This window comes from Hypomesus nipponensis, chromosome 13, assembly GCF_054491055.1.
Source record: "Hypomesus nipponensis isolate SF chromosome 13, ASM5449105v1, whole genome shotgun sequence".
NCBI lineage: Eukaryota > Metazoa > Chordata > Actinopteri > Osmeriformes > Osmeridae > Hypomesus > Hypomesus nipponensis.
In genome coordinates, this window is record NC_140373.1 from 8270075 (window position 1) to 8413168 (window position 143094).

Consider the following 143094-nt stretch of genomic DNA (forward strand, 5'->3'; position numbering starts at 1 on the left):
ACTGCACTCCATTAGTTACTGAACCACACACACATGCACTCACACACACACACACATGCACTCACACACACACACACACCCACACACATGCACTCATGTGCACACACACACACACACTAATAGCAGCAGGCACACACGCACACACACTCAGTCGAACGAATGCACGTGTACTCAAACACATGTGCAATCACTCCTCACATTATCCATTTTTATCACAAACTCACACACTCTCTTCTCACTCAAAACACCTTAATCACACACACACATCCTCAATGTATACACTCATACACTCTTGCCATCCACATCTTGCCATCCATCCAAAAACACACTGTTTCTAGCAAACCCAGATACTTCCTTGGATGGGAGAAAACAACTTAATGTAATGGGTTTTTTCTTTTATCTCATTTAGAATCTCACTTTCTTTCTCGCTATCCAATTACACCGATGCACATGTGTGAGTGTGCTTATTATCTGAGTGGACAAACAGTGTGCACTCTGTTTGTGTGGAAGTCTGTGCGTTCATGGCTAGTGGGATGTGAAGGACCACATCTGCGGTTTAGGACTAGTGAGTTTGGTGTATGGTGTGCAGGTCTGGACTGGGACTGAAAATTGGCCCGGGACTTTGAAACGCAGACCGGCCCACGGCCGTGTATTATTATTATATATATATATTGTTCGCATTATGCCGCGGCCGCTTGACCGTCCGTTCGGGAAATCTCCCGACTCTGCCGACGGCCGGTCCGACCGTGGTGGTGTGTATATTTAGGGTCAGTGCTAGGTTTAGGTCTGGTATTTGGTTGAGGTGTTCTAACCTTCGGTCTTGTAAACCTGGGTGAGGTCAGGAAGCTGAAACTAAAAGGGTGCCTCCTGTTGACAGCAGATCTCCTTTACATCCTTGTTACGTAACTGATTTAACTGCTTGTACTCGCTGTGAATTCTATCGTTGTTGCTTGCTGTCCTCCAGGTACGCTCTAGCACTTTTGAGGATCATGTTGGTTCTTTGTAATTTGTTTAACTACATGCTCTTCTGGTTGCACCCATTGGTTCTTATTTGCTTTGCACAATGTATGGTTCATGTTTTGGCTACCCGCAATGTTTTTGGGGCTATCTCTTGGTTTATTATCACTGACCTAGGCACTTTTTGTAAAGCTCTCTCTTGTAAGTCGCTTTGGATAAAAGCTGACTAAATGTAAATGTATGTAATCTAAATCATCACTGCATAAACTCTAAGGTCAGTAAAGAGCTCCACCACTAGTGGAAGCCTGGGCCTGCTGCATCAGCTGACCTGCGTCTCTGACATTTGGGTAAGATGCCGTCACCAGGTGTGGTATCCCATCCATCATGTGTCGTTAACATGTCCGCTGTGTCAGTCTCTTGATTGAGTTGAGACCGCGAGGCGTGTCTGAGCGTGACTGGCTGCCACACAGCCACACCCAGCAACAAGCAGCGCTGTCTGAAAAGGAGAAAATACCTACTGGTTTCTGAAGCTTCCATTGCCGTCAAAAGGAAAACAGCGTTTAGCAAAGACTGTGGGGCAAAGGGGAAGTCTCTTGTTAGAGCATTCATTTATCAACTTGCTGTTTGCACTGCATGAAGTCAGCCAAACAGTCCTTCGGGCTGAATCAGGTTTTTAATAATCCCCAAGTCAATTCCCATTATGACATTGAGCGCTAGAAATACAATGTCATGAATGTATTTAGCAGAAGCTTTTGTCCAACGCAACATACAGGTGGGGATCTGAACCTGTGACGTCTTAACCTGCAGTCAAGTGCTGTAATCACTGAGCTACACCTAGACAAGACGTCCCAAGACATTTCTCCTCTTGAGCTTTGCAGCAAGCTATGAGCTTGTGCTCTCCACTATGTGCACAATGCAGACTGACTCAGTAAGCCAGGAGTGATCAGCTCAGACACTAGAGCATGCTAGAATGACTCAGCATGACCATGGGCTTTCACTCTTCCCTACTGCTGGGCCATGACCCTGATGAGCAGTGACAGAGCAGAAGGCTAAATCCAGACTTGAAGGGGCACACCAAAATATTGAGCTCATGGTTCAAGGTTACTCATTATTCGGTTACTAGTTTTGCTGCAGCCAAAGCTCTTCAAATAAAAAATGTTGTTCTTTGCGAAAAAAAATGCTGAGGACATAATGCCGCCTTCTCCACCACATCCACACTGTCAAGTGTTGCTTGTGCCCTTTAACCCTTGTTGCCTTCGGGTCACATGACCAAAAGGTTCATAACAAACCATTGTTGTGTTTACCCAATTTTACCCAATACAAAAGCAAATAAAAATAATTTTCTTTTAACATTCGCAATGTGGGGGGTCTAAGACAGCCCAACGGTTAAAAGAAAATGCTTCACTTTGTTTTTGTATGCGGTAAAGTTGTTGCAAACGACTGTGGGTCACAATGACTGATGGGTCAGAATGACCCGAAGATAACGCAAGGGTTAAGGCTAGGATTTTTATGGAAGGTAAAACTAGGGATTAGATTCATTCTCAGATACAATGGCGAGTGTTTCTTTCTTCAGGTGTTCATCTGTTTGAATCCAGTGACAAGGCTAACTCATTTGGTCTGAGTGACTTCTCTGTTCTCGCCTCCTTGTAGGATATGAAGGCTGGAGCAGAGGAGAGCCGTGCCCTGCGGAGCCGGCTCCACCTGGCGGAGGCAGCCCAGAAGCAGGCTCGGGGGATGGAGATGGACTATGAAGAGGTGGTCCATCTTTTGGAGGCTGAGATTGCCGAGCTGAAGGCCCAGAGAGGAGGACAGCCAGCCCAGTCCAAGGTCAAGGATACCTCCCCTCTCCTCTGGGCTCCAGGTGTTTCCTGGTCTGGGTAGAATCTTCTCCAGGTTTTCCCTCCCCCAGTATAAGTAGGTCAATGTGTGCTGTGTTTTATTCAGTACAGGGTTGCTGAGCAGTTACTTTAATGTGATGTCATTGACATCACACAAACAGTTGTTTTTATATATATAAATATAACTAGCAACACTACAAGTCTGTATGACTTACTATCTGGCCCTTAGCTCATGCTGGACAGTTGCCAAGCCCGCTGGATTTGGCAAAGTCTGAATTCTCCCCCTACCATCTCAAACTACCACCAATTTATACTATTATCGAGTCATCAGATGCTGAAGGAAACTATTTAGCTAAAGCTGAAGAATCAGGTAAACAAACTGTGACCTTTAACCTCTTTTAGGCACAGGAAGAGACGGAGGAGCTGAGAAAGCGAGTGGCTGTCCTGGAGTGTCAGCTACGGAAGAGCGAAGGGTCCAAAAAGGGCTTTGAGGTGTCCACCAATAAATTGCTCAAGTTTGTGGAGGTACGTAGCTTGCTGTAGTTTTAAACCTCATGCTGCTACACTAAATATGACTGACCAATAATACAACAGATAAGATGAGATGTTTCCATTAATACAACGTCAGTAATATGATAGATATTTCATTGCTGAGTTGCTGTTGCAATCTGTAACTTAGTTGAACTTCAGGAAGTAACAGTCTTCTCTCCTGACTCATGCTCTCCTCCACTCAGGCTGCTCATGAGTTCCTCCAGGAGAACCAAGGGCCTGTGAAAAGCTACAGGTGAACACACGCACACACTCCCTCTTATTCCTGTGCTGATAGTACCTTTATGGTAACTTTGATCTTTCTCTCACAGGGACAGTAATCGAAGGCACTGTGTTTGGGTGTTTGGGTCTTGAAGTGAAGGATTCCTTCACAAGCCTCAGTTAATGGCCTGAGGGACACCGATACTTTTAATGTGTCGCTTTTAGTGGCATGTATTTTCGAGGCTTGCACGAAGGCAGAGCTCACAGGCCAACCTGCCCGCCTTTCCTGGACAGCGCGCCTCTTTTTCCCTCTCTCTCTCTCTCTCTCTCTCTCTCTCTCTCTCTCTCTCTCTCTCTCTCTCGCACGCAGCTTCTTTCCCTCAATCTCTCTTCCTCCGTCTCACTCGCTCTCTCTCCATCTGTCTCTTTCTCTCCCTCCATTCATCCGTTTCTCTCTCCATCCGTCTCTCTCTGACAAACTCTGCATGTCTCTTCTCGGGCGGTAGTCATTCCATCTTACTATAGTGTACTAATCAGTGTGTGCCAATTCTAAAAACCTCCTGGTGTTACCCTTTGTGCATGTGTGTGTATGTGTGGGGGTCTTGGTGTCCTTGTGTGTGTCTTGACCCCCACGCTCAGTGGGAGTTCAGTCTGTGGGTCTATAATGAGGGACCCTGCAGACTGCACTGCCTATTAGCCAACTCCTGCTCTGTCCCTCAGAACCTCCTACCCCTAGCGCACACACACACACACACAGACATGAACACACAAATACACACATACACACACACTACCGTGAGACAGCTAAAGCTCTGCATGATCCTTAAAGAAGACAGCTATGATTAAGGCTCGTCACTGTGACCCTTTTGCACTGGACTGGTTATGAAACATCCTGATGACTGAGACACCAGATCTGGCTGTTGTTTCAGAAACAGGACCAGAGCACCTGTAGTTATAAAGCACCTCAGAGCCCAGAGTCTGTCTGCTTGGGTAATGCAGCTGTTTCTGGGTCAGAGATGTGGGGATAGGATGTGTGACCTGGTGTGCAATTAGCCTCCTTTATGAAACACATGGTCAGTGCAACGGTAACAGCTGTGCTACAGTCAGTTGTCAGAGTGGTTCTAAAGCGCGTTATTCCCTTTCCGTGGGTATCCCCCACTGCCCCTACCCCCCGGCTCGACCCCCCACCTAGAGCACCCCCCCCCCAACCCACAGGTCAGTGGGACACTGGAGTTGTTAAACCTGAATGTCTCCCATTCAAGATTTTCACTGTTCTGTCTGCCATTGTTTGTCTATGTGGGGCATCGTGGAACTAGGTTGACCACTTGATGAGTACAGCCCGGTTGTGTGTGGCGCGAAAGTGACGTCCACTCCATATTGTTCCTGGAAATACAGACCTACAGCACTCACACTCAGATAAAGGGAGTTCATGACACATCCCGCTCATCACAGTTCCAGCACCATCTCCATCATTCATACTTAATATGGACACAGGAAGAAGATGATTCTAACATACCGTCTCAATGCAATCATTGATTTTGGGTGTTAGACCCGGAGTTATCTTTAGGAGGTATGGAGAGGGTATGGGGCTTAGAGGTTAGGGTCTAGGTCAGGGTACCAGCTGGTTGAACATGTCTTGGCCTGTTCTCTCTCTACAGCTCTGGGGACATGAAGGCGGGGTCGTCTCAGGCCGCTCGCCACGTGAAGAGGTCTCCTTGGACGGCCGCCACGCTGGCGGTGGAGGCTAAAGAACTGACGCGCACAGTTAGAGCTATTCTGGAGGTGGACTGTAAGTGAGCTCTCCTCTTCTCCTCGCATGCCGGCATGTGTCGTCCCTTTATGTAAACGCTCTGGCCCTGGTACTGCATGCACAGCCAACCAACCAATCAACCAAAAGACCCACCAACCAACAGACCAACCAGCCAACCAACCAGTTGAACAACAAGCCAACTGCCCAATAAAATGACCAGCAAACCAACAGCTGTCCAGTAGTAGTTCTATTGGAGCTGTAGCAGGACTGTCCGTCTATCTGTGGGTTTGGATCTCTAAGTATGTGCAGCTGTCGCCTTTAGGGTTGCATCTGACCCCCCTCTCTCCACCTTGACCTGTAGACGGCTGGAGGTAGCTCTCTGTTCTGTAGGTGTATGCATCAATGTCCAAAAACACCTCTTTCCGTACTAGACGCCATCATCGTTCTGTTCATCAGAAAGTATCCAAACAGGAAGTCAGACTGAGCAGTGAGGACTCCATGGATGATCTGCAGTTGAAGTTCAGTGTTTAACCTTTAACCCCTATAGGGTTTACTCTTACCTCCTGACCTCTCAGAAGTCTCAGCTAACCCTAACCACTCTGGCCCAAATACAACAAAGTCATGTATTGTCATTAAGTCAAGTCAGTGGAGTGCCACTCTTGACCTCATTGATCAGTGGAGTGTCCCTAGCTGCCTATTAGTCAATGGAACGTCCTTGACTGCCCTAATTGGTCAGTGAATTGACCATATACATCCCTCTCTCTCTCTCTCTCTCTCTCTCTCTCTCTCTCTCTCTCTCTCTCCAGTCCCTTCCCTCTCTCTCTCTCTCTCTCTCTCCAGTCCCTTCCCTCTCTCTCTCTCTCTCTCTCTGGTGATTCACAACTGAAAATTTAAAAGGAAAATTATTTTGTAAAGTTAGTTGGATCCTTGATCTTTAAAACTACAAGCCTGTTATGTTTTGCCATTGCTTCAGTACAGTATATATAATATATTTAGTATATTATATTATGTTTACCGTATTTTTTTATGATTTAGTCTTTGTTATCAAAGTGTTTAAATTTTAATAGGAATTGACACCAGGTGGGATTATAATGTCCTGTAAGAAGCAATTTAGCTTATCAGAGTGTAATGCGTTAAAAAAGTAGGTCAATCTTATATCAGGCTTTCTAAAGTGTGTGTGTGTGTTTGCACTGAGTGTAATCTCACCATAGTCAGTGTTGCCTAGATACGGTGTTCTACTTACAGAAAACCATCTTACCTGAGCTGTTTCCCAGATGCTTGGTTTTCTTTGTTGATGTGCATAATTGCACATATGTGTACGCATACACACATGCAAACACATATTAATACAGACAGATACAAATAAACACACACACATTCATATACACACATAAGCACACACTGCACGGTATATGGAGATGGTGGTGTGTAACAACCCCCTGAGCGTGTGTCAAGAGTTGTAATAATATCATAAACATAACATGGTACAAACAAACACAACGCCATTCACTTTAACAACACAATCTACATTATTATGACCAGATGCATAGTCACAACCTTGTGCACCCAACACACAACCCAAACATGGTACAAAATGTATTGTCTCCTATGTGTTTAATAGTGAAGTTCTGCTAGAGATAGGGAGGCTTAGGGCTCAGATATGAGCCAGACATTTAGCTTTGCTTCAAAAGTGCATATTGCATTTTTATATCAAGCTTCACATGAAATCAGATTCCATAAGATACGAAATTTGCCTTAATCAGATCAACTCGAAGCAGTTTCATGTGTGGTCAACAATAATCAACACATCATATTATCAATAAATATTATATCAATGCGACCAACACATAACCAATCTATAGATTAGTTACAGTAATCCATAAGATCTACATTTTATTGATTGACGATCTTGTTGTTCGTCTAAACATTTGTTCTAAGTGCTAAAAAAGAGCATGATGAAACAAAGTGCATATCTGACCATGACTGTAAGTGTGCCCATTTGACTGTATGTGTAGACACATCTATTGTGTTCAGGTTCATGGTATGGAAACTTTTGCTCTGTGTTCTCAATGAACCAATCCAGAGATGTACAGAATGCTAATAAACTACTCCCCCTACAGTGGCCTAAACTCTATGTGCTCTTCCTCTGCCCAACAAGAACCCTCCTGTCTACGCTCTGCAGGGTTCTCTATCCTGATCCTCTCTTCATCCAGAGACAGACAGAGAGAAAGAGATACCGAGAGAGATTGAGAGAGGAAATGTAAATTGAGAGAGTGTGTGTGTGTGTGTGTGTGTGTGTGTGTGTGTGTGTGTGTGTAAATACAGTATATCAAGTAGGTTCCAAAATGACTGGCTCCCCTTCGCAAAGATGAGTAAAAAATGAGAACAATCTGACCTTCAATTGAAGTAGTAGAAAAAAAAGTCTGTGATTAAGATATTTTTTATTGAAACCATGTGTGCCACAATTGTTGGCACCCCTACATTCAATGCTTTGTACAACCTCCCTTTGCCAATAAAACAGCATTAAGGCTTCTCCTTATGAAGGTTGTTGAATACAGACCAAGAAATCTGAGACACTTTTTACTCATCTTTGCCAATGGGTGGCAATCATTTTGGAGGCTACTGTATACCCATGCTGAATGTAACATTCTAACATATCTTTCAGACCAACCAGTATGTGAGGACATGTGTGTTTTTAAGCTAGCAGTATAATGTCGCTGAGTCAGGGTATGTATTTCTTTGTGTTTCGTGGGACTGTAGGACAGTAATGAAGGGGCTCAGTCATACTGCTGGAGTGGGTTGGTGTGGGTGTCCTCCACGTGAGGGCTGGATTTCTGGAGGCTGGCAGGGGGCTGGCAGGGGGCTGGGAGGGGGCTGGGAGGGGGCTGGGAGGGGGCTGGGAGGGGGTTGAGAGGGGGTGAAGAGGGACAGAATTTAGATACACACACACAGACACGTGCATGACAGTCAGTGATCTGGTTTCCCTTGACCTGGTCAGAAATACAATCCAACAACATGCTGTAACAACAGAGGTCAATATATAGCTGTTCTTAAATCTGTCCATATCCTTTCCAGGTCTGATATGACCATATGTTTTTATATTATATGTTTAGTATAATAGACTTCTTTCATACTGTAAATAGAGTTCTACTTAGGTTGTCTTACTTGTTAGCAGATCCAAATCCCCCCTGTGCTGTTTTTTCTCTTTGGATAAGAGCCTCTGCTAAATGAATACATTATTATTACAATGCCACAGTATTCATCATCAAGGTTTATTTTAAGAAATGAGAATATTGAGCATAACCCTCTTCAGGGCATCATGCTGTTACATCACTATGGTAACATGGTACAGGATTACCATTGTCCAGTTTCGTGTCTGCAGTACTGTAGGTGCTCTAACCCACTAGTTTCCCAGGAAAAACACACTTTCACATGAACAACATAATGGTCTCTTCTTATTCTTCACCAAATATTGAGTTGGACTCTGTGAACTGTGACCTACGTACAGTCTTGTTGTTCTCATTAGATCTAACAAACCCTGCTGACCTCAATAGATTGGATTAAGGTTTTACTAAGTGTTAAAAGATTGCCACACACGGATGCACAACAAGGATCTTCCATCAATAATTTCCTTTGCCCTTCTTCCTCCCCCTCCTCCTCCATCTCTTCCTCTCCTCCTCCCCTTCTGTGTCTCTGTGATGTCATTGTGTCTTAAGCAGCTTTCATGCCTCATTTCTCAGTACCACCAGACTCAAGCCTGTTGGCCCAGAACAAAGCATTGATTGAGCCCTGTGGTTCATGTGGCTCAACCCCTCACAGGGCCCCCTAAGGCCAGGTACCGACCCCCTCTCAGGGGATGAGGGTGCTCTCTTGACTTCCTGCATCATATGCTGGGTGGCATCCAAGATTGTTCCGGCATGTTCCTTATCTAGCAAGCTGAGGAAAGACCCTCTCATTCCTTCCAAATGTGTCTCTTTCATCATGTGTGGTCAGGAAGGGAAAGTGCCTGAGCATCCAAGCTATATTTTATTCTCTTCACCCTTCAGAAAACCATCAGTCAGCCAGTTGCTGCTCTGCTGTTGGCTGTTCATCAAAGTTTTACAGACATGTTTAACAAGAGCTGACACCTCATCACTTGTCCTTCTGGCCTCCCTTGTCAACATTTCAACAGGATGTTCAGTTTAGGTATTTTATTGTCAGATGCACAGAACAACATAAGGTCAGACTAGGCACTGAAATTCTTTGGACAAAACAACGCAAAGCAACCTGGCATAACATGACATAAAAGTACTCAGAATATAGATTACACCTATGATAAGCTAACATAACATAATAAACCAATATACAAAATAATAAACAATACTGTATACTAAACCTATAATACACATAATATCCTATACTAACCTTATAACCTATACTGACCTAGAGACAAGTAGGGTACAATTAGTGCAATATTGCTGATTGTGGAACAAGTAGCTGATTATTATATTATTATAACCTTTATTTAACCAGGAGAGACCCATTGAGATTAAGAATCTATTTTTCAAGGGAGACCTGGCCAAGATAGCCAGCAGCATACATAAAAATATAGTTACAAAAATACAAAAGGAGACAAAATATAGGAGTTATTGTCGTAGCCAGGTACATTAAAACCATTTACATTTTATGGAATCTGTCTCTAGCTCTTTTATTTTTAATTTGAAAGCATTAAGCGAGATTAATTCCTTTAGTTTCAAGACATTATGCAACATATTCCATGCCGAGGGTGCGGAGTACAGAAAAGCCCTCATTCCAGTTTCCGGACTGGCATAAGGTACAGATAGCATGACGCAGTCCTGCGAACGCAGAGAGTATTTCCCGTCACTCTTCTGCTTTATAAGGACACACAAATAGTATGGGAGCAGACCAAGAATGGCCTTATATATAAAGGCATACCAATGACAGAGCCTACGGGTGGGAAGGAAGCATGGTATGCAGTGTCAACCTTATGAAGACACTGAGTGTATATACAACAGATCTCCATAGTCCAGTACAGATAAAAACGTGGCGGCAACAAGTTGCTTTTTTACATTCAAAGAAAAACACAACTTATTTAGAAAATAAAAACCCAGCTTTAGCCTCAGCTTTTTCACCAGATACAGAACATGTGGCTTAAAAGTGAGGGAGTCATCTATCCAAATACCCAGGTATTTATAGGTGTTAACAAACTCTATATCACTTCCCTCAAGAGTGACGGCTGAAGAGATATTTAATGGCCTGTTCCTAGCGTTGGTAAACAACACACATTTAATCTTATCTGCATTTAGAACGAGTTTCAGCTGAAGAAGGTTATTTTGGAAAACAATAAAAGCATTTAGCAAGTTTTCAGTGGCCTTTAAAAGAGTTGACTTACAACAGTATATAACAGTGTCATCAGCATACTGATAGTGCAACCAGTATCTGAAAGTACAACCAGTAGCTGAAGTGACAGTGTGTAAAGTGACTAGTGTGTGTCGACAGTGTATCAATGTCCAAAACAATGTTCATTGAGAAACCTGATGGCTCTAGAAACTGTAGTCTAGTCGACGTGTGCGAGACCGAATGCTTCGTTATCGCCTGCCAAAGGGCAACAGGGTTAAAAGACTGAAGGATGGGTAGTAACAGCCTCTTAAAATCCACCCACTTTTCCTGAGGCATCGTGTGTGGTAGGTGTCCTGTAGGGCAGGGAGCTTCCTGCCGATGATGAACTCAGCAGACTGGACCACATTAGATAGGGCCTTGCGGTCCCTGTCTGTGCAGCTCCCGTACCACACTGTGATGCAACCAGTCAGTATGCTCTCTGTAGAAGTTAGTGAGGATGACCATGCCAAACTTTTTCAGTCGCCTCAAGAAGAAGAGGCGTTTCTCGGCCACTTTGACCACCTTGTCCATGTGAGCAGACCAGGTGAGGTCATTGTTGATGTATTGGTGATCAGTGAGCATGAGGTGCGGTCACCGATTCTCACCACCTGTGGCCTCCCCGTCAGGAAGTTGAAGATGTGCTGTGATGTGAAAGAAGATGTGAAACCCAATCTGAAATCTCCACACTATGCACCCTGGTAATATGGAGCCAAACACATGGATCTCTCTCTGTGAGATCATGTTGCTTTGTCAAAAAGGTGAGAACTCTATGTAGAGTTTTCAGAGACAGAGACGTACAACTGCAATCACCAGGTCCGGCTTGGCAGACGCACTCTGAAAAGCTGCATTCTCAGATCTTACAGAACAGACAAGACGACAGCACAGCAGAATGAGTTACCTTCTGTACCTTCTGTACATTCACAGGAGCACGGGCTGGTATAATCACATGAGTTTACGTGGTATGTATTCCTGAGGATTACATACCATGTAATCCCCCCCCCCCCTCTTTTTGTCATACATGTGCATCCGAGAAACAGAAGCTTTCCTTCTAGTAGGTCTGTTTCTACATCTGTGGCCAAATCCTTTAGCCTCATCACCTGTCAGCAGAAGCGGGTAGAGTTACACACCACACAACGGTTCCTTTTCTTCTCAAGAGTTTAAACCTGGGCTCAGTTTTCACCTTGGTGGCCCTTCGGGGCATCTTATGAATTTCACACACTGTCTTTGTCAAAGTATAGGGTTCTTACAAGAGGATATAAAGTAGCCTCTAATGGAGATCAGTGCCTCTTTTTATTCACGCTGACAAAACAAGGTCAAGAGACATGATACGGGCGTGGAGCTTTGTCCGTCAACCAGGGAGCCTGTCCTGTTGTTATGGGTGTGAAGGCCTCCTCTGAATAATTGTCAGCCCTTCAAACTCATACCTTCATACACTGCCCTTCTGCAGCATCGGATATCCAGCCTTTCAGCTAAATAGCTCATGAAAACGGGTTGTTTCTTGAGATGGTTATTTGTGATTGTACTATGAGTCAAAACATCCTAGATTGAGCCTGGTGATGTGGCAAGTCAGGTTGGAAGCACACTGTGAAGCAAAACTGACGCAGGTCTCCTGTCATCATATCTTCAGTAGTAGTGTGTGGATCAGGCCAGCTGACTGTGTCCTCCTACATGTTCTCTCCTCAGGTCTGCCCTATGGATGGGAGGAAGCCTACACTGCAGATGGAGTCAAATACTTCATCAAGTAAGACACCACTCCCAGGGGAAGATCTGGGATTGAAATTATCTTGGGAGAAGGATTTAGACTAGAGTACTTTCACTGGATTAATCTGGATATTTTAAGTCAGTGAAATGATCAGATAATGACAATGGGAGATAATTAGCTGCCCTCGTGTAATCAATCATGATATATCATTGTGTGAAGTGCCATTTAAATGTAAATATGCATTCCACCCACACCCCCTCGACAGTTTAGCATCAACCCTTTGGTTAAAAAAAGTTTCCAAACCACTCACACCATTTGTAAGACCTGAGAGGAGGATTACACCACCTCAACTCAGCATCAACATCCACTCTAGGCAGAGTGCCCCGTGGTCGATAGAAGATGTTGGGAACTAAGTGCTTCTGGTATTGACTGCAGTGTTAAGTATTGTGATGACGTGTTCTTGGAGTGAATCACTGGGCTCAGACTAGTCTAAATAGATGGAGCTTTCCAATAACCTCAACAGTGTGGGACCAAAGCCCTGGATACAAAACAGACCAGCTAGACCAGTTATACCAGCTAGACCAGGCCATTCTCCAGACCAGCTAGACCAGGTCATTCTCCCTAGAATTATTCAGGCTGCAAAACATCGTGAAACTAATTGAGTCATCCTGCTTTGTCTTTGATCATAGTCATGTGACCCAGACAACGTCGTGGACCCACCCTGTGACCAGTGCAGTGGGCGGAGCCGACAGAGAAACAGGGGGGCATGTAGTGGACACACCAATAGAAACAGAGACATAAGGTGGTGTATAGCCTAACCAGCAGTGGGCCCATATACACAGTAAATCTGACGTCCAACATCACGCTGCGAGAAGACTGACAGGTCTGAACATTCTGACAGAAGTATGTGAGAAAGAGGAGGAGGCAGAGTAGGGTTGTGGAGGAGGAGGCTTTTCATGACGACTGTGTCAACACCACCCCTTCAAGTTTGGTTGAACAGTAGACCAGGAAACCCAGAACACACCTGTCCAGATAACCTGCATGCCATTCTCCTCTCCACTCAGTTCCTCGCCGCAATAACTCAAACAAAGCTCCAGTGCTGGCTTAGTCCTCTGAAGTCACGGGCCTCAGAACAATGTTTTTGTTTGTCTCCAGAGCAGGGCAGCTGGCTCTGAGAATGGCAAGAGAAAATCCTTCGCTGGTACCTTTGTTTGCTACTGTGAAACTGCATCTTTGAACACTGTTTCCCCAACTCTGACTGGGCCTCTCTCAGTCAGAGCAGAGCTGGGCTGGCTGCTGGAGAGCTGAGACAAACCTGCTTTGTGTTTCCCACCCTCTACCTCAGCTACAAGCCCTTGGAGGACAGTTAACAACAATAGATGACAGATTTCACAGGACAGTTTAACCCTATGGTTAGTAAGATCATGTGTAACAGTAATGTGTAATACAAAGGAGTAAAATAACTAAATATGCATATTATTGAAATGTGCAGGAACAGATTCGTATTGATATGGAATAAGGCTGAGGACAGCAAACCCCCTCTCTCAAAAAGCAACTGGAGACTTCCAGTATCGTTACCCCAGTAAACACCTTAAGCTCTCAGTGTTCTTGAAGTATATGATAACTTTTCTGTAACATGCCTGGTTCTGGTTTCTGGTCAACACTCCAGCGTTCTACTGTACTGTATACTGTATACCCTTGATAGCCTGTACCCTGCCTATAGCCTAACTACCTCTCCTACTGGCCGGTACCCTGCCTCATAGCCTAGCTGCCTCTCCTACTGGCCTGTATCCTGCCTCATAGCCTAGCTGCCTCTCCTATTGGCCTGGACCCTGCCTCATAGCCTAGCTGCCTCTCCTACTGGCCTGTACCCTGCCTCATAGCTGCCTCTCCTACTGGCCTGTACCCTGCCTCATAGCCTAGCTGCCTCTCCTACTGGCCTGTACCCTGCCTCATAGCCTAGCTGCCTCTCCTACTGGCCTGTACCCTGCCCCATAGCTGCCTCTCCTACTGGCCTGTACCCTGCCTCATAGCCTAGCTGCCTCTCCTACTGGCCTGTACCCTGCCTCATAGCCTAGCTGCCTCTCCTACTGGCCTGTACCCTGCCTCATAGCCTAGCTGCCTCTCCTACTTGAATCAGCAATCAACGTGGGTTATTTATGTTTTTGAAGATAACCAAATAAAACGTGTCCTGGGGCTGGTGTGTACATTGGAAACAGTGTAATATATGTGTGTGGTCCCAATAAGGCTGGATGTCATTTATAGCATTTGTGCGTGGCCTAAGCTTACAGTTCAAGCCAACAGCCACCCTGCCTACGGCTGAGAGTATTGATTTTCCCTCTGTAGCAAGTGTGGTTAAATATATCTCCTTCTGTTGGAAACACTAACTGCATAATGCAGCCACACCGCCATGTCAACACACCAATGGATAAACATACATAGCTTTAAGACTGTGTTTCAAAAGTTGCATTACATTTTCTCCTGCATTTCCTGTTCAAGGCTGTTCAAGCTCACCTGCCTGCTCAAGCTGCTCTCCAATCTCACACATCAGGTTTTGCTTAACTGAAGAATCCACTTGAACACCACTGCTGTATGTGCTTGTGTGGGTTTGTGAAAAAGAAAATCGCAAAATACTGTATATCTATAAACCAACTTGCTTGCTCAGCTGTTAATGTACTGTACCACAGGTAGATGAAATGTCGGTCCATCACTACAGGGGAATGTCCCTGTACTTACTGTAAGTCGCTCTGGATAAGAGTGTCTGCTAAAAATTACTAACTGTACCGGGCCAGGCAGTCACAGTCAGCCTACAGTACAGTCTATCAGACTGGTTGGATGAAGGTGAACTGAATTCAGACCAGGATGAAGATCACACACAACACACCTGCTAATTTAGGTCAGCCGCCCTCATGCTGATCACATACTAAGCCTCTTATTGACAACATAGAAGGAAAACACTCACTTCACATCAACGAGGGTATTTGGAGGTTGGAGGAGAAGAGTGAAGATGTTATTGTCTGACCAGTTTATTTACATTTTATGGAGGACTGCGGGCCTTCTAGTCTTGAGGCAATGTCCACCTAGGACTGTGTTGGGAAGTCATGAACAAGTCACCAGGAGCCTTGTGAAAAGTCAGCCAGTAGGAGATTTGTTTCTGCTAAAATGTGGAAATGCAAATGTATACTGTATTACATTGAGACCTCAGGAGAAAACAGCTAGTAATGTATGCGGTGCAGGCTGGCATCGCCCACTCACTGATCCCAGTATTTTATCCAGAAGAGCATGATTGGTGGAGCACTGCCCTACTTTTCACAGTAAAGGTCGTCACAACACCACTGTGCTTTAGCAACCACTGTTGCCAAGGAAGTTCTACTTAGAGACAGATAGGGCTTACAGATATAGCAGATGAGTTCTATCAGCAGTTTTTTTATTATTTTTTTATTTTACAAATGTCATTAGTAGCACTAGTACTCCCACGTTTAAATGGTACTCACATCAGAATGTTCTAAAATCTGACTGACTGTCTCTAACAACACTGGTGCAGGACACAGATATACTGCTGTAATATTGTCTATTGTGTGTTAAAAGGAATGGCTATTGACTATTCAAACACAGTTGTGGTACTTAAGTACACAACTATCAGCTGGTCAATTATATTTTAATGCTACATTGTGATCATACTTCAGTAGGTTAAAAACAGATACAAAAAATGATAATTGTCTGAATTTAAAAGCATTAAGTACACCACACAATAAAAGCATTAAAATGTTTATAACAACTATCAATGCTTTGGCCTTCAGCCACAAACTCAATTTTGCCAAGATCGAGCTCTTCAGCACTTAGAGGGCTTAACCATCTTATTTTGAGCAAGGGGGCACAAGAGGTACTTTATCTCCTTTTATGATTGAGATGTTTTTCTCCCTGGCCAGAGCACATGAGGTTCAATGTGACAACCCCAGAAGCTGGGGGAGAGGGAGCGTGCAAGATTTCACGGTCCGCAATTGGATAAAAGTAGGTCAACCCGACCCACTCACGTGACCAACCAGCGTTTTGTGCGCTGAAAGCGCCCTACTGCTCGCTTGGCCGCCGTGACACGGCAGTTAAGCAAAGCTTTAACGCGCGCAGCAGAACGTTAACCATATTATAAGAAGGCTGAGTTGTTTTATTGGTGTGCGAAAATCAAATACATTCAATGGTGATTTAAACACGAGCTATGAGATTGTATGATGATAAAGTGAATCATCTGACGCATATTACTTTTTGATCATAGGTAATGGATAAGCTTATAACAGACACACCTTTTTATACACTGCACGTCCTTGGGGCCTTAGCCATACATCTGCTGCTTTTCAACTTCATCCCATGCCTGGTTCTGGAGATAATCAAGCCACAGACGTACACACAGACACCCATGACTATACAAAGACAGACAGATTGCTAGACATTTAGTTAGATATTGGAAAAGCAGTACTCAACAATGCAGATTTAACATAAAACCATTTCTAACGAAATTATGTTGACTTCAATCCTATACATTCTCTGCTTGTCTCTCTCTCACACACACACACACACACACACACACACACACACACACACACACACACACACACGCGCGCGCGCGCGCACACATACACACACACACACGCACTTAGAGTAGGCTACACACAAGCGTGCACACAGTGTGTTGACCTGCCTCTCAAGGTTTGACGTCACAAACCTCCGTTCTCACACATGGACTCGATGAACCGGGCTCTCTGTCTTCTGCAGTACTAGTTTAGAATCACCAGTGGCACTGAAACCAGCTTTGCACGCGATCAGAAGACAGTGGTTCAGACGAAACTTTACAGCTGCGCTCGACATTATTGCTAATAATTTAGTTTCCCCTGTTTCTACCTGTGTGCAATAAATATTTGTTTATCATAACATTCGAACGGTTCAAAGCTGCAGGTTTGGTGACTTTTGACGGTCGAAGACGCGACAGAGAAAATGTCCAGACAGCTCCCGGGAAATCCAAGTTTTATGCCTTCGTCGACCCAAGGCGTTCTCAAGTCTCTGCTAGAAAACCCAATGAAGCTGCCTCTTCAGAATGAAGGTAAATAAAACAAATGCTGGTTGTCTTTGCGCATGTATTGAGCTCCCCAAACTGCTAGAATATATTTAAGTTACATTCACATTATTGATCACCTTGACTTGCATAAATCCACGGATCTGATCAACTGAGAAACAGTCTTTATATATTTTACTGAGACAAGGCTGATTTGAAAGAATTGTAAATAATGCAGGCGCGCTCAGTTTGCGAGGGTGCCTCTAAAATTGATCAGATCAGGACTTCTTCCCACTCTCCCCCCTACTCTCCGATCTCTTCCTTCCCTCCAGTCAAGCTTGCAGAAAAAAGTTATGAATTTTTCAGTTGAACTTCTCCATATTACTAGTAGTTGGGCTTATGTATTCTAGATAACCTACAGCCAGTTAAGATGCGAGTCTGTGAATATCTTTTGACAACATTGAATTTAAGACTGTGAAGTTGGAACAGTGTATGTATCCTTGGCCCTTGATAGTAAATGTGGGTTTAAAGAATAACACTATAAATTTGTTATAACCATATAACTATTACAAAGTCAAATTATGGAGACAGGTACAGATTTGTTTAAAGTCCAGAGCCAACTTTAAGCCAATAACACATAACATCATACTCCATACTGTAGACTGAAAGAACCAGTGCATGTCTAACCAGCCGCCATAAGTGCTGAATGTGAGAAGTGGTATGTAGTTTGTTACTGTTGTGTGACCCAGTCTTTCTCCTGCTTGGTGCTACAGGGTTTGGGAAAGAGAGGGAGAAGGAGAAGAGTCTGGAGGAGGAAAGGAGCGCACCGCAGTCTGCCTTCCTGGGTCCTACTCTGTGGGACAAGACGCTTCCCTATGATGGAGACAATTTCCAGTTGGAGTACATGGACCTGGAGGAGTTCCTGTCAGAGAACGGCATTCCTTCCAGTCCCGCCCACCACCACCACCAGCAGCAGCAGCAGCAGCATCAGTCACAGGCCCAACACCAGACGCCAATAATGGCCCAAGCCCCGGCCACCTCGGTGATGGACCTTAGCAACCGGGCAACTACGTCGTCCGTACATACAAGCATGGTCCCCCAAAACTGCCTAAGAGGCTCCGCAACTGCAGGTAACACAAACACACACACCATAGACACGCACACATAAACATTCAGATTGCGTCTGAACAGTGCTTTAGTCTGGTGTTGGCTGAGAGTTCACCCTTAGATTGCAATGCTAATGAGCTGGCTGTTGAACTGTGTAGATTGAGGAATAGGTCTAAAATATGACAGTTATGAAGGTGTGTGGTTGTGTGTGTGTGTGTGTGGGGGGGGGGTGCACGTGTGTGTGAGAGTGAAGTAAAGGCCTTTTCTTGACCGTGCTTCTGCATGAGGTCTGACCTCAGGTCAGCCTGCGCTCTATCTGCCCTCCGAGGAGTGACCAGCCCATCTGTCAACAGAGGCTCGGTGACCCCGCCGAGGCTCTGCATTCACTGGAAGAATCAATGTAATCCCGAGGAGGATATTATGGGATGTCTGTGTTTGTATTTCATTATCCGGGGAACGCTCGATAAACCCGTCCCTCCCTCCTCGTTCCTCTGGGCAACACCTCAAAGAGAGGGAACACGTAGGTGAACCAAGACAATACTGTTCAAGGTTCTAGAAAAACATCAAATTCCAATCAAATTTCAATATCGAAACAGAACATTCTAAACATTCTAGACATGAACACATGTGAAGCAGAACATAATAGATGTTCTAGTGGGAAGTGGCACATTCCAAAAGACAATATCCACCAACCACATTCACAATGGACATTTTTTGTTCTGAAAAAAACATTGTCAAAAACTACACGTAATAATGTATATAAAGAATTATATGAGCAATATGATGCACTCGGCCATACTAAGCACATTTATGTAGAGATTTTCTGCCTAGAAGATCAAGATCTTGAGGTTGTAGATATTATAAATTTGCTACCCAAGATGAAAGATATTAGATGATATGCAGGGAGTTATAGAACATGGTGTATCAATCAGTTGTGTTGTTAGACCTGTTATCACCGTTTCACTGTTCACAAGCTATGTTTTGTGTCATCATGACAGGGGGTGACCGAATAAGAGGATAGTAGTGGAGACCAAGTGTGTTTATATGTGGAGGAAAAGTGTGTGTGTGTGTTTTGCTTTGGAGTTTCATTCCACTGAGCAGCTTGTCGCTCTCCAGTTTCTCCCTTCACCACCTGCTACCTTAGGAAACATGCCCTGCAAGTCCAGCACATTGACTATACCCCTGAGGAACGTGTAATTCAGTCTGATCTAGTTACATACACACACTCTCGGCCGCATGCTCAGCATACACTGCAGCCAGTCTCGTGTGTGTCTCACAAGGACATCAGAATCGGTCATGTGACATCAGCATGGGTCATGTTTGGGGCCAGCCGACCTGCTGCCCCTGTCCTGCACATCTGCCCCAGCTAAACTGATCCTCTCTTCTGACTCTCTTCTCGCCATCCCTCGAGCACCCAGCGCTCTCTTACCTTACCCTTATATTTCTCCTTTTCTCTCATGTCCTCTCACTTTCTCCTTTCCTCTCCTGTTGTAGAAAAACAGGAGTGCACTCACACACACACACACACACACTTCCATCTCCCTATTTGTTAACCACCCACACCGTTTCTCTCTAATGTAGCCATGTGATGGTTGCTGTTGTACTGTTGCTGACTGATTGAGTGCGGATGCCAGACAGCCTGCCTCTCCAGTCACGCACTCTGTGTTTCTGTCTTCTGAACAGCAGGGGTCTCACATGTTTCCTGATAAAGAGACAAATCAGTCAAAATGATGAAAGTGTATTTTCATTTTGGGTGCGTGTCCTCTGAATAGATGTGCTGCTGTGCTGTTAAAGAAGCAGCGTGGGTGGATCACTAGCACAGTCAGACAGACGTGTTGGAAATGGCGTGGGATTGTTGTCACCATGGCACCGTTGCTATAGAAGCAGGATGTCCTAAAGCAGTGGTGCATCCTCAAGGGGTTTTGGACCAGGGCCATTCATAGCAGCTGCTCACTCCCTTTCAAATGTCAACAGTACCTGTTGATGGGGCCATGGGTACGGTTAGTGTCCGAGAGGGTAAGGGTTCGAGAGGGTTAGGGTTCGAGAGGGTTAGGGTTCGAGAGGGTTAGGGTTCGAGAGGGTTAGGGTTCGAGAGGGTTAGGGTTTGAGAGGGTTAGGGTTCGAGAGGGTTAGGGTTCGAGAGGGTTAGGGTTCGAGAGGGTTAGGGTTCGAGAGGGTTAGGGTTCGAGAGCAAGAGAGAAAGGGAAGGATGGGAGAGTGCCAGAGATGAAGAGAGGCGTGTTGAGAGAGTGAGATAGAGGGGGGAAGAGAGGGACGGGGAGAGAAACAAAGAGAAATGGAAGGATGGGAGAGATTGACAGACATGAAGTTAGGAATGGGAAAAGAGGGATGGGGAAAGGAGAATCGAGAAAGATAAATAGACGGATGAGCAGAGAGGTGAAAGGTGGCAATAAGATGTAACATTTTATGGGTAAAGAAAGATTAGTATTTGGGAGGTTGAAGAAATGGAAAGACCAAAAGAAATAGGAGTAATAAAGTGAAATGATTAGTGAATTGATTGAGGTGAATTTCAGGTTGGTTTGGGTAGGACCTCCAGTAGTGGAACATTTCAGGTTCTCATTAATATGAGATCTGGTGGTTCTACTCTGTGTGAGATCCCTGTGGTTCTCAATTAACTTACTTGAAGGTGGAGACTGTCAGTGTAGAATTGACAGTCAGTGTGTAATCACTAAAGGCTAAAGGCTGGCAATGTGCACCTGCGAAAGTAGGAACACCAGGAGGATATCCGTCTTAAATAATGGATCTAGTTGGAAAATTGACTGCAAAAAGTTATTAGCTATACCTTTGCCGCTCCCTGGTGGAGTAAATATGACACTGCACACACTGTCCTCATTACACATTGTCATTTAGCAGACACTTTTATCCAGAGCGACTTACAGTAAGTACAGGGACATTCCCCCGAGGCAAGTAGGGTGAAGTGCCTTGCCCAACGTCATTTAGCACACACGGGAATCGATCCGGCAATCGATCCCGATTCCCCAACCGCTCAGCCACCTGACTCCATCCTCACTACCATCATTGACAATTAGTTTAATACTCAACTTCCATACTTTAACACTGTCTCAATTCAGACACTTCAAAATGTGTTTGTTTTATTATAATTAATAATGACCCATTCTTCTCCGTCTTCCAGCCATGTCCTCAGCCAGGAACACCCCCAGCCCCATTGACCCTGAGTCCATCGAGGTTGCTACGGGATACGAGCCTGACCCTGCGGACCTTGCACTGTCCAGTGTTCCCGGCCAGGAGATGTTTGACCCGAGGAAACGCAAGTTCTCTGCCGAGGAGCTGAAGCCTCAGCCTATGATCAAGAAGGCCCGCAAGATCTTCATGCCAAACGACATGAAGGTAATTTGGAACTGGTTAAACATAGTTAGATCTGTGTGTTTGCGTGTGTATGTGCATGTACATGTGTGTAAGGAGCAGATTTGTAAACAAAATTACAGTGTTTTTTAAAGGTGTTCATTTCCATGGCTCAAACTCATAGCTAATTGGCTGGAAACTGATGACGCAGACAACCTAAAGACAGACAAACAAGGACATACACACACCTACACACAGCATTATAGGCTTTTAGAAAACGACCTGTCTTGTTATTCCCTATTCACACAAAAGACCTGTTAGCTATTTCAACTATGGAAACAAATGATGACACTGTGTAGGTATTGTGCTCCAGTCGTGTGCAAGGAACACTTGATTAAAGCTTTAAACATCATTCAGATAGACACCAGAGAGTTCAGTAGTGTCTGTTCTCTATGGGATATCAAATGGCATCCATAGTACTTCTTTAGAGAGTAGTGAGAAGCGCTTGGTTCTTGGATAACCACTAGGGACCTCTATAAAAATGTATTCTACCTCAAATAAACATTGTCACAGTTTGGCTCTCAGTCATGCTGGAGAAATTACACAAACTGTATAATTATAGGCCCATTTAGCGAACTGTGCTTGAACTACGTACGTGACAAACTCTGTTGAACTCATTTGTATTATGTTCGATGTGTACGTGGTCTGATGTTTGGTGATCGTTTGTTAACGGGTAACCCTAACAGTTAAAGCAATTTCCCTGTTTAACTTGGGGCCTCCTCTCTTCCTCTCTTGAGCAGGATGACAAGTATTGGGTTCGGCGCAGAAAGAACAACGTGGCGGCCAAGCGGTCACGTGATGCGCGGCGCCTGAAGGAGAACCAGATCGCCATCCGGGCCGGTTTCCTGGAGAAGGAGAACTCGGCCCTCCGACAGGAAGTGGCTGAACTGAGGAAAGAGCTGGGACGCACCAGGAACATCCTACACAAGTACCAGGCCCAGCTTGGACCCCTGTAGGACACACACACACACACACACACTGACACAGAATGGCTCACTCCCACATCTCATTGGTGGCCCTTTAGCCAACACTGTACTAGCCCTTTTCATTCTTGAGTGTGGAACGCACCTCGTTATCCACCACAGAACTGCCCCGTACCAAGAGACTATGTTCATAGACACAGCTGTACCTCACATCAGCCATTGTTTCCCTTAGAACTGTGTTTGTTTCTGTGACTCCTATTGGTTGGCATCTTCTGTTACTGTCCTATCAGAGAATACCAGGAAGTCTGTCACCCGAATGGCACGACGTGATGCCAGGGTTATTGACAGTGTTACAAAGGTATAACAAAGGCAATTTCAAGTTGAATTGGTTACCGTGCTAAACAGAAACGTCAAGAGTGCAAAGCAATAATTTCCAGACATCTGTGAAGAGGCTCTGGGGGCCCTGGACACTGGACAGGGCTGTCAGGAGGGTTCAACAGAGAGCTGTTGTCTCCATGAGGGATCCAGCCTCAGAGTTTGGTCTCCTAGCTGTCTCAGTGTTAATGTGATTCCACACCAGCCCTTACTGCTTCAGTACGTCATGACCATACACCCATGTTAACAATGGTAACTGCTAGGATTTTTACGTATTATTATTGCAACATTTGTGTAATTATTACTTCATTCATTTCTGTACGTATAATCTGGCATGTTTCTATATATTTTTTATCGTGTTTTCCGACACCCAAACGTTTAATATAATCCTCATGGGGTAGTTATGTGTACGGTTTCTCATGCATGACTTGCTTGTGTAGCACCGTGGTGAGTCTGCCCCCCTGAGATGAATGTAACAGGACTGTAGTATATCGGGGCCAGGCTGCACAGTAACTGCTGCCTGGGAAAAACACACACCAAGGAGCATGTAAGGACACCACCAGAGTGACAGTTCATGTTGATTCCCTGGGTGCTGGGTGAGGTTGAAGTGACATCTCATCTTTCCTTCGGGGCTCTCTGTGGGGACAGCAGGAGGTGGAGGAGGGTGAGCTGAATGTAAAGGGATACATGGAGACATTACATTAATGTGTTTCAAGGCCTGATCATTTTCAGACGTGCTCTTGTTCACCCCCCCCCCCCCCCCGCTCCAAGGACAACCAGCACCAGTACAATTCACCCCCCCTCCCCCCTCGCATCATAGAGGAAAATAACTGATCACTTTATATCTCTTGACTAAAGACCAAAATATTACAGTATACAGAGGATATTGATATATGGATATATATATAGTAAAGGTTTTAATGTTTATACAAAGCTATTTTTGTTTGTACAGTATTCTTTCCTATCTAGATATTTCCTGAGTATTCTCTGTATTCTGAACCTTTTCCCAGGTGGTGCGGCCCTCATGTCTGGGTTTTGCATGGGCATTACAAGAGACCTGGTCTCACATGGTCTCCAGACAACATGAAGCCAAAAACAACCAAAGGGGGTTCAGTCCCAGCCCCCCCCCCCCATGTCTGCTAAAATGTCTCCAAGATGAGATGTTGTGGCTGGTTTATGCTGACAGGGGGAGTTTTTACACAGTTCTGTATTTCCTGCTGGGCTGTTCTGGCTGTTGAGTTAGTTTCAGGGTTGTGCAGCATCAGATGCTGTGCTGTGGGAGGCCAGCACTGTCCACACGCTTCTCTGTAGATGTTTATGACTTGCTTTGGAATAGAGGAATGTATTATCCCCAACTTCAACACTCGTGTTTCCTTCAGTTGTAACTTATGAGCGATTTTTCTACTTTTCCTTAGATGTTTAGTCCATCTGAGCTCTTCTCTAGAGGACTGACATGTTGGTATTTGTGTTCTCTGATGTTTTCCTGGTCTTTGATTGTCTTTCATGATCAAAATAAAATATGTCAAATCTAATGGCCTGTTATGTTATCTCTTTTGGTACATTGTGTGTGTGTGTTTATTTATAGAAACTTTGAATACAATGCTATACATGTAATATAGATAACATGTGTTATAATATTATGAAAAAACATTCCTAACATAAACTGTGAAAGCAAAATGTTCAATATTATTCATTGTTGAATCATCAAATGTATCTTTGATTCCCCCATATTAGTGCAACAAATGCTGCATCACATTTCCAACTGGTCATTAAGAAAGTCCCTTCACCTCCGATTGGTCATTGGGAGACTCACTCCAATTGTAATTGTAGGTCTTCACTGTAGTCACTCCAACTCTGTAAAGTTATCAAGGAACATATAAAACATAAAGTATTAGAAACATTACACATGCTACTTGTGATAATACATGTGAGACACTTTCAATAAAGTCGGACAACACTTCAGCTCTCAGTGAGAGTTACAATCTGATTAGAGGAAAGTCATCTCCACTTTGATTGGTTATTGGAATAGTCATACCAACATTTGTCACAAGAGGGCATACAGTCCCCATAAGTGAAGTAAAACAGTCAGACAACAATGTTTACATGTATAATTGTGCACAGGAGTTTAGTACTAATACAGATCAATACTTTACTGACTGTTCCTGCTCTTTACTGCACATGAAGATAGGTAATAGTGTTCTGCAGCCAACCAGGTAAAAAGAAATGTTAAAATGCTGTTGGGAGTGTTGCCATATTGTTGTGATGAGATTACATGGAGTACAGTTTGTTGGGTTCAGAGGCCCACAGTTGTGGTCAGCTTGTGGTGTTTTGTGTTTGTCTAGTATGTGAAGTGTTATATAAATGCCATTTGTGAATGCAGAGAAGGAAGCAGATTGGGCTTGATTTTTAATCCAGGTCTATCAGACGGCAGCTTTGAAAAGGCTGTCTGTCACACGCACACACATAAGAGTCTTGTGTTTTCTTTTTGAGCAGTTCCAGGAAACAAGGCTTTTAAAAATGAAATGTTATGTACAGGGGTCCTATTAAAGAATCTGAAACCTATATACAATATATGTAAAATGTTATAGAATAGAATTATTTTTGTCCTAGAAGAACCTCCTATTACCTCACTCCCTGAACATCTCCAAACCATGGTTTAATTCCTGATAGAACCTAATTTGGTTCAATATTTTCATCACCATCCTGGGTAATTAAATAAATGTACCTAGACTGTATGAGGGTTGTCCTGTGGAACCTTCTGGCTTGTGGAAGGAAGCAGCTTGTGTTCTCAGCCTGCAGGCAGGAGGCAGGAGGCTGGAGGCAGGAGGCAAGAAGCAGGAGGCTGGAGGCTGGAGGCAGGAGGCACAGCCTCTCTGTCAGCATGTGGCTCTCAGGAGAACCTGGGTCTTACTCTGCCTGTGGGTACTCCACCTCCTCTGACTGTACTCTGAGTGTTCTCTCTACTCTCAAGAATCTAGATTTGGTGGGTTCCTTGATTGGACAGGTTGTTCTACACATTGGGTGACACACTTTCTGAGCATGTCTGCTCCAGGACCAACCTGCTCTCAGAGCATCACATGAATCTCTTTTCTCATGAAGCCAGATGCATGTTTATCTCAAGCTGCCTCAGGGACACTGAAGGGTTTCTGTGTATCCAGTCTCTCTGTCTCGGGGTGGTGTGCCATGCAGAACCCCCCAGGCTGATAGACGGATGGACTTACAGTATAACAGCGTCCATGTCAAACCAGAGCGGGACAACATGCTGTCTCTCTACCAGTTACCATTGACATAACTTTAGAGCCAGCGTCAGCAGCACGATGCATAATTCAAACCCATGATACACTGTGGCACTAGTTTATAATCCCCCAAACATGAAATATATGGAAATATCTGTGCTATTCATATCGCAAAGGGGTCTGCAGTGTTGGTCATTGGTTGGGCGCTGAGCTGGCCCATGTTTTTATGTAAGAGGATTAGGGCATGGACTCAGAGGCACGATTCTTCCCAGATGAGAGCCATCTCCAGAAAAGACAATGTTCTCCAGAGACGCTGGTGGCAGGGAGACTGTAGCACTCTGAAAAAAGGATTCTTTGATTCTTTGAAAAATCATGCAAGAACTATTTTTGGTTATATCCTTTTATTTAGTGGGACCAAGACGGGTTCTTAAATGTTTTAGGGATACCCTACACAGAGACCACAGGAGAGGTATTCTCCTTAGATGGACTGTATAGAGCACCTTTTCAAGATCTTAGAATCAGAAGGCTGCTTGGTGTAGCTATTGAGATTGTATCAAAGTTTCCACATCACGTCAATAACACATCATAAATTATAATATTTCACACCTGTGGAAGGAATTATATGTATGAATCATATTCATGTCAGGATAATTTTATTTTATGAAAACTTCTAATTCTAATGTTGCACAACAATGTTTGACATTCCATCCTTAGAGTTCTGATGTTCCGTGAACAGTGAAAGACCTTTAATCACAGTTGAGGTTTTGGACAGTCCCCTAACTGGAGTGTGAGAGACAAACATCAACTCTACCACCCTCACATCCATAACACATCTGGAGCTGGAAAGGGAAGAATCGTAGGCGGACCATCAATCTACAGTAGTGTCTTTCTCCAGTGACAGTGAGTGGGATTGTGGGTAATATACTTCTTTAATTATATATTTTCCTTGTCCACCTTACTTGAAGAACGCCCAAGTCCAAATGAGCTCCATGTCTCGAGGAGTGTCTCAGTGAGGCTAGACAAGACTTCATCTATCCTGCGCTGATCTGGATCCAACCTGAAGATCTGTCTTCCAACGGGTGTCATCGTCCATTCAGGACACCGCCTCACCCTGTCCCACTGTCCGATGGGACCTTTAGGTGTCAAAGCCATTAGCTTGGGGTCGAATTTGATGAGTTGTGGCAGGGAGTGCTCTAGCATGGTCTGGTCTGGCCTGGTTGTGGCAGGGAGTGCTCTAGCATGGTCTGGTCTGGCCTGGTTGTGGCAGGGAGTGCTCTAGCATGGTCTGGTCTGGCCTGGTTGTGGCAGGGAGTGCTCTAGCATGGTCGGGTCTGGCCTGGTTGTGGCAGGGAGTGCTCTAGCATGGTCGGGTCTGGCCTGGTTGTGGCAGGGAGTGCTCTAGCATGGTCGGGTCTGGCCTGGTTGTGGCAGGGAGTGCTCTAGCATGGTCGGGTCTGGCCTGGTTGTGGCAGGGAGTGCTCTAGCATGGTCGGGTCTGGCCTGGTTGTGGCAGGGAGTGCTCTAGCATGGTCGGGTCTGGCCTTGTTGTGGCAGGGAGTGCTCTAGCATGGTCGGGTCTGGCCTGGTTGTGGCAGGGAGTGCTCTAGCATGGTCGGGTCTGGCCTGGTCAGCAGGCAGCCTGGTCAGCTCCTCTGGCTCGTTCCTCCTCACAGCTGTAAGCAACGAGGGGAACAGTAAACCCCATCAGATCTGGAGTCGGGCCACCATGAAGCTGCTGCAGTCTGTAATCCTGCCATCTGACTGCAGAGGAGCTGGGGAGGGGACAGCAGGGGGTTACAGACACATTGCACACATTGCCGCTGAACAACCATCCCTTCAGATCATTCTAAACCTCTTATCTCCTGGAGAATGTACATCACCAATCACATGTCTTGAGACTTGGCACTGAATACTGTCTTTAACAGCTGAATCAGTCAGCCAAGACAAGGGTCAAGCTTCTGTTCGTTCAAAACGGTGTTTCACACAACCACGAGGCAGTGCTGTCTGTTCACGGCCCAGACCAAGCCTTCACTCTCAGCTGCTACCTCCCGGCTAGACTGGAGGGGGGGGGGACTGTGGTGCTTCTCCCTCATCACTGCCGAGTCAAACAGATGTACGACATGTCATCACAACAACCTGTTCATACACATCTGTAGTAGAGTCAGTCCCTGTGGATTACTGGCCTGTTGACTTCAAAACCACAACAAACTGATCCTACTCAGCGGTCAAGGTGCTAGCTGAGAGGAGCACATGCTCACAGCTGTCCCCGCCATATGTCAGGGGGCTGCGGAAGGAACATCTATCTCTCAGTCATCCCTTCACTCATTCATCCCTTCACTCATTCAGCCGTTCACTCCTTCATTCGGTGAGGCTTTATGCTCCCAGCCGACATCCATTTCCCTGATGGAGGCTGGGTGAGGATCAAGCAGGATTTAGCTGCTGGTGACAGAGGTTGCAACAACAGCTGAGTGCTTAACGTCTGGGCTGGTAGAGGGGAGGAATGGTGGAGGGGGGGGGGGGTTACAGTTGTTCATGTCAGCCCTCAGGTTCTGTTCTCTCTCTTCAGCACCTTGTGGGTGACCTGCAGTCTTGCCCCTTGTCTGGCAACGTGGCAGATCTCCACTGGTACTAAGGAAGTGTGTCAGGAACAGTGTAGGGAAGCCAGTTAATGACGAGATATGACCACTTGTGTGCGCGTGTGTGTGTGGGTGTGTGTGTGTGTGTGGGCGGGGGTTTCTAATACAGCACCATTCATGCAGCCTCCTCACAGTCCTGACACACACCAATCCAGCAGATGGCTGGTCAATCAGAGGGTAGAGAAAGATTTCATTCATACCAGCTCCATCTTTCTACCGAGTCCACATGATTCAGTCACATCCATTATCAAGACACAGCAGCCGTCATACTCTCTATCTGTTGTTGGACATAAAAGTGCATCAGTGATTGATTCCTGTGCATTTACTGATGCATGCTAATGCATAATGTTGTGAACTGAGATCAATTTTGTGTTTGTTTTGAAACACTGAAAAACCCATATGCACACACACAGAAGCACAACACACACAGAAACACACTTGCCCGCACACAACCAGCTACAGCTTACCTTTTCAACATAGTCCTCTGTAATTAAATAATAAAAACTGTAAAAACCTATCTAACAAAACTGTACAAATCAGAAGGGCAGCATTTGGGGCCGTGTGTCCACACAGGACTTCAAATCCATCAAACAAACGTCCAGATCTCCCTCCTCCTTCCCCAGACCTCCCTCTTGTCTCCTCCACCTCCCATCCCTCTCTGCCTGTCCTCAGACCAGGGTGCTCCTCTTCTCCCTCCCCGGGTCCGGGGTGGGGGGTGGGAGGCCCTCCAGGTGTCCGGCGGCGTTGTTCTGGTCGCAGCGGGAGGAGGCCGGGGAGTTCTGCATGACCACCAGGCGTATGGGGGACTGGCTGGGGGGCGCGGGGGGCTCGGGGGCGTACTCCTTGGTGGGGTCCTTCCCCCTGCAGTCGTACAGGATGCAGGAGATGAGGAAGACGAGCAGCAGGATGACGTAGCTGGCGATCAGGATGATCAGGTTCAGGGTGACCGGGTCAATCTCCAGGTAGAATTCCATCAAACCCATGGTGCCGCCGCATGTCTCGCCCCAACCACCAGGAGAGAGAGAGAGAGAGATGCCCGTCTGGAAGAGCCTGAGCCTGGGACCGGAGAGAGACACCGAGATAGATGATCCAGAGACAACTGGAGGAGTTACCACCAGAGCCACATGGAGAGCGGGCTGGAGAGAGAGATGGCCAATGGCAGCCAGCTACCAGAAAGTGAAAATCAAACAGCTGGAGAGAGAGAGAGAGAGAGAGAGAGAGAGAGAGAGAGAGAGAGAGAGAGAGAGAGAGAGGGGGGGGGGGGCAGTGGCAGCAGGCCAGAGTGGATGCGAAGCTTTGTGCTTAAAGGACGATAATCCATGACGCTCTTCAACCTTGAATTTTTGCAGCCAATGATTAAAGCTGCTCAGTTTAATAACTTAAGCTGCCATTTTAATTTGACCAACTGCACATACAGAAGTAGGAGGGGACAAGCCAAATTATACATGGGAATAGGAAGGACAGGATGCACACATTCACACACACACACATCCCAGCCAAACTTGTCAGGTTGTAATGAAGATTTTAGGAATCATTTAATATGAATAACTGATTCATTACATCACCACTGTTGATTAATTGTGCATATACAAATCTAATTACCCTGAAAGCATACAAAGGCAAAGTCATATAGAAATGAAATTGGTTTAATTGTTTGTTTTGTTTTTCACTCCCCAGTTTGGATTATAGGTCTTAGTTGCGTTATTTCAGACTGACTCTGATCTGTGATGCCGTGATAGATATTTCTGTATAAAGGCAAAGCTTTGAACATGAAGGCATTCAGAACTAATTTGTCACCAGAAAAGAGTGCATGGTCATGAAGGAAGGTTTTTGTCTGATTAGTGAGTGTGCATGTTGTGTGACAACTGCAACACTCTCCCATTTTGGCCATCATCATCTGTGATGACGACAAACTGGGATTATCAAGCACAAATCTCCACTTTCTGCTGACGTTAAAGAGATGTAGCGACGTGGAAACAGAAAGATGATGGAGGGATATGAGTGGAGGACAGAGAGATGATGGAGAGACTCTAATGGAGCACGACAGGGAGGTGGTTTCAGGATATGGAACAACAGGGTACTCTCTCTTTCCCTAGCTGCGCCCACAGGCATAACTGTTAGCCCTGCCATTTGTCACCATGGAGACAGGAGCACTAAAAGTCGCCATCTAGAGGCCAATTGTGAACTACCACTGACAGTCAGGGATATTTGTGAGCTTCCTTGCTTGAAAGCTTGAAATACTGTGTCAAATGGCTGGATGGAAAGGAACATGTAAGATGAAATAACTCCTACAGATCAGCCTGGCTTGGGGCGGGGCTGAGAGGGGCAGATAGAGGTGATGTTGAACTGAAACAATCCCACTCCTGTTGGTATTACAAGAGTGCTGCGACAGGAAATGTCCTAGTTCCTCATCCTGTCACCATGCCATGCTGCATGCTACAGCTCTCAATGTTCTTCTGTTTCTGATCACTTGTTCCTATGTGGCTGCCATTCTTCTTCATACAATGTTGGCTTCCTGAACATCAGTCATTACTGCTTTTGGGCATTGCCAACCAGCCCCTCCAACCATAACAACCGCGAGAACTGTGTCCAGCACAATAAACCTCTTTGTTTGAAGAAACCTTTAAATCTGTCACCACTGGAGAAACGAGCAGGGTGTCAAGGGCTGGCCAGGCGTGGTGGGAGGAAGGGCCCTCCCTGCTGACCCTGGCCGGCTAGGCAGCGGGGACATTGTTGGGTCTGGAGAGGGCCAGACAGCTTCTGTAGACAGAGGCTGGGTCTCATTCTGTTGTGAGAGTCTGGTTCTGTAGACAGGTCTGGTTCCGTAGAGAGAGAACTCGGTCTGGTTCTGTAGAGAGGGCCTGGGTCTAGGTATGGTTCTGTAGAGAGGGCCTGGGTCTAGGTCTGGTTCCTTAGAGAGGGGCTGAGTTTCGGTCAAGGTCTGGCTCTGTAGAAAGGGGCTGGGGCTGGAGATCTCAGCAGCACAACTTCTAGAAATGGTCAGGTAACCAGACCCTGCCACCACCCTCCTGAAAACAGACTCCCTGTGGATGATTCCTAATGAGAACCATAACTCTAACCCCGGGGCAAAAACTTTTAGGAATTCCAATAAGTTCTGCAACTACTTGCCCCAATAAACATTGAATCAACATTGACCATGAGGATTAAGTGTCCTCTTGTATTTCCTGCCACTGGAAGCCACTAGCACAAGTATTTTTATTATCATCCAATCAGAGGAAGGATATTAGGGTTTACCCTTTGGCTGTCCCTTCACTCCTGGGCCAGTGGGACATTCTTCTGGGATATTCTCCTAAAGCCGTAGAAGACAACTAAGTTCTGATACTTCTTCATTTTAAAGTTGCTAAACAGAACATTTTCCGTCCACTGTTTTTTTTTCTCCAATTTTTGGTGCTCCTAATAAAAAAGTGTCATACAAAATGTTGTAGAATAGACAATGAATGCACCAAATGTGGTCATATTTCATACCTCAGGTGCGTTCAGTTTATTTACAGGTACTTACCAAAAACGGAGGACAGGAGGAGAACAGGTCAATGTTTATGAATGAAAATTATCTCCTGAATACAACGTGGCTAAACAGGCCAAGAAAGTCATTCACTGAGTTGCATTATTAACATTCCACAGTTTCCAACTTCAATGTTTCTGACATATGACTTTCTTTTTGACTCGAGTTGAAACATTATCAGTAAATGTTACAGGGACAGCTGGTTAGTGAAAGAAGGCAACATTGACATTGAGTAATTTATTTTATCCAAGTGTTTGGAAATCCCAAGCCAGACATCACAACTGATAAACTGTGAAATAGTAAGAGGGTATTACACAAGGTTTCCACATACTTTTAATTTTGAAACAGGCTTCTTTGGAGCTGTCCAGTTGAGAGTACTTTTACATTTGTCCAAAACCCGATTACGCCACACTAATGCATTTTTAATACAAAATGTCTTGATATTTCATGAACAGGCTGTCCAAAATCCCTGGATGAGCCTGTGCAGAAGTTTAACTGAACTGTTACTCAAACCTCAAGTGAAGCGCAGTGTTCTGCTGCTTGTGAGCATCACAAGAGATGGTGGCACTCACAGCCTCGCAAGCTGGTTGTTGCTCAGCATTCTGTCAGGGCTGTTTGTTCCCGACACTATATTGTAATAGAACAGTTGACACTGACATACAATACACACACACACAGACACACTATTTATAAACTATATAATCTATACACACAACTCTGGTCACCACCAAGCACAGGCCTTATAAAACCAGCTGACTGTGACAGTGCTATTTTAAAGCCCATTGCAGAGGTGTGAAGTGATTTATTCCGTATCAGATTCATTGAACCTAACTGCCTGCCAGCCTTGCCCATGCTGACGCCGGGTATCTGGGGGGCTCCTCGGGTTGAGTGTGTGTGTGTGTCTGTATGGGGGCATTGTTCAGAGCTGTTCAGAGTGTGAGCAGAGGGCGTGGATGAACAGAACAACCCATCCTGTTCTCTCTCTTATCCTCTCTCCCTTCAGTAGTCCTGGTCCCTCTTCCCCTTCCCAGTACTCTGGCGTGCCCAGCTCTCATCCCAGCCAGATGAGAGCGGAGGAGAGAGGGGGAGGGCGAGGGATGGGGAGGGAGAGAAGGAGAAGGGGGAGGGAGAGAAGGGGGAGGGAGGAGGATAGAGGGGGAGAGAGGGAGGAGGGAGGGAAGGAGGAGGGGGAGGGAGGGAGAGTGGGAAGGTGGTGGAACATGGTGGAAGGGACACAGTAGGGTGGGGGGTAGATGACACATTGCTGGCTCCCAGATCTGACGGCAAAGAGGAAGGGAGGGGTCATGGGGAAGTGGGATATCACCATGCCCCCCACCCCTCCCAGGTCACAATGGTCATGCAGTTACAGACACTAAGGATTAGCCAGTTACCCTGCAAGGTTGATAGTCAGTCAAACCGCAAGCCAGAAAGTCTGTGATTTAGCATGCTGGCCAGTTGGTGAGCCAACTTTTCAGTCAGCCAACTAGCCAGGGACCTAATGTGTCGGTGGTGACAGGATAGTCTCTGGTGTCTTACTGCACAACTCACCAACTGATGACAACAGGGTCCTGGGTGATGCAACTCCTTGACTCTCTGCTCTGTTCTCCCCCTCACCCCACTCCCTACCCCTCTAAAGCAATGTCATTCGCAGAATGCTCCATTCCAGAGGAGGTAAAGTTAGCACTCCCCAGGTGACAAGGTGTCATAACCGGTGCCCCCCACCACACACACACAAGCACACATACAAGCTGATGTAATGCTGTGTTATAATTCTGCAGTATGAGGGTTGCTAGGCAATGCAAATACAAACCATAAATAAACCACTAGCCTTTGCGGGCTGGTATAAATATGAGACTTGACATCAAGACTTACTTTGGCACTTTGGAGATCTGTAATTGAATGTGACAAAATATCATTACACGTAATGAACAGGTAATAAATAGGACACTAGAAGGATGAAGGGCAGAATATTACAGAAGAACAGTACATGAGAGAGCGGTCGATGCTAGCATTGTGAAAACTGTTGTGGACACTAAGAGTAGGAATACTTAAGTATAATGTACCTTGCAAGGGTTGCAAGTTAACATTCTAGAACATTGAAAGTATGCATACCAAACAGGATAGATTTCAGAAGTATCGAGTTTTACTTTTTTTACATTTCATCCTTGTAAAGTCACATAGGCCTATTTATCAACAAAACATGAACTTGCCGTACCTTTAATATTCTTTTTAAATGTCAACATAATAGCAGCAAATAGATTCACAGACACAATATCACTCTACGCATAAACATTATCAACAAAAAGGTCCATCACTCAATGACTTGATTCTCCCAGCCATAGACTGCAAAAAGAATGGACTGCATGACAGACAGCTCCTCAAAAGCCCAAACATCTTGATCGCCCCCAGTTGGCGGGCTGCAGTATGAATATAATTTTTTAAAGAATAATAATTTTAAAAAAGACATCCAAAGATGCTTTCTGTCATATTAGGTAGCTCTTATCACGCTGATGTCTGTTCAAGTGCTAATTTTTGGGATCAGTTTGTTTTGTATTGGTTATTTCACTATATAAAAAGAGATTAGAGTGTGTTCGCGATTGGGTCATGCAAGTGTATGGGAGGGAGCTTGATACCGCGGCTCCTTCACCAGATCAACAGCGCAGACTCTGGCTCCAAATGACATCACCAGTGCAAGATGGCAGCACACGGATCCGGGGATATTTTGGCTTCATTTTTGTACAGCGGGAGGAAGTGGAGACGCGTCGTCCATTCTTTTTACAGTCTGTGCTCCCAGCTCACGAAGAAGAGAATCCGGGGAAGGCCTCACCCATCCTGTCTATATGTACAGCTAGTCCAGCCATCCATCAGTCCACATCTGGACGCGTCAGCGGAAACAACCCTAAACTAACTAACAAACCTTCCACTGTAGGACCTCTCTCCATTCTCTCTCACTCTTTCTATGTACCCTCTCTGTCTCTCTCCTTCTATCCCTCCTCTCTCTCTGTCTCTCTCTGTCTGTCTGTCCATCCCCTCTCTTCTTCATGATCCGAAGGGAACCTTTACCCCTTTTCCCCTAACATATCCATCTCTCCAACAACTCCATCCCTCCATCTGCTCCTCAAACCCTCAGGCCATGGCTCCCTGCCCAGCCATGAGAGCTGTCTGGCTCTCCCTCCTCCTCTCCCTTCTCCTCCTCCCCTGGCGGGCCCTCCAGCAGAGCAGGCTGGAGCCCAGGAGACCCAGCCCAGACGCCAGCAGCACCAGGCCCAGGACTGAGATGGTGGATCCGTGGGAGTTGAAACTGTATGCCACTGCCGTCACCACAACACCAGCGATCAGAACCACCACGCCAAACGGTACCGTGCAACGGTAGCAGGACAGCTCCGCCCCTCCCGTGGCTGCTGTGAGCTGGATCTCATTGATTAACGGCACGGTGGTCACTAGGCCGTCGCTGCTACGGTCCTTGTTGTTCGGCTTCTCCTTAGATTTCCTGTCTGACGCCGCCTGACCCGGTGTCATGGGAACCTTGGTTGAGGGTTTGCTTGCCGGGTCGTCAGGAAGGGAGGGTTTACCTGCCAGGAAGAGGTGGGCCATCTGGATGGCTGTTCTGGATTCAACTGAGGATCCTGTCTGATCAGATACTCTGGGTTCAACTGAGGATCCTGTCTGATCAGCTGCTCTGGGTTCAACTGAGGATCGGGTCTGATCAGCTGCTCTGGGTTCAACTGAGGATCCTGTCTGATCAGATACTCTGGGTTCAACTAAGGATCGGGTCTGATCAGTTGCTCTGGGTACAACTGTGGATGCTGTCTGATCAGCTGCCCTGGGTTCAACTGTGGATGCTGTCTGATCAGCGGTGTCAGACTGAAAATCTGCAGAAAAATACAGAAAACATGACAGCCTCATATGAACCAACAGATAACAGGAGTGGGAAAGAGAGATAAGAAGAGAGCAGAAAGATGGAACCAAAGTGTTCTAAGAACATGTTGGTTCTCGTGAGTAGGTCAGATTGGAACTAAACGTGAAGCACTACTCAGAACTGAGGAAAAACACATCGACTTTAATAGGTCAGTAATTCAAATTGTAAACATGTTTGACCTAAAGTGGGTAGAAACAAGGATAAGCTGATAGGAATAAAGTAGACATTGCAAGTGAGAGACAAAAGAGGACATTTGTGTTTATAGAACCTCTAGAAAGATGGGGATGAAAGTTCTACTTCAAACCACTGAAGATATAATTACAACGATTTCACCAATTTGACCTAATTTAAGCTCATACGCATTCGACTCAGAGAGGATGCATTAGCATCTGCCGTATATCGCAGAACACATTAAACTAAAACTCGATGTGTGCGGAGGTAAAGTTATCACCGGATCTGTTGCTTCAAGTTGGACTTGAGGCCGGTGCTGCGCGAGGCATAACTGTCCAATTCCCCGGAGAGCAAAGTCTAACGTTTCCAACATCTCTGTGAAACCAGAGCTTGGAGATTTTATGGACGCTTCTGTCTAATGATGAAATTAAAGATATGAGTTATAAACACTGTATGACGTAGGGCAGTTTATTTGGCGGTTAGGGCGGGGGCTCCTATCTGCAGGTAGTCTGTCTGCCTGTTGCGTTGCGTAGTTTGTACTGATACAGTTGGGATGAGTGGCACGCCCAAATAATGCAATTTATGAGTACCCTTTAGAGCAACCCTAAGTTAACGACTATCGACTCTATAGACTCATTTGTAGGTGAATGAATGGATAACACTTACTGTTGGTAAGCGCCCTCCATGTCTTCAGTGTTCTTCAGCGCGTATGATAGCCTCATCAGCTGGTGTCCGTCCAGCACCAACAAGGATGATACTGCTTCCTTCACACCCTTCTTGTTGTTATAATTCTGATAACGTCGCAGTCGTATTCGAGGAACGATAAAGTTCTGACTCCTTCCCTCTCTTAATCTCTCCCTCAGCTGTTCTGCGACGTTCCTTGCGCGTATTCGTGTCTAGAAAGTCTTTAGTTGGCACGGCTCAACATCGTCTAGTCTTAGAGGAGAGTGTGGGGATATCAAAAGCAGAAGGTGGGAGTGTCTTGAAGCAAGGGGCGCAGACTATGCGCTCTCTTGCCCTTACCTCCGAACGAGAAGGATAACTTTAACCCCATGCCCACTGAATGGAGAGACTGGGTTTATGTGGTCCTGTGCATATGTCATCAGCAATATTTAATTAACATATTTAATTTGGGGGAGTGGTCATTGTGTGGGTCTGTGCATTGATGTGTTTGGCAATCTGTATGCATGTATGGAAGACTTCATGTGTGTATTCATGTGTGAGAGAATTCATGTTTTTAACCCCTATTTTCAGGGTCCACTTGACGGACACCAGCTCTGTGGTCAGTAGATATGGGGAGTAGCCCTGAGCCTTTCCTTCCTGCCCCTGCCTAGTCCCCTGACCTGCCCAGCCTCAGTCTTTCCATGGGTCTGAAGGAGCTCCACAGCTGCCCAGCTGGTTAGAACTTTGAACTGTGCAGGCTGAAGGTCTTTGCTCAGCTTTCAGATCTCTGATAGAACCGGGGATAAGACTTTCCCTTCTCTTCCTCTCCCTATCCCCATCACTCCAACTACCCTCCTTCTCTCCCTAGTCCCTTCATTTCTTATTCCCCCCTTTCGTCCTCTTCCTTCCCATAGGCTCTCCACCACCTCCCCTCCTCTCCTGTCCTCCTGTCCCCCTTCTCCCCTTAGTCCCTCCACCCATTCCCCTCCTAGTTTCCTAGTCTCCACTCCACCAGTCCCTTCACCATCTACTAGTCCCTCCCTCCCTCCCTCCCTCCCTCCCTCCCTCCCTCCCTCCCTCCCTCCCTCCCTCCCTCCCTCCCTCCCTCCCTCCCTCCCTCCCTCCCTCCCTCCCTCCCTCCCTCCCTCCCTCCCTCCCTCCCTCCCTCCCTCCCTCCCTCCCTCCCTCCCTCCCTCCCTCCCTCCCTCCCTCCCTCCCTCCCTCCCTCCCTCCCTCCCTCCGTGATGTCGTAGTTTGGACATCTGGAGGGAGTTATCAGAGTGAAACTCTGCCTGTGTGTTGGCCTAGATGATGGAACTGTCTGTGATGTGAACTGCAGACACACTTCCCTCATCGCCGGTGGTCCAATTTGTTTTTTGGGAGGAGCGGAGACAAAGATGAGAACCACCTGTGGTCTGTCACAAAGAATACACGTTTCCTTCCTCTGTCTCTTCTAATTGTAGGATGGGAGAGACTCCTGCTCCCACCTCTCATATGACTGGAGTTGCTGGACAGAGTCTTCACTTGATGGGTCTCTCACCTCATTACATTGGTAGTCATATGTTGATAAGTAATAGCCAAGATGTGGTCTGATTGGTTGTTGCAGATAATAGTTGGGTACACAGTGAGTTGAGAAGCATTGTTCTCTACATTCTCCATCTCCTGAGGGCTTCTCCTCAGCTCAATGTTATTAAATATACATTTCATTTAACTTTACTCTGACCATTTTTGGTCAAATAACTGCAATTCCATCATATTTGATTAATATTTATACACTGTTCAGTTTACCCTTCTTCCTTTACATCTAGGGGAATAGTTTTGGTTGTTTGGCCAACATTAAAACCCCCTACATAATTGTAGGCATGAACAATGCAACATAATAGTGTTGACATACTGTATATACATTTTTGGAGTCTACCACTTGAACGTGTAAACTTTCAATCCGTTGCAACATTCACACCAACTTGGTAAATCTCTGCAGATAGCATAATATCTTCTGAGACATTATCCAAAAATATAAGGTTTAAATCCCAACCATGTCTGTCCCAGCTGACGGTCTCTTCATTTCCTCTGTCCTTATTAATAAAGAAAAGATGGCACCCTGTTATTACTTTCATATTCTGTTACTTGGTTACATTGAATGACCTTATATAATGTGACATTAGACTGGATAGTGTTGTATGTTGTATGTGGTAAAGTATTATGTAATGTTATTTAATATTGTGTTTGATATTCTCAGTGTGGTGTGATGTTGTGCTGGTTTCAGCCAGCTGCACTTGCTGGAATGCCTGTGGAGATGGCTTTCGGCAGAGGCTAGCTGGGTCCCTCTCATCCCCCGTTTCAAGGCCATTCGCTGGGGTACACTCACACAGATGTCCCCCTTTCTCTTTGATCCAGAGCAGGGGGCTCATGGGGTGTCTGCCACCCTGCTGGGCCCTGTGGTGGGGCGTGAGAGAGGCAGAGAAAGCCTGTCTGTTTACCTTTAGAAGGGGGCCCAGTGTGGAGGACTGGGTTGATGAGAGCTTCACATAGCAATTTTTCAGTGTTAGGAAGTTATTAGCAATACATAAAGACAAAAACATCAAATTCCATATATCACACACACATTTCTTTGTGGCAGACAGCACCATGGAAGTCACATCAGTAGCACTCTGCACTCTGGCTTCCAGAACAGGGGTGATGACATCTAACTCTTCCTTCTTGAGAGTTCTGAGCCAATTACACCATAGATGAACAGTACATAGGCTTAGTCTGTCTGTCGGTTACTTTAGATGTCAACGGTAACCAGCCGCAGACAATCCCATCTGTATTCTGACTCCCACAGACAGTGACAGAGTGACAAACCCGTTCCATTGAAGAAGCAGATTCTATTTCCCCCCTCCCCTGTGACTACACGTCCCTGAGGGGCGCTGGTAATATGAAGTGGAGTTCTTCAAAATCATGACAAGGGGATTTGAAGTGCATGCCGGGAGTAAGGCTGATTACTCCAGCATCTGTGCAGAGGAGGCCAGGGGGAAGCTAACTCAGTAAATGTATGCTACAGCACTCGGCTACAGTTTCTCACCATGGACCCCTGTCCAAGAGCAAAAACAGGCTGGTCTTCTTAAGAAGAATCATCATTAAATATTTAGCACAATAAAAAACATAAATTACAATTTTTGTCCTACTTTGTGTTTGTGATCAGAATTGATAATTTGTTTTTGGGTTTGTTTAGTGTTAAATCCCTCTGAATCCAGAAATCCAGAATTAAAACGTTGTGATGACGTTGACTTGTTGTATTTGCGCAAACCTTGGTTACTCAACCTAGGCTGTAGCATATTATTGTGTTACCTGCGGTCAGTGCGCTCTCTCTGGCCCACTGACCTCTGAACTCTGACCTGCAAGCCACTTCCTGTCTACTTCAGAGAGCTGGTATATTTACACGAACAACCAGGAAGTTAGGTAATCCCTGGTTGCCTTGCGGAATCCCCATGGAAACTGTGAATTATGGTGGTGTTTCCTCTCCTGTCGTCACTAGAGGGTCGCCAGGGAAACCTGAAACTCTGTTTCCATCTTTTGCTCTCTGTCCCTTTCTTTCCCCCAGTAACTCTTTCCCATAGCTTGTGCAATGCTGTGCAATACCCCTTAGTCAAATCCTTTCTCACGTTTGTACCATCCCTTTCCCTCTCTCTCTCTCTCTCTCTCTCTCTCTCTCTCTCTCTCTCTCTCTCTCTCTCTCTCTCTCTCTCTCTCTCTCTCTCTCTCTCTCTCTCTCTCTCTTACACATTTTCTCCCTGTCTATATTAAACACGGTGTCTGACCTGTTTAAGATCGGGAGTATGCCAGATGTTTCCTGGATGCAAACAACTTACAGTTTGTATCTCAGAGGCTTCCAGCCACAGAAAGGTCCTGTCTGTATCTCCCACAGCCTCACATAGACAGACAGGTCCTGTCTATATCTCACACAGCTTCACAGAGACAGACAGGTCCTGTCTGTATCTCCCACAGCCTCACATAGACAGACAGGTCCTGTCTATATCTCACACAGCTTCACAGAGACAGACAGGTCCTGTCCATATCTCATACAGCCTCACATAGACAGACAGGTCCTGTCTATATCTCACACAGCTTCACAGAGACAGACAGGTCCTGTCCATATCTCATACAGCCTCACATAGACAGACAGGTCCTGTCTATATCTCACACAGCTTCACATAGACAGACAGGTCCTGTCTATATCTCACACAGCTTCACATAGACAGACAGGTCCTGTCTGTATCTCATACAGCCTCACAGAGACATACAGGTCCTGTCTGTATCTTCCACAGCCTCACAGAGACAGACAGGTCCTGTCTGTATCTTCCACAGCCTCACAGAGACAGACAGGTCCTGTCCATATCTCATACAGCCTCACAGAGACAGACAGGTCCTAGATCTCCCACAGCCTCACAGAGACAGACAGGTCCTGTCTGTATCTTCCACAGCCTCACAGAGACAGACAGGTCCTGTCCATATCTCATACAGCCTTACAGAGACAGACAGGTCCTAGATCTCCCACAGCCTCACAGAGACAGACAAGTATATGATTTTCACTGCTTGCCCTCCACATTGATCAATATGCAACAGGACACATTGAATATTATAACTCATATCTCTCATAAACATCTTATCTGTGAACAATGACAGAAAATATAACAAAACCAGTTCATTTTCTCTGGAAAGGTTATCACTGCTCTACATAAGGGCAGGTCCATGAAGCCAAATAGGGCTGGCTCTCATGACAGTATTACTGTGACGTGCAATCATGGGACATTGGTGCACTCTGGTGGTGCAAGTTTCAAACTACATGAAGTTAGAGAAAGACAGAGAGAGAGAGGGAGATAGAGAGAGAAATAGAGAGTGAAATAGAGAGAGAGAAAGAGAGAGACGAGAGAGGGAGGGAGAGAGAGAGAGGAGAAAGAGGACAGATAAAGTATCCCTAATGAGATGAAGTGAGATGAAGGATGAAAGGATAGAGATTAAGCGTTAATGGATATTAGTTTGATCTGGTCTGGTCTCATCTTCAGGAAACAAGTGGACCATACCGAGGTGGCATTAACTCAACCACATTTCATTGGTTCTGAATATGTGGACATTTATATAAGACATAAGGTGATGAAACTTCAGTGCTCTACTATTAGTGACATAACAAGTTGTATGAAATTTCGCTGTGGTCCATGGAACAACAGCATATCATCACACAGTGTTGATTCCACAAATGGGCTCACATTTTGACCCTTCAGTCTGAGGTCAGATAATCTCTGAAATTAATCTGATTGGATGATTGCTGTTTTGATAATCCAACTGCAGATTTTCTCACGCACAGCCCAGAGATCATGTGAGGTTGGTCACCCCTGCTAAGGTCTGGGTTAGTGCACAATATGGACAGTAGACTGTGATTTGTATGTGTCTGGTCAGATTATACACTAGGCTCGCTCCGTGGGTGAATACAGATTAACAGAGGAAGCCCCAAATAAATCGATCTCGGTGAGCGATTGACAACTGTTATTTTAGACAACAATAAAGGAGCAGAGAAAAACGATTGAAAATGTGATGTTCAAATAGCCTTAGTGTCATTTGGCCATTCATATTTCCCCATCTTCTTTAACTTTTTAACTGTAATCACAGTAGCCTACAACACCACCAGGCCCTCGTCATAGCCATGTGTTTGTGTATTCCAAGAGCTCCCTTGAGTAGGTCTACAGAAGAACGTCACGTCAAGCATCAGTCCAAGGGATGGACTGTTTATCCCTAATACCCAGATGTAATTGCCGTCACGTAATTGGGCATGATTTGGGCGGATAGCCTATAACGACATAAATATTTCCTGTCCGTAGTTATCTGTTCCCAAAATGGTTCCTTTGAACTGATGTTGAAGGGCTACGCGTATTGTGCGCAGAAGCCAATCCAAGGACAAATATAGACTTCTTTATCCTAACAGCAGGTTTTAGACCTCCCAGAAAACTGACCCGTGGACGGTGGACACTTTCTAACAACTTTCTCCCCTCGACCGGTGTCCGACTCATCTTCACTTGAAATCTAATAACTGATGAGTGAGACTAGTGAGGTCCGACCTCTAGCTGATGTGGATCTGGGCGTGTGCGTGGTAAGTTCTCCTAACTTTCAAGTTTTCCCCAACTGTAATATGAACTGCATCCGGCTCCACTGTATTTAGGATGTATTGCATTGCTAGGCAGCCGGGCTGTCGGGACAAAGACACGTAATAGGGAAGCGGGTAGGAATGCCCTGCGAACAGATGTTTTTGTTTCGAAAAGCTGAGATTTCAAGGGGCAAGACACAAACACGGTAACGTCACAAAAACAATATTGTATTTTGTAGGCTACATTGTAATTATCATTTTTTGAATACCCCGCAGTTAAAAGTTTGAGTCAAATGTTGAAGCTGCAACATTGTAATGAATCACACTTTCACACTCCTGCCTGCAGCTTTGTCGGTGGTTAGTTCGTTAGATACCCTGCTGTGAGAAAGTGAGAAAGAAAAATGGTCGACATTTAAAAGAGGAAGATGATGGAAGCCGGCAGTGTATCGTTGGATACACTCAAAATTTGCTATAGGAGCGTGTGCTAACAAGTCCATCCGGTGTCTATTTTAACTCCTCCTAAAATTTCCACTCGCGGATGAAGAAAGAACTTACCTACCTACTATAATGACCTCCTTCTGTTAGCAGTTAGGCTTAGCCTTCTAAATTGGCATATTTACCAGTGGGTAGCCCTATAGAGAAGCTTCTTCACAACACGGGCCATGTGGAGGGATTAGGATTTGCTCCAGTGGGGGTTTCTGACATCACGCTGTATGTGTGCCCGTGTGGGTGTGTGGGTGTGTGTTTCAGCTATGGCTGAAGATGTCTGTGGACTCTGAGAAGCGGTGTGTCCTGTTGCCGCGAGAGACCAGGACTTCATGTGTGTTCCACACAGCCGAGGAAAAGGATGAGATACCAGGGGTGGGTGAGGACAGGTGAGCACCTTAGGCCTACTAGACAACATGGGTGGCTTGGCTCTCTCCTATGTGTATTACTCTAGAGCATGCGTGTATGTTTCTGTATAACATGTTGTGTCTTTTGTCATTCTGTATATTTACATTTACATTTAGTCATTTAGCAGACGCTCTTATCCAGAGCGACTTACAGTAAGTACAGGGACATTCTCCACGAGGCAAGTAGGGTGAAGTGCGTTGCCCAAGGACACAACTTAATTTGGCATGGCCAGGAATCAAACCAGCAAACTTCTGATTAATAGCCCGACTCCCTTACCGCTCAGCCATCTGAGCCATCTCTCCATAGTGCATATGGAGAGATTAGAGGCCAGTTGTAGTTAACAGTGTTGTCCAGTGTTTACATAGTGGATCCTGTTTGTTGCCTACAGTGTTTACATAGTGAATATGTTGTCTTTGTTTTGTCCTATAGTGTTGATGAAGTGGATCCTGTTTGTTGTCCTACAGTGTGCTGGAGATGCTGAGCTACTCCAAGTTCTCCGACTTGGAAACATGGCTGTGCATGCCATCCACCTTACTGCCCCGAGTACTGGAGTCTACGTACTCCTCCTCCTCCTCCTCCTCCTCCTGCTCCTCCTCCTGCTCCTCATCCACCACCACCTCCGTCTGCACCTCCCCTGCTCCTGCCCCCTGCCTCTCCACAGGCTGCGAGACTGCAGAGACAGATGCACAAACACAAAGGTAGGTAACCACAGTAGTATCTACTCTATCAACATAGGCCTGGTAACAGAAGACACACTAAACACACTCACTTTCTAGGCCACAAGGAGTGATAGGAGCGCTGTAGTTAGAGCTGAAAGTCCTGTATGGTTAGGGGGAAAGGGTGGTTCTAAACTGTGGGAGTTCTAGTTCTTAGGAAAGAGGATAGTGGGTCGCCTTGTATTAATAAGACAGAGGTGGCAGGTGTATACAGATTGATAAATTGAGTCTGAAGGAAGCCAAAGAAAACAAGGACATGTTGTACTGCTCAGGAAAGAAACTGAATATCCTGGTCTAACTCAGACTCCAGCCCTAGATTAACCCAGTCATGGTCTAACCCTAACCCCAGCTGTAAGTAACCCAGTCATGGTCTTACCTTAACTTCAAACCTGCTGTAACCTAATCATAGTCCAACCCTAACCCCAAACCTGGGGTAATGTAGTCATGGTCTAACCCAAGACCTTAACACACACATTAAGTCCATTGGCTTTCCTGGAAGTGCAGTCTGCTCCTTTCAGAGCCGCTAAGGTCTGTGTAGCTAGCAGGACTGCCAATCTCTTACAGCACCCTAGTGATTGATATCTGTCACACACACCAGAGCCACTTGACTCTTGACTTAATTCTCCCCATTCAGCTTTTGTGTTTCTCTTACACACATTCTCTCAGTGGCACACACGCACATGCGCGCGCACACACACACACACACACACACACACACACACACACACACACACACACACACACACACACACACACACACACACACACACAGGGGAAGGTAAGTTAATACCCCTTTTGGGCATTGAACACTTGAGAGGGCCATTGCCTGTGACTGGGGACCTCAGTGCCATAATGTGTGATTATGTTGCCTGCCTAGCCTTGAGAGACTGTGGAGCCTGGGAACCCTCAGAGCAGCACACACTCACTCACTCACACACACTCACTCACTCACACACACACACACACACACACACACACACACACACACACACACACACACGCACACACACACACACACTCACACACACTCACACACACACACACACACACACACACACACACACACACACACACACATGCACATACACACCTCTTCCTCACCACTCCGCCAAAGAGGTACCAGTGCCAGTAGACAAGCTTGCTTGCAGTTGATGGCGGCCATAGTTCAGGACCCCTCGTTATCTCTGAACGTCTAGACTGAAAGACAGAGAAACAGACATGGTGGCGTGTGTCCACTCATAGCGGAGACCCAGGGAGACAGGAGCAGGCTTAGGCGTGTGAGACGTTGAGTAGCAAGCTGCGTTGGCGTGCGTTTGGTTTCAGGAGTGTTGGGCAGGGAGGCTAGTCGGAGGATGGACCGAGGTGAGCAGGGTTTGTAGCGGTGAGGACTGGGGATGAGTCGTGGGTGAGGTGTGGAGACGTTGAGCTGAGGATGGAAAACAAAGTCGTGCTTGGTGGGAGTTTTCGTGTTGAGGTGTAATGGTGTCCCCATGTAGTGGTGGTTTGAGGGGGATGTTAGGGAAAGCTAGGCCGTGTGAAGCACTCACGTTGGGTAGCGAGCGCTGGTGCGATGGTGGGAACCCTCTGCGTTGAGGTGCCGCTGGCAGGGAGAAGCAGGCATGTTGAGTTGGGAGGAGTTGCTGGAGTTCTTTGTGAGGAGGAGAAGGCGGAGGGGAGATCAGAGCCGGGGGTCGTGGAGGAGTCGAAGCTACAACGTTACCTCCAGGTATCTTCAGGTTTGCTTCTCATTAACGTGCATGCCACCACTCAATAGATGTAAAGTCTCATAGAAGTATAATTGGAATTGAGCTGACTATTGAATCAAGCCTGTATTCTGTCGTAAGCAGGTATAACCTGCTTATCCACCTATAGTGTCGTCCACTAGAACCACTGGGCCTGTGTACTGTTATAACCTGTTATAACTGTGATAAACTGCGTAGAACATAATCCTTACTTTCATATCACTTTCTAATCTGAGGAAGTCAAACTGAAAGTCTATGACTATTCACAATCCAGCAGTCCAGCATACAAAACTATGTGTATTTTTTTTATTGGATTTCTAAATATTTTAAGAATATATTTAATTTGGTATAACTGTTAGTAGCCAACACGCACCTGTATTGCCAGGGCCTTTTTGATCTGGTGGATTTTCCGTCCTTGAGACTTATCATGAATATTTTAACTCCTACTGCTGATACACTGTACTTGTGTGAGTGTTTGTGTGTCGGTGTGACTGAGTGTGTGTGCATGTTCAGGTTGTGTGTGTGTGTGTATTCCAGTCTGTTTCCTTTGAAGTCCATTCTGATAATGACAGCAACAGCCTCAAACGTTAGATGAGATGAGAGTCAGAGCTGTTTCATGTCCTTCAGTCATAAAGTGATTTATCCCTGTCCTCTCCTCTCCTTATCTGTTTAATGGCTTCCTTCTGATGACAAGTCACTTGGAGTAATCCCTCTCCTCCTCGCTCCTCTCTCCTTTCTTCCCCTCTAGCATGACTGACGACATGCCATGTTGCATCTTCACATCCTGACTCATCCTGCATCTGAAGCTTTGACATTGACATTTTAATATATTTTAATTTTTCTGGGCAATCAAGTGCACCCCAACTGCTGATTGTATCTCTTTGTGTCTCTAGACCTCCAGAGAAGGAAGCCCTGTTCCTGACCCCTGCTCTGGGGAGGGAGACCCCGTTCCTGGCCACACCGCTCGCCCCCATCCTGTCCTCTACACCCTGTCACATGACAAACCTGACCTCATCGGGGGACTCCTCCTCCCAGGGCAGGGTCAACGTGAGGAAGCGCAGACGATTGGCAGCCAGCCCAGGAGGGCTGCACTGGAATGCTGCAGGTAACCTCTACACAGCCCCACAGCCCCATAGCCTCACAGCCTCACAGCCCCACAGCCTCACAGCCCCACAGCCCCACAGCCTGACAGCCTCACAGCCCCACAGCCTCACAGCCTCACAGCCCCACAGCTCCACTGCCTCACAGCCCCACAGCCTCACAGCCTCACAGTCCCACAGTCCCACAGCCTCACAGCCTCACAACTCCACAGCATCACAGCTCCACAGCCCCACAGCCTCACAGCATCACAGCTCCACAGCCCGACAGCCCAACAGCCCCACAGCTCCACAGCCCGACAGCCTCACAGCTCACAGCCTCATAGCCCCGCCCCCATCTCTGTCCGTCCTTCCACCTCTCTCTGACCTTACCTCCCTCTCACTACCTTTCTCTGCTGTTACTTTTCTTTCTTTCCAGCCCTGTCTGTCCTTCTACTCCTTAGAGAGGAATTTCATCTACGTAAGATCTGTGTTCATTGTGCATGCATGCACGTGCACACACTCACTCACTCACACACACACACACACACACACATACACACACACACACACTCACACACACACACACACACACACACACACACACACACACACACACACAGATTGTTTATGCTATTGAAACTCTCTGTTTCCTGTGTAAGTTAGTGTCTCTCAGATCCACCCTGCTGGAGAATGATAATGAGCTCTTCCTGTGAAATAGACTCCTCTCCTCTCCTCTCCTCTCCTCTCCTCTCCTCTCCTCTCCTCTCCTCTCCTCTCCTCTCCTCTCCTCTCCTCTCCTCTCCTCTCCTCTCCTCTCCTCTCCTCTCCTCTCCTCTCCTCTCCTCTCCTCTCCTCTCCTCTCCTCTCCTCTCCTCTCCTCTCCTCTCCTCTCCTCTCCTCTCCTATCCCCAGCCCTCTCCTTTCCTCACCTGACCTCACCTCTTCCCTTCTCTCCTCTATTTGTAAAACACATATTTCTCCACTAGATGGTGCTGTAATGCAGGGTGTTCAGGACACTAACAGGCACCAGAAAGAGACACGTCTCTAGTCAGCTCACCCGTGTGTGTGTTTGCTTGTGGGTGATCATGTCTGTGTTTACATTTGTGTCTGTGTTATTTGTACTATATTGTCTCCATGTTCATGAGAGAGTGTGTGTGTGTGTGTGTTTGCTTTCATTGTAAGTGTACCACGTGTGCTTGTGTTAAAAGCCCTGCAGTCTAACTAGTCTTAATAGTGTTCCCCTGGAGATGCGAGTAAATGGATGGGAGGAGAGGACAGACTAGCTGAGGACAAAGAGGGGAGAAGATGAGCGTAGAGAAAAGGAGGGTATGGAGGGTAAGAGGAGGGTCCTCTCCTCCCAACCCCCCCCTCCCCCCCATATGTTCTCTTCTCGCTGTTTGCTTTACTCTCTTCTTTCCTCTCTTTCTGTCACATCCCTTTCTCTTGAAAGACCCCCAGTTGTGTCATCCCCGGCACTGCAACGGTTGCCATGGAAACCGTTGCCATAGCGGGTTTTGGTTTTATTGTTTTAGATTTGGACTGAGGTCTCCTGGGAGCTGTTTGTGTATTTGTTTTGAACAAAGCAAAAGACAGAACAGACCTCAAACAATCTGCTTTCTCCAGTACACCAGACCTCCTGGTACTGGTTTACTGTTGCAGAACCATAGATGAAGACATCGGCTCAGGAATCCTAGTCTGCCATGTTGGCAGCTTGGTATCTGGACTGAGTAATCCAGTAACACGATGCAAGCCAGCCTAGTGACACAAGCCAACTAACACCAAACAAACCTTAAGCCCCGCCTCTTCACCTCCTGATGCCTGTCAGTCATATGGGATTTGGTCACCTTAATGATGTGTCACCAAATAAGTTAACCCGTAGCTGTCTGAAGAGAACCACAGGTAGATGATGTCACTCGGTGACGTGTGTGGGAGAGTAGTGCCCTTTGTTGTCATGGTACCCATGTTCGGTGACTGTTGTCATGGGCTCCTGGCTGAGATGGAGATTGATCAGAATGGAGAAATATCCACCAGAGATCTAATAAAGATATCCACCACCCAAGGGATTTGATATAACTAAAGATATCCAATAGACTTGATATTTGATATAGATATAGATATCCACTGGACCAAAGATGTGTTCCCTCACCTTCTATGAAGCTGGTTCTCCACGGAGAGGAACATTATCTATATGACTTCTCCTCTCAGCGTCTTCTCTCTTGTATGACAGTACAGCTGATGATAAGGACCACCCCAGTACTGTTAGGTTACATACACATGTGCTCTTAATGACATCATACACAGAGCAGCTGCTCCTTAGGTACTAGGTGTGTTTGTTAGTGAGTCCAGGTCCAGCCCAGGGCTAGAGAGTGTTAGTGAGTCCAGGTCCAGCCCAGGGCTAGAGAGTGTTAGTGAGTTAACATGTGCCAGTCCAGCTGCCTTCTCCTCATGTATTTTTAATGGAGTAGAGTTGAGCATCCTGCCAACATTGTAACAATACTCTTGTGTTGAACTCACCCGGGGGAGAAACATGATATATGCTCGTACACGCGCATGCACACACACACACACACACAAATACACACAGGTTGGTTTTACTGTCCTAGTGAGGACCAACAATTTCCTTCCCATTCAATACTGTGTTACCCCTAACCCAATCCTTAACACTTCCTGTCATTCTAACCCTAACACCAATTCTGACCCTAACCCTAAACCTTCTTTCTTGGTTTACTAAATAAGACCACACACAAACACACACCAGTATTTACGCTCCTACGCATGTGCACACACACACACACGCGCACACACACACACACAACACAGGAACCTGGCAAAATCTTCCAGTCATGAAGGAGTGGGTAGGAGGGAGGAGCATCTAGTGTGTATGTGTGTGTGTGTGTGTGTGTGTGTGTGTGCTGTATGTTTAGGAGTGCGTCTTTGAAGTGAGCACTGACTTAATTAGTCCTTACTGGAGTTTCACAAGGAAAAATTAGCCTTTTAAATCAGCAAGGTAGCCATGTAGCCAGTCCCCTAGGACAGCTGTCAGGCCTCTCTGTCTGTCTGTCTGTCTGTCTGTCTGTCTGTCTCTCTCTCTGTCTGTCTCTCTGTTTGTCTGTCTGTCTGTCTGTCTGTCTCTCTGTCTGTCTCTCTGTCTGTCTGTCTCTCTGTCTGTCTCTCTGTCTGTCTGTCTGTCTGTCTGTCTATCTGTCTGTCTGGCTGCTCATGTGCTGCTCGTCATGTTCTCTGCTCCCTCCTGCCGCCACTGCTGCTAAACACGCCAGCATCAGGTCTGTCTGTCTGTCTGTCTGTCTGTCTGTCTACTGTGTTTGTGTGTGTGGTGTAGGCCGACTGTGGCATGTGTGTGTGAGCGTGCATCTGGTGTCATTTTACGGTAGTGTGTGCGTGTTGGTATTAGTTTACAACATTGTGCGTATAAATGTGTGTGCGCGTGCATGCATGAGTTTGTGTGTGTGTGGTGTCAGTTGACAGCTGTGCATCTCTGGTTCCTCCTGTTCAGGTTCAGTCCGGCGTGACTTTGAGCGGTCTAACTCCTCCTCTAAGCGCACCCCTAGCCCCTCCTCTAACCATGGCGTGGGGGGAAGCAGCCCCCCCCTGCGGGAGACGGCGGGGGCAGGAGGGGAATGGTGCGCGTCCTTGAGGAAGACGGTATCCGTTGACGACCGTTTACTGCAGCCGGCGGTCAGAGATCAGAGACACAGCCGCCTGGACAGAGGCAAGAAGAAACTCCGGAACATCCATGTGAGTATAGTACACACTCCACTGTGTGTGTGTGCGTGTGATTGCATGCGTTTGGGTATGCGTGTGTGTGTGTGTGTGTGTGTGTACCTGCGTGCCCGTCCCCTTGCGACAGGGTCTGAGCCCTGGGTTAGGGTTGATGAGCACTTTTACATAACAGATGTCGAGTCCGGTGGGACTGTGTTTTTCTGAGTCGAACCCTGCTGAATGGCCAGCCCACACAGGCCAGAGAAGGAGAGGGAGGGGGAGAGGGACGGAGGGTGGGAGAGGGAGAGAGAGGGATGCATGGTATTAGAGAAAGCTAGATGAAAAGAATGGGACAGATAGACAAAGAGAGAGAGTGAGAGAGAGAGAGAGAGAGATACATGGCTTTGTCCCACCATCACCTCAACGTACCTGCCCAAACTAGTACTGAGAACTGGGAGCTGAAAGGACTCAAGGCTAGTTCGTGAAGCGTTTGACGTCAGTCTGCACAGAGCAGTGTGCACTGTTCAGTCAGAATCAGACACAACTGTGAGCTGTCAGAGCTGATAGGTGGAGGAGTCAGGTGGAGGAACTCTCTGTTTCTTTCCTGCTTCACAGACATGGGGGAAAACAGTCCTGGATTCAGGGCCCTCCAATAAACAGGTTAGAAGGTGGGAGGACATGACAAGTGTGTGAGTTTGTATGTGTGTGTGTGTGGCTGTGTGGGTGGGTTTGTGTGTGTGGTCATTGCGTTTGTGGATTCTCACTTCAGCTGACGAGGTTAGTCCTAAGTGAGTGATGTATTGAGAGGGAGAAATAGAAAGGTACAGAATAAGAGCTGGAGGGGGCGAGAAAGGGAACAAGAGAGGTGAAGGGAGGAAAAGTGAAAAGAGAGATAGAAGGAGGAGAGTGAGAATGAGGGAGAAAGTCAGAGGGTGGAAGCAAACAGAGAGACAGAGTGAGAAGTGAAGATGTAGAGATAGAGGTGGAAAGAGGGTGATGGATATATAGGGAGACAGAGAGTGCTGGAGCCATGGAAAGATGGAGGGGGACAGATGGTGAAGGCAGAGCCTCTGCCCCAGCTGGGAGAGAGAGAACGAACTGAGAGATAGAGAACGATAGAGAGAGAGAGAAAGAGAGAGAAAAGTGAGAGAGGGCCAGCCAGCCCGGGGTGACAGAGATATTCCAGTGTTTTTCTCGGAGGCCGTCGCTACGCCTCGTCTGCCGATGGAAAAGCCACCGGGGCGTTCACCCTCAGGACCGTAAAAGACAGGCGGAGGGGCCGTCCTTGTTTTTGTGGAAAGTTTGGTATGGCCAGGAGGAGAGAGAGAGAGAGCAAGCGAGCGAGCGACAGGTGGCAGGCTGGCGGAGGACGATGACTGTCAGGAGACCTGCTGCATTATGCAGCCTTCTCTCTCTCCATCTCTTCATGTCTCTCTGTCTCCCTCGACGCATCATTCTCACACTATTATCTCTCTTCCTGGCAGCATCTCCCAGCATATTTCTCTCTCTCTCTCTCTCTCTCTCTCTCTCTCTCTCTCTCTCTCTCTCTCTCTCTCTCGCTTCCCCTTGTCTCCTGTCCTTTGCGAGAGATGTAAAGAGATGCAATCTATTTTCCTCTCCTCTTCAAATCTTTTCATTTCTTCCTCCCATTCTTCTCGTCTCTGGCAGAATTCCTTGATGTCAGCCACAGCCATCAGCTATCCAGACCTGCTGTGAGTCTGTCTGTTACTCAGGCCCCACACACACTGTGTGAGCGTTCATGTGAGCAACATCTCTTTCTTTTTGCCTGTAGCCAAGCTCATTGAGAGGAGTAGTTCCCTCGAAGCACCAACAGGGGGCAAGCTTGAGTGGTGGCAGGAGACAGACAAATACTTCTGGCAGCTTGGATGCTCCTTTCCTCCCCAAGGAGACATACACTGGAGCTGTTCATTTAGACACTGTCACTCTGCTCAGCCTGTCTCGCCCCTCTCTCCTTCTCGCTCTCTCTCGCTCTCTCTCCCCCTCTCTCTCGCGTGCTCCACAGTATCTTTTGTACCTTTTAGCACATGAAGCTCATTAGCAGTTGGATAATGATTCCTACTGGGAGCTAAGTCTCTTGAATATCCTTACATCTCTCTGCCTCTCTTCTTTATTACGTGCCTCATCTGGCTGCTCTGATTACCCAGAACTCCACCAACCAAGCCTGCCAATACAATATTACTGTGTGTGTGTGTGTGTGTGTGCGTGCGTGGGTGGGTGTGCACAGCGCAGACTGAGTGTGTGTTAGGCAGTGTGTTCCCACCCGTCTGGTGTGGGCCAGCTAGCTTCAGTGTGTTAAGCTGCTCCAGGCCCCCATGACTGAAATATGAGAGACATCAATTCAAGCTGCCATCTTATTAGGACTAATCCCTAAAAACAACACAGGCCAGAAAGGATGGCTGCCGTCCCACTGCCTGACTCTGCCTCCCCTCCATGTGAGATATGACTTGTCGCACGCGCACTTAACTAGCGTCTCACACAACATCTATTGATAAGTAGTGAAATGGGGCCCCCTGGCCTCTGCCCAATCTCTGCCCCAGCCTCTGCTCCAGCCTCCAAACTTTACACTTAACTTCAGACCCTAGCCTCCAGCCCCCAGCCCCGTCACTCGCCCGAGTCACATAACTGACCCAGCAGTCCCAGCCCTGCACTGGCCAGCCACCCTAGCCTAGCTCCAGCTGCCAGTGTCAAACCCCATCTCCAAACCCAGAACACCACAGTCCAGCCCAGTCTCCAGTCCCAGAGCCCAAGTCCTGTCCAGCCTAGTCCAGCCCAGCCCAGCCCTTCCGCAGCCTTCTGTCCCTAGCCCGGCCCCAGCCGTCCAGCCACAGGTTCTGGAGGTGCCAGGGTCTGGCTGGCAGGAGGGCCAGCTCTACCTCCCCTGTCTCCAGGCTCCTTGCTGGGCCATGAATGCCAGCATTGCTGACCTAATTAGCCCTGGGAGAGGCCTAACAAGCCGCTACAGTTCAGCCACTGACAAATATCAAAATAAAGCCTTGTTCAAATTAGCGAGGTGAAGTGAGAAGTAGAGGAGGGAGGGCTGGGGCTGTCTGGGATAGGCCTGATCACTCACGGACTGCATGGACCTGTGTGTGAGTGTGTGTGTTTGTGTGTCAGAGAGAAAGAGGGAGGTTATTTTAGTTCAGATACCCGGAGCGCTGGTTTGCGGCCGTTCATCTCTTCCGTCAAACCGCCGCTGTGTGTGTGTGTGTGTGTGTGTGTGATGATTTATAAAAAGTACCTGCATGTAATCAGTAGCTGTTAACTGTTTGCAGTTATGTGTGCTCTTATATAAGACAAACAGTGGTCTCTCTGTGGTAGAGAGCCTCCCTCAGGGCTTTGGGTCACCCGCTAGGGAACTGTCTCAAACAGGTACCAAGTAATGAGGAGATGTGCTCCCCTCACACACATACACACACAGGCGCACACACTCAGGGGCGCACCCACCGACCAAAGGACACACGCACACAAAGGCACAGACTCCGCCACACGCCGGCACACGAACGCACACACTCTCCTGCCCGTCCCAGAGATGAGACAGACAGACAGGCAGAGGTGAACACGTCCGCGAAGACCAGTCAGTGAGGTTGACATTCTCCAAATATCAGCAGTCTGCCTCACATCTACACACCTCATAAGACCGCGGCGGAGTGTCGTTTTGTCTGGGACCCGAGGCTTTAGATGTGTACATCACATCACCCCCTGTACACGTCTACAGCATATGAGTGGTTCACAATACATTGACATGCGAAAGAACTCGTGGCCACTTGCTTTTTTTCTTTCAATGTGTCGGTGTGAGTGACAGGCTGACAGATGGATGTCAGAGCATCAGGAGCTGTTTGTTGAAGCTGCCATCTGTTTAAATGTACCTGAGAGAGGAGGAGAGGGAGGGGGGAGGGAGGGAGGGAGGGAGGGAGGGAGGGAGGGAGGGAGGGAGGGAGGGAGGGAGGGAGGGAGGGAGGGAGGGAGGGAGGGAGGGAGGGAGGGAGGGAGAAGAATGGGTTGATGGAGCGAGGGAGTGGGTGAGTGAGAGAGAGCGAGCTCTGTTCTCTCCTATGCAGTGTTCGTGAACAGACAGATCCTGTTAGAATGCCTGTTGGACAACCCCTGCACATACGCACTTAAAACCGACACACGTGCACACATGCACACATTCTGTTACATACTGAAACAACCGACACACACACACACTGTTACACACTGAAACACATTGTAATAGACACTATCACACTGAAATGAACACTAAAACACTTTCTTGTATGGAACATGTACGACAAGAATGACATTTGCGCCAGTCAGACAAGAAATGGGATGTGGCGCATCAGGCTTGTCTTTGGTTTACAAGAAAGGTGGAGGTTCAGCGGCTGAAAGGAAGTAAGAAGGATTGAGTTTTAGTCGACTGGTTCTCGGATGTAAACTCCAGACATTCTGTGTGTGTGCTTGTGTATGCGTGCGTGTGGTGTGCGTGCGTGTGGTGTGCATGTGTGTGCACAGAGACAGGACAGAGTGCTGCTGTTTGTTGCCAGTTGGTTGAGTGATTGTCTCATCACAGAGCTACAGGAAGCAGCATCTTTCTTCACAGAGATCATAGACCCACTGCTGGCTCCAAATGATAGTAGACCAAAGTAGAACACCATTCAATAACACCATAGAATAAAGAAAAACAGCAGAAAAGACTATAATACATTAGAGCAGAGCAAAAAAGAGCAGAACCCTGCATCAAACAGCACTACATCAAACACACACACACACACACACATACCGACACACACAAGAGCAGAAAATACACCGACACACACACACACACACACACACACCTCCCCTCTGTCCTCAGGGAAACTTTTCTGTTGTCTACCGTGTTCCCTAACATATTTCCTAACTCCAACTCAGAACACAGTACTTCCACTGACAGATCCCAATGGCAGGTGTCCCACTAGAGAAGGCTGCTGGCAGACCAGGGCTGTTCTGTCTGGACCAAGGGCATTTATGTAGACAAGAACTTCCCTTGAATTGATGCTGGTCATGCATGCCATTGGAACGTGCTCACACATACATAATGATCATTCTCTCTATATGTGTCTGTCTTGCTCTCTCTCTCTCTCTTTTTCTTTTCTTTCATTCTGTCTATTGATCTTATCTATCTCCTCTGCAGAGTCTTGGAACCACCGGCAGATACGACACAAGAAAGAAGTAAGTGTTGCTCAACTTGCTCTCATTCTGTCATTCAGTCAGCCATAACAGTCAGCCATACATACAGCCTTGCATAACAATCAGTCATACAGCCAGCCAGCCGTAAAAGCCAGCCATGTATCCATACATCCAGCCAGGCATTCAGCCAGCCAGTCAGTCAGCCTGCCAGCCATATAGCCAGTCAGTCATTCCACCAGTCAGTCACCCGGCCAGCCATATAGCCAGTCAGTCATTCCACCAGTCAGTCAGCCTGCCAGCCATATAGCCAGTCAGTCATTCCACCAGTCAGTCAGCCTGCCAGCCAGACCAGCCATAAGCCAACATCCACTCAGCCAGCAGTCTTCATACCTTCACACTGCCCATCATTCCCAGCCACAGCCCTCATTAGATTAGAGAGGGCGGCACATACACATAACTACATCAAGGATGGCCAAAGTGGAATGACTTTAGTTGAGCATTTCTCTGTCTGTCATTCTTGGCTGTGCTGTGCCCCTTCCACCCCTGATGTGTCAGTGAACCGTCAGAAATCCTGCACCCAGCACTGACCAAGGACACAGTAGCCCCCTGACGCTCTGTGGCCTTTGTCGCCATGGTGACTATTTCCATTATTATAACTAGTCTATTATGTCCTTGGACAGATGGGGTTTGACGTTTAGAGTGATCAGGCAGACACACGCTGTGTGTGTGCGCGTGTGTGACTCACTGTGGTATTGGGTGGGGGGCAGACATTTATTTTATTGTCAAACTTTGCTAGTTTCTCCCCTTTAATCAGTACCCACAAGAATCTAGATATCCAACTGTCTTTAATACTTTAAGTAGGCAGAGCAAGAGATAAAGAGAGAGAGAGATTGATAGAGATATAATGAGATAGGAGACATAGAAAGGGAAAGAGAGGAGACATAGAGACAGAGAGGAGACATGGAGAGAAGGGGACACGGGGGGAGAGAGAGCGAGGGGGGGACATAGAGGGAGAAAAGGCAGGAGAGAGCAATGGAGAGAGAGACAGACCAAGAGAGGGAGAGGGAGAGATATGATAAAAGAAAAAGGTAATGAACATATTTTCACATTCCTCATGTGAATGTGACATGTCAGGTGGTGTGTGTGTGTGTGTGTGTGTGTGATGCTCCTGTGTTGTCTGATCGATCCCCCCCCAAGCCCCTTAGTTACTGTCTCTAAGGCTTGACACTGCACCCTGCGCTTGACACTTACCCAGCATGCACTTGGGAATTCTGACCCACACGTGGACCCAAATCCCCCTGATGTGGTCCCCACCTCTCTGTCCACACTGGTATGGAGGGGCTGTTGTGGTGCATGCTTTGTAACACATCGTGTGTAGACAGCGTGTGTTGTTTTTTTGTGGTGTATAATTTGGATGTAAGTGCAGTGTGGGGGCTGTATTGTGTGACAGTGTGGTGACATTCTACAGCAGTAGCAGCTGCAATCAGTGGGAGACAATGAGACCCACTGCAACCATAAAGTCTGATGGTTTCTGGAAAGGTTGCTATGGAAATAAGGGGAGCCATGGAGGTATAGAGGAAGGGTGTGTGCCGGAAGGAGAGGTCTCCTAGTTCAGTTTATTCTCCATTTCAGAACTGTTACACATTTGTGTGTGTGTTGGGGTTTGTATATGGATGTACTTGTGTTTTTGTGTAGGGATTTGTGTGTGTGTGTTTTATATTAGGAAATTGTTAGCCTCTCTCAGTCCCACTCTCTGACCCCAGAGTGGCCAAGCTTAAAAAGGACAACACAGGTCCAGACTAAGCTCTCTCTCTCTCTCTCTCTCTCTCTCTCTCTCTCTCTCTCTCTCTCTCTCTCTCTCTCTCTCTCTCTCTCTCTCTGTCTCTCTCCCTCTCTCTCTCACTCTGTCTCTCTCACTCTCTCTCTTTCTGTGTCCCCTATATCCTCTCTTCTCTCTCTCTGGGTGTGTCATCAGACTTATTTAAGTAGCACTCTCTTACATAAACTATTCTATTCTCATGAAATGTTTACTTCTGCCCAGAATCAGTGCTTCTTTCTGTGTCTGTTACATAAACCATTACATTCACTTAAACTTTTCTATTCACTGTCCACTTTATATGTTCCATTAAAACTCAGGCTTGTGTGTGATCAGTCTTGTGAATGCCAGAACACCGTCACTCTCTCCTGCTCTAGTCTTCCCAGTGTTCTCTGGAGAACAGAGCATTTGCATTGTCCTTAGGTTTCAGAGCCAGCTGAGAGGTTGTCTGCTTGCACAACAGAGCCAGCTGAGAGGTTGTCTGCTTGCATAACAGAGCCAGGTGGAAGATGGGCCCTGTCTGTAAACACAGTGGAATTAGCCCATTGAGTCTGTCTGCTAATGAAACCTTTTACATGCCAAGGTGAGCAGTGTTTGTGTGTATGTGTGTATACTTGTGTGTGTGTGTGTGTGTGTGTGAGAGAGAGAGGGCAGGCAAGCTGTTCTCCTGTTACTGGGACTAGGCAGAGTCGTGTCAGCAGTACCGCCCACGCACTTAACACAGAATCGACTTTCAATGCAAGCGTGCGCGAGTGTTGTGATGCAAATGAGATACCGTTGTGTCTGTAAATTCTGTTGCAGCGGTAGTTGTATTGACCTGGGGTCGTGTGGATGTTGCAGCACATGGGTTTACACCCACACCGACTGTGCCACCCAATGTTCAGACAACCAGACATTTAGTTTGGCAGATACCATATACATCCGTACTGTATAGAATGATAGGATGTTTTTGGGGAAACACTGTGAGAGTTTTCTTGTGTTACCACAGTTCTCTTGCTTCCAATGCTTGGTGATGTGTTGGCATGGTAACTATCAGTCTCAAAGGTGACTGTCACAGTACAGACACACTACTGCCATATAGAAACTTTTAATGTTTTGCTGTAGAACTTCATGATTCATGTTCTGCAAAGCTGGGAAACATTAATATGAACTTGTCCCTGAACTTAATAAACAAACTTATCTACAGTTACAAATAGGCATGAAGGTCAAACAGAAGAAAATTCAGATGTGCATAGTTCTAAAGGTTATTTGGTGGTTAGAATGAAGGAACAATCTGTATTTACCAGAATCTGTATTTACCAGATTTACTGTATTTACTTGTTATGTTGGGTGAAGAGATGTTGGAGTTGCATAATCTGCATAGTCTTGAGAATAGAGCACAAACATGTGTAAGGGCACTCACTCACACAGAAGGACAAACATTAGCAATAGCCTAGAGCAGCTATCTAACATGTCGTGACTGCAGACAGACTGCTCTGACGCACTCCCGCACATACTCTTATTCTTTGTTTCTTCCATTTTGTTGCTCTTTTCCTTTGTTGTTGTTGCTGTTTTCCCTCCAAAACACTTCCACTTACCAACCCTCACATTGCACTCTCTCTCCTCTGACATCATTGTCTCTATCACCATTTTCTTCCAGCACCTCACACCTGTGTTTGTTCTTTTGTTCCTATCTGCCTGACTGTTTGGGTGTGTAAGTAAAGTATAGTGATGGATGCATTTGGATGGACAGGAAAGGTGTGAGTGTGTGTGTGTGTGTGAGAGAGTTTGAGTGTGTGAGAGAACCAAAAGGAGGTGGTGGTGCACTGAAGAATGATTGTGTTGGGTGAGAAGAGGTGAAGTGTGTGTGTGTGTGCGTCAGAGGTCATAGATCATCCTCCCACCATCTCCAACCCCTCAGTCAGGGTGCTTCTCATCACCAAACCTGTTTCTTAGCCTGTATGTTACCTTAGTCCTCAGTCCTCAGTCCAGTACAACAGTGTTTAGTTGTGTCCATCCCTGCTGTGCTCCTACCTATCACCTTCCTTCAATCCATCCTACTTCCCTCTCTCCCTCTTCCCCCCTCTCTCTTACTCTCTCTTTATCTCTCTTTATCTCTCTCTCTCTCTCTCTTTATCTCTCTCTCTCCCCACGCCCTCCCTCCCTCTCTCTCTCTCTCTCTCTCTCTCTCTCTCTCTCTCTATCTCTCTCTCTCTCTCTCTCTCTCTCTCTCTCTCTCTCTCTCTCTCTCTCCCTCCCTCCCCACCCCCCCCCCCTCTCTCTCTCTCTCTCTCTCTGTGTCTGTCTCTCTCTCTCTTACCCCCACTGGTTGCTTCTGAATGGGAACCATGGAAACAGTGGGGTTATGAGGCATTCTTGAATCAGTGATCCAAGAAGGTGGGAACACCATGTCCACAAACACAGGAAATGCCACCTATTTGTTAGTTCCAGCATTCTGAGACACTTTGGGTTGTTTAATTGAAAGAAACAGAAATTGAATATTATTTGAATGAGCAGACCGCACACATACACCCCCCCCCCCCCCCACACACACACACACACGCACACACAGATCACTGTTCTCCAGCGTTATATACACCACTCATAGTGCCAGTATCTTATTGATGCTCTTTGGAAAATCCCCCACCCTGACAGCAGCAAGCAGTGCCCAGCAGGACCCTCTGGTCTGGAGGAGCCAGCTGATGGTCTTGGGAGGAAAAGCATCATATTGGTAGGGGGGTGGGGGGGGGGGTGGTGGAGGAGGAGGGGGGTGGGGGGTGGGTGGTGGAGGAGGAGGGGGGTGGGGGGGGTGGAGGAGGAGGAGGGGGGTGGGGGGGGTGGTGGAGGAGGAGGGGGGTGGGGGGGGTGGAGGAGGAGGGAGGAGGAGGGTGGGGGGGGGGGTGGAGGAGGAGGGAGGAGGGGGTGGTGGAGGAGGAGGGGGGTGGGGGGGTCTGTCTGGATTTCTGCCAAAAGAAAGACCACGCAGAGTGGACAGTTCTCACATGTTTACTCATGTTAGTGTTGTGTGGTATATTATTCCCTGTTTTATAGTCTAGAGGAACTTAAGGCTAGGTAAAATATATATATTTCAAATATTGATCATTGCAGGCAAATTATTCCAAAACAGTGGTGTGTGTGTGTGTGTGTGTGTGGAGGTCAAAATGCTCAGTATTTTTCCATGGGTAGTTCATAGCCATAAAAATTAGTGTGTTCATTATGTCCAGGACCAAGGAGCAGAGCTGTATGTTTGTATGTGTGGGAGTGTGGAGAGAGCAGGGAAGCAGAGACAGACAGCTGGACAGCGACGGAGGAATCTTCTCAACCCAACCACTCGCACAGGTTCCCTATACGCATGCACGCACGCTCACACACACACACACACACACACACAAGCACACACACGCGCACACACACACACACAGACACAGGTGTTTTATCAAGCTACTAGACAGCCCCATCCCTGTCAATATCCCATTTAATTTGGCTTGGTTTGCGTGTGTGTGTGTGATAATGCATGTGGGCGTGCTTGTGAGTGTGTGTGCGTGTGTGTTAGCTCTATGCAGTGGCACATGCACAGTATCATCCTCTCTTATTTACACACCTATTATTATACTGACATTGTTGGCAGAGATGAGAACCCCCCCCCAGCACACAGACACACACACACACGCACAAACGGACACACACACACACTGTTGCCTGTGGTAGATCAAGCAGCTGTTTCTACAGATAAGACAAAGAGAGGAGATGAGCGACAGCACAGAGCTCTCCTCTCCCCTCCTCTAATGTCACGCAACAGGTATTTCCCCCTTCCCTCTTCTCCCCCTCTCTATCATCCCGACATTGCCCTTTTGATATTATCTCCTTCCTCTTTCGTCCCCTCTCTACTCCTCGGAGCCCCCTTTCCGCCCTCCTTCCACCCTCCTTTCCAGCCCCAGCTCTCTCCTCTCCCTCCCCTTCTCGCCCTAACAATAGGTCACCCCCCTCTCTTCTGCCTCCCCTTTCTCTCTTGCAGTGCCCGCCTCCCCCTTTCTCCCCCATTTTCTTTCAGAAGCCTCCTCAATATTGAATGGGCAATTTAGTGTAATGTGTGTGTGTGTTCCTGTGTGTGTGTATGTGTGTGTGCGCGTTTGCGTGTTTGTGTCTGCACCCAGCATCACTCTACCTCCCTAGGAGCTCATTCTCACTTTCTGCCGAACGTTCACCTCTCCAACCCCCCTCTTACAACAGCAGCCTCTCCCTCTCGCTCACGCTTTCTCTCTCTCTTCCTCTATCGCTCTTGGCTCTCTCTCTCTCTCTCTCTCTCTCTCTCTCTCTCTCTCTCTCTCTCTCTCTCTCTCTCTCTCGCTGTATCTTTCTCCCTCTTGCTGTATCTTTCTCCCTCTCGATTTCTCTCGATTTCTCTCTTCCTCTCTCTCTCTCCTCTCTCTCTGTGCTCCTAGTGTGTGAATCAGTGCGTGTGCGTGCATGCGCGTGTGATGTGTGTGTGTGCGCACCGTAGCAGATGTGAGATGCACTCACTCGATGCTCAGTGTAGAACAGGTGCTTGGTGCAGTCAGCCAGCCAGTCATCCAGTGAACGATCGTCAGATCCAGACAGGAGCTTCGCTAGCATCACTCTGACCCAGGACAGGGCTTCACACCCTGGCCCCGCGGCTCCCATCCTCCCCCCGGGAGGATCAAGCTCCAGTGGAGCCACACCAGCCAGAGAGAGAGACCCCGGATAGATGCTTTGGATGTGGGATACGCTGCTCTGAGAGGCGGCTTGCCCTGGAGGACTCAGTAGGAGATTTATCTTTGTTTCTAGGCTTTAGTCAGAAGATGTGCGGATAAAAATCTCCAGAGAGGGACTGGGTTGTACTGGCACAGCCAGGGACGAGCCTCTTATCTGGGCTAGGCTTAACTGAGAGAGTCCCTCATCTTCTGGATTCCCCTGGAGAGAGAGAGAGTAAGCAGCAGGACTTGTCTTTATCATCTCCTTCTCTCTGATCTTCCATTCTGTCCAGGGCTGCCCTTCTTTTTTCTTCTTCTCTACATCAATCTCTTCTTCTGTCTCTGTTGTTCTCTTCTTTTCTGACTTTATTCTTTCTTTTCACCCCTGACTCTGTCTTTCTCTTCTCTCTGTCTCTGTGAGACATTGTTCATCTCAGCTTACCCCCAATACGCTATCTATTTGATGTGTGTGTGTGTGTCAGGTCGGATAGTAAGATCTCACGACTGGCTCAGAGACTGAACCAGAGACCAGGAGATGCTCTGATTAAGGACTTCAGACCTCTCCTCTACCCAGGAGCCGCTCGGACCTCGCAAAGCCTGGACAGGTAGGAGGACTCCCACACACGCTCACACACACGCTCACACACACGCTCACACACACGCTCACACACACATTCTGCTCGCCACTCTTAAGCATGACAGTGTGGACTATTTGAACGGATCTGCTGGTGGTGTATGGAGAGATGGAGAGAACTGTTACACCGATAAGTTCTAGTCTTGCAGACGCGGTCCATGCTGCCGTTACTGTTATTGTCACTTTGGCGCTTACAGTGGCTTCACTACATCTGATTGATATTTCCTCTCGGTCTCTCTGTCAGTTCATCTCCGCATCTGTTTATCGGTCTATTTATATATCTATCAGTCTATCTATCTATCCATCTGTCTGTATCTGTAGGTGTGTCTGTCTGGATAGGAGGTCTGTAGGTGTGTCTGTGGATAGGAGGAGGTCTGTAGGTGTGTCTGTGGATAGGAGGTCTGTAGGTGTGTCTGTGGATAGGAGGATGTCTATAGGTAGGTCTGTCTGGATAGGAGGAGGTCTGTAGGTGTGTCTGTCTGGATAGGAGGTCTGTAGGTGTGTCTGTGGATAGGAGGATGTCTGTAGGTGTGTCTGTGGATTGGAGGAGGTCTGTAGGTGTGTCTGTGGATAGGAGGTTTGTAGTTGTGTCTGTAGATAGGAGGAGGTCTATAGGTATGTCTGTGGATAGGAGGTTTGTAGTTGTGTCTGTAGATAGGAGGAGGTCTATAGGTGGGTCTATCTGGATAGGAGGAGGTCTGTAGGTGTGTCTGTCTGGATAGGAGGTCTGTAGGTGTGTCTGTGGATCGGAGGATGTCTGTAGGTGTGTCTGTGGATAGGAGGAGGTCTGTAGGTGTGTCTGTGGATAGGAGGAGGTCTGTAGATGTGTCTGTGGATAGGAGGAGGTCTGTAGGTCTGTCTGTGGATAGGAGGAGGTCTGAAGGTGTGTCTGTGGATAGGAGAAGGTCTGTAGATGTGTCTGTGGATAGGAGGAGGTCTGTAGGTGTGTCTGTGGATAGGAGAAGGTCTGTAGGTGTGTTTGGGGATAGGATGAGGTCTGTAGGTGTGTCTGTCTGGATAGGAGGTCTGTAGGTGTGTCTGTCTGGATAGGAGGTCTCTAGGTGTGTCTGTGGATAGGAGCAGGTTTGTAGGTGTGTCTGTGGATAGGAGGAGGTCTGTAGGTGTGTCTGTCTGGATAGGAGGTCTCTAGGTGTGTCTGTGGATAGGAGGTCTGTAGATGTGTCTGTGGATAGGAGGAGGTCTGTAGGTGTGTCTGTGGATAGGAGGAGGTCTGTAGGTGTGTCTGTGGATAGGAGAAGGTCTGTAGATGTGTCTGTGGATAGGAGGAGGTCTGTAGGTGTGTCTGTGGATAGGAGAAGGTCTGTAGGTGTGTTTGGGGATAGGATGAGGTCTGTAGGTGTGTCTGTCTGGATAGGAGGTCTGTAGGTGTGTCTGTCTGGATAGGAGGTCTCTAGGTGTGTCTGTGGATAGGAGCAGGTTTGTAGGTGTGTCTGTGGATAGGAGGAGGTCTGTAGGTGTGTCTGTCTGGATAGGAGGTCTCTAGGTGTGTCTGTGGATAGGAGGTCTGTAGGTGTGTCTGTGGATAGGAGGAGGTCTGTAGGTGTGTCTGTGGATAGGAGGAGGTCTGTAGATGTGTCTGTGGATAGGAGGAGGTCTGTAGGTCTGTCTGTGGATAGGAGGAGGTCTGTAGGTGTGTCTGTGGATAGGAGAAGGTCTGTAGATGTGTCTGTGGATAGGAGGAGGTCTGTAGGTGTGTCTGTGGATAGGAGAAGGTCTGTAGGTGTGTTTGGGGATAGGATGAGGTCTGTAGGTGTGTCTGTCTGGATAGGAGGTCTGTAGGTGTGTCTGTCTGGATAGGAGGTCTCTAGGTGTGTCTGTGGATAGGAGCAGGTTTGTAGGTGTGTCTGTGGATAGGAGGAGGTCTGTAGGTGTGTCTGTCTGGATAGGAGGTCTCTAGGTGTGTCTGTGGATAGGAGGTCTGTAGGTGTGTTTGTGGATAGGAGGAGGTCTGTAGGTGTGTCTGTGGATAGGAGAAGGTCTGTAGGTGTGTCTGTTGATAAGAGGAGGTCTTTAGGTGAGTCTGTCTGGAGAGGAGGAAGTCTGTAGGTGAGTCTGTATTATTGTTTGTATCTCAATGAGTATCTCAATAACTTTTCTTCTCTCACCTCTAACTCATTTCTGTGCTCCACTGCTGCATCTGTCAGTCTGTCCCTGGCATGTTCGACATGCCACCTCTCCCTCTTCTCCTTTCTCATTCTCTCCCCTCTCTCCTCTCTCCTATTCCTCTCTCTTATTAATGGACAACTATTGTCCAGAAGTATCAAGACACACATGCATGCATACACACACACACACATTGCAGTGCAACTAATTATGTTTGCTTTAATTGATGTTCCCTACTCTGCTTTTGGGAAGATATTGCAGCACACCCCTTACCAGGCAGATATGCCAATCAATACCAAAGCCCACAAAGGCCAGGATAGTGATCAATTAATCAAAACATGAGAAAACGCTATCCTATTTCTTTTCACCCAGAAACCTTTCAGATGCAATCCATGTCTTTCAAGGATTGTGCCTTAGAGAATCGTCCTGTACTAGTTGGTCACTCTAGATTGCCAAAGCAATGTCTCAAGAACATACTTCTCAAAGATGACAGGCAATTCTACAGGAGAGCACTATCCACTTAGTGATCTCACTCCCTCACTATCCCAGTCACTTACTTACACAAATACACAAACACACACACAAAAGCGCATGCACAGTACAGAGTAAGGCAGGCAAAGACACAACGCTTTTAACAAGTAATCAGTGCTCTTGTGCGTCTAAAATGCAACTCTTTCTTCCAGCTCCCATCCATCCACTAAAGGTCCTTGAGTGAAAGTGTTAGGGTTGTGGAATCACCAGGTCTTATGAGACCCTTTCATGTTTCTTCTCAGGCTTTTATCCCATGTCGATATCCAATCATGTTGAGTGACTGTATACATTTGTGGGTTTGTTGGGGACAGGAATCAGCGAGTTGGAGGCTAGAGTTTTTTTGTGTGTGCGTGTCTGGGGGGGGTTGTTTCTAGGAAAAAGACCGTCAACATCATAAATTCATTACACACTTGGCCGCTTGTTCCTGGAACTTAAACCCCTGGCCAATAGCATATTTTTTTTATTCTCGATCACCTTGGTAACATACTGACATCATTTATCATTTAAGTAAGTTCTTTCCCTCCCTGCCCCCCTGCCCCCCCCTCCTTCTCATCCCCCCACTCCCCTTCCGTCCAGGTCTCTCCCCCTCAGTATGACTCAGCAGATGCAGAGCCTGCAGTTGGCCCAAACCAGGAAGTGTCCTGGGGGTCCTGCTTCCCCCAATGCCGCCAAGCGGCTCTACAGGAACCTATCAGAGAAGCTGAAGGGAAGCTCCTCCTCCTCGTTCGAGGATGCATATTTCTTTGGACGCTCAGACCGCTTTCGCAAAGCCTCGGTAAGTGTGTGTGTGTGTGTCACAAGGGGTCAGGTGACGAGGACTGTCTGGGACACAGCGATCAATGGAGATTCGGTTGGTGTATCTCTCTAATGCTGTTATCACTGATCTACTGCCTGCTGGTACACCCCCCTCTTAACAACACACACACACACACTAGTCTGTACTATAATGGATAACATGGAAGGCAGTGACATCCTAAAGCCCTTATTTAAATCATTTTTTAAATAGAAATCCTAATTTAACAAACTGTGTGTGTCAACCTGTTTCCAAAATCCAGTGTTGCCCTCCCTCCCTCCCTCCCTCCCTCCCTCCCTCCCTCCCTCCCTCCCTCCCTCCCTCCCTCCCTCCCTCCCTCCCTCCCTCCCTCCCTCCCTCCCTCCCTCCCTCCCTCCCTCCCTCCCTCCCTCCCTCCCTCCCTCCCTCCCTCCCTCCCTCCCTCCCTCCCTCCCTCCCTCCCTCCACCTTTCTGTCTCACTCTGCAGTTCTGCTGATGTCCTGTCTGTTGTGGCTCATCTTTAAATGCCAACCGCTAAGCTTGTTCAGCCACAGCATGTTCTGGGGTGCCACAAACACACTCTTTCACTGTCTTTGTGACACACACAAGGCACGGACAGCTTTGGACATGTGTCACCATTGGTGCCATCTTATTAGCTGTGTACTTTACATGGTCAGCCTCTACATGATGCAGTATTACAACTGGACTGCTTGTTTGATGTAGCCGTCAATATTTGCCTTTCCATATGCCACTTGACTGTAGTTATTTCAAACTTTAGATTAGATTTGAAAAGCACTAGTGCACAGTGCCCGTAATGCAGGCGGTGAGTACGATCCTGTGACACACACAGATTTCTGGTATTATAGATAGACAGTGCAGTACCCATGATGCAGCCAGTGATGACCATTGTTTTCAGTGACTTTGGTCCCTACATTTCTCAGATCAGTATTTAATTTATATTCTCAAACTTACTTGTTCAACCACATCATGAAAACTATTTCTAATTATTTTGAACATATTGCCAATGCAGAGTTTTCGCATCAGAAAATGCATGAATTCATGTAAACAAATCCCCTGATCTATACTGAAATCAAGTATCCACTTGTATGCAGACTTTCATTTAGTCAGCTAGCCAGCATTTCATCCATGAAAGAACCATTTGAAAGAATCTGATTCAATGTTATTTTTCGGTAACTGAAATCCACAGCATTTCAACTTCACAGTGTCGCATGAGATCAGTTAATCAGGTGCTTAGTGGAGCTTAGCAAGATCGATTGTGCCAGCTCAAACGTGACTGAAAGGGATCGATTGCGACACATATCGGCAAATTATATTTTTTCTATCGCGAAGCGGTTATTTAAACTAAGTGAACCGCGGTACGGCACGTCTTGGGGCTCTGAAACGGACACCTGCGAAACTACAACTTCTCCCAGTCCCGGTTCACCAGCTAATCGTTCCACTAAAGTCAACCTGAAATCCCACTATAAAACTTGCACAGACACACATAGATTCCTTGCATTATAGGATAGCTGTGATTGGTGATGTATCTGTAATCTATGAGTTTGGCTATTATCTGGCTTCAGCCCACATCGACGCCATCTAGACCTAATCATATTGTGGCATGCCAGCCATGGTGTGGAATGTGAGTGGTATTGATTGGACAAGCGGTGTTATTAACTGATACGAGGAGAGTGTTTATTTGTCTGACTTGAACATACAATGACTATGATGTAATACCCCTATCTTGTACGTGTGTGTGTGTGTATGTGTGGATGCATGCGTGTGTGTGTGTTTGTACACGTATGTGTGTTGACATGTGCGTGTTTCCGAATACATGTGTGTATGTGTCTGTCTGTCTGTGTGTGTGTGTGTGTGTGTGTGTGTGTGCGTGCGTGTGTGTGTTTAGACTGTGCCGGGCAGTGAGTGTGTGTTTGAGGCAGTGGAGCAGCAGGATGTAGACGCAGTGCAGATCCTGCTGTACCAGTACAGTGCTGAGGAGCTGGATCTGAACACACCCAGCAGCCAGGGCCTGACACCACTGGACATCGCTGTCATGACCAACAACACACCCATCGCAAAGCTGCTGCTTAAGGCTGGAGGCAAGGAGAGTCCCCACTGTGAGTACACACACACACACACACGTACGGTAACACACACACACCCAGGGACAGGCTCGCAGCCAAACACAAGCACACACTGAATTGCCCTCCTCAGTTCTATATATATATATATATATATGTACTCACTAGCAGTGCTCACATAGAAATGTAGTGGCATTGAAGTGCCGCCCTGCATATGCACACTGTCTTGGTGAGAACACACTCAGTAGAGAGCATTGTGGGAGCCGGACAGGTGGGAACTACCTGGTCTGACAGCTCGGACTCACAAGCCCCTCAGTGTGTCTGTGTGTGTGTCTACAGGCCTGTCTGACACAAAACACTGGCTACTTTAGACTCAGCCCCTAAAACCCCATCCCCAAACCTCCTTACCCCTCCTCCCTCCCTCCCTCCCTCCCTCCCTCCCTCCCTCCCTCCCTCCCTCCCTCCCTCCCTCCCTCCCTCCCTCCCTCCCTCCCTCCCTCCCTCCCTCCCTCCCTCCCTCCCTCCCTCCATCCCTCCCTCCCTTCACCCACTACCCACCCCCCATACCTTCCAGCCCCTCCCTCCCCATCCCAACTGAACAGCCCTAACAAGGTATGTCGTTTAATGGTTTAACTTTTCCAATGATGCATGTAACGCCGGCCAATTAGAGTTAAGTGATTTATTATCCTCCAGGGCAGCTTAGAGCTGCTAAAACACTGGAGGCTTCTCTCCCTCCTTTCCTCACCTCGCTTCTCTTCTCTCCTTACCTCTCCTTCTCCTCTCTTTTCTCCCTTCCTCTCCTTTCCTCTCCTTTCCTCTCCCCCCCTCTCCTCTCCATAGCACACTCCCCTCTTTATAAACAAACAGAATGTAAACATTGCAGTGTTTTTTCTCCAGGGGCGTTTTGCTTTATGTTGATGTCATTCCTCAAGTGCCAAGTAAATCAGTCAGGCAAGGTCCTGACAGTCTGGTTCCTACTGTAGGCTCAGGGGTGGAGGGGTAATTTACGAGCCCTCCTAGGGTCCCTGGGGTGGGGGTTGAGGGGGTATTTAGTCCTTCCCTAGCGGCCAGTCAAACAATGGGAGACTGTGTGTGTTTCAGGCCCTTGGTTTAACAGACCCACGTTAATTTATAGACCCAACGATTAACTACAGTTAGCCACTGTTAACCTCCATGTCTGTCCACAGTTAACTCATGATCGTCAGTCATGATTGTTCGGTTATCTATCCATCTCCCCCCCCCCTCTCTCTCTCTCTCTCTCTCTCTCTCTCTCGTGCTGGTGTAGAGAGGTGTCTAGTGTATGTGTTTTAAGTTGTCATGGTCCGTAAATATGTGTAGCCCAGAGAGATAGAACATGCAGCCATGTTCTCCTGCTGGGGTTGTGGGTAGGGCCATGGGCGACCTGGACTAACACCCTGGAGAAGCAGCGGCGTCTCTCTCTCCCTCTCTCTCTCTCTCTCTCCCTCTCTTTCTCTCTCTCTCTCTCTTCTCTCTCTCTCTCTCTCTCTCTCTCTCTCTGCTTTCCTGTGTCTTTCTAACTGATTCTGGAGAAATTAAGCGGAAATCACAGGTATTATATATAAATATATAATACACACTGGGGACACACACACTGCGTCTTCCTACTCTAAAGACACTGTGTTCTGTTGCCTATGACAACCTGTGTCCAGTGGCCATGACAACCATGTACCCTGTGTTTCAAGATAATGTGCCTTTTCCGGTGTTTACTTATACCTTTCCCTGGTTACCTGTGGTGTGCCCATAATAATTGGTGGAGCTTTCTATACTGTTATTTTTACTTTTCAAAGTGTACGCTCTTCTGTATATCATAATGTGTTCATTTAGGAGAAGCTAATGTGTTTTGTATGATAAACCGTTCCTAATCCAATATACATGTGTGCGTGTGTGTGTGTGTTTGTTGTGTGTGTGTGCTTGTGTGTGTAGTCGTGAGTGTGGAGAGCCGAGAAGCCCACCTGAGCCGGCTGGTGGTGGAGGCAGAGCGGAGGGCAGGGGAGCTGGTAGCCCAGCCCCAGAGAGAGGCCCTGAGCCTGGACGCCTGCAGCAAGGACCAGGCCCTGCGAGCGTGGGAGTGGAGGAGCCGGCTGTACAAGCGCATGAGGACCGGCGTCCAGCACGCCTGTCAGTACAGGGGGGAAGGGATCACCTGGACTGAACAGCAGTCAGACATTTCAGACACAAACTCCATAGACAAAACACACTTGAACCCAACCATAAAGGCTTGTTTATACACAGGGTGTGGATGGCAGGTGTTTGATAAGGAAGAGAAGCCATTAGATGTCCTTACACCCACACTAACCTCCTGTGTGTGTGTGTGTGTGTTAACAGAGTGTCTCGTGTGTGTGTGCACCCTTGCGTAGGTGTGCCCAAGGCTCCGTCCATGGTTCGTCTGAGCGTGACCAGCAGCTCCTCTCTGACCGTCTCCTTCCAGGAACCGCACTGCCTCAACTCAACGGTGGTCACCAAGTACAGAGGTACACACACACATCATTTTCCATCGGGAACAGGCAGAGAGCTGGCATGAGGGAAGGAGAGGAAGGGGTGAGAGGAAAGGGGATGAGAGGAAGATGGAGGAGAAGGGATGAGAGGAGGTGGGATTCGATGCGAGGAGAGAGGATGGGAGAAGAGGAGACTGGAGGAGAGGGGAGGTCTCAGGCAATCAGAAGGTTAATGGTTCTGCCTACAGCTCTAGAGGAACAATTGATCTGTAATCAACAGAGAAAAGACCCTGTGCTAATGAACCTAACCTGATTTGTCTGTGTGTGTGTGTGTGTGTGTGTGTGTGTTGCAGTGGAGTGGAGCTGCCTGAAAGACTTCTCCTTGCTGGCTGGAGAGATGGTGGTGGACAGCCTGCAGTCACTTAGATGCGCCATCAGCAACCTCACCACGGTAACCACTGATGACTTCACCCTCTCTCTCCACCCTGTCCACAGCTCTCCCTGGGCTGCCACCATCTTAACTGTGTGTGTGTTCCAGGGGAGGCTCTACTATGTCCGCGTGTCAGCCTACAACATGAAGGGCTGGGGACCTCCTCAATGCTCCCTACCCCCCTGCGCCTCGCCCTCCAGTAAGCTCCTCCTGCTCTCCTCCTCTCCTGTCCTCCTCTGTTCTGTTCTCCTGTCCTCTGAGCTCCTCTCTTCCTCTCCTGCTCCCCTGTCTGTTTCTCCTGTCCTCTGCTCTCCTCTTATTTCCTTACTTACCTTCAACTCATCTCATCTAATCGTATTCTCCACTTATGGTTATGTAATGGTTATGTTTTACTGGTTAAATTTGGTGTTGATGAAATCTAGTGTGTGCCTGTGTAGTTGTGTCTCACCAGCGATGACTAAGACGTTTCAGCCTAGAGCTGAAACGTCAGAGGTGGTTGTTGTTGGCCCCTCATCACGCCTCTGAATCCACAGACAAGGACCTTGAGAAGGGAACAGAGTTTTTATCTGGCTGTCACGACTCCCGCTCCCTTTCTCTTCCTTCCTCGCTCTGTTCCTGCCCTCCTTCTCTCCCCTTTTTTTCTGTTGTCATTCAGCCTCTAGCCTTCAGAATGTTCCAGGCTAGGGTTCAAATAACTGGAAGAGCAGTTTAAGTGAGGGGGAGAGCGAGAGTGAGAGAGAGACTGTTAATGGTTAACATGGCAAGACAAGAATGATTTGAAATATAGGCGCTGGATTTGAGAAGGTTGTTTATCATATTGTGTATGTGTGCGTGTGTGTGTGTTCGTGTGTTTAGATTGGCGGGAGAGTGACGGCCGTGAGCCCAGGAGGCGGGGTCATATTGAGGCAATGGAGCGCCTGCTACAACAGGTCCGTGCCACGCACACACACTACTGCTGTGGAGGTGAGTACACACCCACCTACACACAGACCCAAAGACGCACACAGACGCCATCTGTCCTATTGTCTCTCAGACACACTATCCATAATCGTCTGTCATCTTTCTCAAATGTGTTTGTTTGCGCGCCTGCCACCTGTGTGTCTGTGAGTCTCTCTCTGTGTGTGTATGTTTTGTGTGTGTTTGGTTTGCTGTGTGTGTTAGTGCAGCCTGACTAAGCCCTACTTCTTCCACTACATTGAGTATGGATTCAAGTGAAGAGAGGAACCATGCTCAAAACTCCAACACACTAACCCTGACTGCTGAATGAATACCCCTTTTTCTCACATACACATTTGTTACCATGTAGCCCTCCCTCCCTCCAACCACACACACACACACACACACACACACACACACACTGCTAGTACTCTACTCTGATAGCTTTCCTGAATATAAATAAACATGGAGACATTCATTCATTCTCGTTTGACACATTCTACACCTTCATGTGTCGGAACCCTCAGAGCCCTGCACTGTTCATTATCATATTATGCCAAATACCAGATGTAAAGAGGGATGAAGGAGATGCAAGAGAGGGATGGAAGAAAGTAGAGAGGGACCAGGGGAGATGGACACAGAAGGGGGGGTGGAGGGAGGTAGCCAGAAGGAAGGTGGCAGGTTGAAAGAAAGGGTTAGAGGGAGGCAGAAAGGGGAGGAATGGAGTGGAATCCAGAAATGGAGGGAGGTTGGTGACAGTTACTCAGCATATCCAAACACCAGCCCCACTGCCCCTCCTAATGTGGGGATAACCTTCCAGAGAGAGTGACAGGGTGTTCCCTGGCTGCCAAGTAGACACACACACACACATGCACACACACACACACACACTCTCTCCCTGGAAGGGGCAGGAGAGTGTGTGATGAAAAGTGCTTGTTGCATAGACGTCTGGAAACACAGGATGTCCAGTGGGAGGTTCCTGTGGATTTGTAATGTGTGGAGCCTGTGGGGGGGTGGAGTTACACCGTTTATTTAGGGAGTGTCAGGGATCTCAAATAAATGTGTGAAATTAATCAGCAGAGCTACAATGAGAGCAGTATTGAGGCATAGAGTCTCTATCTCACAGCACCCAGCCTGGTCAGAACACATACACTCACAACCACACACACACACACATTCTCTCGCATACATTGACAGCTTGAGATAAAGAGAGAGTGATAGAGAGAGAGAGAGTGAGTGAGAGAGAGAGAGAGAGAGAGAGAGAGAGAGAGAGAGAGAGAGAGAGAGAGAGAGAGAGAGAGAGAGAGAGAGAGAGAGTAGGGAAAAGAGTTTAGCTCCAGTGATGAGGAATCCATCTTGTCATGGTGAGGGGGGCTTGGTCTCTGCTGATGCGGGCAGACATGCGGGCAGCTTCCAGGGCCACGGCGCTCCTGTCATCATACCTCCCTGTCACGGCCAGTTAGAGGCAGGAGCAGCGATCCTCTCGCAGACAGACAGGGGTTTGAGACACGAGGGAGGGGGCGGGGGGCGGGGGGGAATATCACACAGGGCTGGGGGGAGGGGGGCTGTCCAGATATATCAATATAAACAGGATTTAACCAAGTAACTGCCAGACATACAGGCACAGTATTGCTTAATGGTCAATCTCTCTCTCTCGTACTCCTTGTGTGTATGTTACGCTCTCATTCTTTCTCTCATTGTTCTGTTCTGTTCTGGATCAGTTCCATGGGCTTTTATCTCAGTATGTCCTTATGTACAGTTTGGTTTTGGTTCCTCCAGGCTGGGGAAACGTGCCACATGAAGGACTGTCGTGAGCTCTGTTTATGGCTCACCAAAAGGAGAGGAAGAGTAGGAGACGCGGGAAAAGAGGGAAACATAGAGCCCACATGTCTGACACCCACTTCGGCCTCCCAGCCGCTCGCACCACATCCCTCGTCCCCCCATCCGTCCGCTCTCTCCATCCCTCCCTCCGCACGTCCGGGGGGGGGGGGGGGGCTGTCGGCAGGGGCGGGAATGGAAGTGGAGCGTGGCGAGGGGCACATTTCAGCCGCTCGGCAGCGTGGCGGCTGGCTGGCTGGCTCACGGCGTTGGCATGTCTGCTGCCGGTTCTCTCAGTGCCCTGTCTGCCCCGCTGTTTACACGCCAGCAATTACAGGACGCTTAATTAGCTGAGAAAAGACCCGAGGGTGGGAGATTGGCATCGCTGAGGGGGGTCAGGGGGGTCGGCTGGCGGGGTACAGAGCTGGACGAGGCCGAGATAAGATAGGGGTAATCCCACTCTTCAACCACACACACGCAGAGCGGCATGGAGGTCTCACTCAGCCCTCCCCCCTCAACTCTCTCTCACACACTGGGTTGCCTAAATAGTTGTGTTTATTACCTTTATTCTTTGGCAGTGCCCTTGTCCTTTTGTTTTCCTTGTCCCTAGTAGGAAAGCCAAGCTGATCATTGTCTTCCTCTCTTCTCTGTCTACGATAACTTTCTCCCCTGTATCCCTTCACCCGTCTTGCTCTATTCCTCCCCCTTCGTCCTTTACATTTACATTTAGTCATTTAGCAGACGCTCTTATCCAGAGTGACTTACAGTAAGTACAGGGACATTCCCCCTGAGCCAAGTAGGGTGAAGTGCCTCGCCCAAGGACACAACGTAATTTTTCACGGCCAGGAATCGAACCGGCAACCTTCTGATTTATAGCCCGTTTTCCGAAATCGCTCAGCCATCTGACTCCTTTCTCCCCTCCTCTCTCCCTATCCCAGACCCATCCAAGCTTCAGAACCCTAGTCGTAAGCAGTCAGTCTCCAGGAGTCTCAAGCACTTGTTTTATTCCTCAAACAAGTTTGTCAAGACCCTAAAAAGGTACATCTCACCTCTATATAATCTCTAGAATGTCTCTCTCTCCTTTTCTCTTTCTCTCCTCATCCAAACCCCTTTTCCACACCTTAAATAGATGCTCCCACAGTGTCTATCCTTTAATACATGAGATGGACTGTACCATTGTGCTGTTTCAGGGGGGTGTACCTTGCGGCAGTGTTCTATCACAAGGACAGTCTTCTGGTGACATCAGAAGACCAGCTGCCAATTGTGGAGGTGGACGACTCCTACAGCTCTTCTCTAATGCAGGACTTCATGTGGTTTACGAAGGTATGCTGGGTGTTTATGCTCTGCAAATGGTTATGTCAACATAAATATACAGAATGATAATCTCTCCTTTCCTCTCTCCCTTGCTCTCTTCCCCTTTCTCCCTCTCTCTCTCTCTCTCTCTCTCTCTCTCTCTCTCTCTCTCTCTCTCTCTCTCTCTCTCTCTCTCTCTCTCTATCTCTCTCTCTCTCTCTCTCTCTCTCTCTCTCTCTCTCTCTCCCTCTCTCTGTCTCTCTCTCTCTCTCTCTCTCTCTCTCTCTCTATCTCTCCCTCTCCCTCTCCCTCTCTCCCTCTCTCTCTCTCTCTCTCTCTCTCTCTCTCTCTCTCCCTCTCCCTCTCCCTCTCCCTCTCCCTCTCCCTCCCTCCCTCCCTCCCTCCCTCCCTCCCTCCCTCCCTCCCTCCCTCCCTCCCTCCCTCCCTCCCTCCCTCCCTCCCTCCCTCCCTCCCTCCCACCCTCCCTATCTCTCTCTCTCTCTCTCCCTATCTCTCTATCTCTCTGTTTCTCTCTCCCTCTCTCTGTAGTTGTCATGTATGTGGGAGGATGTGCGCTGGCTCAGACAGAGCATGTCTGTCTCCATGTCATCCTCCTCAACCCTGCAGGCCAGACACAAAATACTAACTGCTGCTGGACAGCTGCAGGTAGGACAACACCAGCAAAACTACCGACATGGTGGACTTGTAGAACTACAAATTGGTGGATTGTATGAACCAGTACAACATGGTGCACTGTTAAAATGTAATGGCTAACTGTAAAGTGCATGCAAGACTGAGATTGGTACCTTGTGAACCAGGAAGGATGAACAAAGCTTTACTTCAAGGCTTTCTTGTCAGAAGTCATATTTAAAAGCTTTCATTACTTTGGCATTTCCCTTAAAGACCCTTTCACAATATGAAGACATTTCAGTTTGAAAAAAAAAAATGTTCTGGAGAAACCTGAATGCATTCAATGCTGATGATTGTATCATGTCATGGTGGATGCTGGCAGTGCGGTGAGTTAAAGGGAGATGTTCTCCCCCTCCTTCCCTCTCTTTTCTCCTCTTCTGCCCTCGTCTGATGTTTCCCTTGTCATCTCTCTTCTCTCCTTGACTATCAGAACCTGCTGGGGACTCACAACCTGGGCCGGGCCCACTACGAACCCATCAAGGATCGCCATGGTAATGTGTTGCTGGTGACGATCCGCGAGGTGGAGAGCCAGTTCTCGTTCTACAGTGGGAAGTGGATGCAGGTGACCAAGCTGCAGAGCCAGAGGAAGTCCCTGTCAACGCCTGAGGAGCCCTACGCCCTAGACATACTGCTCATCACCATACAGGTACACACACATCCCCTTTCACACACACATACACACACACACACACACAAGTCCACTCTCACACTCACATGTACACACGTGTTCTTTTTTTTTACACACACATACACACACGTTTACTCTCTCTCAAACGTACACAGACACACTCACTCAGTCCCTCACTCATACACACGCACACGCACACACCAAAAGACAGGTCAATACTGAGCCTCTGTCTGTGTCCAGGACATCCTGTTGTACCAGAAGAGGAGCCAGCACAGACTGACTCCTGGCCTGTACGTGGGCTACCTGAAGCTGAGCAGCTCCGTGGACCAGATCCGGGTGCTGGTGCCCCAGAAGATGCCCTCCATGCTGTGCCACGCCCGCGTCAGGGACAACGCCAACGTGTCCAGGTACCCAGCATGCCCCTCACATGTTTCACACACAACGTTTACACAGCTTGGATGACCTTGTTTGATGTAACACATGGAGTACATCTGGTGCTGGACATTCCCCACAGGCAGGACAACATGTATATGTCAGTCCTTGTAGGGCAGTACAGGCCTGGACCCAGAACTCTCAAACTTCATTTTTAACCACACATTGAATCCAACTTTCATCTACATTTTGTCAAACCTTCAGTCGACAGTGCATCTCGATATTAAATTGTATTTTCAGCCTCCGGTCGTTCTGGTAGTAGGCTCATGGAGAGTGGGACCAACAGAGGTTATCTTCCTGCCTACCTGTGTGTGGGTGTTGTGTGCAGGTGCAATAATGATGTCGAGTTGACGCTGGTGGAGGGGGTTGACTCACGCGTCCTCTGTTCTGAGAGAAAACTGTGCATTGTTACTCTGTAGCCTAGTGTGTGTGTGTATGTGAAATTAGCTGGGTTTGTGGGTGCCTGTGTGTGCGTGTTTGTGTGTGTTTGTTAACAGATGGGGTCTGCAGGTAGACAGTGTGTGATGCTGCTTGGCGTCCCATGCAGGAATGTCCTGGCAGACAGACAGACAGACAGACAGACATGCCACAGAGCAGGGGACAGATTGCAGAGTGTGAAGTGAGAGACAAAGAAAACACTCTACTGTTTTTCCCCTTCATCTCTTCACTCTGAACACAGGCAGGCAGACAGATAGGCAGGAATACATACAAACAGACTGACAAGCAGACAGGCAGGCAGGCAGGCAGGAAGAGAGTTAGGCACACAGGACAAAAAGACTCACTGACAGGCAGGCAGACAGACCCAGGCAGACCCAGGCAGACAGACAGACAGACAGACAGACAGACAGACAGACAGACAGACAGACAGACAGACAGACAGACAGACAGACAGGCAGGCAGGCAGACAGACAGACAGACACACAGTGTCAGATAAACACACACACGCACACACACAGTCGCACACACACACACACACACACACACAAACACACACAGACCTAGAGGACAAACTGCCGGTTTGTCTAAACCACACATCATCTCCTTTTCTGTTCTCTCACTCCTCTGTTCTGTCCTTTCTCAGAGAGGAATGGGACTGGCTCCAGGGCCTGTGTGTCCCGGAGGAAGGCGAGAGGGAGGGGACGGAGGGAGAGAAGGAAGGGACCGAGGGAGAGAGGGAGGGCCTGGAGAACATGCCAGAGAACCCCAGTCCTCTGCTCTACTACGAGCTCCAGACTGCCCTGAAAACCCTGCTCAAACACATCAACCTGCCTCTGGCCCAGGTACACTCACACACACTCACAAACACAAACATACACACACACACATATTGTATCTGTGTCTGAACTGTAGTGTGTGTGTGTGTGTGTGTGAGCAGGCCAGGCCGTTCCGTGTGTACAGCCAGGAGGTGCTGGAGCTGGGACATGGTGTGTCCTTCCTCCTGCTACTTCCTGCGGCCGACGCCGTGTGTACGGCCCCTGGGCAGAGCAACCCCTACACCCCCCTCTCTGGCTTCCTGCACCTGCCCCTACAGATGTTTGAGCTGGGTAGGAACCAATACATCCAGGATATACATGAACTACACCAGGCATTATTCTGCATTGTAATACAATATAAGGAAACAACACCATAATCCAGTAGTAGGTATACCACACCAGGATACACTCATTCTCACTCGGGCCCTGCAAGTGTCTGTTTCTGTATTGTTTTAAAATCCTGCTCTGTCTAGTCGTCTTGCTTCTGTCTCTCCCCTGTTCTCCTGAGCATGTAGAGAATGATCTTGGTACACAATCTTCTGTTTGTCTGTGAGAGAGAATCCTTAGATTAATTTATTTCTCTTGATCTCTCTCTATCTTTATATCTGTCTTTCTCTCTTTCCCTACCTACCTCCCTCCCCCTCTCTCTCACTTTATTTATTTCCCCCTCCTCTCCGACGTGACATGCTGAATCAGTCTGGATTCCAGTGTCTCTATGCTCTTACCTATTTCTACTGCCCTCCCCCAACACACACACAAACATGCAGACACTAGTCCCCTTTTTCTACAACTTCACTTGTTACCTCATACATTTGCTTCACGTTACTGACCTTTGTGCGTGTGTGTGTGTGTAGTCCATTTCTGTGCATACCAGGAGAAGGCTGTTAGTGTGTACTGCCGTCTGTCATCTGTCCTGGAGCTGGATGCTCTTATTACCCAGCAGGCTTTGCGGGAAGCCATTACAGATCCGGAAGTTGCCACTGCCAAGCAGAGACACCAGCACATCCTTGACTACATACAGGTAACACACACACACACATCACACACTCACACACACATAGGGACATACAAGTTATGTAATTCTGCTATTGTGTTACATTGAAAATAAGTGAATCACATTTTCACTTAGCATTTCATCAAGCATTCTTCAGTAATACATAAACTCGGTTTAAGAGGGGCTAGCTGTGAAAGAGGTATTTCTATTGAATCACACTGAATGAGTCATACTTGTGTTTCTTCACACAGTAGATATTTATAAAATGTATTAAGGGCTTTTAGTTTGCAGTCAAATATATATTTCTCAAACACCAAAATGAGACTACATAAACAACAGTTAGTAATCTAATTAAAGATGTTTATTGAACTAATAAAGTGTAAGTGCTGCTGTTCTAGTTGTTAAACAACTTGTTATTTTAGTAGTAGAGGACGTAGTGTGTGTGTGTGTGTGCACATGCCAGACAGTTCTCTAATGTCAGGATGGTGTTTTCACTGTGAAGAGCTAGTCCACCACAGTTAGTTAACACTGACCACAAACCACCAAGTGTGTTCCTCTGATGTGACCTTGAGTGAGGTGTGTGTGTGCATTTGTGTGTGTGTGTGTGTCTCCATCCGTCTATGTCTGGAAAAAACCCACAAATTGCTCAGTGCTGTGAGAGCGACAGGGGAAAAAATAATACCAATCATAAGAGCTGGTGTGTGTGTGCGTGTTTGTATATGTGTGTGTGTGTGTGGTGAACTGCAATGTGTGCTTCATTAGCCGGAGTGAAATGGTAATATGAGGGGCAGATTGTTTGAAAGGGGGCCATGTCTGTCAAAAAGCTCCTAGTCCCACACACACACACACACACACATAAGCCGGTTGAGTCTGGGAGGTCTTGTCGTCCGTTGCATGTGTGTGCCTGTGTGTGTCTGTGTGTGTGTGTGTGTGTGTGTGTGCTTGTGTGTGTGTCTGTGTGCTTGTGTGTGTGTCTGTGTGCTTGTGTGTGTGGCTGGGCATCTGTGGTCTGGCACTAGAATGACGCGAGGTCTGCTAATTGGACAGTTTGTTTAGACGTCCAGGCGTGGATGGAGCACCATACCAGAGCCCCTGGCACGGGCTCAGGGCCTTAGACACACCGAACAGCACCAGTAGACTCGATTCATCTTCATTGAAAACACATTAGTCTCGTTAAATTCCAAATCCGTTTTTTTTGTTGCTGAAGAGCGGTCCAGGATGGCTGCCAAGGACAATGACGAAGATGTGGAAGTCCCAGGGTTAGTCCCTAGGTCACTTCTCATGGCTCTCATGGGGGTGTCACGGTTAATACCGTCCCCCACTTGGCTCTCATCTGGGGGACACGTTTAATGCTGTCCCCCTCTTAGCTCTCATTTTGGGGCTCAGGTTTAATATCGTCTCCCGCTGGACTCTCATCTGAGTGTCACATTTAATACCATCCCTCTCTGACTTCAGTCCCCAGCTTAATGGAATCTAAAGCTGTCCCTCATGAATGGTCTGCTTCCTGTAGCAGCGAGGCAGGAAGTCCTTTTGTCTGGCCTTTATTAAAGCCCCCGTCTCCGGAGTCTCCTTGCCTGTCACTTTCACTTACTCTCTGTGTGTGTGTTTCTGCGTGTGTGCATTTACGAGTGTTTGTGTGTGTTTGTGTGTCATCTTCAGTCAGGTTCCCGTCATTGAGATGTCTTTAGCTCTAAGTGACAGCCATGTTTGGAACTGATGCGGCGGTCTTATTCGCACACACACACACACACACACACACACACACACACACACACACACGTACAGGAATGGATAATGATGATAGTTCTCCACTTGCTCCTCTAACTCTGCTTCATGACCTAGTCCCCCAGGAGAGCTCCAAGCATACCTCTGCCTGGGTGCTCTGGGGGCTCTGGTGTCCTGGGGCTCTGGGGGCTCTGGGGTCCTGGGGCTCTGGGGTCCTGGGGCTCTGGGGGTTCTGGGGGTCCTGGGGCTCTGGGGTCCTGGGGCTCTGGGGGTTCTGGGGGTCCTGGGGTTCTGGGGCTCTGGGGGCTCTGGGGCTCTGGGGGCTCTGGGGTCCTGGGGCTCTGAGGTCCTGGGGTCCTGGGGCTCTGGGGTCCTGGGGCTCTGGGGTCCTGGGGCTCTGGGGTCCTGGGGCTCTGAGGTCCTGGGGCTCTGGGGTCCTGGGGCTCTGAGGTCCTGGGGTCCTGGGGCTCTGGGGTCCTGGGGCTCTGGGGGCTCTGGGGTCCTGGGGCTCTGAGAAGTTCTTCGTTTATTCCCTCTCTCCTCCTGTTATTCTCTCTCTTTCACTTTCTGCCACCGAAGTGCGGGCATTCTTTCCAACCGAGTCATCCACCCGGTGTCAGTCTTGTCCTTGTGTATGTGTGTGTGTGTGTGTGTGTGGTGTCAGTCTCTTTGGCACTAAGTGCTCTCATACGGCATGCCAGACAGTCACCTAATTGCTGCCTAATTGCTGCTTAACGTCTGTCATGCTTCGTTTTTCTCATACACACACACTTTCACACATGCTCTCTTTGTCACACACGTACGCCAAATACACACTATGAAACTTTGCATACACTTGCACACATACACACACACACACACACACATACACCCACAAATGACAATACATTCTATGCTTGCATACACACAATATGACAGACCAGGCAGTAAGTGGTGTGTTAACCTAACCTCAGGCCTGCTGTGGAAAATGTAAAAGTAAGGGCCAGAGGAGTAACACCCTGAAGAGTTATGGAGTGTGTGTGTGTGTGTGTGTGTGTGTGTGTGTCTGTCTGTCTGTCTGAGGTCAGGCATGTCTTTAACGTCTTTAATAATATTGAAACCACATGAGCCCTGCAAGCATATACTGTATCTGTGTATGTGTGTGTGGGTGTGTGTGTGCATCTGTGTATGTGTGTGTGTGTGCGCATCTGTTTGTGTGTGTGAGCAGCAGATGGATGAGATGTGGCGGGAGCTCCGCTGGATCACTGACGCCCTCCAGTGCGCCCGCGAGCGCCAGCCCCGAGGCGGGGTGCCCCTCTCCTGCCTGCTGGACCCCAACTCCCAGGACCCGGACGCCAACGCCAAGACAGACTCCACCTCGTCCACCATGGACTACCTGCCCACGCCCTCGCCCTCCCCAGAGCTCCCCAGAGGCAAGGCTGTCGGCGGTGAGACCCCGCCACGCATGTCCACGCAATGCACTCTCACACAGTTTTACCTAGTCCACACACACTCACTATTCACACACAGACACACACACTGTTCTTGGTAAAAGCTCTCAGTATTGCCCTGTCTGACCCTGTCCTGTCTACTGTAGACTCCCAGCTGGGCTCAGATGAAGACGCCTTCTCAGAAGTCTTCTTGCCCACGGACAGTGACTACGACTCCAGCGAGGCCCTGAGCCCTCGTGACCCCCCCGACCTCTACTCCCCCCCCCAGGGCCTGTCTCAGCAGGCCATGTACGCCCTGGGGGGCAGTGCCCCTGACGTGCTTCAGATCCACGAGCTCAGGTAGGGGACCACCTGCGGCCTGGCCTCCTTCCTCGCCTCCCCGCTCCATCTTTGGCTTACAGCTCCCCTCTGTTCCCTCTCTTGTCTTTTCCCATGAATTCCTGTTCTCATGGCAGCATGAAGTGATGTCTTTCTCTTTTCCCATCTGCAGGTACAGTGTGTGCTCGCCCGCTGACCTCTCCCCCTCCCTCTCCAAAGACCTGCCTATATCCCCGTCACTCTCCCGAGACTACCCACTCTCCCCCCTCCTCCCCCTCTCCCCCGGCCTCAGCAACACCACCAGGACCCTGGAGGGGCTCTCGCTGTCCAGGGACAAGCCAGCCCCCAGCACCCCCCTCCGGGCCCTGGCCAACCCCCCTTCTAAAAGGAAGCTGCTGTCCCGGGGCCACGGGGCTGGGGGCCAGGGGGGATACTTCTTCAGTGGGCCCCAGCGCTGGCTCAGGGGCCACAGTGACAGCCTGGGGGGTCCCCTGTCTGAGGGGGTATACACCCGGCAGAGGGACCAGGACCTGCCCTTCACGCTGGCCCAGCCTGGAGACCTCCCCTCCTCCCAGCCCCTGTCTCCCCTGCCTTCCCCCCTGCTGTCCCTGTCCAGCCAGGCCAGCAGTGTGCTGGAGAGCCGGCGGGGCAGGCAGAGGGAGGCGAGGCCGCATGTACGCAGGATCTTTGTGGAGCCCTGCAAGGAGGCGTCCCCGCCTGGGACGGAGGGTCGGCGCTGGGCGGAGGAGGAGCTGGAGGGGGGAGAAGGAGTCGGGGTGTCGGTGGTGGTGGTGGCTGAGCCAGGGCAGGGCCAGGATGGAGGCTCTGCCCAGGATGTGGACTCAGATGATCAATCAGACGCCCAGGTGTCCGAGATCCTCAGTAGCACGCTCTAGGATTGGGCAGTGACTCCGAATCGGGCTCTTTGATTGGACAGTGTTTAAGGATGGAAGCCCAGGGTTAGATTGTGTTGAGTATCCGGCTCTAGGAATTAAACCATTTTCACGATAACATTCTAGGATTGGGCGAAAATTGGCCTTCAGATTGACATTGGGATAGCATGGTTCCACTGAGCCCTATTGTTGTATTTTAACTGCAGCCTTGAACTGCAATGCATTTTTGTGTGTGCTTGTCTCTCTATCTCTGTCCCTCTTTCTCTCTCTCTCCCCCTCCCTTCTCCTACCTCTCTTTGTCCACTTCTCAGTAGCCATGCTGACCAGACGAGCCAGACTGAGATCAGCAGAACGAGAGTTGCAGGTCAACTCAGACCCATGGCAACGACTGTTAAAACTAAGCCACTCAAACCATGCAATGACAACCCAAACGCTTCACAGCACCTCTGCACTTGAATCCGTGTTCAACACAGCATGTCCATCCACATCAGCACAGTTTAGATCCACTCAGAGGGACTTATTGTCCATTCACGGAGAGAGTCATCCACAAAGCAATCATCAAAAACATGACTGGAGCATGGAGTTCCCCAGTTGAAGCCTTAGGAGAGCGCTTCTCTTTTTCCTTTCTCACTCCTCCCGTGGCGTGACCTTGGATGTGTGGTGTTCACAGGCGGTGCCACCCTTAGATGTTGTCGAGCTACAAAGTTACAGTGTCTTTAGAAACGTTCCCAGGGCTGGTTGGACGGACATGGTTAGGGTTAAAGGCATGGTTAGGGTTAAAGGCATGGTTTGGGTTAAAGGCATGGTTTGGGTTAAAGGCCCTCTCGGCTCTCATGGTGAATGTAATGTTTACACTTCTGTCTCTGTCGCAGTGCTCCCAGGTTTCACACACAACAACGTTTCTCAAAGCTGCTGATGTTCTCCTCAAACAACGTTTCATGAATGTTGTTGTGTGAGATGATACAACGTCCCGCCCCTCACAGCCTCCACAACGAGAGGCTTATACCTCCCACCTTGTGTTCCTGCGTACAGTATTTTTATACTCTGTTTTAAAAATGACTTGCTATTTCACATTGAATGTCCACCTTAAGTCTTGTAATGGAGTCAAATGAAGATGTTTTTTTGGTGTTTTCTTTTGTCTGCATGATCTTGTTGTGTACCAGTGTGGACTAACGCCCTGTGTCCACTTTGTGCCTAACCGTGTCTCGCATGACAAGGTCAAAGATTGGGGTCAGGGGATTGTCTGGAAGGGCATGATGACCGTGCAGCATGAGTCTTTCTCGACAGTGGGTTTTGGTGTGTCGTTAATACTGCAGTATCAAACATCAGACGTCTCCTATCGTCAGAAACATCCAGCTCTCATCAGTCACAGGCAGACTGTACCCAGGAACAGTATTAGCTGGAGGGCAGAGAGGTCAGCTAATGATGGTGCTCATACTTGAGCCACACAGACCACAGATTGCACTTTGAACCTGTTAGTATTTTTTTATTTAGAACATAATGTCTTTCATATGTTACAACTGAAAAAGAAATAAATGTAACTAAGCCAATAGCGTGATGTTGAATGAATTGGTCTTTTAGATGAATTGTTTAACTTGAACTCGGAGCTAAATTTTGCTGCAAACTGGCACATATCTCACGGCAGTACACCAGTACTGGCTTCAAAGGGTGGTAGGATTTGAACAGACTGCTTGTTTGCACTTAATTTAGGAATGAAAGCTGACTTGAAATTCAATGCACGGATAAACGGCAGCTTTCCATTGATATTGATTGTACGACCACTCCAAGTTGGTTACTATAATGGTAAAGTTTTGGCGTTATATTTTTTATACAGGATGGCGTATTTGTATTTAAAGGTCAAAGGTCAATCCACTTGCCTCAATTTGTGAATCCTGTCTTAGTTAAGTTCATTAAAAGTGATGTAGGTGTCAACCACTCCATCAAATACCAAATGCACTAATGTTGTCTTAAATGTCGAGGTCCATCACTCTCGAGCACAGCTGCACCTCTTGCTATTGAAATGTTACGTTTTCATGTATTTATTTGGTTATCTGTTTAGAACCGCTGTTTCAGAACCATGGTTCAGTCAGTACCACAACATTGTAGCTACTGTAGCTGTGTTACGGAATACAGAAACATGAGTACCATCAAACAATCTGTATATATTTTAATTACTTTGTCAATAACATAAACAAACTTACAAAGCATCGAATAGATACTTTCTTGAATGAAAATTACAACTTGTGTTTGTGTGTGTGTGGGGGGTGGGGGACACAATTTGTGATGATGCAAGCTCTGAGGTCACATGGCCAGGTGTGCTCTACCGTTTCAAATAAACCTGCTCCTATATGGATGTTGTGTACCAAGCTGTCTCGGTCTCCCTCTTTCTCTTTCTGTTTTTCACGAGATTCTACACAGTGGATTGGTTGTCAGTTTTTCAGTTTGTGAGTCAATGAGTTTTGAACTGTTTTGTAAATGATCGTATTTAACCTGGTATTTGACCTCTCCTCTGCGTCCACTGGATCACATCTAATCACTTCCCTGTATCTCCCACATCTCCCTCCTTAAGGCAGAAATATTCTTAAACTAGTGTTAGTATTTAGGACCAGTACGCGAATTACGGGGGGGTTTGACCCCCCTAATTAAGACTTGGACCCCCTCCATAAGAGGTAAAAACAACAGGTCGGGGGGGTAGATACATTTATATATCGTGCTTACCTGTAATCGTAAATATTACTTTACGCCCTCAAGAAAACTTTGACCCCCCCGATTGTCATTGTATAATTGGCACTCTGTTTACGATGTCTGACAGGATCCTCTATCTCGCAAGCACGTTCGGAAGAGAGCAATGGCACATATCAGCATCTGTCTGATGGCATGGCAACCGGTTACCATGGCTACGACACAAAGACAGCGCACAGCACTGGATTGCCTCAGAGATCTAAGAAGGGGAGAGGTGAGGGAGCCAGAGGTGGTGGTGGTGGAGGTAAACAGACACAATTACATATATATCCCAAAATAATTGAGATAAATACGTGAGGGAGAGAAATAACAGACAAAGAAGGCATGAAATACCTACGGCAGGGGGACAAAGATCATTTCAGGTTCATTTCAGGATTAAAAGATGGCAACTGCAGGCTATTAATCCTTATAAGTAATTATAAAGTAGCCATCTATATTGACTCAGTGCTGACGTTGCTTAGGGACAAGGGATTGCTCAGACTCGGGTTAGTTAGTCGGGTTATGTTCTGTTTGTCAATATTTGAACTAATAATGACGACACTCAGCTTGAGGAAATGTATTTTGGTTTGTGTGATGTGCAATTGCTTGGTAATCAAACTTTTCTGTAGAAGACTACCTGTCCTGTTGATCATCCACAGGTGAATTGAGGCAAACTATTCCCAATTGGAGACTGTCTTGACATCAAGGGTATGGAGCTACAGAATATTTATCAATCACCCTGATGGAGTAAAGCCAGAACCCCAGGTGGAGGCTGGCAGGGGAGAGGGAATAAGAAAAGTCATACACACTGTAGTAACACACTCGCCTAGTGGCACTGTCAGCTGTCTGTGAGGGTTCCCAGGTCTGTGGACAGTCTGTAAGGCTGCAGGTCTGGATAGTCTGTAAGGCTGCAGGTCTGTGGACAGTCTGTAAGGCTGCAGGTCTGGATAGTCTGTAAGGCTGCAGGTTGTGGACAGTCTGTAAGGCTGCAGGTCTGGATAGTCTGTAAGGCTGCAGGTCTGGATAGTCTATAGGGCTGCAGGTCTGGATAGTCTGTAGGGCTGCAGGTCTGGATAGTCTGTAGGGCTGCAGGTCTGGATAGTCTGTAGGGCTGCAGGTCTGGATAGTCTGTAAGGCTGCAGGTCTGGATAGTCTATAGGGCTGCAGGTCTGGACAGTCTGTAAGGCTGCAGGTCTGGATAGTCTGTAGGGCTGCAGGTCTGGATAGTCTGTAGGGCTGCAGGTCTGTGGACAGTCTGTAAGGCTGCAGGTCTGTGGACAGTCTGTAAGGCTGCAAGTCTGTGGATAGTCTGTAAGGCTGCAGGTCTGGATAGTCTGCAGGGCTGCAGGTCTGTGGACAGTCTGTAAGGCTGCAGGTCTGTGGACAGTCTGTAAGGCTGCAGGTCTGTTGACAGTCTGTAAGGCTGCAGGTCTGTGGACAGTCTGTAAGGCTGCAGGTCTGTTGACAGTCTGTGGGGCTGCAGGTCTGTGGACAATCTGCAGGGGCTTCAGGTCTGTGGACAGTCTGTAAGGCAGCAGGACTGTGGACAGTCTGTGGGGCTGCAGGTCAGGGGACAGTCTGTGGGGCTGCAGGTCAGGGGAAGTAGTACAGGATCCCGCTTCCCGGCCGGCTAACGAGGACCACAGCTGCACCGTGTCAGCTAATCAGGGTAGCCACCACATATTAGCTGGCCAGTACTGGGAGGAGGAGGAAAAGAGCAAGCACGGTCGGAGCTACAGCCAACAGATAATTCACATTGTTTCCCTCTTTAAACAGGACTAGAGCCCCAGACGGGGCTTGGCACCTTTCCCTCCACCGGGTAGTACTTTAGTTTGTTTGCATTTAGTTTTTTCCTGTTCTGTTGAATAAACACCCTACCTGGTTTAAACTGTCCCTGGTTGTGCAATCTTTCTTTGGTCATACGAGGTCAAAGCCAGAGCGAGCTCCCTGGTTACCACAATAGACTGTAGAGCTGCAGGTCTGTAGGACTGCAGGTCACAGCATGGGAGGGTGTGAACTGCCTGCAGGTCTGTGGGGCTGCAGGTCTGTGGGACTGCAGGTCACAGCGTGGGAGGGTGTGAACTGCCTGCAGGTCTGTAGGGCTGCAGGTCTGTGGGACTGCAGGTCACAGCGTGGGAGGGTGTGAACTGGCGGGAATCTCACAGCCTTCCTGGCAGGAGTTTTCCTGTTGGAACGTCCAGAGCATGTGGCGTGGTGTTCCAAGCCCCAGAATTCCTGCCCTGCGTAGCGAGGCCTCTGGCACTCTCACACGGACACACAACAAAGAAGGCACACTGATCTGTCCATCCCTCCTTTCTCGCTCCATCCATCTCTGTTGACAGCTTGGTAAATTATCAGGTCTTTTCGTTTTGGATATTACTTTCCCAGCCCTCCATTTCACTATGGGCTCTTTTATTTCTCCTATTTGCTACGAATGCTGAACTGGTCTGTCAACCTTTTTCTCAGTTTACCAATGTTTCATCCAGGGATGGGCAGATAGTGAGTGTGTGTTTGTTAACTGACCTCTGTCTGCCACCTTGAAGCCTTTGCACCTAAATGGAGCGTCCAAATTGCTGTGTTGTCGGGTCATCAGCAGGTCTGCCAGAAGAATTAGACCCGAACACACAAGGTCTCTGATCTGGATGAGCTTGGGAGGCCTGCAGATTTACTATTAAGATTAGAAGACCCTCGTATTCAGACATCAGAGGACACACACATACACACCGTGACACTGCGTGGGTGTGTGCGTGCGCGAGTGTGTGTCACTGTGCGATAACCACACATCTCTGCGAAATCACAAAAAATAGTCCCAGATCCGCTCCACTCGTCTGTGTCGCCATCATTTTCAGGAAAATCAAAGGAAAATGTGATTCAGAACATGTGGATTTCCTCTCTGCTGGAAAGAGAGGGAAAGAAAAAACACTCCAGGAGAAAACTGGAATATACGGAAAATTGTGACGTCGGTACAACTCTTTAGATGATAAGTGAACCTGATAGTCAGTCCTCTTCATGACATAATGTTTTTACAGTAGGAACTCTAGCTAGTGCTTAAGCCGGCACTCAACCAGCACACCACAGACATCATCTGCTGGCTGGTGTGTCGCATGCTCCATCCTGCAATGTCCCCTACGGCTGATCGCTCCCTCAATCAGACAATGGGTAGCTCAGGTACCAGCTCGTCTCTGCTGGGCTGTCTTCTCCACGGGAGGGGACAGTGGTCCCAGGATCACATGCAAAAACAAGTGATCCTGTGACTCTGTGACGGTGATGCTGATATCTACTGAAAAGACTACTTCCAGATGTTTCCAGAAGTTGGCTTTGAGTTCTTCTGTCGCTGTGATGGTCATGTGCCACCCAGCTTTAGACGGCAATCAGAGTCCTGGTTTGGCCCTGGTCACAGCCCTGTTGACATGCTCACACACACACACACAATGTGACGATAGGAGTCTTATCTGAGCATCATGGCTTTGCCTCTGGCTTCCTGAGGGGAGATATCCCAGCATCCTCTTGGAGTGGCGCCTGTCACAGCACAAGGACACAGCAGCAGGCCAGAAAATTACCCTAAGCCTCATTAGAGAGAAAGAATGAGAGAGAAAGAGAGATGGTGCAGGGGGCTACAATAAACCATTTAGATGGATCAAAGCAGAACTTCTCATATCAGGATAGTCACACTCCTGTCTGTGTAGCAAGTGAGCTGTCGGCTATATATCTTGGTTTTTCGCATGAGAGACTTAAATAGAAAAATGTGATGGTCACACACACAACATACACAGTAAAGCTAGAAATATTCACTCAATCTAGCATATTAATTCCTCCCCAGCGACAGATATATTGCGCCAAAATAAGGCTATAACTCTACACAGCCATATTAATTCTCGCGATCGCGGGTCCTCGCAGTTGGAACTAAGTTCCCGACATTCTGGGGCTTATTTGTCCCTGTCTCGTGCGGTCCAGTGGAGCACAGTCGCCCTTTCTCCGTCCCTGCTTCTCAGCACCGGCACCGACCTCGCAGACAAGAGTTGTTTTTTATTTGGGCCATAACTCAGCCTTTACTACACGCGCTCACATTCCTCTGGTTTGCCTTCTGGCGGGAGCAGGAGGTGCGCTCTCCAAGGCCGTGCTGCGAGTGACTAATCGAATTGTGACTGTTCAATCGTTTTTCTCTGTTACTGCCGTTCATTTATGACTCCCTGGAATTAACAATCATTAAAGTTTTTCTGCTCTTTTTATAATGTCCTGTGTTTATCTTTATTCTCAAAGTTGCGCCTGGTCAAATTAATTGAGTTGTGTTTAATTTAAACACTTTGTCCTCTTTCAAGGTTAAGCATAAAAAGTTGAGAGGCTTCCTTGTGGAATAAAATGATAAATAATAGTGGCAATGAAAGCAGCACTTTGCTCTCTCTGCCTCCGTCCCGAGTCCGTCTAAACACACGCTGAGAGCATCTAGGTGGGGAGAGACTTCTAAAATAAACAGCGCTCTGGCACCAGCCGTCTTCGGGACAGGCGCCCTCGTAAAAACCCCTCTCGCAGTTTGTCTGTCTAGAGGAGACGGCTCTCGGCACCTCCGCTGTTGAACTTGAACTGTCGTTTGATTTATGAGACCGTTGGTATTCCGTCCACGAGACACATCTGCCAACTATGAGACTGCGGAGTTAGTGCAACACTTTCACTTGGTGGAGGGATGCCACGTTTGAATACCCGCTTTGAAAGTCTCAAATCGCCATCCAAGGCCATTTACCGTCAATGATAAAACGGCCTAATAAACGTAAACCGATACGTTTCTTAATGTGTGCATGAGTGTGTTTTGCAGGGGGGGTGGCAACTTCACCCTACTCAGTGGATAATGGGAGGGAAGAAGGGAGGAGAGGTAGGGGGAGGCTTTGGGTCGTTTGGCTCCAGCCTTGTGCATAAGCATATGAGAAAGAGAGAGAGAGAGAGAGAGAGAGAGAGAGACAGAGAGAGAGAGAGAGAGAGAGATGTGGGATTACATCACTGCCCGCGTGGATATATCGGTGGAGCCAAAGGAGGCTCCGTGTGGCCACAGGGAACAGCTCGTGCGTCGGTGAGGAGCCATGCATAGAAGGCTGGGTGAGCCGCTCTTACTCCACCTGGACTCGGACCTGATCAGGACCAGTACCCAAGCCCCAAGGAGATGCAGCCAGACCAGACCAGACCACACTTCTGATGCTGATGTCCAAAAAATGTCACTGAAGTGATTCATTTGTCACGCTGGTGGGCTCGTGGAATTGCCTTGCACCTGTGACGTCTCTGCCTGGACCTATGTCCTAAACTTTTATCTGTGCAGCCAAACATTCCGCTGACCACGCACATCGACGTCCCACTCCTCGACTGCAGTCTCTGGTTGCCATGGTGAACAGCCAACGACCTAGAGGAACTTTCTGATAAACTTTTGGACTGCACAGAGCGCGAAAATCACCTGGGGGAAGCGCTTGCGTCTGTTCAAACTGAATGGGGAGGAAATACTGCACGAGGTGACTTTCACAATCCCCGGGACGAATACACGGATGCTCTCATATCTCCATTGAGGATTCTATTATTCATTCCTCTCTCCCCTGGAACTATCTATTTTACTCTCGTGGAACTACATCAATTTGACCTGTCCTGGAACTAACCTCTATCAAGGCGATGGATAGCTCCTACTCTCTCCTCGCCTTGGCTCTTCTGGTGCTGTCTCTTGGATTCGGGATAGAGGAAGGCATGTGTCAACACTATTTCCTCCTCCGACCCATTCCAAGCACCAACCTACCCATAGTGCCGCTAAAGGAAGACCCAGACCCAGTTCTAGACCCAAAGGAGAGGGACCTGAACGAGACGGAACTCCGCTTTACGCTAGGGAGCCATTTTGATCCCTTGTTCATGTCCATCACCCCGCCAGAGGACAAATACGTTGGGGAGGAAGACCAGGGCGACTGGGAACTGAGACAGAAACCGTCCGGAGCCATGCCCAAAGAGTTCAAGGCCATTGAGTTTGAAGTCCAGCACGGCAAGAGACAGAAGCCCAGTAAGAAACTCCGCAGACGGCTGCAGCTGTGGCTGTGGTCCTACGCCTTCTGTCCGGTAGTTTACTCATGGAACGACCTTGGGCCCCGGTTCTGGCCACGCTGGGTGAAAGGGGGTAAATGCTACAATAAGCGCTCTTGTTCAGTCCCTGAAGGGATGGTCTGCAAACCTGCCAAATCGGCCCATTTTACGATCTTACGATGGCGCTGCTTGCAGAAAAAGGGGGACTTGAAGTGCTCATGGATACTCGTTCAGTATCCCATTATATCAGAGTGCAAGTGTTCTTGTCCGAACTGAATAGAACTGAAAAATAACTTTTGAAATCATTATGTTGAAATAAATCATAGCTCCATGATTATTTTTTATATGCACTGCCAAGTGTAAGAAGAATGTATATTTTATGTATATATGTGGTGCCATTTTAGTTTAAGACAAACTTTTAAGACAATTTTAAAAGGTCAGTATTATTACTATAACTAAAGGTCTACTGTATTTGTTTGTTGATGTATCTTGATATTTATATTATGAGCAGTTTGTACTGCAAATCATTTGACATACTGTTTGCCTACTGTTACTGAAGGATTTACAAGCTGTTTTCTAATTCTTCTGGATCTTTCTGAGGTTCTGTACATACAGGGAAAGGGAAACGTGGTGGATTCACCATGGACATGAAGCTGGCATATTTATTATTTAGACCCATGTAGTCATTGTCAATAAAACCACTCAAATGGCACCCAAGAGGGACTTCTGATTTGTTACAACGATGCCACAGATGAGAGATGATCTCTGGGAAGCTGAGGGTCAGAATGTCTCTCTCCAGTAATGGATGAGGTCCAAAGCCAGACATAGGTTGTGGTGATGGCCAGCCAGACTCAGCCAGGCTATAAATCCAACCTCAGGCCTAAACATTGATCCATTTCATTGATCCAAAATAACTGAACGCTGCTGCTCCACTCTTGCCATCAAATGACCTGTTAGAGTAGTTTTAAAGAACAACATGCTGTGTGGCTAGATTGCCAGGAAAGTGCTTTTGTATCCCACTGTGTGCTGCGTGTCCCTAGAAGTGTGCTCCTGTCTGCCAGAGAAGCTGTTTCTCCGTGTTCCTGTGTTGAATGTTGGCCCACCTAAGTAGTTGCAAAAAGGTTTGAAACACCTTAAAATTACCAACAAGTGCAACTTCCGTTAGTTTGGGGCAGTATGGGAGTTTTCAAGTCATTTCCAGAAACAAAAAGTTGATTTCCGGACTCGGCAGAAATCACACACCATCCAGACAGACACACACAAACGCTGTAGCAAAACGGTGGGCTACATTGTGAGGTAGCCTTAAGAAGGAGGTCATCAAGCTGTGTGATGAAATATGTGTGTGGTGATATCAGTTTGCACATGTGTGTGTGTGTGTGTGCGTGTGCATGTTTGTATGTGCGAGTCCTCTGCTACTTTCCCAATGTCCTGGTCTCCCCCTGTTAGACAGAAGCCTTTCTCTGACAGTCTAAGGGGTCTTTGTAAAAGGATTAAAAGTTAAAGACCTTCATTTTCAGATTCTTGCATTTAAGCTGCATGGCGCCTGAAATACATACTGGCTGGCTGGGGGGGGGGGGGGGGGTCACATGTAGAAACATTCTTCCTGCGTCTGCACTCATTCTCCAAAGAAGAGAACAGAAGGAGATCCAGAGAGAGAGAGATCCAGAGAGAGAGAGAGAGATCCAGAGAGAGAGAGATCCAGAGAGAGAGAAAGAGAGAGAAGCTGGGGGAGGGGGGTTATGTTCAAAGGTAGACAGTGAGAGGAGGACAATGAGGTTTGGTCTTTTTAGTCTATGTAAAGCAGTAGCAGTGACAAATTCAGCCTCTGATTAAAGACAGACCAGCAGTTAGTACTCTAAAAACTCAGAACACTGTGTCTGTATTGATCTTACACAAAACACTTTACCGTAAACCACAAAACCCTACCCCCCCCCCCCTCTCTCTCTCTCTCTATTTCTCTCTCTCTCTCTCTCTCTCTCTATTTCTCTCACTCTCATACACACATGATCACATGATCATAACCAAAGGGTGATACCCAACCGGGAATCAAACCAACTCCCATGACAGTTCTGAACCGCTCTGCCAAGGAGCCTAGGAACAGGATCCTCATCAGGACTAGCGAGCTACATCAAAGATTGAAAACACAAACGCTTTAATTGCCTCCTGAAGGATCAAAGCTCCTCAGATCAACCCCATTCTGGTCCTCTGAAGAACGTTGGGGTTTTCATGGAGGGGATATCTCCCAGCCTCTTCCTGGATGCAACCTTTTAATGAGGTTTACATGCCAAGTAAGTAACAAGTAATTAAGTAAGTAAGTAAGTAAGTAAGGGATAGAGACAGACAAGTAGAGAGCAGGGAGAGGGATAGCATCTTGGAATGAGAGGAGTAAAGATGAAGGAAGAGGTGAAATGAGAGGGGGGGTGGAGAAAAAGAGTGAAGATAGTAGAGCAACTGAGGGAGCAGAGAGGGATAGAGCGATAGTGCAGTGGTGAAGGAGGAGAGGAGAAGGATGGTGGGGTGAGGTGTGTGGGGCGGTGTTCTCTGGTTTCAAACAGGACACTATCTGAGAGAGGTGGGCAGGTATGCTGGCCGAGGTCAGGCCTGGCTTTGATGTGTGTGTGTTAGAAACTTGGTTACACGTTATTACTGCCAGCATCATAAAAGAGTAGAAAAGAGCAGGGAGCAGTAAAGAAAGGCTACAAGCACACACAGTATAGATCATTGGTGTACAGACACACATACACAAATTTAAAATGCCCTGCAGTCAACATATATACAACACGATAAAGACCATTTATGTGTGTGTGTGTGTGTGTGTGTGTAAATCATATCAGAGGTAGCTCATCTAATGGCCACACATCAAGCGGCTCCCACGGGGCGTTCTGTCTGAGTGCTCCATGGAGGGGCAAATGGAGGGGAAAGAGGGGGGGGGTAGGAGGGAGGAGAGAGTAATAGGAGAAACAAAGATAGAGGGGAGTGGAAGAAGGAGGAAGGAGGGAGAGAGAGAGAAGGGGGGAAGACAATAGAGAGAGACAGCTGAGAGGGGAAGGTGCACACAGTGTCTACGAAGGGTTTATGGAGCCTGGAAAGCATCTTTGAAGGTTGTATTATTATTTCTTCTTTTGGAAAAAATGGTGAAAACATCTCTGTTGCTCTCTCACAGGAACACGTGTTAAGTACCCTGCCCATCACAGCCTTGCTCCAGTATTGGACTATCTTGGCATGGCACTCCCTCACAATGAAATTCTATCTCTCAGGGGATAGAGGGAACTGTATGTCTGCAGTGCAAGCTATGGGAGAGGAGACAATGGAGTTTAGCATGGACACCCACACACACATACAAACACAGCTCAGGACACAAGAACAGTCTGTTCCCCATCTATTTAACACGTGTGTATGTGTGTGTGCATGATCACGTCTTTGCCTTTCACTCCCTCCCTTTGTATCTCCTCAAACACCTGTTTAGCATGAAGGAATATATCATGGTTGAGGCCAACCTCTCCTCCAACATCCTCCCTCCATCCCAGTTAAAAAGGTGAAATGTTCCAAGTTCCAATTCTGCAGTCTGACATATGTACCCAGGGTGCACACCCCCACACACACCCCTTTGTGGATTAGCGTCTGTATTGCTCCTCAGGAATGCTGGCTCAGAGATGGTCTGATCAGTAGGTGGTACACAATCACACACTCTTGATATCGAGACATTGAGTCAGACTTCCATTCAGTCAAAGCAGCACACACAGCACATCACAGGCTCCATGATTCTTGTGGCACAGCTGTGACAGGTTATGGCACTCCTATGACAGCTGTGAAGGTGCAGAAGTGACAGGCCCCGGGGGGGGGGAGGAGGAGGATGTCACACACAGACGTTCCAAGGTTTTCACTCTGGCGTGTGAGACTACAGCCTGCAACTCCACCCAGGCTGCCGCCAGGCCTGTCACGCACACACACATACACACACACATACACACACACCTTATGCAAAAAGTTGCTGAGCATCATAAACCCACACAACCGGAGCCTGTGGGCAAGTAGCACACACAAACACACACAAACACCCACAACTCTAACAAACCTGCCGCCTGGCTTGTTTTTCTGAGTGGTACTCTCGAAATACTTGACATTGTTTCCTGCCCTCCGTCCCTCCCACAAGCCAGGATGCATCTAGAATATAGTATACAGACACACACAGAGCACCCCACAACCAACCTAAAGACACGCCTCTATGGACTACCTGGTCTTCAGTAGACCAGAAAGTGTTTCACCTGGATATTCCCTCCACAAGTTACACTGCTAGAGCTCACATGGACGGGGAGCTAGGAGATGGATTGATGAAGTGCTGAGAGGAGGGTGTTAAAAGGAATATGAATGCAGAGGCAGAAAGAGATGGGGAGGCTGACAGAGGCAGAGGGAAAGACCGAGGCAGATACAGCCCCCCTGAAACACAAAGCTCCCTGGAGGAGACAGGGAGAGAGGAGTGGGGGCGACTGAGGCAGGAGAGGGAAAGACAGGAGAGGGTTAGAGGAGAAGGCTGGATGGAGGCAGGGGGGCTAGCTGTTGTGACATTGAGTGGTCCAAGGGCCAGAAGATTGATGACAGTCTGGGTGTATTTGTGCCGAGGTAGAGCAGACAGACCTGCCGTTAGGTAGCCCCAATGTCTTGTGTATGCACGTGTGTGTGTGTGTGCATTTGAGTCTGTCCATATGTGAATGTGTGCGTGCGAGGTGTACGCATGTCAACCAGTGTGTCTCGACGTCTGTCTCGAATCTCTCTCATGTCTATATTTGCCTGACTGTACCATGCGAGCACACCTCCACATCTCACAATGAGGCTAAGTCTTGAGAGTGCACGCCTGGGCAAGTGTGTATGCTGTGTGTGCACGTGTAGTGTGAGAGCGTGTGTGTGTGCAGAAAGGGAAGGGGATTACACTGCTCCGCAGTGTTCAGACTGTTTATGCATACCAGTGGGGTGTGAGGGCCTCTCTGTCGCACTCTGTTGACACTAACTTATTTTGGGAAAATTCCACAGAGCGGGAGAGAAGCCGGCCATTAATCACCCACACTGCAGCTCGCCGGGATGCGAGCCTGTCACTCACGCTCCTCACTGCTGCTATTACTCTCCTCAACCATAACAGAGGGCCTGTGAGTGGCATGAAGCATCGTGTTTGTGTGTGTGTGTGTGGGGGGGGGGAGTTATGGGAGTGCTGCTGGTTCTGTGATTGTATCTATTAGCAGGGTGTAGAGTCCTCTCACGCTTGTACATCAGAGCTTGTGGTGTTCTTAAAACACATGCACACTGGGGAGACAGATGCTTGTTGATAATAACGCGTACTTAACCCTTGTGCTACCTTCGGGTCATTGTGACCCACCGTCGTGTTGCGATAACTTTACCTAACCCTTGTGCTACCTTCGGGTCATTTTGACCCACTGCAGTGTCTGTGTTGTCAATTACAAAGCATCCCCCCCTCCCTCAAAGTGTATATATCACATGATATCACTAGTTAACACTTGGTGGAGCTGTCTCCGGGTTGTTGTGACCCAGCGCAGTGCCTGCTTGTTCAATTATGGTGGTCGAACTAGGTAGGCGTCATTGAACTCTCTCAACTTGACGAGGTCGGATCCACGCCTCCAACATCTCCGATACGTCTCCAACATCTCCCCTGAGTCTAATGACGATTCACCGATCGGCGATCCCTCTTGGCGTGAGAATAAGCCATGGGTCAGAATTTCTTTTTTTAGTTTTAAAGGTTTTATTTACAATGGACACAACACAAGAAAGTGCGCAGTCCACCCCTCTCTGCACCTACTCCTTTCTTGCCTGCCACAACACTCGTTTAATAAGAATGATGAGCAGCCACAGAAGGAAGCGATTATGTCTCCCCGGACCAAACCCATGGTGGTCAGACGGCCGTAAGAATGTGTGACCCCCCCCCCCTAAAAAGAATACAATTTTTTTAAAGAATGTGTGTTCCCACCGTAACTGCTTCCCAAAGGTATTAAAACTTCGAACGATGGTTTGGGGTAGTTATTTCATCGATTCACACTAATCTGGAGCCATTTTTTTTCCAATTTAGAGTCATCATAGAGCCATTACCTCAGAGGTCACCATTTCTGACGGCCGTCAGAATATGTTACCCACAAAAAAAAAACAACAAAAAAAATATTTTTAATAATGTGTTATCCCACCGTAACTGCTTCCCAAAGGTATGAAAAATTTGAAAGATAGTGTAGGGTAGTTATTTCCTCAATTCACACACATCTGGAGCAATTTTTCCGTTTTAGAGTCATCATAGTGCCATTAAAACAGAGGTCACCATTTCAGACGGCTGTCAGAATGTGTGACCCAAAACAAAATATTTTTTAAGAATGTGTGTTAAAACTTCGAAAGATGGTTTGGGGTAGTTATTTCATCAATGCAAACTCGTCTCTAGCCATTCTTTCGGATTTAGAGTCATCATGGAGCCATTGAAACAGAGGTCACCATTTCTGACGGCGTCAGAATGTGTGACCCATAACAAAATATTTTTTAAGAATGTGTGTTCCCACCGTAACTGCTTCCCAAAGGTATTAAAACTTCGAAAGATGGTTTGGGGTAGTGATTTCATAGATTCACAATTTCACACTAATCTGGAGTCATCATAGAGCTGCTAAAACGGAGGTCACCATTTCTGACGGCCGTCAGAATGTGTGACCCATGAAGAAAAAAAAATATTTTTAAGAACGTGTGTTCCCACCGTAACTGCTTCCCAACTTCGAAAGATGGTTTGGGGTAGTTATTTAATCGATTCAAACTCATCAAGAGCCATTTTTCCGATTTAGAGTCATCATAGAGCCATTCAGAGGTCGCCATTTCTGACGGCCGTCAGAATGTGTGACCCACAACAAAATATTTTTTAAGAGCGTCTGTTCCCACTGTTACTGCTTCCCAAAGGTATTAAAACTTCGAAAGATGGTTTGGGGTAGTTATTCAATCAATTCACACTAATCTCTAGCCATTATTTCGGATTTTGAGTCATCATAGAGCCATTCAAACAGAGGTCACCATTTCTGACGGCCGTCAGAATGTGTGACCGACAAAAAGAATAGGCTACAAATATTTATTTTTTTATTAAGAATGTGTGTTCCCACCGTAACTGCTTCCTAAAGGTATTAAAACTTCGAAAGATGGTTTGGGGTAGTTATTCAATCAATTCACACTAATCTCTAGCCATTATTTCGGATTTTGAGTCATCATAGAGCCATTCAAACAGAGGTCACCATTTCTGACGGCCGTCAGAATGTGTGACCGACAAAAAGAATAGGCTACAAATATTTATTTTTTTATTAAGAATGTGTGTTCCCACCGTAACTGCTTCCTAAAGGTATTAAAACTTCGAAAGATGGTTTGGGGTAGTTATTTAATCGATTCACACTAATCTGGAGCCATTTTCCGATTTACAGTCATCTTAGAGCCATTACCTCAGAGGTCACAATTTCTGACGGCGGTCAGAATGTGTGACCCACAACAAAAGATTTTTTAAGAGTGTCTGTTCCCATCGTAATTGCTTCCCAAAGGCATTAAAATTTCGAAAAATGGTTTGGGGTAGTTATTTAATCGATTCAAACTAATCTTGAGCCATATTTTCCGATTCAAAGTCATCACAGAGCCAATAAAACAGAGGTCACAATTTCTGACGGCCGTCAGAATGTGTGACCCACAACAAACGATTTTGTAAGAGTGTCTGTTCCCACTGTAACTGCTTCCCAAAGGTATTACAACTTCAAAGGATGGTTTGGGGTAGTTATTTCATCAATTCACACTAATCTAGCCATTATTTCGGATTTAGAGTCATCATAGAGCCATTAAAACAGAGGTCACCATTTCTGACGGCCGTCAAAATGTGTGACCCACAAAAACAATAGGCTAAAAATATTTTTTTATTTATTAAGAATGTGTGTTTTCCACCGTAACTGCTATAATATTTTTTTAATAACGTGTGTTCCCACTGTAAGTGCTTTCCAAAGGTATTAAAACTTCGAAAGATGGTTTGGGGTAGTTATTTAATGATTCACACTAATCTGGAGCCATATTTTCCGATTTAGAGTCATCATAGAGCCAATAAAACAGGGTTCACAATTTCTGACGGCCGTCAGAATGTGTGACCCACAACAAACGATTTTTTAAGAGTGTCTGTTCCCACTGTAACTGCTTCCCAAAGGTATAAAAAAATTCGAAAGATGGTTTGGGGTTGTTATTTCATCAATTCACACTAATCTAGCCATTATTTCGGATTTAGAGTCATTATAGAGCCATCAAAACAGAGGTCACCTTTTCTGACGGCCGTCAAAATGTGTGACCCACAACAAAAGATTTTTTAAGAGTGTCTGTTCCCACTGTTACTGCTTCCCAAATGTATTAAAACTTCGAAAGATGGTTTGGGGTAGTTATTTCATCAATTCACACTAATCTCTATCCATTATTTCGGATTTAGAGTCATCATAGAGCAATTAAAACAGAAGTCACCATTTCTGACGGCTGTCAGAATGTGTGACCCACAAAAAAATACAAATAAAAAAACGTTTTTAAGAATGTGTGTTCCCACCGTAAATGCTTCCCAAATGTATTAAAATTTCGAAAGATGGTTTGGGGTAGTTATTTCATCAATGCAAACTCATCTCTAGCCATTCTTTCGGATTTAGAGTCATCATGGAGCGATTAAAACAGAGGTCACCATTTCTGACGGCCGTCAGAATGTGTGACCCACAACAAAATATTTTTTAAGAATGTGTGTTCCCACCGTAACTGCTTCCCAAAGGTATTAAAACTTTGAAAGATGGTTTGGGGTAGTGATTTCATAGATTCACAATTTCACACTAATATGGAGCCTTTTTTTCCCCCGATTTAGAGTCATCATAGAGCTGTTAAAACGGAGGTCACCATTTCTGACGGCCGTCAGAATGTCTGACCCAAAACAAAATATTTTTTAAGAATGTGTGTTTAAAACTTCGAAAGATGGTTTGGGGTAGTTATTTCATCAATGCAAACTCGTCTCTAGCCATTCTTTCGGATTTAGAGTCATCATGGAGCCATTGAAACAGAGGTCACCATTTCTGACGGCGTCAGAATGTGTGACCCATAACAAAATATTTTTTAAGAATGTGTGTTCCCACCGTAACTGCTTCCCAAAGGTATTAAAACTTCGAAAGATGGTTTGGGGTAGTGATTTCATAGATTCACAATTTCACACTAATCTGGAGTCATCATAGAGCTGCTAAAACGGAGGTCACCATTTCTGACGGCCGTCAGAATGTGTGACCCATGAAGAAAAAAAAATATTTTTAAGAACGTGTGTTCCCACCGTAACTGCTTCCCAACTTCGAAAGATGGTTTGGGGTAGTTATTTAATCGATTCACACTCATCAAGAGCCATTTTTCCGATTTAGAGTCATCATAGAGCCATTCAGAGGTCGCCATTTCTGACGGCCGTCAGAATGTGTGACCCACAACAAAATATTTTTTAAGAGCGTCTGTTCCCACTGTTACTGCTTCCCAAAGGTATTAAAACTTCGAAAGATGGTTTGGGGTTGTTATTTCATCAATTCACACTAATCTAGCCATTATTTCGGATTTAGAGTCATTATAGAGCCATCAAAACAGAGGTCACCTTTTCTGACGGCCGTCAAAATGTGTGACCCACAACAAAATATTTTTTAAGAGTGTCTGTTCCCACTGTTACTGCTTCCCAAATGTATTAAAACTTCGAAAGATGGTTTGGGGTAGTTATTTCATCAATTCACACTAATCTCTATCCATTATTTCGGATTTAGAGTCATCATAGAGCAATTAAAACAGAAGTCACCATTTCTGACGGCTGTCAGAATGTGTGACCCACAAAAAAATACAAATAAAAAAACGTTTTTAAGAATGTGTGTTCCCACCGTAAATGCTTCCCAAATGTATAAAAATTTCGAAAGATGGTTTGGGGTAGTTATTTCATCAATGCAAACTCATCTCTAGCCATTCTTTCGGATTTAGAGTCATCGTGGAGCCATTAAAACAGAGGTCACCATTTCTGACGGCCGTCAGAATGTGTGACCCACAACAAAATATTTTTTAAGAATGTGTGTTCCCACCGTAACTGCTTCCCAAAGGTATTAAAACTTTGAAAGATGGTTTGGGGTAGTGATTTCATAGATTCACAATTTCACACTAATATGGAGCCATTTTTTTTCCCCCGATTTAGAGTCATCATAGAGCTGTTAAAACGGAGGTCACCATTTCTGACGGCCGTCAGAATGTGTGACCCATGAAGACAAAATATTTATTTTTTATTTTTTAAGAACGTGTGTTCCCACCGTAACTGCTTCCCAACTTCGAAAGATGGGTTGGGGTAGTTATTTAATCGATTCACACTCATCAAGAGCCATTTTTCCGATTTAGAGTCATCATAGAGCCATTCAGAGGTCGCCATTTCTGACGGCCGTCAGAATGTGTGACCCACAACAAAATACTTTTTAAGAGCGTCTGTTCCCACTGTTATTGCTTCCCAAAGGTATTAAAACTTCAAAAGATGGTTTGGGGTAGTTATTTCATCAATTCACACTAATCTGGAGCCATATTTTTCGATTTAGAGTCATCTAGAGCCATTAAAACAAAGGTCACCATTTCTGACGGCCGTCAGAATGTGTGAACTATATAGCCAAAATATTTATTTTTTAATTTTTAAGAACGTGCGTTCCCACCGTAACTGCTTCCAAACTTCGAAAGATGGTTTGGGGTAGTTATTTAATCGATTCACACTAATCAAGAGCCATTTTACCGATTTAGAGTCATCATAGAGACATTACCACAGAGGTCGCCATTTCTGACGGCCGTCAGAATGTGTGACCCACAACAAAAGATTTTTTAATAGTGTGTGTACCCACTGTTACTGCTTCCCAAAGGTATTAAAACTTCGAAAGATGGTTTGGGGTAGTTATTTCATCAATTCACACTAATCTCTATCCATTATTTCGGATTTAGAGTCATCATAGAGCAATTAAAACAGAGGGCACCATTTCTGACGGCCGTCAGAATGTGTGACCCACCAAAAAAACAATTTTTTATTTTATTTTTTAAGAACATGTGTTCCCACCGTAACTGCTTCCCAAAGGTATTGAAACTTCGAAAGATGGTTTGGGGTAGTGATTTCATAGATTCACAATTTCACACTAATCTGGAGCCTTTTTCCCCCCGATTTAAAGTCATCATAGAGCAATTAAAACAGAGGACACCATTTCTGACGGCCGTCAGAATGTGTGACCCACAAAAAAATACAAATAAAAAAATATTTTTTAAGAACTAGTGTTCCCACTGTAACTGCTTCCCAAAGGTATTAAAACTTCGAAAGATGGTTTGGGGTAGTTATTTCATCAATTCACACTAATCTAGCCATTATTTCGGAATTAGAGTCATCATATACAGTGAGTCCAATATGTATTTGATCCCTTGCTGATTTTGCCGGTTTGCCCACTAATAAAGACATGATCAGTCTATAAATTTATGATAATATGTATTCAAACATGGAGAGACAAAATATCAAAAAGAAATTCCAGAAAATAACTTTAAAGAATATATTTTAATTAATTTGTATATCATTGAGGGAAATAAGTATTTGATCCCTCTGGCCAAACACACTCAATACTTAGTGGCAAAGCCTTTGTTTGCAAGCACAGCAGTGAGACGTTTTTTGTAGTTAACCACAAGTTTAGCACACACACCAGGTGGAATTTTGGCCCACTCTTCTTTGCAGATCCTCTCTAAATCATGAAGGTTGGTGGGCTGTCGCCTGGCCACTCTGACCTTCAGCTCCCTCCATAGATTTTCGATCGGATTGAGGTCCGGTGACTGGCTGGGCCATTCCATGACCTTGATGTGATGTTTCTTGAGCCAATCCTTTGTTGCCTTTGCTGTGTGCTTCGGGTCATTATCATGTTGGAAGACCCAACCACGGCCAATTTTCAGCTTCCTGGCAGAGGGGAGGAGGTTGTCCTTCAGGATTGTACGGTACATGGCTCCATCCATCTTCCCAGTGATGCGGTGAAGTGGCCCTGTACCCTTGGCGGAGAAACACCCCCAAAACATTATGCTTCCACCTCCATGCTTGACGGTGGGCACAGTGTTCTTGGGGTCATAAGCAGCATTTTTTTTCCTCCACACATGACGGGTAGAATTGAGGCCAAAAAGCTCAATTTTGGTCTCGTCCGACCACATAACTTTCTCCCAATAACTTGGTTCATCTTTCAGGTGATCATTGGCGTACTTAAGGCGCGCGTCCACATGTGCCTTCTTGAGAAGGGGTACCTTTCGGGCACTGCGGGATGTTAACCCATTGCTGCGCAAAGTGTTGCCTATTGTTTCCTTGCAAACTGTGGTCCCAGCTGCCTTCAGGTCATTTGCCAACTCCTGCCGAGTGGTTGCAGGATGATTTTTGACCGTTCTCAGAATCATTGCTACCCCACGAGGTGGAATCTTCTTAGGAGCACCGGACCGAGGTCTGTTGATGATCATGTTATGCTTTTTAAATTTTCTTACAATTGCACCAATGGTTGTTACCTTCAAATCCAACACCTTGCTAATCTTTTTGTACCCCATTCCAGCTTTGTGGAGATCAACAATCCTGACTCTGAGGTCCTGAGACAGCTCTTTGGTCTTCCCCATGGTGAACAGTTTGGAATCTGTCTGATTGTCTGATTCTGTGAACAGGTGTTTTTCACACGAGTGATTAGTGAGAACAGGTGGCTTCAGTTCAGGTAACAAGTCGATTGGGAGTGTCTACCTGGTCTGTAAAAGCCAGAACTCCTAATGAATACTAAGGGATCAAATACTTATTTCCCTCAATGAAATACAAATCAATTAATATATATTCCTTAGGTTCATTTTCTGGATATTTTTTTTGATATTCTGTCTCTCCATGTTTGAATACATATTATCATAAATTTATAGACTGATCATGTCTTTATTAGTGGGCAAACCGGCAAAATCAGCAAGGGATCAAATACATATTGGACTCACTGTAGACCCATTGAAACAGAGGTCACCATTTCTGACGGCCGTCAGAATGTGTGACCCACAACAAACGATTTTTTAAGAATTTGTGTTCCCACTGTAACTGCTTCCCAAAGGTATTAAAACTTTGAAGGACGGTTTGGGGTAGTTATGTAATCGATTCACACTAATCAAGAGCCATTTTTCCGATTTAGAGTCATCATAAAGACATTACCACAGAGGTCGCCATTTCTGAGGGCCGTCAGAATGTGTGACCCACAACAAAAGATTTTTTAAGAGTGTCTGTTCCGACTGTTACTGCTTCCCAAAGGTATTAAAACTTATTAAGATGGTTTGGGGTAGTTATTTATCAATTCACACTCATCTCTAGCCATTATTTTGGATTTAGAGTCATCATAGAGCCATTAAAACAGAGGTCACCATTTCTGACGGCCGTCAGAATGTGTGACCCATAAAAAAAAATGCAAATAAAAAAATATTTTTTAAGAATGTGTGTTCCCACCTAAATTGCTTCCCAAAGGTATTAAAATTTCGAAAGATGGTTTGGGGTAGTTATTTCATCAATGCAAACTCATCTCTAGCCATTCTTTCGGATTTAGAGTCATCATGGAGCCATTAAAACAGAGGTCACCATTTCTGACGGCCGTCAGAATGTTTGACCACAACAAAATATTTTTTAAGAATGTGTGTTCCCACCGTAACTGCTTCCCAAAGGTATTAAAACTTTGAAAGATGGTTTGGGGTAGTGATTTCATAGATTCACAATTTCACACTAATATGGAGCCATTTTTTTTCCCGATTTAGAGTCATCATAGAGCTGTTAAAACGGAGGTTACCATTTCTGACGGCCGTCAGAATGTGTGACCCTTGAAGACAAAATATTTATTTTTTAATTTTTAAGAACGTGTGTTCCCACCGTAACTGCTTCCCAACTTCGAAAGATGGGTTGGGTAGTTATTTAATCGATTCACACTCATCAAGAGCCATTTTTCCGATTTAGAGTCATCATAGAGCCATTCAGAGGTCGCCATTTCTGACGGCCGTCAGAATGTGTGACCCACAACAAAATACTTTTTAAGAGCGTCTGTTCCGACTGTTACTGCTTCCCAAAGGTATTAAAACATCGAAAGATGGTTTGGGGTAGTTATTTCATCAATTCACACTAATCTGGAGCCATATTTTTCGATTCAGAGTCATCGTAGAGCCATTAAAACAAAGGTCACTATTTCTGACGGCCGTCAGAATGTGTGAACTATAAAGCCAAAATATTTATTTTTTAATTTTTAAGAACGTATGTTCCCACCGTAACTGCTTCCAAACTTCGAAAGATGGTTTGGGGTAGTTATTTAATCGATTCACACTAATCAAGAGCCATTTTTCCGATTTAGAGTCATCATAGAGACATTACCACAGAGGTCGCCATTTCTGACGGCCGTCAGAATGTGTGACCCACAACAAAATATTTTTTTATAGTGTCTGTACCCACTGTTACTGCTTCCCAAAGGTATTAAAACTTCGAAATATGGTTTGGGGTAGTTATTTCATCAATTCACACTAATCTCTATCCATTATTTCGGATTTAGAGTCATCATAGAGCAATTAAAACAGAGGGCACCATTTCTGACGGCCGTCAGAATGTGTGACCCACCAAAAAGACAATTTTTTATTTTATTTTTTAAGAACATGTGTTCCCACCGTAACTGCTTCCCAAAGGTATTGAAACTTCGAAAGATGGTTTGGGGTAGTGATTTCATAGATTCACAATTTCACACTAATCTGGAGCCTTTTTTTCCCCCGATTTAGAGTCATCATAGAGCAATTAAAACAGAGGGCACCATTTCTGACGACCGTCAGAATGTGTGACCCACCAAAAAGACAATTTTTTATTTTATTTTTTAAGAACTAGTGTTCCCACTGTAACTGCTTCCCAAAGGTATTAAAACTTCGAAAGATGGTTTGGGGTAGTTATTTCATCAATTCACACTAATCTAGCCATTATTTTGGAATTAGAGTCATCATAGAGCCATTGAAACAGAGGTCACCATTTCTGACGGCCGTCAGAATGTGTGACCCATAAAGACAACATTTTAATTGTTTTAATTTTTAAGAACTTGTGTTCCCACCGTAACTGCTTCCCAACTTCGAAAGACTGTTTGGAGTAGTTATTTAATCGATTCACACTAATCAAAAGCCATTTTTCCAATTTAGTGTCATAATAGAAAACAATTTTTTGTTTCTCCCGATTTAGAGTCATCATAGAGCTGTTAAAACGGAGGTCACCATTTCTGACGGCCGTCAGAATGTGTGACCCACAACAAACGATTTATTAAGAATTTGTGTTCCCACTGTAACTGCTTCCCAAAGGTATTAAAACTTCGAAGGACGGTTTGGGGTAGTTATTTCATCAATTCATACTAATCTCTAGCCATTATTTCGGATTTAGAGTTATAATAGAACCTCATAGAGGTTGCCATTTCTGAGGGCCGTCAGAATGTGTGACCCACAACAAAAGATTTTTTAAGAGTGTCTGTTCCGACTGTTACTGCTTCCCAAAGGTATTAAAACTTATTAAGATGGTTTGGGGTAGTTATTTATCAATTCACACTCATCTCTAGCCAGTATTTCGGATTTAGAGTCATCATAGAGCCATTAAAACAGAGGTCACCATTTCTGACGGCGGTCAGAATGTGTGACCCACAAAAAAAAATACAAATACAAAAATATTTTTTAAGAATTTGTGCTCCCACATAAATTGCTTGCCAAAGGTATTAAAACTTCGAAAGATGGTTTGGGGTATTTATTTCATCAATTCACACTAATCTCTAGCCATTATTTTGGATTTAGAGTCATCATAGAGCAATACAAAACAGAGGTCACCATTTCTGACAGCCGTCAGAATGTGTGACCCATAAAGACAACATTTTAATTTTTTAATTTTTAAGTTATTTAATTTAATCGATTCACACTAATCAAAAGCAATTTTTCCAATTTAGTGTCATAATAGAAAACGTTTTTTTTTCCCGATTTAGAGTCATCATAGAGCTGTTAAAAGGAGGTTGCCATTTCTGAGGGCCGTCAGAATGTGTGACCCACAACAAAAGATTTTTTAAGAGTGTCTGTTCCGACTGTTACTGCTTCCCAAAGGTATTAAAACTTCGAAAGATGGTTTGGGGTAGTTCATCAATTCACACTAATATCCATCCATTATTTTGGATTTAGAGTCATCATAGAGCAATTAAAACAGAGGTCACCATTTCTGACGGCCGTCAGAATGTGTGACCCATAAAGACAAAATATATATTTATTTTTTAATTTTTAAGAACGTGTGTTCCCACCGTAACTGCTTCCCAACTTCGAAAGATGGGTTGGGTAGTTATTTAATCGATTCACACTCATCAAGAGCCATTTTTCCGATTTAGAGTCATCATAGAGCCATTCAGAGGTCGCCATTTCTGACGGCCGTCAGAATGTGTGACCCACAACAAAATACTTTTTAAGAGCGTCTGTTCCGACTGTTACTGCTTCCCAAAGGTATTAAAACATCGAAAGATGGTTTGGGGTAGTTATTTCATCAATTCACACTAATCTGGAGCCATATTTTTCGATTCAGAGTCATCGTAGAGCCATTAAAACAAAGGTCACTATTTCTGACGGCCGTCAGAATGTGTGAACTATAAAGCCAAAATATTTATTTTTTAATTTTTAAGAACGTATGTTCCCACCGTAACTGCTTCCAAACTTCGAAAGATGGTTTGGGGTAGTTATTTAATCGATTCACACTAATCAAGAGCCATTTTTCCGATTTAGAGTCATCATAGAGACATTACCACAGAGGTCGCCATTTCTGACGGCCGTCAGAATGTGTGACCCACAACAAAATATTTTTTTATAGTGTCTGTACCCACTGTTACTGCTTCCCAAAGGTATTAAAACTTCGAAATATGGTTTGGGGTAGTTATTTCATCAATTCACACTAATCTCTATCCATTATTTCGGATTTAGAGTCATCATAGAGCAATTAAAACAGAGGGCACCATTTCTGACGGCCGTCAGAATGTGTGACCCACCAAAAAGACAATTTTTTATTTTATTTTTTAAGAACATGTGTTCCCACCGTAACTGCTTCCCAAAGGTATTGAAACTTCGAAAGATGGTTTGGGGTAGTGATTTCATAGATTCACAATTTCACACTAATCTGGAGCCTTTTTTTCCCCCGATTTAGAGTCATCATAGAGCAATTAAAACAGAGGGCACCATTTCTGACGACCGTCAGAATGTGTGACCCACCAAAAAGACAATTTTTTATTTTATTTTTTAAGAACTAGTGTTCACACTGTAACTGCTTCCCAAAGGTATTAAAACTTCGAAAGATGGTTTGGGGTAGTTATTTCATCAATTCACACTAATCTAGCCATTATTTTGGAATTAGAGTCATCATAGAGCCATTGAAACAGAGGTCACCATTTCTGACGGCCGTCAGAATGTGTGACCCATAAAGACAACATTTTAATTGTTTTAATTTTTAAGAACTTGTGTTCCCACCGTAACTGCTTACCAACTTCGAAAGACTGTTTGGAGTAGTTATTTAATCGATTCACACTAATCAAAAGCCATTTTTCCAATTTAGTGTCATAATAGAAAACAATTTTTTGTTTCTCCCGATTTAGAGTCATCATAGAGCTGTTAAAACGGAGGTCACCATTTCTGACGGCCGTCAGAATGTGTGACCCACAACAAACGATTTATTAAGAATTTGTGTTCCCACTGTAACTGCTTCCCAAAGGTATTAAAACTTCGAAGGACGGTTTGGGGTAGTTATTTCATCAATTTATACTAATCTCTAGCCATTATTTCGGATTTAGAGTTATAATAGAACCTCATAGAGGTTGCCATTTCTGAGGGCCGTCAGAATGTGTGACCCACAACAAAAGATTTTTTAAGAGTGTCTGTTCCGACTGTTACTGCTTCCCAAAGGTATTAAAACTTATTAAGATGGTTTGGGGTAGTTATTTATCAATTCACACTCATCTCTAGCCAGTATTTCGGATTTAGAGTCATCATAGAGCCATTAAAACAGAGGTCACCATTTCTGACGGCCGTCAGAATGTGTGACCCACAAAAAAAAATACAAATACAAAAATATTTTTTAAGAATTTGTGCTCCCACATAAATTGCTTGCCAAAGGTATTAAAACTTCGAAAGATGGTTTGGGGTATTTATTTCATCAATTCACACTAATCTCTAGCCATTATTTTGGATTTAGAGTCATCATAGAGCAATACTAAACAGAGGTCACCATTTCTGACAGCCGTCAGAATGTGTGACCCATAAAGACAACATTTTAATTTTTTAATTTTTAAGTTATTTAATTTAATCGATTCACACTAATCAAAAGCAATTTTTCCAATTTAGTGTCATAATAGAAAACGTTTTTTTTTCCCGATTTAGAGTCATCATAGAGCTGTTGCCATTTCTGAGGGCCGTCAGAATGTGTGACCCACAACAAAAGATTTTTTAAGAGTGTCTGTTCCGACTGTTACTGCTTCCCAAAGGTATTAAAACTTCGAAAGATGGTTTGGGGTAGTTCATCAATTCACACTAATATCCATCCATTATTTTGGATTTAGAGTCATCATAGAGCAATTAAAACAGAGGTCACCATTTCTGACGGCCGTCAGAATGTGTGACCCATAAAGACAAAATATATATTTATTTTTTAATTTTTAAGAACGTGTGTTCCCACCGTAACTGCTTCCCAACTTCGAAAGATGGGTTGGGTAGTTATTTAATCGATTCACACTCATCAAGAGCCATTTTTCCGATTTAGAGTCATCATAGAGCCATTCAGAGGTCGCCATTTCTGACGGCCGTCAGAATGTGTGACCCACAACAAAATACTTTTTAAGAGCGTCTGTTCCGACTGTTACTGCTTCCCAAAGGTATTAAAACATCGAAAGATGGTTTGGGGTAGTTATTTCATCAATTCACACTAATCTGGAGCCATATTTTTCGATTCAGAGTCATCGTAGAGCCATTAAAACAAAGGTCACTATTTCTGACGGCCGTCAGAATGTGTGAACTATAAAGCCAAAATATTTATTTTTTAATTTTTAAGAACGTATGTTCCCACCGTAACTGCTTCCAAACTTCGAAAGATGGTTTGGGGTAGTTATTTAATCGATTCAAACCAATCAAGAGCCATTTTTCCGATTTAGAGTCATCATAGAGACATTACCACAGAGGTCGCCATTTCTGACGGCCGTCAGAATGTGTGACCCACAACAAAATATTTTTTTATAGTGTCTGTACCCACTGTTACTGCTTCCCAAAGGTATTAAAACTTCGAAATATGGTTTGGGGTAGTTATTTCATCAATTCACACTAATCTCTATCCATTATTTCGGATTTAGAGTCATCATAGAGCAATTAAAACAGAGGGCACCATTTCTGACGACCGTCAGAATGTGTGACCCACCAAAAAGACAATTTTTTATTTTATTTTTTAAGAACTAGTGTTCACACTGTAACTGCTTCCCAAAGGTATTAAAACTTCGAAAAATGGTTTGGGGTAGTTATTTCATCAATTCACACTCATCTCTAGCCATTATTTTGGAATTAGAGTCATCATAGAGCCATTGAAACAGAGGTCACCATTTCTGACGGCCGTCAGAATGTGTGACCCATAAAGACAACATTTTAATTGTTTTAATTTTTAAGAACTTGTGTTCCCACCGTAACTGCTTCCCAACTTCGAAAGACTGTTTGGAGTAGTTATTTAATCGATTCACACTAATCAAAAGCCATTTTTCCAATTTAGTGTCATAATAGAAAACAATTTTTTGTTTCTCCCGATTTAGAGTCATCATAGAGCTGTTAAAACGGAGGTCACCATTTCTGACGGCCGTCAGAATGTGTGACCCACAACAAACGATTTATTAAGAATTTGTGTTCCCACTGTAACTGCTTCCCAAAGGTATTAAAACTTCGAAGGACGGTTTGGGGTAGTTATTTCATCAATTTATACTAATCTCTAGCCATTATTTCGGATTTAGAGTTATAATAGAACCTCATAGAGGTTGCCATTTCTGAGGGCCGTCAGAATGTGTGACCCACAACAAAAGATTTTTTAAGAGTGTCTGTTCCGACTGTTACTGCTTCCCAAAGGTATTAAAACTTATTAAGATGGTTTGGGGTAGTTATTTATCAATTCACACTCATCTCTAGCCAGTATTTCGGATTTAGAGTCATCATAGAGCCATTAAAACAGAGGTCACCATTTCTGACGGCCGTCAGAATGTGTGACCCACAAAAAAAAATACAAATACAAAAATATTTTTTAAGAATTTGTGCTCCCACATAAATTGCTTGCCAAAGGTATTAAAACTTCGAAAGATGGTTTGGGGTATTTATTTCATCAATTCACACTAATCTCTAGCCATTATTTTGGATTTAGAGTCATCATAGAGCAATACTAAACAGAGGTCACCATTTCTGACAGCCGTCAGAATGTGTGACCCATAAAGACAACATTTTAATTTTTTAATTTTTAAGTTATTTAATTTAATCGATTCACACTAATCAAAAGCAATTTTTCCAATTTAGTGTCATAATAGAAAACGTTTTTTTTTCCCGATTTAGAGTCATCATAGAGCTGTTAAAACGGAGGTTGCCATTTCTGAGGGCCGTCAGAATGTGTGACCCACAACAAAAGATTTTTTAAGAGTGTCTGTTCCGACTGTTACTGCTTCCCAAAGGTATTAAAACTTCGAAAGATGGTTTGGGGTAGTTATTTCATCAATTCACACTAATATCCATCCATTATTTTGGATTTAGAGTCATCATAGAGCAATTAAAACAGAGGTCACCATTTCTGACGGCCGTCAGAATGTGTGACCCATAAAGACAAAATATATATTTATTTTTTTTAGTTTTAAGAACGTGTGTTCCCACCTTAACTGCTTCCCAACTTCGAAAGATGGTTTGGGGTAGTTATTTAATCAATTCACACTAATCAAAAGCAATTTTTCCAATTTAGTGTCAAAATAGAAAACATTTAGAGTCATCATAGAGCTGTTAAAACGGAGGTCACCATTTCTGACGGCCGTCAGAATTTGTGACCCACAACAAACGATTTTTTAAGAATTTGTGTTCCCACTGTAACTGCTTCCCAAAGGTATTAAAACTTCGAAGGACGGTTTGGGGTAGTTATTTCATCAATTCATACTAATCTCTAGCCATTATTTCGGATTTAGAGTCATCATAGAGCCATTGAAACAGAGGTCACCATTTCTGATGGCCGTCAGAATGTGTGACCCATAAAGACAAAATATTTATTTTTGTAAGTTTTAAGAACGTGTGTTCCCACCGTAACTGCTTCCCAACTTCGAAAGATGGTTTGGGGTAGTTATTTAATCGATTCACACTAATCAAGAGCCATTTTTCCGATTTAGAGTAATCATAGAGCCATTACCACTGAGGTTGCCATTTCTGACGGCCGACAGAATGTGTGACCCACAACAAAAGATTTATTAAGAGTGTCTGTTCCCACTGTAACTGCTTCCCAATGGTATTAAAACTTCGAAAGATGGTTTGTGGTAGTTATTTCATCAATTCAAACTCATCTCTATTCATTCTTTCGGATTTAGAGTCATCTTAGAGCCATTAAAACATAGGTCACCATTTCTGACGGCCGTCAGAATGTGTGACCCACAACAAACGATTTTGTAAGAGTGTCTGTTCCCACTGTAACTGCTTCCCAAAGGTATTAATACTTCGAAAGGTGGGTTGGGGTAGTTATTTAATCAATTCACACTAATCTCTATCCATTATTTCGGATTTAGAGTCATCATAGAGCAATTAAAACAGAGGTCACCATTTCTGACGGCCGTCAGAATGTGCGACCCACAACAAAATATTTTTTAAGAATGTGTGTTCCCACCGTAATTGCTTCCCAAAGGTATTAAAATTTCGAAAGATGGTTTGGGGCAGTTATTTAATCGATTCACACTAATCTGGAGCCATATTTTCCGATTTAGAGTCATCATAGAGCCAATAAAACAGAGGTCACAATTTCTGACGGCCGTCAGAATGTGACCCACAAAAAACGATTTTGTAAGACTGTCTGTTCCCACTGTAACTGCTTCCCAAAGGTATTAAAACTTCTAAAGATGGTTTGGGTAGTTATTTCATCAATTCACATTCATCTGGAGCCATTCTTTCGGATTTAGAGTCATCATGATTGTCCTAAACTACAACCGCAACAAAGGAGGTGTCGACAATCTGGACAAGGTCATCACGGCCTACAGCTGTAAAAGGAAGACGGCCCGCTGGTCCCTCATCATTTTCAGCAACATCATTGACGTCTCCTCCTACAACACCTTTGTGATATGGAGAAAGGTCAACCCCAACTGGATGCTGCATAAGCGTAACAAGACAAGGTTTTTCCTTGAGCAGCTCGGAGGGGCCCTCGTGACTCCGCTGATCAAAAGAAGACGATGTCTGCCCAGCATGGAAGCTGCTGCCGCGGTTGTGACAGATCTACTCAGTTGAGTGCAGAAGAAGGCTTTGCCTTCTGCAGCATGCCGCCAACGCCGCCGCAGCCGCCGCCACCACATGCATGGGATGTCTAGATGTTGTATCAGGACGGCGGGCTGGAGGTCTGTCCCTAGTGCTGTCTTTGGGTCGTTGTGAAGCGCGGTGTCATGCATGGTGTGCCAACTTTTTATGATACAAAAATAAAGTGAAACATTTGATTTTATTCCTCGCGTTGTCTGCTTAGTCTGACGCCACTCTCGTATCGTTTTGGGGTCATGGTGAGTCAAACTGAAGTTGTGACAACTTTTTCATAAAAAAAAGTCAAACCTTTTATTTCTAGCCTTGTCTGCCTAGCCTAGTCTGTATCCTAGTCTGCGCTGTGACTCACCATACCTCATCTGTTACGCCAATCTCGTGCTGACAACCTTTCGTAATACAAAAATAAAAGTGAAACGTTATCTGTCAAAAAAAATCATATAAGCCCTAACCAAGGAGTGAACTCAAGCTCGGATGTAGGAGGCTCCGCAGCTCGCAGCCTTGCCACTACACCACTAGGGAAGTGATTTTTGTTGCAATGTCCCTGTCTTTACTTTAGACACAGCAATGTCTGTGTTGTTTATTATGCGACCCTGCACTGTCTCCGGTTGCTTATGACCCACAGCGGTCTTCTGACAATTTTTCATAATACAAAACTAAATAAAGTGAAACACTTTATTCCCCAGTGTGGGTCACAATGACCCAGAGACAGTGCAAAGGTAGCGTAATAGACATCGCTGTGGGTCACAACAACCCGGAGACAGCGCGATGGATAAGATGCATAGAAAATGAGGAGAGCGTGAGGGTTAATACACACACACGCAGTAATGTTTGTGTACTAGGGAAAACAAGCTGATGTGTGAGATTACCAAAGAGGGCCATCTACTGGCTGTATGAAGATCTGAAGTTTATAACAATGTATTAATTTAGCACACTTATCTAAAGAAACACACATAGGGAATTTGAACCTTCAAACTCTTAAACTGTAGTCAAATACTCTACTACTGAGCTATACCTATCCCCAGTTAGCTGTATCCAAGTATGTGAATGTGCAATAAGTAGATCTCACTAACTACTTAGTTTAGGAGTATCTCCATTCACATGGTTTTCCATAAAGGTTTGCTGTTAATGAGACCATTAAGCGACATGAGAACATACACACACACAAAAGCATTCTGGGTAGCACCAGCCACATTTATAAGTACTTATAATGGTTTATACCAAGGCCTTAGAAACTGTAGGCACACAGGCAAGGTATTTCCAAAGGTGCTTCACCAGATAAGCACCAAGTACAGACACATATTCACAACATTTTTATAAATATAAATTAAAATAATATTTCACCTCCAAAGACCTGGAACACAATGAATGACTGATTGTATTCAGAGTGTAGGTCCTGCAGGTCAGTAACACTGATTGGCATCAGGATGAAAATGGCACCAGTTAAGAGGTGGAAATTCAAGAATGAAATACAGCTGTAGCTTCAAATAACTGAACTTCTGACAGAATAAAACACCATTCACATTCATGATTCCTTTGGTCCCGAAGGGAACAAAACAGGCTGATGTTGGTAAGTGTGTGGGTGTGTGCTTCAGTCAGTCCAAAGATCACCAATACAAGCCCAGTAACAGTTCTCTATACATGGTCCCACAGACCCCAGAGCCACCGCCACCTGGCCTCTTGAAGCCCCAACCTAGACACTCAACAGGTCCTGCTGTCATCCTGATGAGATCCAGGAAGATGGTCACTGGGAAAGGGACCAGGAAACGTATGAAGATGGAAGCATCGAACACCTCCCACATGTGGCTTGTGGTAGTTCACCGTCAGAGACTGATCTCAGGTCAGTGTAGAGGCAGGGGCCCCTGTAGTTCACCACCAGAGGCTGCTCTCAGGTCAGTGGTTCCTGGAGTTAAAGAAGCCCACGCTGGTGGGAGACTCCTTCACTGTTACCGTTACAAAGTTGGCCGTGACGTCCGTAACAAACACGTGTTCTAGAAGGCTACGCGCGGGACGCCAGTCCGAGTCCACTGCCTCCATATCAACTGGGACCGGATGGACCCTGGGGCCCCCATTGCCTGCGTATGGAGAAGCATCGCCACCTTCTGATTCGCTGCTACTAGTGTCGTCCGAGTCACCTGTGCTGAGGTCATTGAGGCTCCGCTGTCCTGACTTCCGGTCCTCTGCACATGGTCTGTCCTGCCTCCCTCCTCCTCCTTCCCCCGGGGTCCCACCCCCTCTCCCCATAACCCCCACTCCCTTCCTCTCTCTCCCCACCTCAGTCATCTTGTCCTCTCTTTGCCTTGGTCCTCCTCCTCCTCTTCCTTCCTGTCTGGGAGTGTGTGTCTCTCTAGTGCTTCCCCCTGCTCCCTTCACTACTGTGCTGCTGCCACTTCTTAAACTGGACCTGGATGTTGCCACGGCAACGCCACCGTTTCCTTGGAGACCGTTCCCGGATGCTGTCTTGGTGACGCTCTGCAGGTTGAGGGCTCTGAGGTTGAGGGCCTGGCTGGCACGGTCCCTGGCTGAGGGAGGGGGGAAGGGGCGGGCCTGGAGCTGCCTTGCGGAGCTCCACCTGGGCCCTCCGGTCGTCTCTGCCCCAGGGAAGGGCGTTGAGCTGCGCCGCATGTGGCCTGACCTCCCCCTAACCCAGTGGAAGGCTTGGAAGTCTGCAGACCCAGTGTGGTGCTGCTCCCCAGCTTCAGAGAGCCTGCCCTGCTACTGCCACAGTCAGAGAGAGAGCGCTTCAGCTCAGAGGAGCTCTTACTGTGGGTGGGAGGGGCTCGACCCATGGAGGAAGAGGAGGAGGAGGAAGAGGGAGAGGAGGCGGAAAGAGATCGGCCAGGCCAAAGGCAGCTGAGAGCTCCAGGTTTAGGGGCCCCGGGCTGGGAAAAGGCCCCTGAAGAGCCTTGGGCACCTGAATCCTCCCTGCCTGCCCTGGCCAGGCCTGGGTATGTGAAGCTGGCTGGCTGTAGGGGCTTCTTTACTCCACCTCTTGAGTCCTCTCTGGGGGGGTCACGGGGGGGGCGCAGGGCCTGGGGGCGAGGGGGAGGTGGGGTCTTGGCCTGTCTCAGAGCACGGAGCTCAGGAAGGAGGGGTTTTCTCCCACGCTTCTTTCTGACTGGCTCCTGCTTGGCCGCCAGGGCAGGTGGCCTCTTCTGGGGAGAGGAAGGCAGGTCTCGTAGGCGTGGCCCTGGCCGGGCCTTCTTTACCTGGTCCTCGTCATCTGAGGAAGAGGAGGAAGCAGAAGAGGAGAGGCCAGAGGACGAAGAGGAGGAGGAGCGGCTGGATTTAGCGGCAGCCGGAACTGGCTCCTGGAAATTGGAGAAACACGTTATGAGTAATTCTTGTTACATCCTACTATTTATATTCTTTGTGTTTGCCTCAGGATCTAATGACTTCCCAATCATCTTGTCTCACTATCTTTGTCTAGGTCGTCAGTTTACCCATCTCAAAAGGTGGGTAAACAGACCACGCTACTGTGCAGTTGGAAAGAATAAACAATATTAAGAGGGTGCTTAGTGAGTGTGTGAGCTGTCTGGGTAATTACCAGAATTTTCCGTGGACGTCCTCTTGGTCGCTTCCCTTTTTTCTGGAACAGCAGCTCCCTCTCCTGTTCCCTGGAGGAACCACATACAAATAATCACTCACCTATCTCCACATCATTCAATTTAGTGTGTAAATTCAACTAACTGTAAAGAAAAGTGCAGCCTACCTCTTATGGAAGGCTGCAAGTAACCTGGGATCCAAAATGTTTTCTTCAGGCTCCCAGCTGTTGTGCCTGGACAAAAAACATACACATGGAATAACTGTGAGGTCAGATGGCTGAGCGGTTAGGGAATCAAGCTACCAATCAGAAGGTTGCTGGTTTGATTCCCCACAGATCCCAATAACGTGTCCCTGTCCCACCCTACTTGCCTTGGGAGAATATCCCTGTACTTAGTGTAAGTCGCTATGGATAAGATTAAGAGTTTTGCTTAATGACTAAATATAACTCAAGAACCTAGAATACACATAACGTGCAACCACGTACCTCTCGAACGTTTTGCTATCAAGTGTGATTTTGTTAAGGCTTGGCTGAAGTGCAAAAATGTAGGCCTAGTTGCAACATATCTCAGTTATGATCAGTCTCGTAGTAGTAGTACTTTGTATGGTTATGTCTCATGCAGTGATGCCAAACTAAAGTGGGATCTTTAAACAGTCGGGCTGCCGTCAAGAGATTGGATTTCGGATGAAGTATTGTTGGATTCTGTATATGTAGATCTACATAAACTGTATTACCGGTTCAAATCGTGTTATTTCGTTTTTTATCGTTTTGGTAGGCTATATTTTGGTTTAGTGCCCATCTGTTCAAAAGGTAAAACTAATCGGATAATGCTGAAAAGACAAACAATGCTAACTTTCGTGGTCGTATCGTATACTGCCTCAAAGTTCAAAGTCATATAATTTTTAGCAATAAAAAGAGTACGCAGCTTGCATTGTTTTAGTTAGCTAAAATGTAGGCTACATTTTCTTACATGCACTTGCTTATAAATGAGGGTAGGCTGGTACATAGTTTTGTAGTTGTAAAATCATGCATGGGATACGTGATATACGTAATGGGCGTTCCATATCTCCAAAACAGCGGCTGGCTAGTGTGTGCAAATAATTATGCTGCTGTCAACCCTTACTACACTAAAGATAGCTGCTGCCACGGTAGCGGCTGCACTGCTAGCAACGACAACAAAACAAGACACAGAAAACGCTCTGCCGTTCCCTAGCGTGCATGCATTCAAGGATTCACAGGACAAATGTTCCTATGTAATAAGTATTGTAAATGCAAGGATTATGTATGGGTTAACGATAAGAATACTGCAAGTCGCTAAGAGAGCGGGGGGCTACATTGTTGTCATTGTTTGGAGCCCAGCGGCTGCCAGCTAAAATAGCTGGCTGGCTACTCACTTGGAGGACCACCCTCTCCACTTCACCAAATACTCAAACTTGCCCTGCAGGAAACGAGAGAAAAAAAGTCAGCCGACCGCTAATGCCAAGTAGTATGTACATATATTCTGTGGCGACATTTTATACCTTTCTTGGCCGTTTGTTGAGGATGCATTCCGCGTCAAATACCTGCCCTACAGTTACCCCCTCCATGGCTGCGTAGCCCCTCTCTTTACGAGCGGAAAAAGCGAAATAGGCTAAGGCAATTGGCCTCAGTCGGCCACCGTAGTTTCTCTCGCATCATTTACGTCACTTTCGCTTTTTAAGAATTATTTTTATTTAATGTAATATAATGATTTGTTCCTAAAAGTGTAGTTACGGCAGCGTATTGCTGCCACACCAGAAGAAAAAAAAAACGGATCAGTATCACGTTATAACGTGATATGTTTCTTGTTATAACAAGTTATTTTCACGTTCTAACTTGATGCAAACGTATCATGTTATAACAAGAAACATTTATCACGTTATAACGTGAAACTTATCATGTTATAACTTGAAACAACACATCTAAAGAAACAATTCAACAGCGTCAGGCAACAACTTGCCGTATAAAATAAGCTAAGGGTTTTCTCAATAAAATTACATGAATATTGATAATTATATCACACAAATTCGACGTGTCAGACTACAAATTACATAGGCCAATCCACAATTGACAGCAGTCTTACAACAACTGCACATCCATTTTAACAAATATGTTTCCTCTCTAGAGATGATAAAATTAGCCAAGACATGTCAAACATCAACATTTGAAACATTATGAGATCAGATGTGTTTCACAAATCAATAGAAAATTAACCACTCTAGCCAAGCCTGTACTTCATTTAATCTTCATTTAGGCTGTCAAAAGTAGCTATGTTTCATGTCTATTTGGTGATCTCTTTGGTCATCAATAGCCTCGCCCTCTGTAGATCTGTAGAAGAGACAGGAAGATAGTACGAGTGCATTAGCATGTGTGTGTGTTTTAAATGTCAATAGATTATTCAGGCAGAATGAGATGGTGGGTGTGTTGGGTTCAGGGGGTGGGGGGCACCTCAAATTCTCCATAAAATTGTCCCTTTTACTCCTCTTGTACATGGTCTGAGCTGTGCTGATGATGAACACAAGAGCCAGGAAGCCGGCCACTGCTGACAAGCCCACAACCACATCCCACAATACCTCTCTCTCTGGAGGCAGAGCGAGAGAGGAAGGGATGGGCGTAAAAGATTGAGGGAGAGAGAGAAACAAAAAGAGACCAAAATATGTACAGCACACAAGGAAGAGAGAAATACAGACCAGAGAGGGACAGAGAAAAAACAAACCAAAAAGATCAGTAACTGTATTAGTGTTGAAACAAGTGTATGGACCTTACACATGACATCTTTAACCTTTTGTTATCAAGTATCATCTGATAAAATTATAAGGAAACTGCTAGTTATAAAATGTTTGCTGAAGAGATTATGTCTCGATATTGGATTATGATCTCTCTGTTAAGCACAACAACCCGATATGGACCCGGAGAATATGCAACTTTGTTATCAGTCTTATCTATTGGCAGGGTGGAAGGTTTAAAAAAAAAAAACAGACTTGCGATTCATATCACTCTCTGGACACTCATCTTGAGGACTTACTATGGTGGCAACTATCATGCCAATGATCAACTGCCATATAGAGAGTAGTACAAAAGTGCAATTTTGTTGAAGTAAAATGCTATTGAGCATGCTCATTGTAATCTTACCCTGATAGCCTACAGGGTCAGGGCTTGGGCGGAGCATGTTCCTGGTGACTTCCAGCGCCCCGTCGTTGACCTCGGGCGTGATGCCTAGCAGGTGGCACATCAGTGGGTACACGTTCACAGTCTCAAAGGGTCCCACCTGGAGGTTCCTCTGGAAGTCTGGCCCCACTGCCCTGAAGAACGGCTTCATGTCCAGGTCCTTGTTGTCAAAGCCATGCTCACCCTTGTTAAACTGGACTGGGAACAGCTGGAAAGAGAAGGTGGCTTGGTGTGAATAGGTGGAGGGAGCAGGGGTTTGGTGTGAATAGGTGGAGGTAGGAGTGAGTTAGTGTGAATAGCTGTAGGGAGGAGTTTGTTATGGTGAATAGCTGGAGGGAGGAGGGGTTAGTGTGAATAGCTATATGTAGGAGGGGTTCAGTGTGATGTAGTATGATGTGATGTCTATATCTCCCAGGTCTTCCTCTTAGCACACTTACCCCATTGATAACATATCCAGGGTCAGCAAATAGGATGAGCGGCAGCAGGCGAGGATGGTTTCCAAAGTGCAGCCTGGCAGGCATGTCCTCCTTCTTGTAGACATGGAGGTTGGGGTGCCCTCCCTTCAGGGCCAGGTACACCTTCTCCAGGAGGCCATCCTTGGGCAGCAGCATCCCCGCTGGTCCGTAGTCAACCAGCTGGAACTTGATGTCCTTGAAGTCAAACCCAGGGATCTGGGAGAGGATGATCTCATTCACCCCCGCTCCCCGGAGCACCGTGGTCATCCCATGGTCGGCTGTGATGATGACATTGAGGCGTTCAGTCAGCCCGTAAGCCTGGATCTTCTGCCGGATGTATCCCACCGTCCGGTCCACCTGCCTCACCATCTCCCGTCTCTCCGGAGAGTCAGGGCCGTGTTCGTGTCCCGCCTTCAAGACGAACAACAACAGAACAATACCTCAAAACTGTTGACAACGGTTCGCTTGACTTCCACTGCCAAATTGGTAGTGCCAATGTGTAGCTTGGTTGCCAGTACCCCACAAAAGCATGAAGTGGCACAAAGGCCAGATCGGAATGTTGTTATTGTGTATGCTTTCTGCTAGCCCACATCTTCCATTCTATAATTAGTATAGATGCCATTGACCCACCAGATCAGGCTCTCCAAAGTACAGAGACACAAAGTCCAGATCCTGGCCATGGAACCAGCCTCCCACCACCTTGTCGATGTTGAGCCTCCAATCTGTCTCGTTGGAGTGGTCATAGAATCGGGGCTCCACCTGTTTGACCCCGACCTCCTCACCCCTGTACTTAGCGGCCGTGCCGGGGAAGTGCAGGGAGCCGGCCTTCAGGCCCTGGATGAGGAGAGAGAGCACATGCCCCGGAGATACTTCATGACAGGCTTAGAAGTCCAGGAGTTGTAGGCTTCGTCTATGAAACAAATCCTCAGAATATGCTTGTCCAAAACCAAATCACTCATGTCATCATATTAATCATAATCGACAAGATTATGTGAGATAATGTAATACGTTCCTGGTATTGTCTGCCGGAAACAGTGATGCCGTAGATGTATACAAACATGTGGTCTGTTATAAATAAGGAACAAAAGGAGTACGGGGCCGTGTGAGAGTGTACTGGTGTGTTCTGTCTCACCTGTCTCTGTGCAGTGATCCAGATTGGCAGGCTGCCATTGTCCCAGTATGAATCTACAAACTGGGTCATGTAGTACTGTTTCTTCTCCTGGGTGGTGGTGTTGAACCAAATGTTGTGGATGACGCCGTGGTTCTCAACATAGCGCCCTGAGGAACATCAATCACCAATTATAGCTGTTCAGTGACACCATATTTTACTGTGAGTTATGTACGTTAGTTAATAGTAGACAGACCAGCTTATGATTCACGATTGGATGGTTGATATGACATTATCGTAGATAATGATATCACATTGCTTGATTTACTTGTTAAACACTTGGAGGGAAATGGGTCTTATGTTAGACTTCTATTTGTGGATTTTCCCTCTGTTTTTAACACAAGTCAACCACACATTTTAACCAGTAGACGTTCAAAACTGTTCAAAGTTTATAGTTCCAAAGTGCAGAACAAAGCGTTATAAAAACGGCTTTGTTCTGGCAGCTATTATTCAGTTGAATAAGTCCTAGCAACATTGCTAGAATAATAATATTGACGCAAAGTCAATTTTATTTCAGTTTCCTATTGGTTTTGAAATGTTGGAATGTGGAGCACCAGTTTTATTATGTGGTTTCGAGTTTTAGGTCATACACTGTTTGTGTTGTTTTTGTAAAATATGGCAAACGCACAAACTCACCCACTGCAGACCAAGGTTTCTTACGGGTATAAATATAGTAAACTGAACTGAACTGAGATGCCTGCAGATGTGTTACTGTGAGGAAGACGAATGTTGAATGCTGTGTGTTCTCCAATGACTTCAGTTTTGTAAGCGCTAGTGTGTGTGCCTACCTGAGAGCAGGGTGAAGTGTGTAGGGCTGGTGATGGTGAGGAAGGGGGGAGTGACGTATGCTGCCCTGACCCCATCCAGGGCCATCTGGTCCAGGTGAGGAGTGTCCACGTCCCGGTCGTAGTCCCAGCGGAACCCATCAAAGGAAATGAGCAGCAACTTGTTCCTGGTGGTCCGGTCGGAAGGAGCGCTACGGCCGGAATCCTGCCCAGTAACAGAGCCTCTGTGTGGGGTTGCTTCAGAGGAAGAGGTGGCCTGGAGGACCAGGAGAAGCAGGAGAGGCAGCATGGTTTGACACAGTCTTTCAGCAAGTTAATTGTGGTGAGATACACCAGTCAGATCAGCAGCCAGGCCCCTCTGTGTGATGTAGTCCAGACTCTCAGACCCCAGGTGGCTACTGTCTGTGGGCTCTGGCATTACCACACGGATGGACTGACACACAGCACACCTGTGTTGAAGCTTATATGCCCCTGCCCCCCCCCCCCCCACACACACACACACTGTAACACACACATTCTAAAAAACACACTTTCGGTGAGAGATAACATGAGAGGGTTCCAGTCTCAGAGGCACACTCTCCCATTGTTTAACACACTTCCCTCTTATCTTATCTCCTGCACAGATATCAGACCTGTGTAGCTGGATCGATTGCTTGAATGACTCTCACGTGTGGCTGATGATGAACCTACACTCCTGTGACCACCAGGTAGAGACATTGCCCCATGATTCAGATGACAAAGCTGTGCTTGAACCATCAGTAAATTGGACACTCTCCCTTCCTTTTACTATCTGTTCTCCCACAGACTCCCTCCATTCCTTCCCTTCCCCTATCACCCCCTCTCCCCACCTCTCTTTTCCATCACGATGAGATGGGCTTTAGTATAGTCACGCTTGACTTGGCAAATGTATTCCATTATCATATTTGAATGCATTGAAAAGTAATGTAAGTACACATCCAGACATATGCATCCCTACGGAGATGTAAAATGTAAAAAACAATTAAAATGATAATTTCAACGATTTGAGTCTGACATGGGCATGGCTTAGCTGCTACAAGTTGCCGCAGTTGCTGATGAGAGGGTTTAGGCAAAGCAGGGCTGCTCTCTAGTTGTTTCCATGCAGGGTCTTCTTCAGTGTGTTCCCGGGCCTGGTTCTGACTTCCTGGTGGGAGCGGAGAGGCCACGCCCCCAGAGCACCAGTTGTGAACATGTTGACACTTGGAAACAAGTTTGGAGACAGAAAAGTTCCTGTTTCATGCACATGTAAATAGGCTTGTTGTTTTTCTCCTCTCTGGTGGGAAGTGGAAGTGTGCTGGTGTGTGCTGAACTTGAGTGGACCTCAGCAAAGCTGGGTTAGATAAGATGCACCTCTCCCTGTCTAGCCCTGGTGAGGCACCAGTTCAAGGCTAATTGTTAATCTGGCGGAGATAAGATATAGCTCTCTCTCAGTCGTTCATACACACACATATATACAGATACACCCTCACACACACGCACATACATACAGACAGACACACAGGTCTCTGACGCCCTCTGCTGCCCATACTACAACACATATTCAGAGCTGCAGCGATACGCAGTCAGTCTTGTATCACCTGTGATGAACATCTAGGTTAGTGTAGAAGAGGACAGAACCACAGGTTGAGACACACAACAGCTGTTGTACAGGTGTGAGTGTGTGTGTGTTTCTTTGTGAATGTGTGTGTTTTACCATATGCTTCAGGGACATTGTTGAAGAGTTATGGTTGAATGTTTCTTCTATAAATTGTCCAGCAATTTGTGTGTTTTGCTATACAGGAATCCCAAGCACCTTATTGCCCTGCATATGTCCAAGATGTATGTTTGTCCCAGGTCTCTTCATGGTCTGTTTGTGTGGATGTGTGTGTGTGTGAGTGAATGTGAGATTATGTGTATTCGTGTGTTTGTGTGAATGTGAGTATATGTGAGTATAAGTGTAATTGTGTGAACGTGATGGTGTGTGTGTGTGTGTGTGTGTGTGGAGTTGAGGCCCAGGTCTCGGCAGCGTGACAGTGATGTATGGGTAATTTAAAAAGTCGTTCTTTTCCACGCAGCGGTTTGCAGTCAGGGCAGCCAACCGCAGCCTGAAGAAAACTCATCTACATTTACTTACACAAACACACACACAGACACACACACACACATGCACACACACACAAATACACACATGCACACACACGCACATACACACACACCCCCACACACACAGGCATCCACAACGGAACTTTAACACGGCCGATGTGTTTACACAGACACTCACAATATGCAGTATGTTTCCATGCAGACACAAAGTTTCAACTTTTAGACAGCAAGTAAGAAAGAAGGACTTCTATGTGCAGTAATTGTCTGTCTGCATGTGTGTATTTGTGCGATTGTTGAGTGTATGCATGGTTGTGAATGTGTGTGTGTGTGTGTGAATGTGTGTGTGTGTGTGTGTGTGAGTGTAAGATGGCGCCAGTTGATCCTAAGTTCAGTTTTGCTTCTTCCACCAGTCTGGTTACATAACTTCCCTCTGATGACCTCTGACCTGCTCCAGCTCTGTTGTCTTTGTGTGTATGCATGCTCATATGTGTGTGCATGCTCGTGTGTGTGTGTTTGTGCATGCTCGTGTGTGAATGTGTGTGTGTGTGTGTGTGTGTGTACAATGGTACTTCACATTTTGTTAATTTATTTTTTGGTAATTGACAATTGTGAAGTAAAGGTAGGCACACTTCTGTGTATATGTCTGTATGTGTGTGTGTGTGTGTGAGAGAGTCTTGAGTTTGCATGTGTGTATTGGGAAATATTGAGTGTGTCTGTGTGTTTGTGTATATTGGGGAGTAATACGTGTGTGTGTGTGTGTGTGTGAGTGTAATATTCTTCTGGAGAGGTCAAACACCTGTCTCCTCCCAGCATTTCATCTAACAGGGCAGTAACCCCCATGCACTAATGAGTGATGACCAGGATTGATTGGTGGCTATGACAGGCCTGATCTCTCTGGCACATGCACACACACACACGTGCACACGCACACACACTCACACACACACATGTGCACACACACGTGCACACACACACACACACACACACAGTCTCCTCGGTATTGAGTGGGAGCTCCACAGCTCTCCAGCACATTGCTGCCATTGATCTGCAGAGAGATCCAACACCGGGCAGGCGCACCCAGGAATACTGCTTTTCATTAAGTGTGCATGTGTTTGTAAAAAGACTTATGTTTATGTTCATTAGAAGTGAGAGAATATTGCATTCTAGGGCAAAGTGTCTGATAGAGTGTGTATGTGTGTATTTGTGTGTGTCTTTGTGTGTGTGTGCTCATGCACAAGGGTCTGTAGCAGTCTGGTCCAGCCCACAGGGCAGGGTGGCTCCACCAAGCCTGATATCAGCCTGGTGATCAGAGACTGACAGACAGTCAGACGACAAACAAGTCAAACAGTCAGCCAGCCAGCCAGGTAGCCAGGCTCCTGATGTCTGCCTCTCACAGCACTTACAAGCCCACCAGACATTTGCCATAAGCATCTCTCTCTCTCTTTTTCTCTCTCTGTCTCTCTCTCTCCTTCTCATTCTCAGTCGTGTGAATTATCTATTTGTATGAGATGAAAGATGGAGCTCAAGGTGGTGAAAGAGGGAGAGAGGGAAAAAGAGGGGTTGGGGGGGTTGAGTCTTTCACATCAGAGAAAAATGAAGAGATTGATTTTCTGTCTGTTTCTGAGTCTGCTGGGAATATAAAAACAGACGGCGAGGTTCCACACACTTTTCTCCTCTCCTACGCCATCCTCTCCTCTTCTCCTCATCCTCCATTCTTCCTCCGTCTCCTGCCTCCCTCTCTCCCTCTCACCCCTCTCTTCCACATTCCCCTGCTCATCTCTCCCTTCCCAATCTCCCCTTATCTGACTTCCCTTTCTCTCCCCATCTCTTAGCCTCGCTCGTTCTCCTGTCCTCTGTCTGGTTCTCCTCCCCGTACTTTGTTTCTCAATTATCTCCCTACCTCTCATCTCTCCCATCCCCTCTCCCTCGTCCCCCCTCTCTTCCTCCTTTACTCTCCTCCAGGGTTCTCTCCGGGGGTTCCGTTTGCAAATGGCTGCCCCACCAGGCTTATCCCAGGGTCGGAAGGAGAATGTGAGAGAGCAGCTTTGATGAAGGGATGGAGCGGAGGGATGGGTTTAGGAGGGGGGCCTATAGCCCCAGGCAGTGGTGTGTCAGGTGGAGCTCTCTAAAGAGCTGGCCCAACCCTCAGCCCTCAGCCCCCAGCCCTCAGCCCTCAGCCCTCAGCCTCCAGTCTCCAGCCCCCTGCCTCCAGCCCCCAGCCCCGAGCTCGAGCCTCCAGCCCCTAGCCCTGAGACTCCAGCCTCGGCCCCCAGCCAACCCCCACCCTCTCAACGTTTTGCTTCACTCCGCTTCCAGACCCGCAGACCTGAGAGACTGAGTTCCTGCGATGAAATGCGTGTGTTCAGCTGTGTGTCTCCCACTCTTCACTTGAACATCTGTGGTGTGTGTGTGTGTGCATGTGAATGTCTTCTCATACAAGATATGTGTGTGGGGGTTTAAATGTAGCTAACAGCATTTGTCAGACATTAACACGCACGTAGCCCGTACAATCCCCTGACCTTGGTTAAGTGACAGGCATCCCATAATTTACCCTGACACCCTCGTCTCCCGCCTTGGTGACCAGCGTTAGTGTGTGACGTTTCGGAACGCCCCCGATCACCACCTCAGAACCAGGACCATAAACCATCACACACACAAAGACACACGCACACACAGACATACACACACACAGACACACACACACACACACTACCCCACCTTCAGCACCCTAACCCCAGCTCCACGCCGGTGATGGAATGTCCTATCGGCAGCCCTAACTCATCGCCCTGCCGGCGTACAGATGGAGACCAAGCTGAGGAGGACATCAATAGCGTCCGGGCTGAGCGGTCAGGACGGGGCTGATGAGCTGAGAGAGGGATGTTGGTTTAAGGCCCGGGGACGTTCCTCATTCCTGTGAGGAATGTGGCAGCGCAGCGCCTTGATGACAATTTCATTTCCCTGTCAAAGAGACAGGAAGATCCAACAGGAGATCTCGGAGTGTGGTGGTGTGTGCGTGTGTGTGTTAGTACTGGTCTTTCTGTGTTGGTGTTCATGTCTACCTTTGTGCTTGTGTCTACCCGTGTGTACGTGTGTGTGTGTGTGTTGACAGGTGAGGCGATGGAACACTAACTGCCATCGACCAGCAGAGAGATTAGGAGGGAGAGGCAGAGTGAAGGGCAGGAGAAAGGGATGGAAAAGGAAGGAAAAAGGAAGGCAAACGAGTGTGACTTTGGCAGGAGGTCACCGTGATGTCCTCCGGGCAGATTGTTCCGGAGGGGTGTGTGTGTGTTCTGACTTGGCTTCCAAGGATTCCTTTGAGATTAGCGCCCGTGTGTGTGTGTGCTGTTAGTCCCTCTTTTAAATGTGGAATGTGTGAAGGGACCCCTCACTGGGAAAGGTCACCCCCCCCCCCATTTCATTTTCTGAGCGCATTTGTCAATGAGCACTGAGCACTGAGCACCAGGGGGCGTGTGTGAGCACATGTGCCCACTCCTGCTTAACACGTAGATGCTGCACACAACTGTAGTAGCGTACAGTAGCATAGACTATAAATACACTATATAGTAGCACAGTATGATTCACTGCTTTGGGTTTGGTGTCACTCTTGTCACACGGTACTCAAGATGACCTGTGTTCCTTTCCAGTGAAAAGGAAAGCACAAATTATATGCCTTTTTTTACCTGTAGAAAAAACATATTTTTGCGTTGGTGAAGGGGCGTGTGTGGGAGTAAGCGAGCGCATGCGTACGGGTGTTTTTAATTGGACAGATTACGCTCCGATTTACGGATCAGTTGGAATGTATGTGTCCATACTAATGAAGGAGCAGAAACACTTCCCGTCTGTGGGTGTGTGTGTGTTTATATTTGAATGCATATACCCAGTAAGATTGAACCAGTTCACAGTTAGCTTCAACAGCCAAGTTTCCTTTTCGTTCTAACCTGTCAGACCCTCTCCTCTACCCATCTACAGTACAGACACACACACCCACATGGACTCCAGCTAGCTTTAGCTCGCGTTAGCCCTCTCTCCAAGGTTAGCTTCCTTCCAGTCTGACAGAAATACAACTATCAGTAACCATTTGAAATGATATCGGGCCCTGCCAACACTTAAACAACTTTTTCTCTTTCTTTCTCCTGTCTTTTATTTCCCCCCTCTCTCTTTTGTTCTCTGGGGTCGTAAATTGTTTTTCTCTGGCCGCAGCGTCTCCTTGAGCTTGTCATTGGTTTTTCCATTAAAGGGGAGTTATGATAAAGTTTGGGCGGGGACTGGCCTGCGTGCACCTCTGTTGGCTTTGTGAGGGTGTGTTGGTGTGCGAGTGTCGTGAGGGGCTCAGCGTTGCCCCTGTGAAGAGGTTTCTCCTTCATCAAGATTAAGACCAGCGAGGTGTGTGCGTGTGCGCGGGCGGGCGTGTGCGTTGCTGTGTGCTGTGTAGACCCGGAGACAGTTCCTCACATTGAGGGGGTTTGTGTGTCTAAATATTAAATGAGCAGCAGGGTGTGTGAAGATTCTCTAACAGTGTGAATATCCCCAATCAGGTCTGAATCATACACTCACACACACACACACACACACACAAACACATGCACACACCTATGCACGCCACTAATATAACTACTGTGTAATCAGGATGTGTAAATGCTCGTGCTTCTAAATGTAGAAGAGTATGTGTTTGAAGTGTGTGTTGTTCCAACCCCCTCATTAACTATGCAGATTTGGCAGCCGCGCCTAATGATGCCGGCACCAGTTTTATTAGTTGTTATGGAAACCAGCTGAGGTTTAAGTAAGCAGTTTCTTCCTTTTTCTCTTGCATGTCATGCCCAGATACACACACACACACACACACACTAACAGTAACACACAGATGCACAGATCCACAACATATCCACCACCTTCCCACATGCACACCCGCACGAACACACACGGACCCCAGAAGTCATCCTCTCTCTGTTGCCCCCTTGTTTATTGATAAACGTTTATGGTGCTGCCGGGCAGCGAGGATTGTGGGTAAGTCCTGGCGGAAGGTTCTAGCTGCAGCATCATCTGTCTCTCATGACAGCATCGGAACACTCCCGACCACCTCTCTCCCTCTCTTTCACCTAACACTCTCTCTTTCAGCCCTCTCTACCCTCCGCCCCTCTCTCTGTCTCGGTCTCATGTCAACCTGTGTGTGTGCACCTGTGTGTGTGTGTTTACCTACTGTGCTGGCCTTTTTATTTCAGGCTGCATGTCGTTAGTCAACATTAGGAGATTTCTCGTGTTCCTCAGAGTGAGAGGAGATGAGTTGATCTGAGAGCCTGTAATAATATATTACTGAGAGGATGCTGCAGCATTGTCAAAAGGGTGTGTATGTGTCTGCGTGCTGTGTATGTGTGCATCTGCGGTGTGTGTGTGCGTGCGTGCATGTGTGCATGCGTGCACGCGAATGGGGTGTATTCGAGACTTAATTTTCTGACTCAGTGCTCCTGGTTGGACTAGTATCGCCGGGGGCGACCAACGACGAGGGTTCCATGGACTGGTGGGAGACAAAAAAGAAAAACTCAAAAAGATGTGGGAGTTTCAGGACAAAGCTGTAGATCCAAGTCATTTTCACTCCCAACCCCGAAAAGCGAAGCAGACAGAGAAACAAATTCAGAGTGTATCCCAGCTTGCAAGCAAAGCACAGGTTACAACACTCGAGTTTGGTGTTTCAGGAAGTTTATTTCTTGATGTGTGTGTGTGTGTATGTGCGAGCGCCCTGTCTTCAGGCCTCAGTGTTATTGACCATCTCGACCAGCCTGCCTGCTACCAGCCACCATGCATCACCTCGCCCAGGCTATCTCCTTCTGGGACCCCCTGGCCCTGAGCACCACGTAGGGGGACACATTTAACCGTGACACACAGCTCATTAGATCACAGAGGTCGGACTGTGAGCTTGTTACCGACCGGTCCGTCCCTGTAATGGACACCCCTAGTGCCAGGGGGACGGAGATGTGTGTGGCGCAGACCAGTCTCGCCAATTTGGAGAAGTGTTTTGTGGCGTCCAATGGGAGCCCTCTAGCTGTCTGAGATCTGATTGGAAGGTGACCTTGTGAGGTTGTGATGTTTTGGAGGAAAAAGTGAGATTAATCTGGAGCTGTTAATGTTTATCCTCCCTCCTTCTATTGCCCTCCCTCCATCACCCCTCCCTCCCTCCCTCCCTCCCTCTCTCTCTCTCTCTCACTCTCTCTCTTTCTCAGTTTCTCTGTTTCTCTCTTTCGATCTCTCTCGAACCTGTGAGTGATTGATCTCAGAGATGGTAACTTACGCTGCCTCTGAAACATCAACCTCTTCTACTCTAAAATGTCATTGTTAGAATCTAGCCCACCGGATTGTACCCAATTTAGGACACATTTACAGTTTATTCATTTAGAAAACACTTATCAAAAGATACCCACAGATTGGATTTTTACAGGTACAGGGATTTTTACAGATACAGGGTGAGGTGAGGTCTGTCTCCAGGGTGAGGTGAGGTCTGTCTCCAGGGTGAGGTGAGGTCTGTGTCCATGGTGAGGTCTGTCTCCAGGGTGAGGTCTGTCTCCAGGGTGAGGTGAGGTCTGTTTCCAGGGTGAGGTCTGTCTCCAGGGTAAGGTGAGGTCTGTCTCCATGGTGAGGTCTGTCTCCAGGGTGAGGTCTGTCTCCAGGGTGAGGTGAGGTCTGTCATCAGGGTGAGGTCTGTCATCAGGGTAAGGTCTGTCTCCATGGTGAGGTCTGTCATCAGGGTGAGGTCTGTCATCAGGGTAAGGTCTGTCTCCAGGGTGAGGTGAGGTCTGTCTCCATGGTGAGGTGAGGTCTGTCTCTAGGGTGAGGTCTGTCTCCAGGGTGAGGTGAGGCCTGTCTCCAGGGTGAGGTGAGGTCTGTCTCCAGGGTGAGGTCTGTCTCCAAGGTGAGGTGAGGTCTGTCTTCAGGGTGAGGTCTGTCTCCAGGGTGAGGTGAGGCCTGTCTCCACACCGTCCAGCCAGGCGAGCAGCTGTGCCGCAGAGCCCAGGAGGTCCCTCCTCTGTAGAACCTGGTCCTCCATCCATCACTGAGGCGAGGCGAGCGGAGCGGGGGATAGATGGATGTGTGCTGCAGTGAGACTGTTAATGTAGCTCCAGCTGCAGCCCTGTCTCCTATGTCTCCTCTCGCTCGAGCCCCACTTCCTCATCCTGCTCATCTGCATACCAAGCATCCATATTCATGTGCTTCTGAGCTTCAACTGCTGTTAATTGGAGAGTCGATTAGCGGGAGATGGGAAGAACTTTCTGTTGCAGTTGCGTTCAAACATGCGAGTGCGTGTGAGAAGAGAGTTTGTCTGAGAGATTAATGGACTTTTGGGTTTTTCGCATTGCTGTTCTGTAATGCTGGACTGCAAATGAAATATGTCATAGAGCGCATGTGTGGGTTATCCAGAGTTTGGGAGAATGTGTGTGCACTTTGGTGTTCATTCAGACCTTAAGAAGAGATCTTTTTTGTGAGTCATATTCCCTCAGAACAATCACTATTTTATAACTCTGAGTTTGAAAATGATTATTACTTCTCTTTTGGTTCCAAAGTTCTCCCGACCAAGGTTTACAATGTGTGTGTGTGTGTTGCTGGCTGGTTATTGATCTGAGTGTCTTTATACAAGGACACACTGTGTGCAAAGTGCAGGACCTTGAACAGTCCTGGGCTGCAACAGATTTTGGCTAATCCATAGGTGATAGGTGTGTGTGTATGTGTGTGGATTTGAGAAGGAAGGAGAGAGGGAGGGAGGAAGTGTGTGTGAAAATAAGATAAAGGGTTTGAGCAAAGTTACTTCTGCATTCATCCCTGTGTGTTTAACGTGCTCTCGTCTCCTCTCCTCTCCCTCAGTCCACATGATCATTAGTGTGTTTAGTGTTTGTGTCTGTGAGGGGGAGTCGAGCAGGCAGGAACAGATATGGTCTTCATGTCTTTGTGTGTTCACGTGTGTGCGTGTGCGTTCCTTTTGCTGTCACACCTGTCACACTCCCCTCATCCTCAAGACCGGCGAAGGAAGAAAAAAGTGAAGGAGGGAAGCGGTGTGGTGGGTGGAGGAGTGAAGGGTGTGATTAATCACACAGCCTGCCAGACTGTCAGGGTAGGGCTGGCCACTGAGATGACCACCCCGACACACACACACATATCCGTAGACACTGTGCGTGTGTGTGTGTGTAGTGAGGTGGGGGGGGGAGGGTGGTGGCAGGTTGCCAGGGATAGGTGCTGAGAGACTTGGCACCTGGCAGACAGACAGATACCAGGCAGAGCAGAGCTATTAGTTAATGGCAGGTCTGACATCACTCACGATGCATGGAAGAGGGGAGGGGGTGAGAGAAGGAGAAAAGAGAGGCCTGAACATGAAAATGTGACTTGTGCCCCTATATTGGGCTGACTGATAGGACAGCTCTCTCTAACGATCTCACTCTCACTCGCTTGTGGGTGGGTGTTTATTTTTAAGCTCTTTTTATCACAACTGTCTCACTCTCCCTTCTCTCCTGTCTTGCTCCATCAGAACACACAAAACAGTGATTTACTGTCTGCCTGTGCCTGAACTGTAAGCAGGACAAACATACGCACCCCCCCTCTCTCTCTGTCTCTCTGTCTCTCTGTCTCTCTCTCTCTGTCTCTCTCTCTCTCTCTCTCTCTCTCTCTGTCTCTCTCTCTCTCTCTCTCTCTCTCTCTCTCTCTCTCTCTCTCCCTCTCTTTCTCACACACACACACACACACACACACACACATACTTACTGTGTCCCCTTCAAATCCAAGGTACTCAATATCTGAGGACTGCAAATCAAAAACACCTTCACTCTGAGACAGGACAGTTCAACGGCTAGACGCGCACACATTCACACACACACACACACACACACACACACACACACACACACACACACACACACACACACACAAATTTACACACGCACCCTTGCCTGTTTAATCTCTCAGGTCAGGGCCTGGTTTGGAAGGTGAGGGGGACTGGAGGGAAACTAATCTGCATAGCATGAATAAGAAATGCTGCCAGGATGCTAACAGCATTAGCGTCAAGGCTAACGGAGCTCTTTGCAATCAGGAAGAAGATGGGGCTGATGGGAGGCATGACCTCTGTGACCTCAGGGGTCATTCAACGGAGACACGTCTTGGTATCACCTCATCATACTGCACGATGGATATCATAGTGCAGCAATCAATGATATCGTTGCATCAATGATAGCATGAATGCATTTAAATATGCAATATTGAGATGCACATACCTATATTTGCATGTTACTGTATGATGTACGTACCCCAACTGTACACCAATCTATGAATTGCTCATCCCTAATGAAGTTCTGGGCAAAACCTTAACCATTCATATGGAAATGACTTTAATAACCTGAATATAATCTCATCAATCTCATAGTCTGATGGTCATGGTTTTATAGTTTGATAGTAGCCTCTCCAGACCCAGCCTCACCAGACCCAGCCTCTCCAGACCCAGCCTCACCAGACCCAGCCTCTCCAGACCCAGCCTCACCAGACCCAGCCTCTACAGACCCAGCCTCTCCAGACCCAGCCTCTCCAGATCCAGCCTCACCAGACCCAGCCTCTCCAGACCCAGCCTCACCAGACCCAGCCTCTCCAGACCCAGCCTCTCCAGACCCAGCCTCTCCAGACCCAGCCTCTCCAGACCAAGCCTCTACAGACCCAGCCTCTCCAGACCCAGCCTCACCAGACCCAGCCTCTTCAGACCCAGCCTCACCAGACCCAGCCTCTTCAGACCCAGCCTCTCCAGATCCAGCCTCTCCAGACCCAGCCTCTCCAGACCCAGCCTCTTCAGACCCAGCCTCTCCAGACCCAAAAGTCTTCACACACTCTGTAGAACAAAATGTGAACCATGGGTTGTACTTCACGGTCAGATCAACACATACCAAGTCAAAGGGGAACATCCTCAGATGGGTTTTTGTCCTATCTGACAGCCATCACTCCAAAGAGGCCGGCTTCCTACCCACACAGGAAGTCCCCCAGTCACCTCCCCCCATGCCGCGCTGTCCAATCAAATTAGCTTTCCTTCTCACTCTGCCTGTCAGATTTTAACGTCTTCAGCACTAGCTGACACGCGCATGCACGTACACACACAACCTCTTCTCTGCCCTAATCTGTCAGAATGAGCATTCACCTTTATGCACATACTCCATCCATATCCTGTTTCTATTACATGTGACAGGACTATGGAGTCGTTGTGCCACCCAGTCACGCCACACACGCTCCGATGCGACTCCCTATCAATGAACTGTTCCACCAGTCATTATCAATAAGATGTTATAATGGAGTGCATCAATAAGCAGTGTGGCCGTTCAGTGGAGATGAGACAACATGATGTGAGAGAATATTGGCTGATCTGTGTGATCAATAGCAGGTGATGCTGATTACCCACAGACCTGTGGAGAACACAACAGGGCCTTGTAGACCTCCTCCCCTCTGCTCTCTGCTCTCTCTCTCTCCCTCTCTCTCTCTCTCTCTCTCTCTCTCTCTCTCTCTCTCTCTCTCTCTCTCTCTCTCTCTCTCTCTCTCTCTCTCTCTCTCTCTCTCTCTCTCTCTCTCTCCCCCCTCTCTTATTTTCACTATCTCCATTCCTGTCCCTCCCTGCCTCCACAAGGCAGAAATCCATAGCCAGCAAATACAATCTAATTTCTCCTGCCCTGCCAGTTTAAATAGCCTGTATTGAATTAAGTCGGTAAAACAGAGATCGATCTCTCCCTCGGCCATCTCTCTGCTGTTCCTCGCTCCGCTGGGTCCGTAATCAACACTTATCCTGGGAGGAATTAACCCAGGGAGAAAGAGAGAAAAAGTGTGTGTGTGTGTGTGTGTATTCCTGTGCGGGCTGAACAGTCTCCAGTATATTTCTTTCTCATTGAGAAACACAGTGGCTTAATTGACACAGTGACACGAGCAGACTCAACAGGAACTTATGAATCCTTCACATTAAGCAGTGGTACAATGGAACACCTACATGATCTTGATGTTTAATACCTTTTCCTCTCTCAATAGAACTTCATCCCATTCCTGAGTATCGCATACACACACACACACGCACACACACACGCAGATACGCACACACACACAACACTTTTCCCCCTGTCTTTCTCTGTCTCTCTCTGTATCTCTCTCTCTTTCTGTCTCTCTCTCTCTCTCTGTATCTCTCTCTCTCTCTTTCTCTGTCTCTGTCTGTCTCTCTCTCTCTTTCTGTCTTTCATGTCGTTCTCACTTTCCAACACTCATTACCTCTCAACTCCCCCCATTCTCAACAAACTGAGGTGGAACACAGATCAATACAAGTTTGTGATGTGATTCCCCTCTTGAAGTGCTTCCCTCTCTTCCTGGCATCTCTCTCCTTCCCTCCCCACATCTTCTTCCTCCTCCCTCCCATTTGCTCTCTTTTTATCACTCTCCTCCCATCTTTCCCTCTCCTCATCTCTCCCCCTTGCTCTCTCCATCTTCTCCCTTCATATCTCTGAATCCCATCACCATCTCTTTCCCATCACCAGATGTACAGTAGGTTAAAAACCTTCCTCCATGCTGCAGTGCAATCAGAGAAACATGGATGGCTAGTCTATTAGATGCAGGCAGACTCTAACTAAACCTCCTGTACTTGGTACTCAGCAGATGCAGATGGATGGAGAGACAGAGAGAAATATGGGGATGTGGAGATGGAGAGAGACTGTAAAAGGCTACCCATGCCCAGTTGTCTTGGTGAAATATGTCCGTTCATTGATGTTGGCAGTTGCTGCAGGGTTTGATGTGGCAGAGATATGTTTGTGTTACACACTTGCATTCACACGCATGCATGCATACACATATGAGGGAGAGAGAAATGAACTGTACTAATTGAAAGGCGGATGACAAATGTATTATTCATCCTAGGGGTCTTGTGTTGCTATGCATTTATGTGCTGGTTTAGTTTATCTGGTGCCATGAGCTGCACAGCTGTACACACACACACACACATCATCTCTTTCTATCTCTTTTTGTCTTACTGTTGCACACTTACACAGGCACACTATCAATCTATCTATCAACTACTGACTACCCAAAAACCTTCACAGCCACCAGCTAAGAACACCAGATATGGGTGTGTGTGTGTGAAGCAGGTTTCCTTACCTTATAGTGTGTGTGTGTGTGTGTGTGGGGGGGGGGGGGGCTATACAGTAATAACATGTCCTTCTAGCTGCAAGGCTTATCTGTGTTATTGCAAGGCCGGCAGTGTGTCTCTGTTATTGTCTTCTGGGGGACATGGTAGGTATGAGTATTAAAGTGTTCATGTGCAGGAGTACAGACTGTGGCGGGAGACTAACACTGTTTATGTTGTTTGTTTCAGGGTGGGGACATAATCACCAGGGCCATTTTTCTAGTAGAGGTGGCCTGGGGGGGTAGGGAGGGTGGGGTTGAAAGGGGTAGAGAAAAGGATAGAGAGTCAAAGAGATTTGTACAGATAGGGGGAGAGGGAGAGAGAGACCCTGCACTCGCTCTCCTCAACAAACCAGCTCTCTTATTATCCCTCTCTAGATTAATCCGCCAGCCGAGCGACGCTCCGACTTTAAAAAATGTATTTATTGCTTCTCAGTGGCAGAAAATTGCCTAAATTTGATGAGAATGCACGCACGCTCAATCATCCACCCGTCCGTCAGCCGGGAGCCATCAGGGCAACATCAATTAGAGAAACGCACTGCGAAGGCTCCATCTATAACCTGGAGAATAATCAGGCCCCAGCAAGCCCTCAGGGGAGGAGGGGGGGGTCTAAACCAGGTTAGGCTGCCTCGCTCAGATCCTTCATCCTGCCCTGCCTGTCTGTCCTCCTCCTACCTGGGACACACATCTGGGAGCTATCAACACGCTAATTAGCCGCTAATCAATGTTTAATTAAAATGGGGTTGTTAATTAAGATGACGGGTTGAGGGGTTTAGGGATGAAGGCGACACCATCGGCAATAAAGTGCTCGTTTGGGGGATCCAGGGGGGCGGGGGGGGGGGGGGGGGGGAATCACGTACGCCACTGTAACTTTGAAAACAGTTTCAGTAACTTATTTATTGGCACTGGATGTAACTTTTAACATTAGATATTATCATGAACTGGCTTTGCTGTCGAACAGCCGTATTCGGTATCCACATGTAGTTGCACATCTATACACTGTCGCTTGCCTTATATGGCTCACCTCTGTATCAGCTAACCTTATTAGCTAACTTTAGGATTGGCTAGCCTTAGGATAGGCTAGCCTTAGGATTGGCTAGCCTTATTGGCTAACTTTAGGATTAGCTAGCCTTACAGGCTAACATTTGGATTAGCTAGCCTTATTGGCTAACCACAGTTGGGTGTTCATTTTGGGTAGGGGAAACAATGGGCAAAAGTGTCACTTGACAATTAGCGGTATCGCTAATTAAAGACTATTGGTACACATGCTGTTTGTACATTTCCAATTTAAGAAATTGAACAACAGATCTAATGGTCTTTGAGGAATTGAGTAAAAAGATAGATGTTAGAATTGCTCCCAGTCGTCACAAGTTCATCCAAATACTGGAACAGGAGCTTCTATTCAGTATAAGACTAACTTTCCTTACTTGCTGATAGTTTTTATTGAACATTATTCTATGTTCTCAGAGGAACAAATAAATTCCACACCAAAGTCTTGAAAGGTGAGTGTGCATGCGTGAGTGTGTTTGTGTGTATATTAGTGTGTGTGTATGTATGCGTGCATGTGTGCGTGTGTACGTGTGTGTGTGTGCATGTGAGTGTAGGATGCAGTCTTCAGCTTGTGGCGTTTCCAAGTAGTAGCGCTTTTCAAGCTCCGCTAATTGGAACGCAGTAAAAGGAGCGACTGAATAAGAAAAATATCCCTTTTTATTACATTCAGTGATTAACACTGACCTTTGAATGGAGAGGGAAGAGCTGCAGTAGAGAAAGGCAAGATAGTGAGATGAGGAGAGAGAGAAGGAGAGGCAGAGAGAGAAGGAGAGAGAGGAGAGGGAGAGAGAGAGGAGAGGGAGAGAGAAGGAGAGGGGGAAACAACGTCAGATCACAGTAATTAATGTCTATGGAAGACCTTAAGGCATTATGCAAATAAAAGATGAATTCTAAGTCTCTTACTCCAGAGACACTGCTTCCAGACACACACACACACACACATGCACACACACGTTTCCTGTCTACCCATGATCCTCTGCTTCCTTCTCTGTTGACCAAAACAGCATTTGGGGAAAGACAAGGAGTTTGTGTGTGTGTGTGTGTGTACAGTAGGCACAGTAGCATTATGGCTGGAGGCACAGAGCACAGACACACCAACACACACACACACACACACGCACACACACACACACACAACACACACAGGCATGTGGAGAGTCTGTTGTTTCCCAGCGCGCCATCTCCAGTGGTGGATGTATGTGCTTGTATGTGGCTCAGCCCTGTGTAAGGGGGGTGGACAGGCTGGGAGGGGGAGAGAGATTGAGTGTGGCAGGGGAGCTCACTTTGAGGGTTAGACTTCATGACACTGCGGGGGAGGAGAGAACGCCAAGAAATCATTATTTTGGCTTTTCCTCACCCGATAAGGTGAGAGAGAGACAGAGAGAGAGAGTAAGAGGGAGGGAGAGAGGGAGAGGTAGACAGAGGGAGAGAGAGAGAGGGAGAGAGAGGGAGAGAGAGAGAGGGAGAGAAGGGTGGATGATGGGATGGAGAGATACTAGAGAGAGATTCAGCTCTCCTCCTCCCTTATCTCTCCTCTGCATTGTCTCCCTCTCCTCCTTCACACTCCTCTTTTGTCATCCCGTTTTTCAGTTCTTGGCCTGTATTATACAAAAAACACACTAGACCACACACACACATGCATGCACACACATGCACCTACAGGCACACACACACACTCTGGACCAGTCCATGACTGACGAGACTTGAAAGCCTAACCCCAGCTTTGGGAACAGCAGAAGGGCACCTGCTCAACCTCCCACTGCCCCAGTCCTCTCCTCCCACTCTCTCAGTCTCGGTACCTCTCTCTCCCCCTCTCTTCCTCCATCCTTCTCTCTCGTTCTTCTTCTGTCATTTCATTTCTGACACGCGTCCTTTCGTTTGCCTGTGTGTACGTGGTGTGTGGTGGTGGTGCTTGTGTGCGGGGTGTGTGGTGGTGGTGCTTATGCGTGGTGTGTGGTGGTGGTGCTTGTGCGCGTGGTGTGTGGTGGTGCTTGTGTGCGTGGTGTGTGGTGGTGGTGCTTGTGCGCGTGGTGTGTGGTGGTGGTGTTTGTGTGCGTGGTGTGTGGTGGTGGTGCTTGTGCGCGTGGTGTGTGGTGGTGGTGCTTGTGTGCGCGTGGTGTGTGTGAGCCTGTCTTTTTCAGCAGCGTGTGTGGAGAGGAGAGAGAGGCAGCTCGTGTGACAGATGAAGGGAAGCCTGAGCACTTCAAACGCTTGTCTGGCTCCCACACACACTCACAAGCCTGCACACACACACGCACACAGACACGAGCTCACACACATGCACACACACACACTCATAATACATGGAGCTTCATTATTTAGCTGGTTGTCTCTCTGTGTCTCTACTCTGCCAGTTACTGTTGCCTACTTATCACTCTGTTATTCTCCCATTTATGAATCCAGGCAAAAATGCACAAAGTGTGTTTGTGTGTGTGTTGTCGTTTGAGATTTTTGCATGTAAATATCATACAAGGTGTTTGTGTGTTGGTGCATGTGTGTGTGTCTGCGTGTGTGTGTGTGTGTGTGTGCGTGCCTGTTCTGGGAGATGAT

The 143094-nt window shown here is 46.7% G+C and overlaps 8 protein-coding genes across 9 annotated transcripts in view; 4 read left to right on the forward strand and 4 right to left on the reverse strand.

The window, feature by feature from the left end:
• Positions 1-13537, forward strand: part of stxbp4 (syntaxin binding protein 4) — a 26127-nt gene extending 12590 nt beyond the window's left edge. Inside the window, exons 17-22 of the mRNA XM_084670246.1 lie at positions 2608-2784; positions 3198-3320; positions 3530-3579; positions 5204-5334; positions 12358-12415; positions 13066-13537. Coding sequence (XP_084526372.1) covers positions 2608-2784; positions 3198-3320; positions 3530-3579; positions 5204-5334; positions 12358-12415; positions 13066-13177 — 651 coding nt within the window. The 3' untranslated portion in view covers positions 13178-13537. The remainder of the gene's footprint in view (positions 1-2607; positions 2785-3197; positions 3321-3529; positions 3580-5203; positions 5335-12357; positions 12416-13065) is intronic.
• A 3538-nt stretch (positions 13538-17075) lies between these two features.
• On the forward strand, positions 17076-24741 carry hlfb (HLF transcription factor, PAR bZIP family member b). Of its 2 annotated transcripts, none has more exons than XM_084670598.1 (4): positions 17076-17468; positions 18194-18550; positions 21682-21896; positions 22649-24741. In XM_084670598.1, exons 1-4 carry the CDS (start codon positions 17363-17365, stop codon positions 22865-22867), a joined length of 897 nt encoding a protein of 298 aa, XP_084526724.1. In that variant the 5' UTR covers positions 17076-17362; the 3' UTR covers positions 22868-24741. The 2 variants fall into 2 exon arrangements, with proteins under 2 accessions (XP_084526724.1, XP_084526725.1); XM_084670599.1 differs by having other exon boundaries at positions 17079-17468; positions 22652-24741.
• A 5008-nt stretch (positions 24742-29749) lies between these two features.
• smim36 (small integral membrane protein 36) lies at positions 29750-30064 on the reverse strand. Its single transcript, XM_084671091.1, has one exon. The coding sequence runs from the start codon at positions 30062-30064 to the stop codon at positions 29750-29752; it is 315 nt and encodes a 104-aa protein (XP_084527217.1).
• A 4864-nt stretch (positions 30065-34928) lies between these two features.
• Positions 34929-37643, reverse strand: LOC146259833 (transmembrane protein 100-like). Its single transcript, XM_084670303.1, has 2 exons — positions 37361-37643; positions 34929-36476 (listed from the first exon to the last, which is right to left on the reverse strand). The coding sequence occupies exon 2, from the start codon at positions 36196-36198 to the stop codon at positions 35731-35733; it is 468 nt and encodes a 155-aa protein (XP_084526429.1). The 5' UTR covers positions 36199-36476; positions 37361-37643; the 3' UTR covers positions 34929-35730.
• A 6588-nt stretch (positions 37644-44231) lies between these two features.
• Positions 44232-86288, forward strand: ankfn1a (ankyrin repeat and fibronectin type III domain containing 1a). The gene is made up of 24 exons (XM_084671053.1): positions 44232-44350; positions 44834-45067; positions 47721-47932; positions 51421-51662; positions 56797-56834; positions 63782-63904; positions 67165-67363; positions 69268-69478; positions 71387-71581; positions 71821-71934; positions 72252-72349; positions 72437-72527; positions 73184-73291; positions 76021-76120; positions 76273-76405; positions 76925-77041; positions 77496-77711; positions 77934-78100; positions 79207-79405; positions 79501-79669; positions 80233-80399; positions 83305-83524; positions 83674-83866; positions 84018-86288. Exons 1-24 carry the CDS (start codon positions 44238-44240, stop codon positions 84739-84741), a joined length of 4383 nt encoding a protein of 1460 aa, XP_084527179.1. The 5' UTR covers positions 44232-44237; the 3' UTR covers positions 84742-86288.
• Positions 86289-93105: 6817 nt separating this feature from the next.
• Positions 93106-93777, forward strand: nog3 (noggin 3). The gene has a single exon (XM_084670535.1). It carries the CDS (start codon positions 93106-93108, stop codon positions 93775-93777), a length of 672 nt encoding a protein of 223 aa, XP_084526661.1.
• Positions 93778-117213: 23436 nt separating this feature from the next.
• LOC146259836 (chromobox protein homolog 2-like) lies at positions 117214-121255 on the reverse strand. Its single transcript, XM_084670230.1, is given in 6 exon segments — positions 117214-118664; positions 118667-119408; positions 119645-119714; positions 119810-119875; positions 121036-121079; positions 121162-121255. Coding segments are annotated over 6 exon segments (1662 nt in total). The 5' UTR covers positions 121228-121255; the 3' UTR covers positions 117214-117990.
• A 544-nt stretch (positions 121256-121799) lies between these two features.
• LOC146259837 (ectonucleotide pyrophosphatase/phosphodiesterase family member 7-like) lies at positions 121800-125524 on the reverse strand. Its single transcript, XM_084670621.1, has 7 exons — positions 125239-125524; positions 124415-124560; positions 123913-124116; positions 123265-123693; positions 122792-123035; positions 122108-122240; positions 121800-121987 (listed from the first exon to the last, which is right to left on the reverse strand). The coding sequence occupies exons 1-7, from the start codon at positions 125522-125524 to the stop codon at positions 121918-121920; spliced, it is 1512 nt and encodes a 503-aa protein (XP_084526747.1). The 3' UTR covers positions 121800-121917.
• Positions 125525-143094: the final 17570 nt, after the last annotated feature.

Coding starts and splice junctions, on each gene's coding strand:
- hlfb (XM_084670598.1), top strand. CDS start 17,363: ATGTCCAGACAGCTCCCGGGAAATCCAAGTTTTATGCCTTCGTCGACC. Junction 17,469..18,193: donor GCTGCCTCTTCAGAATGAAG/GTAAATAAAACA, acceptor TTGGTGCTACAG/GGTTTGGGAAAGAGAGGGAG. Junction 18,551..21,681: donor AAGAGGCTCCGCAACTGCAG/GTAACACAAACA, acceptor TCCGTCTTCCAG/CCATGTCCTCAGCCAGGAAC.
- smim36 (XM_084671091.1), bottom strand. CDS start 30,064: ATGGGTTTGATGGAATTCTACCTGGAGATTGACCCGGTCACCCTGAAC.
- LOC146259833 (XM_084670303.1), bottom strand. CDS start 36,198: ATGGCCCACCTCTTCCTGGCAGGTAAACCCTCCCTTCCTGACGACCCG.
- ankfn1a (XM_084671053.1), top strand. CDS start 44,238: ATGTCTGTGGACTCTGAGAAGCGGTGTGTCCTGTTGCCGCGAGAGACC. Junction 63,905..67,164: donor ACCTCGCAAAGCCTGGACAG/GTAGGAGGACTC, acceptor CCTTCCGTCCAG/GTCTCTCCCCCTCAGTATGA. Junction 76,121..76,272: donor TTTGTCAAGACCCTAAAAAG/GTACATCTCACC, acceptor GTGCTGTTTCAG/GGGGGTGTACCTTGCGGCAG.
- nog3 (XM_084670535.1), top strand. CDS start 93,106: ATGGATAGCTCCTACTCTCTCCTCGCCTTGGCTCTTCTGGTGCTGTCT.
- LOC146259837 (XM_084670621.1), bottom strand. CDS start 125,524: ATGCTGCCTCTCCTGCTTCTCCTGGTCCTCCAGGCCACCTCTTCCTCT. Junction 124,561..125,238: donor ACACTTCACCCTGCTCTCAG/GTAGGCACACAC, acceptor GATGTTCCTCAG/GGCGCTATGTTGAGAACCAC. Junction 123,036..123,264: donor CTGGATATGTTATCAATGGG/GTAAGTGTGCTA, acceptor TTCTCTTTCCAG/CTGTTCCCAGTCCAGTTTAA.